Source organism: Vigna unguiculata, chromosome 2, assembly GCF_037176805.1.
Source record: "Vigna unguiculata cultivar grain cowpea cultivar isolate G323 ecotype 2 chromosome 2, ASM3717680v1, whole genome shotgun sequence".
Taxonomy (NCBI): domain Eukaryota; kingdom Viridiplantae; phylum Streptophyta; class Magnoliopsida; order Fabales; family Fabaceae; genus Vigna; species Vigna unguiculata.
Window position 1 is genome coordinate 31904232 of NC_140793.1, and position 126788 is coordinate 32031019.

The following is a 126788-nucleotide window of genomic DNA, read 5'->3' on the forward strand; positions in this document are numbered from 1 at the left end:
TTAATTAAAAAAAACGAAATTAATTAATATTAATCCAAAATTATAACAGTCAATGAAAAAAAAAATACTAGCTACTACAAAAAAAAAAAAAATCTTGACCAATACAATAACCTTTGTTAAGTCGAAATAAAGCTACCTCTTCATGTTCTGTTTTTCCATGACACTGCAGACAGAAAAAAGAACTGAGCAGAAGGTATAATTCATGTTATTTTCTGACATATATTAATCGGGGCACAAAGAAACATGTGAAATTTCATTCGTTGCTATGGGGCTTCATTTGTATCTCCGACTGTGATTTTTTTCCAAAGACAGTCTCCATATCTTCCAATGATCTTCCTTTAGTTTCAGGCAAAGTACAGTAGAACCAGAAAGCCAAAACATTGATAGCAACAAACAAAAAGAAGGTTCCACCCATTGTTATCTTTTTGTACACTGAAATGAAACTTGTAAGCACTATGACATTTGTGATTCTGTTCACTGTCACACACACAGCGAGACCTTGTGCCCTAAACCTCAAGGGCAAAATCTCTGCACTATAAACCCATGTTGCTGGTCCAATTCCAATTGTCATAAAAGCCACAAGGAGGTAGATAACAACAATGGTGAAGCTTATTGACCACACTGCATTTTCACTGGAGTACTCCATTATGGTAAAGCAAATCCCCAACCCTAAGAAGCTCACAACCATTCCTCCTGCACTAACCACAAAGAGAACCCTTCTCCCAACTTTATCCAAAAAGAAAATTGATATGAATGAAAATATAACTTTAGTGGCTCCAATACCCACTGTGGTTAGCATGAGCTTGCTCTTGTCAGTGATTCCTGTTCTCTCAAAGATTCTAGGACCATACAATAAAATAGCTCCTATTCCTCCGAGCTGAAGGAATCCATGAACTCCAATTGCTGCAATCAGTATCCTACGCACTGGTGGTGAAGGTTTACAAAACAGTTCCTTAAGAGCTCCTGCACCACTGCGAGTTTTCTTTGGAACCTCCACAATGTCTTGGGTGCATTTTTCATCAATTCCAACATCACCTTTTATTTCCTTCAAGCGTTGTTCAGCTTCTTCCCTTGTATTAGAGATTACTAAAAGCACTTTTCTGGCATCACCTACACGTCCTTGCATGACCAACCACCTTGGAGACTCCACCAACTTCAACATGAGAATGATTAGGCAAAGTGAAGGAAGAAGAGGAATGACCACCATGATTCTCCATCCAAGTTTGAGGGACAGTTTTTCAAAGACGAAGTTTGAGACATAGCCAAACAAGAGTCCTATGTTGATGGAAAGTTCTGGGAGAGAGGTGAGAAAGCCTCGGTAAGAAGGAGGTGAAATCTCTGCACTATAAAGTGGTGCAATAATGAGAGAAAAACCCACTGCAACTCCTAGAATGCAATTTCCAATCATTACAATGAGATAGGATGGACCATAGGCCATTAGAATGGAGCCCAATGAGAAGATGATGCATGATAGAATGATGGTCATGCGACGACCTTTGTAATCAGATGTTCTTCCAGCAGCCATGCATCCAGGTAATGCACATGCATGTAACATCCCTGCTAGTAGCTGCACCTGCAAGTCATTGATTCCAAGATCTTCCTTTATGAATACCAGTACTCCAGACATCACTGCAATAACTGCACAACAATGTTCTGTCTCATAATCTGTGTAGTTTTTGAAAGCATAACGTTTGAAAATAATGTTCATCATCTAATCACATAATAAGGTATGTTGGCACAAACTTCTTTATGTTTTCTCTTTCTCAAATGAGACAGAAAATGAGTCACTCACCATAACCAAATACTACAGATATGATAGAGGCAGCCATGACAGAGGCAAAGGCATACTTGTTGAGCCTTCCATCACTGTTACCATTTTCATCAATACCGTTTTCCATGGATAGTTGATCGAGTGTGTTTTTTTCTTCCCCTGTAGTAGCAGTCATTTTTAGATATTTTGATCTACCCTCACTTCGCCTACACACTTTAACTGAAAACTGTAAACTGTAAACAGACAATTACGCTTATCATTTACGAATTTTATCGTTTTTCTTTCGGCAAATGTTGCTTCGTTCTTCGAAATGTCGTATTTATATATAATAAAAGGCTGGGAGTATTTAACCCTTCATAAGCATGAAGTTTCTTACACATGAATGTTCACAATATATGTTTCTTTATTGCGAAATTAGTTTCTTTCTACATCGCATTTAAATAAGGTTGTAGCCAAATCACATTTCTAATATGGTTTCAGGCTAATCTATTATACTCAGCTTCTTCATTTTTGTTTAAGTATATATTTCAAATGGAAAAGATAAATTTTCACAGTATAAAAGGTTAGGATTAATTCTTGTTTGGTTTAGATATTTATGGTTATAGATATTTACTTCGATGAATCAGAGTTGATTTCTACATAAAAATTTGAAAAATAATGAAATATTCTCATTTTTACCGTGCGAAAAAATGAAAAGGAAAAGACAACAATACGCATTTATCTAAATATTCTTCAATTTTTTTTAAATTCCAACTTATATACTTTTACTTAATAATAATAATAGTAATAATTTTAAAACTAATAATATTAATAATAATAATACTAAAACTAATAATAATTATTTTATTTTATTTTATATTAATTTTAATCATAAAATAAAAGTATAATCTAACAATTATATCTATCATATTTATCAAATTATTTACAAATTTTGATAATTTTATTTTCAATTCCCTTTACTTTTACTTTTTTATCCTTTAAAATAAACAACTTTATTCTTTTCAATCTTTTCATGTTCTCAAATTCATGTGTTCACTCGTTTTCAGATATTTTTTTTTTAAAACACACACCTTAAGATTATGTTCCTTTGAGCTGATTTTTAAAATTTCCTAATTTGCACGGACGGATTGTAAATTATTTTGGTGTTCTCATGACAGAATTGAGCTGATAAGGAACGATAGATTTGCAGGACAACTATCAAATTCCATCTCTTCATTTTTGCGAAGATTTACATGGATAAACGATACATTTACCATTATATCCTCGTCATGTGTGACTTTGTTGCATTCATGAGGTATGAGTGAGCATTGTCCCTGTGTGTGGTGGTCGTCGTCCAGGTGAGTAATGACTATCACGGTGATGGTGTAAGTGAAGAAGCAAGTCCAACCATGGCGAGAATCGGTTTCACAACAGATTCCGGTGTGCATTCAAAGGAGTCAGCATCGGTATTGTGTGTGGTACTGTGTCTGTAACCAGTTTGCTAACGGTGTTGTGTGTGGTGTTGTAAGTGTTTATTATATTCTTTTACAATTTATTAAATTAAAATTATTAAATTTTAATTTTTTTAACTCATCTAGTAATTATTTCATTTTATTTTTACCATTAAAGATACTTTAATAGTATTTTACCATTACGGTATGATTGATAATAAGTTATAAAATAAAAATAATTAGATAAAATATATCAAAATAATATTTTACATTATGAAAATAAACAATAAATAAAAATATTAAAAAATTAACAAATGTGTGTCTTAAAAACAATTTGAGAGACTCCTGAAAAAAATTCACAAAGAAAAACAAATGAAAAATACTTTAGATATATAAGAAAACTCTTCGAATATCAACATATATACTCAATGGTTGAGAAATAATGAAAATTGTTTTAGCAAAAAAAAGAGTTTTTCAAATGAAACAAAAATAAATAATAATAAATAAGGAATATTTTTTTATTGAGAGTATTAAACATTTTTTTTTGTGAAAGAAAAATATACAATAAATAAAAATATTAAAAAATAATAGAAATATTTAAATGTGAGACGTCATAATAGGGAAGGAGGGAACATGTATTATGGTGGGGATAGGTACATCCTCATACACATCACAATATCCAATTGAAAAAGTCAGAATTCCTCATATTTATACCCAATCAATTCAAAAATTCTCCGTCAAAACAGAAACAGATTTGAATAATACCCACAAAAACAAATTTATTTACCATCTATGCAGAAGCCATTTTATCATGCTACGGGAATGCATGAAGAAAAAAGGAGATGCAAGAAGCAATTTCCCCGAGTTAAAAGATAATGGACTGAAATAAAATAAAGTGTAGGACCCATAATTTTACTCTTATAATTGGTTTAAGATTTACATTTGCAAGGCGAATAATGATACAACTACTAAACTTAAAGAAGGTTGGGTACACCATATGCCACTTTCTTTCATATTTTATATTGGATCGTATACTTATTATGCATGCACTTCTCTCGTCTTCTCGTGTGATTTACAGTATCCACCTATTATTTTCCTTAAATCATAGCAATAACCACACATAATCATCTATCTGTTAACTTTGTTGTACTTATAAGTTTTGTGTCTCAGATTTTGAATGTTTCTCAAAGATTGCCTCCATATCTTCCAACGATCTTCCTTTTGTTTCAGGTAAGGTAAAGTAGAACCACCCAGCCAAAGCAGTGATAGCAGTGTACAAAAAGAAACTCCCACTCATTGTAATCTTTTTATAAACTGAAATGAAACTGGTAACCACTACAACATTCGAAATTCTATTCACAGTCACACCAACACCAAGACCTTGTGCTCTTAACCTCAGGGGGAAAATCTCAGAACTATAAACCCATGTTACAGGTCCAATACCAAGACCCACAAAAGCCACACAGATGTAGATAAACACAATGATAAACCTTATTGCCCATAATTGCTTTTCCTTGGAATGCTCCACCATGGCCATGCAAACACCCAAACCTAACAGTGTCACAACCACACCTCCTGCACTAATCAACAGCAGAATCCTCCTCCCAACTCTGTCCAACAAGAAAGCTGATATGAATGTAAACAATGCTTGGCTAATTCCCATGCCAACCGTAGCCAGAAGAAGATTGCTCTTGCCTATCATTCCTGCTCTCTCAAACACCCTTGGACTATATAGCAAAATACCCTCGATTCCACATATTTGTTGGAACATATGAACTCCAATAGCTGCAATTACAATCCTTCGCACAGGTGCTGAAGGTTTCCAAAGCAGCTCCTTAAGAGCTCCTGCACCACTGCGACTTTTCTTCGGAACCTCCACAATGTCTTGGCTGCACTTTTCATCAATCCCAGCTGCTTTTTTTATTTCCTTCAACCGTTGTTCAGCTTCTTCCTTTGTGTTAGAAACCAGCATAAGCACTTTCCTGGCCTCACCTACACGTCCTTGCATCACCAACCACCTTGGAGACTCCGCCAATTTCAACATGAGAATGACAAGAACAAGCGACGGAATCGCAGGAAGAGCCAACATGGTTCTCCACCCGAGTTTCAAGGTTAACTTTCCGAGGAAGTAGTTTGAGACATAGCCAAACAAGAGTCCGAAGTTGAGGGAAACATCTGGGAGAGAAGTGAGAAAACCTCTATGGGAAGGAGATGAAATCTCTGCACTGTAAAGTGGTGCTATCATGGATGCAAAACCCACGCCAAATCCAACGATGCTTCTTCCGATTATCAAGATTAGATAGGATGGACCATAGCCCATTAGAATGGAACCTGATAAGAAGATGATAGAAGCAAGAATGATGGTGTAACGACGACCAAGATAATCAGATGTTCTTCCTGCAACCATGCATCCTGGTAGTGCAAACACATTCAAGATCCCTACCAAAAGCCCCACTTGTACGTCACTGATCAGAAGTTCTTCCTTTATGAACAATACTGCTCCAGCCATCACTCCCGTTTCTGAAAATAAAATAAAATAAACAATCAGTGACCCATCTTGTTCTTCTATAATAACCCTTGAATCTACTTCCAAATACTGCACTGTGAACATTTAAAATCCAAAAGTGAAGAACCATAGCAATTATATGTGATGAGATGAGAACAAGACACTCACCATAACCAAATGTACCGGAGATGATAGTGGAAGCCAGCACACAAGCACAAGCATAACTGTTGAAGGTATGATTATCCCCATTTTCACCATTACCATTTTCCTTCGGCAGTTGGCACTGTCCATTTTTTTCCTTTTCAATCATTTTTTAATTGTGCTTTGTGCGATCAGAAAAGAATTCAAGTGTGACGATCATTATATAGGGCTCAATATACATTGAACCAGTTATATGCAATTGTTGCTTCACTCTCATAAAAGAAACTAATCAATAGTATTTTATTGTTTTCATTTGCGTATTGATGAAAACAAAGTTTCTTTAACTCTGCCTATTTTTAATACTCTGCAGAACGACTCTTCAACATCATCAGAAGCATAGCAATCTTTGGAAAGCAAATTACTAACTTGTATATATGCACCTAGTAAAATTTGTAAGAGAAAACATATTTTAATTTAAGGGGATAAAAAAACAATGGAAAAAATATTGTTTATATTATATTTTTCTCAGATTTTATTCCACAGAAAGTAAGACCAGTAATCTTGTATTTCACACCTACCGTAATACATTGAGTTAATAACAATTGAATATTACCACGAACCGAAATATTCTCTAGTTTGAAGAGATCGAAAAAATTTGTTGTCGAATAAAAAATGTTAAGTACTAAATACGGTTTAATTCTTTATTAAAGAATGTTTTATCAAGAAAAACAGAAACCTATATTTTAATTATCTCAAAGTATTGTGTGCAAAAATTACCTCTAACTCCAGCGATAGGTCTTTAATTTTTAATTTTTAATTATATTCATCAAGTGCGAATTTAATAATATTAGTTCTCTTCTTTTTCTGTGAAGGAAAAGTTCTTGGATATCTTCATTGTATGGAATTTTGTTAATTATTAACAGAATATTATCGATGATCAATAATTTCTCAAGTAAATTTTAATTTATTGAAATATTTCTAATGAATTTCACATTTAAGTTTATTAATAAATATTTTCGTCAGTATAAAATTCGTCTATAAAATTTGTTAAAAAAATTTGTCCCAAACTTATAATTATCAGCAGTATCAGCAGTCGAAGTAGGAATGACAATGTGGGATGGATAGCTCAGTTTAGGCCCAGTGAGTACTTGACTCGCATAATATGAGTTGGGATGACCCGTCCTAAGATGTCGACTAAAAATACTGACATATCTGATATTGGTATATTAGCTAGCAGTTATGCGAGTTGCTTTTCTTGAATAATTAAATATTTTTATTTTATTTGGAAAATAAATATTGGTTGCATGAATTTGTGGTAAAAATTTAAGTGTTAATCGCACACATATGTAGCACTATAAATGAAATATTAACTAAAAGTGAACAAATTACATCAGCAACATCAAAAGATATGTGAAAAATATGTATCAAATTATATGTGAAAAAGTAAAAATGAAAAATTGTATCCTAAAAATAATTTAATTCAATGAAATTAAAGTTTTTGTTTTCTGAAATAATATACATCATTGGAATAAAATCACAATAAAAAATATAATCGATGTTCTTATCGCATTCAACAATTCTATATTGCTTAAATATTGATGAAAGATGGTTTACAGTAGAAACAAATATTTTTATGAGAAAAACTTGTGTCTTAACGCAAACTTTAACTTTATTAATATTAAACAAATCAAATAGTTAGAAGAGTCGACAGAGAACTGTATAGCAAAATAAAAGTACTTCAAATAAAATGAAAACAAGAACTTAAAAAATAAATTTTTAACTTACATATCCTTATACTTCTATTTAAATTAAAATTTATATATATTCACACCACCACCCAAACAATATGGATATTTCCCATTAAAGTGAGATTGAGTTCAAACAATTTTATAAGTGCTTGTCATCGTAAGAAAAAAAAAAGAAATCGTTTATCATTTTTTTCTGATTACTTTGAATTATTTTGTACATTTTTTCAACTTTCATTTCTAATTTGTGAATTGGAGTTAAGTGTGAATAGGAATATCAATTCAAGTTACTTACGTTTTCATTTTCCGTATTTTTTTTTTTTTAGTTTGTTATAGTTTAAAATTGTTAAATTGAAAATAATGGTGTAACATATAAAAAATCATTAGTTTATCAGCATTATGTTGATCCAAACGAAAATAAACTGAAATACTTTGATATAAAAATTAAGTGTGAATTTTATAAATAAATAAAAAATTAAAATAAATCTCTCTAAATAAAACAAATTAATCATCAACGAATATACTTCAGACTTACAAAAGTATGGAATCCAAAAGCACTTCAAGCAAAACAGAAATATATTATATTATTTTATTATTCTTTTAACTCTTGATTGAAGTGTAATGACAAAATATTACTGCCACTTGGAGAAATAGAATGTAACTAACATAGTAGATAGTTCATATTCTATCTTCAACCCTTTACGAAAGGTTGTGGGCATGCAGAGTGATTGTTCAGATTGTCTATCAACTTATTTTCAGCCCAATAAATCAAATAAAACGATGTCAATCTCTGGATTTTGCCGTGCGTATAATACTACTTACAAGTTTTTTTAATACAAATTAATAGGTGACAATCAAATTATGCTAACGTGAAATTTAATAATATAGCATCTTTAATAAATTTTACTACATAAATAAAGTTAAACATTTCTCAAGATAATAATGCAATAAATAAATATATATATATATATATATATCAACTAGAAATAAAATAACTTTATATTATACAATTGTAAAATCTCACTTTACAAAATTATTTGATGATATTAAGTTATGTTTAACATTTATTTATAAAGATAATATTAAAATTATCTAAAATCTATCTTAAAGAGATTTACAAATGTGACATTAAATTATGTTTAAACTTCATTTTTTAAGAAAATGCATTTATAAAATTTACTTATGCCAAAAAATTAGTATAAAAAATATTATTTTATTAATTACACACTTACTATAAAAAATTATAAAGAGATATTAAATTATTCTTTATTTTTATTATTTTGCTCCTTTTAATATAATAGATTAAGAAAGAAGAAAAAAAAATGAAGAATGTAAATTATTCTTTGTATGTATTGAGTATTTTAAGGAAGATTTATAGGAAAGATTTAATTTAATCTATAACTATAGATAAAGATAATTCTCTTTTTTTCTCTATAATTATTATTCTTATTTTATCTTTTACAATAAATTATTTATTCATTTTTTTTATAAATAATAGTTATTTCTACGAATTTTCTATAAAACTATTCTAACAATTCTTTTTCTTCATTCATCAATCATTTTTTTCTCTTATTTTTTTTCATTAATTTAACTTTACTCTTAATAAATATAAATTTATTTTATATATTAATTTAATGACATTACAATATCATACATATTTAAAAAATACTTATACACATATCTTGTCGTGTCTATATTTACCCTGGTTGATAATAAAATTAATCAGTTTATTATTATTTTTTACATTACTTTATTCTTTTATTTTTGTAAGATTTAAATTTATACTTAAATTGATACGTTTATGTATAAACTCGAACAATATAACTAAAATGAAAGAAACACTAAAAGAGCCCTCAAAGTTCAATATATTCTATTTCAATCATTTTATTCAACAAATACTTGAAGAAAAAAATATTTGTTAACATTTAACGGAATCAACATTCATCACAAAGCCTAAAACTTGAAACCTTCTGTCCCTATAAAAAAGGAAGATAGAAGATAGGAGCATTGATGATAATAGAGTTCAGGCTCCACATTCATGTACTATGTTCCTAAACACTTTCAAAACTATAAGTTAAAATTAGTTTATAAATAATATTTATACTGTGCTTATGATGCTTGATTATGTTTATTGACTCGAACTATTGATATTGGCTTACTATTTTGACTATCACGAGTATGTAATTCTAAGGGTCTATCAATCTAGCTCACTACTATTAGGTACGAATAAATTAACAAAATATTTTCTTACAAGAAGTTTAGAAATATTATTATAGTTAAATTTATACATAAACCTATACGACAAAGAAACTATCAATAGTTAATAAATAAAAATTGGTATAATATAGTAAATAAAAAATTAATAAATTTAGGTTTCTGCTATGGTAAATTTGTAAGGGAGGATGAAAGAGCTTTCGTTTGTCTTGACTGAGTCATTTCAGTGTCACTTATGTTGAAAGATGGATTACAGCTCTTAAATAAACCACTCAATGTATAACTCTATTCACTTGGTTGAATCTATATGTGATTTGTATTCGCCGACAAACTCACCTAAATAATGTTCATAGGACATGCACACCAAGTTGCTCATTCATCAACGTCAACCACAGAAGTTTCAGCTTTATAGGCAACGTCATTGTTACTGTAATTTTAAATACGTGTCTTTCAATCTTTCAGTATGTTAAGGATTTGTTGTCTTCATGTCTCTATGTATTTATGTGACCATGTTACAAAATACAAATTTAAGAGAGCTAAATTTATAAATACACATAAATATCATGAACAAAATTAGAAGTAACATTGATCTAACTAATTTTCTAAATTATGGTCCAACTGAACCAAGGAATATAACAGCCACCACCGAGCCTTTTCATTCGAGGTGGGGTTGGCTACATAGATCAAATACTGATGTATTCTTCTATTGGGAATCGTATTTCTGTGTTCAACTTTTTATAACATGTCTAACAGAGTCTTTACGATAGAGTCGTCCACTTCTTCGTTTCAGTGCTATTAAGCACTTCTTCACCCCAAAAAAGGGTACTTAAGTTAAGCAATTTGCTCTAGAATACTCTTTGGAAGAACTTATAGCGTCATGCAATATTAGTATGGAGACTAGAGGGACTGCAAAAAGTTCACTGCTATATCCTCACGGTGGTGTGAAAATTTTGGCATGAGAACAAGCTCTACTGTTGTTTGGCAAGGATTTGAAAGTTCAGGTTCTGATGTGAGTGTTTGCGGTGAAGTTGTTATTACTGAAAGTCTTCTCAAGTTGTTCTCTAAAATTACTTCTTTGGAAGCTAAAAGGGGATACGCTGGTTTTCATGAAGAGATTTTGTAATTGACAGTGCACTCAACCAAGCTGAAGAAGGCTGAGATAATTGAGGCTGCAAGTTGAAAACGCAGTAGGGAGGTCTCTAACAAAGAACATACCAAGGTAATTTGATTTTTTTCATGAGGTTGCTATGGTAAATTGTTCAAGCCTTTTGATGAAAGTTCATAATGTTTCAACCAATTTCACTCTACTTGTTATGGTTGAAAAGTTCGCTTTCCCTGACAATTTTCACATATTCGCAGATTTGTTCTGAAGTATTTACATCAGATTGAGTACATCATGAAAAACTGAGGATGTTTTGAACAGTTTACTGTGTGATAGCAGGGTAAGTTTTGAAAAGGAATTGTAAATGGGTTTCAGGATCTTTTGCTGTCTGGCTCTGATGAACACGTTTGTCCATCCATGATGATTGCTATTTGATTTTACAGATGTTTATTATCATATCAAGAGGCCCCAAGATCAGCTGGGTCCCCAACCATTAGAAAAGGTAAAAGCAAAAGTGGTAACTCGTGATCGTCTACTGTTTGGTTTAACTTTCTGGTTCAATCGGATTCCTGATTTCCTATTGGGATTTCTTGTTTAGTTTCAGCATTGTAAAAGAACTTATGATTGCTACTAGAATGGGACCAAAAAGTGATCTTATCTTTCATCACTATGCCTTTGACGTTTCAGCCTCTTTCAGGACACACCAGCCTCTATCGACTCACTTTACCACTTCATTCTTTTCATTGCCACGGAAACCGCTTCAATTCCATCTCAATTTTTTTTCTACATAACTCTTATAAACATAAGATCTTCAACTACAAAAACAATAACCAAGTTGTGAAGTTGGCTTTAGGGAAAAAAAAAAGATAATTGATATGAAATGAATGAAAAGGTGAAACCAAATGACCCTCATTTGACTCATTGATGACCACTGCAAGTGCAAAGAAAGAGTGTGACTTACTGTTTGTTTGTTTGTTCGTTCGTTTGTTAATGCTCCGTGGACATTACACTTGTAAAAGAATGGTCATTTCTTTGAAAACAAAATGATCCATCAGCTGAAACTGAATTTTCATGTGTCTAATCAAACGTGAAAGTTATTTGCATCCCTTGGTTTCCCTTCCCCTGGCCTAAAAGAAGTGGCAATAGGTGGTAGAAAATGAAGAAAAAAAAAAGCATGCGATTGGTTGAGTTTGGCTTGAGTGTGAAGAATATACTGCTGGTGGTAGAGGTACCAAGAGGAGAAGCATGATTACAAAGGGGGGGCCAGTGTTGAAAGTTGAAACTATGACCACCTATAGTCGCCATCGCATCTCACAAAGGAAAATGATGGAACTCTCCTTTTTCAAATGTTTCATGTCACATATGCGAGCTTCTAAAAAGGCTGGTTACATAATTCACCGTCCAAATTCCCCACTCTTATCCATATCTATCCATGTAGTGGGAAGAGAACTTCTAATGTAATGAAGTGGTCATTGACGTGCGATCATTTTTTTCCCACGCCGCCACCAAAACTAGAACAAACCAAAAATTAAGGATGTTTTATTAATTATTTTTTCACACATACTTTTTATTTCAAGCAAATTTGATGTTTCAAAGAATATTTCAGTTACAACTTGTTGTTAATTAACCTGGTTTTCGCTGATATAATTCTAATGGTGATTTTGTACGATGATCTGTGTTTTGGATTCTGCTTGGAATTTGGAATTTTTGGCTGTTCACAGCGCGTCACTTTTTTTGTTGCGAATCAATGAACTTCTGCTGTCCTAAATTTTGATTCTTTTCTTCGGCAGAAAGAAAGATTATGGACACCAATTGTACACAGTATACTATTAAGTCATATCAACATGTTCGATGGTGTTTATTTTGGAGTTTGAAATTTCTGGATTTCGGTTGAAGTTATAGATTAAAATCTGGTGTAAAATGAAATAATAGGGTTTGGTTAACACTTAAATACTATAATTGTCCGAATACTTTGTATCCCATAAATAACAACTTGTTGGTGTAGTCAGATAAATTTAATTAAGTTGTAGTTTATATAGTGAGAGATTTCTGCGTATTTAATGGTGACAAGGAAAAGCTTCTAATTGTCCATGGCGTGCTGCCTGAAAGAAGAAGCATTAGAATTAATGGCATGTGAGAGTTAATGAGCAACTTAAACTTCTCCAAATAGACAAAGGAAAACACAAGAAGTTAGAAATAAAAAATGAGAAGAAAGTATTATTCGTTGTGCTAAAAATAGTTAGATGCCAGAATTGGAACCCAGCACATAGGGTAAAAGGACTTTATTGGCATGATTTGATTTGGATATTTATTTTCTCTGTGAACGTATCGGATCGGATTAAATGTGCAATTGAATGTGCATATAGCTATGAATGAATGAAATGTTGAGTGCTGACTCAAAAGACAGTGATTGGTCCCCTCTTTGCTGTGGAGAGAGAAAGTTGAAAACCCTAAAAACAAATGAAGAAGGGTCCCATATTTATGCCAAAAATAATGCATTGTTTGAATTGGAAAAGAAAATGCTATCCAAGTCAATGTTAACCATGATGGACACAGTGCAGGCAGAGAAAACAAAAATTAAATAAATTCAAAAACTAAACACAACAACACGTGCCGGCCTTTTCCTTCTATTCCAATATTTCAACTCTAATCTTGCTTAGTTTAAACTCATGAATATTCATTAATATTCCTAATCTTTTGCTTATGTGTTAATCACTGTGCCTAATTTTAGTAATAATTAATTTACTTTAAATTTGAAGCGCGTCACACCGCGCACTTGGACAAGTCCAAATACTTTGCATTTGGTGTTAATGTAAGACTTGAAAAGACCATTAAACCGATTTGAAAGCGGTAGAACCAAACCCCTTTACGTCTAATCCCCAATTAATTAATACTAACAATAATAGTTAATACTATAATAAAATATAACAACTTCAAATATTATAGTGAAAACTATGCTATCACCATCACTCATATTTATTCAAGAACGTTGATTTCTTTGCTAAACAAATCCACCTTAAATTTAAAGTTTGTTGAGTTAATTACAACTGTTTTTTTTTTCATCAATGTTATTATTGTATTTATAGAATTGTGTTAAAAATCAATATAAATTAAATTTATCGATTCAATTGAACCATTAACTAAAGTAACAAGATCAATTTAGTTCAATTAAACCGCAAAATATTCGGAACAAGAATCGGTTTAAAAATTTATCTATACCAAATTGGATGATTAAGGTCGTTTTAAATGTTTTATTATTTTTCTAATAATAAACATTTGTAAAACACTGTTGCACTTGCACTGTAGATGACATCAGACACACTGTTGTACATCTTCTTCATAATAACAATGGTAGATGCAAAACTTCACTTTCACAATTCAACTAACGAAACTTGCAAGCTACATTATTATATTGAAAAATTAAGAAAAAAATATATATCCTTATTACATTAAACATATTTTTATTTTTAAGAAAAAAAATGTATAACTTTGAGACTATAACCAGGATAAAGTTTTGAGACTTGAAATATGAAATTATATTTTGTATATTTGTTTTATTCTTACATCATATATTTGTCTTACAAGTATTGTTTTACTGTAGTGTTGACTATTAAATATTGAACTATTGCTTTAATTGGTCCAGTGAAATAGTTTTAAGAATATTGGTGTGAAGCATCTTATGATTGATAGGTAATGAGTTTGATTTCTCATTTAAAACTGTATCATGCTTGTAAAAGTTATGACAAACTATTTTCTATTACCAATTTATATGAAATTATTAGTAAATATTCTTTTCTTTAATATGTAGTTAAAAGATTTTGGTCCTTTGTAGTGTAAAAAAATATGTTGTGAGAGGTTAACTTGTTAAATCAATTTTGATAAAGTAAAAATTTAATATCAAAATTTATTAATTTCTTCATTACCTTGAAGTATTTTTCAATTAGATCTGTTTATTATTAACATCATATCTGAATACTGTTGAAGTAAGATGAGTTGACCTAAAAGTAAACCTTTTTCGTTTCCGCATACGAGTATGATGGTTTGAAATTTAACATCACATATAAACATAATGAGACATTAAACTTAGACTAACAGCATGCCATGAGTGATCATCATATCGCAGGTTGCAAAAGATGAAATGTTGTACTTTGTATTCACATGCAAATCACATTGACCAAAGTCTGACACTACGGTTACGTCAAAACCTGAAAATACGCGAAACTGTTGAAAAGAATTATACGACTCTTTTTTATATATTAAAAGATATTACAAGAAAAAAATTGTGAGATATTTCATATAATTTAAATTATATTAAATCAATATAAATAAATATCATATTTTTTGAATTGTTTTTCAAAGTTGTATCAGACTTAAATAAAATATCTTATATGGTATATGAGTCATAATAATCTATTATATCAAAATTTGGATCTCTGTTACCGATTCTTTCGATATTCATGAATAAAAGTGTTGGAGGTTTAGTATTAATTAAACAGTTTTGTAATTACATTTAAATTCATTATTTTAATAAAAATATATATATAAGTATAGCTAATGATGTAAAAAAATCAACAGTAAAATTACATTTTCTTAGTTTTATATAAAACTATCTATTTGATTGAAATAATAATAATAATAATAAACAGTGGTTTGTAGGTCTTGAAGTGAATGTAAATTTATTTTTGCATATTTTGAATATTTGATGAAACAGATTTAGTATAATGGAAGTTGGAATAAAAGGCGAAATGATTGTGACAATAAGTAATAACTGCAAGGGATATGCTTATCTGAAAAGGGAAAAATATGTGTGTGTAAGAGAGTAGACGTAGCATTTAATAATTAGAGGATTAAGATTATGATGTGTCACATTCTAAGGTACTTGTTTGAAGGGACAAGACAAAATCACAAAAGATCAGCCTTAAACTTTGCAGTTAAAGTGGAGATTAATTAGTTTATGCTTTACATCGTCGAAGTTTAAAATACCACCATTATAATAATATACTTTCAACACCACACAACTTACAAAAAACACACCTATCCATACATTAAATTTATCGAGTTTTTCATTTATGGAGTAATCCACGACCAGAAAAATAAGGTAGTGGAAGATGAATTGGTGTATGTAGAGTATTGATTCTTTTTATTGGTTGGAAAGTAGTAAATAATGTTATTATGGCAATGAGGAGGAAATGAATTGGTGTATGTAGAGTGATAAATGAGAGAAAATAATAATAATAATAATAGAAAAAATGTGTGGACAGGTAGTAGCCATTGGTCATAGACAGCTTCTCATACTGCAACAGTGTACACACTGCACAACACGCTCCCTGATCTCAAACGAAGAAGAAAGAGAGAAAAACTGACACAAACTCATGTGTTGTACGTCTTTGACAAAGTCAGGACCACCATTCATACTGCCCAATTTTTCAACATTTTAAGGCCACTGGAAGACAACCACTTATGAAAGGTAGAGTAAACATATTATATCACATTAAATATTTTTATAAAATACATATTCAGTTTAACATAGATATAATTATCGATTTGGTTTTCAATTTTTTATTTATTTAATTTGATTTTTAAATTTTTGAAAGGTTCAATTTAGTATTTTATTTTATAAAGTTGATCAATTTAGTATTTTCAATTAACTTCAGTTCACGTCGTTTATATAGTGATGAATTTTCACTTAGCAACAAATTAAACAACTAATCTTAATATCATATTGAATACACATAATTAAGGAAACATCAAAAGAGAGATTAAAATGATGTTAACTACATTCAACAAATAAATCAACTCAATTAACAACTTCACTCACATTTTTATTGCACAGTGACAACTCACCAATGTACAAACGACGTTAACTGAAATATAACGAGAGGTACTAAATTGAACCACTTTAAAAAATAAGGATATCAAATTGCATCTTTCAAAAACTCAGGGACCAAATTGAACATTCCAAACATTCGAGGACCAAATTGAACTAACTCAAAAAATTGAGGGACCAAATCAATAATTATACATAATAGATAATAATTTTGTAATTTTTTTCTTATTATACTCAAAATTAAATATATTAATACATGTTGTATTTAATTAAAGTTGCATCGGTTTATAAGATGAAGTTTGCATCTCACTTATATACTATAAAATACTATAAATTAATGGAAAAAATCTCATTAGGATAAGTTTTTCTTTAAACAATGGCTCTGATATCATGTTAGAGGTGGAGTTTAAGCCTAATTTAATCTCACAAAATCAACTTGTAAAGTAAGATTTGCACCTCACTTATATATTATGAAACTGTCTCGTCTCTAATGAACGTGGAACTTCTAACAAATTAAAAGAAAAATAAATACATGTTTAATTTGTAATTACATTAACTCAATATAAGTTCCACTTTTTAAACTGTGTATCTAAATTTAAAAGTGAAACTTTGATAACCTGAAGATTGGAAAACCTTAATTTTAAAAGCTGAGTGAGTGATTTGAAGTTATGGTGTGGATCTGAGATACTCTAGCATGAAATGCAACAGTGGCAAATGAAGAATAATGGTGGTGAAAATGTTTGAATGGTCCACAAAACTTAAAGTTTCAGTCTATTATAGATAAGGATATTTGACTTTTCTTCTTCTCCTTTAAATAGGAAGGTAAGTTCTTTTAGCTATGGACCATTCTCATTGAAATAATATTTGTTGGAAACTAGAAGTTACATGAAATATGTATAGAGGTTAAAAAAGGGTCATTTTTAAATGTAACAAGAAACTAAAAGGTATAAAATTTAGTTCGATGAATAAGTAATTTTAGTGAATGACTGATATAAAAGTGATATGATGTAAGTAATGAGAACATGGAATAAGGAGAAGTATCAGTTAAGTCTGTGTAAATATGCCTTAATCTTTTTAGATTGAGTTAAAATGTATACTTGAAAATTAAGGTTTGAATATTTATTTTTTCTTGTGGTTTTATGGATGTGTAATCTTAATCTCTGTAAAATTTTATTATAATTTTTAAGATTAAGAGTTTCTATGAAATTTTAATTTTATAACATTAAACAATTTTGATCTACTATTGATATAATATCCAATTGTTAAAAGAAGATATTGCCATAACCTTTAAAATAACTATATTAAAGTTAATTATCAAATTTATTTGTAATATCTTACGCAGTTAAATAGTCGATGTAGCTATTACTTGCATATAACTTATTTTTAAACCATGATACATATTATAATTATATTAAATCTTTTTAGTTTTAAAACACCGAATAATCAAAGTTATAATTTGGAAAGTGCGTATCTTGACTCAAACTTTTTCTTTTCAAATAAACATTAATAAAATAAAATGTGATTATCATAACTTAACTATTCAATGACGGTGTCTTAAACCATAAATAACATTCTATAGAAAACAAACTGTTTTACATTTTTATAAAATTTAATTATCTAATAATTGATGTAATTGAATTTTTAAAAATATTAAGAGAAATTATACATAATTATATATATTGAATTTTTAAAAATATTAAGAGAAATTATACACAATTATATATATATATATATATATATATATATATATATATATATATATATATATATATATATATATATATATATATATATATATATAAACAAATGTCTCCCTAAATAATCTTACGAGCGGATTAGTTCATGTTTAGTAGATATAAATTTTAAATAGATAAAAAATAAAAGTTGTATGAATAGGTATATTTGGTTTTTTTATTAAATTGTAATTTTTTTCTAAAAGTTTAGAAGATAATCAGATTCTCATTTTATGTTGCCAAGATAATAGTGAGGATGAATATGATATTATATTTTTTATTTTGATAAATGGCTTTTTTAGTAAGGATTTTATCTCTCTTTTTTCATAATTTTTAGGTGGTTTGTAGATGAGAGATATTGTTGGTGTTTGGTTTGACGGTTAAAGATCTTTTAGTAATTTATTGAGATATTTGGAAGAGTAAAAAGAAAGGTGTTGTTATACACATCTACAAACTGAGAGAAGTTATTGGTTATATATATATATATATATATATATATATATATATATATATATATATTGAACATCAATATGAGCATGTGAAGATATTGTTTATTATGATGCAATTAATTACAGATGAAAGATTTTATATTGATTATCTAAATGTTTGGATAAATATATTATTTTTACTTAAATATTGGTTAGTATGGAGATTAATATTAATGTACATGTGTTTCGGTGTGACTTAATCACAATATAATAGTTAGAATGATTTTCTTTTATCGTCACTATATCTATATCTAAAGTGAAAACATGTATGTTAAAGCCATATATCTCGAATAAAGATTTGTAGCATTTTTTTTATTTGTAATTATTAATTGTTAGTTTTTGTCGGTGAAAAGTTAAACTCACAACATCAAATAAATATTATTTTTCTAAATTGTTACTAGGAGTGATCAAACTCATGAGTGAAAACAATATTTAAACAACTCTATCTCACTTGTTTGAAGTAGATAAAATTTAGGTAATAACTTAATTGCTCATGCATTAAGTTTTGCGAGTGATTTTTAGGTTTTGAAATATATCAAGTCATACAATTATGTGTTTATATTTATGTAATTGTAACATTATTTAAGCCTCGGTATAATGTATTTTAAGTTTTGAAAACTTATATAATACACTAGGTGTAACAAAAGTCTCGTATTGATTAAATATAAAATCAATTATATTATATATATACATATATATATATATATATATATATTTAATATAATATTAGAGTAAGAGAAAGTGAGAAAGTATTTTTTAATTATAAAAACCAAATTCATTCAACTTAAAATAGTACTTAAAATAGTTTGGTCAATCAAACCTGTTTTAAAATAGGAATTAAAGAAGAAATAGGTTGAGAATAAAAAAATCGGTTTACATGATGAAATTACTTTTGAACAAAATTGTTTTTAGTTAAAAGAATTCCAGAATTAAATATTTTTATTTCAAAACCAGAATAGAACGAAATTTTAATATAGTTATTTTTTCCGTAAAAAGTAATTACAATTATAAAGAAGTTTCATGTCTCGATAGAAGTTACTTTAATACAATCTGACGAACCAAACTTTAAATCCATATTTTAATTTTAAATGAGACGCTTACAACTTGATGTCTAACTTATATATTGATTAAGATTTTCTTTAAAAGAAAGACACATGTTGGGAAAAAGTTAGCTAAATATGCTTCAATTAAACATATATTTTGTTCCGTAGTTAACTTCTTAACATTAAATAAAATATACCAGTTTTATTCAAAACTAGGTTAATTAATATATCAGTATTGTGAAAAATTATTTGTGAAGCCGAAAAAAAATGGATATGAGGAAAGTAACTATTCGAAATGGTATTTATTTCTAAAAGTAATGGACTAGCTGTCTATTAAAAGTGATTTTAAATAATACTTTTCAACGAGTATCTTCTTATTTTTCATTTGTATATTTCACACTCGTAATAATTTTAATAAATTACTTTCATTTTACATAAAATCTACTGCTTTAGTAAATGTTTTAAAAGAAGTGGTTTTATTTATTGTTTCTCCAAAACTCTGAATGAGCAATCGCTGTCGGTTCTTACAGAATTCGCATCCAAACAAATCACAAAACGACAAACATTTGAGTAAACCCTTTCTTCCATGTGTCCAACACTGTGCTGTACTCCGCATTGCAAATTGCACCATTCCTTCAACAACTTCATTCAACATACCAACTTCAACGCGCAAAGTTTCACTCCCACAACACAACAGAAACACACGCACACTCTCTCTCCTCGTATATTTTAGTATAACAGTATTGTATTGTACATGTACTATTGCTATACTACAATTTCTCTAATCTCCAAGCACGACCCAGACAAAAATAAAAAAAACAGGTCTGACATCACCTTACTCACACAACCTCCTCTTCATTACTACTAATTAATCATACTTAACATCTTCTAATTTTTATTGCCCCGCGACTTTCCCATTTATCACCTCATTTTCTGATGACAAAAGTTACATCTTTGGAAACAACCAAGAGAAGAACCAACGAGATCGAGGACCTTCTGCAGCTTCTGCTTCTGCCTTTTTCTTCTTCCTGGGGTGCTGCCACCTGCTACTCTTTCTCTCCCAAAAATCAAACCTTAATTTATGCGATATTTGTTGGATCCAACTTCAGGAGCCGGCTACGCTTGTCCAATTGGGTCTAATCATTTGAGTTCTTCGGTTAACGTGAATTTTGGTCAGAGACCCAATCATCAGAGCCGGTTGGTGGTGGGTAAGTGAGAAAAAGGAGAATAAAAAGAAAGTTTGTAGGTTGACCGGTAGATAAGAGCAAAGGAGAGTGGAAACCCTAGAAGGAACCCATACAAGAAAAACGATCAAAAACCGAGACTTTCTCTGTGAGGGTAAATGCCCTTTAGATTTTTTTCCGTCTGAAAAATCCTAGAGCTGTTTAAGGTTCCCATGCCGGTTGACTTGGACAATGTTTCCACAGCTTCAGGGGAAGCTAGTGTGTCTTCCTCTGGCAATCAGACAGTGCCCCCAAAACCCACGACAAAGAAGAAGCGAAACCTTCCAGGAATGCCAGGTACAGCAAAAGATTTCATCAAGCATCACCGTGTTGTGTTGTTTTCTTATTTTTTATTTTTTGTTTGTGGGGTTATTCAGATCCGGATGCTGAGGTGATTGCTCTGTCTCCGAAGACCCTGATGGCGACGAACCGGTTCGTGTGTGAAATATGCAACAAGGGGTTTCAGAGGGACCAGAACCTTCAGCTTCATCGGAGGGGTCACAATCTGCCATGGAAGTTGAGGCAGAGGTCGAGCAAGGAGGTGAGGAAGAGGGTGTACGTGTGTCCCGAACCGACGTGCGTTCACCACGATCCTTCTAGAGCTTTGGGGGATCTCACTGGGATTAAGAAGCACTTCTGCAGAAAACACGGCGAGAAGAAGTGGAAATGCGACAAGTGCTCCAAGAAATACGCAGTTCAATCCGATTGGAAGGCTCACTCCAAGATTTGCGGTACCCGAGAGTATAAATGCGATTGTGGTACCCTCTTCTCAAGGTCTTAACTCTTTGCCTTTCACCCTTTGTGATACTGTTACCAAAGTTTTTATTTTGGGATTTGGGGTTTGTGAAAGTTTTGTTATTTTTGAAGGAGGGATAGCTTCATCACGCATAGGGCTTTTTGTGATGCGTTGGCAGAGGAAAGTGCGAGATCTCAGCCTCAGACTGCTGCAAAGGCTAGTCCCGAGTCAGATTCGAAGGCTGTAACCGGTGATTCGTCGCCTCCGGCGGCTGCAGCTGCGGCTACGCCTCCACCGCCTTCTGCTCCGCCGGCTAGTTCTAAGTCAAACAGTGTTGTTGTATCGTCGTCTGCTTTGCAGACACCAAATCCAGGTAGATAATATCCGAATCTGGAAAACATTGAAATCTACTTGGTCGTTTCTTTTGTCGCGTTTGATACGGTTAAAACTAGACCAACAAAGCATTTTGTTGTTTCTGTGAGTGGTGTTTTTCTTTTTCTCTCTCTGTGATCCTGGAGCTTACTGGTTTTTGTCTGTTATCGTCCTTTGTTTTCATCTGCTATTGGGTGTTTGTATATATTCATAACATCAGAGTAAGTGAAATGGGATTCGGAGAGCTAATTAAGTAATAAAATTATGTAAGTAATTAACTAATGGAAGTATAAAATAAACTATTGAAAAGGTGTTCTTTGGAACTGTGGGTGTAAACTATGCATTTGTGGACAAAGAAACTCATAAAAGATTCAAAAGCTAAAAGGAGAAAGAAAAGCTTTGTTTTTTGGGGGTGGAAGGGGGAGTGGATTTGAGAAAGGAAACCATTATTTGTTCTTTTCTTTTCAACTTTAACATAAAAGTAAAGACTCAAACTTTACAAGTCTTTGCAACGTTAGTGGCTGCTTCTTCACTCCTTAATTATTATCAACAGTAATATCATTCTTATTATTAATATTACTTCTACTTTCTCCCCTGTTTTGATCTCAGAGTTGCCAGAAAATTCCCCACAAGTCATAGAAGAACCGCAGGCCAATCCTGCTGTGAGTGGAAGCTGTAGCAGCTCCAGTACCAGTACCAGCACCACTAGCTCAACTAGCAACAGCAATGGCGGTGCTAGCAGCAGTGTATTTGCAAGCCTGTTTGCTTCATCAACAGCAACAGCATCGGCAACTGCGAGCCTCCAATCTCAAACACCAGCATTCACTGACCTAATCAGGGCCATGGGGCATCCAGATCATCCAGCAGACCTCTCAAGGCCTTCATCTTCGGAGCCCATTTCTCTGTGCCTTGCTACCAATCACGGGTCATCCATTTTTGGAACAGGATTGCAGGAGTGCCGTCAATATGCCCCGCCGCCACAGCCAGCCATGTCTGCCACTGCTTTGCTACAGAAAGCCGCCCAAATGGGTGCAGCTGCCACAAATGCCTCTTTTCTTCGCGGATTAGGCATAGTGTCTTCTGCTTCAACCTCATCAGGTCAGCAAGATAGTTTGCAATGGGGTCAGCAGCCAGGGGAACCGGAGGGTGCCTCAGTTCCTGCAGGTCTTGGACTCGGGCTTCCCTGTGATGGCAGCTCTGGACTGAAGGAGTTAATGATGGGGACACCCTCTGTGTTTGGTCCAAAACAGACCACCCTTGATTTTCTCGGGCTGGGAATGGCTGCAGGGGGCAACCCCGGTGGAGGCTTATCGGCACTGATCACCTCAATTGGTGGCAGTCTGGATGTTACTGCTGCTGCAGCAGCAGCAGCATCCTTTGGTAATGGAGAATTCCCTGGCAAGGATATTGGGAGGAGTACTTGATATTTTGGGTGCAAGGAGCCAAGAACAATATTTTTCAGGGCGAGAAGTTCTGGTTTGTACAGAGTTATATGGTCCATTGTACAATGTGAAGTTGCAGTGCAATTGGGGGAGGATTAGTAAGATGTAGTAATGCTCATATTGAGCAGTGCCACTCGCAATGCGCTTCAAGGGTCCTTTCGGATTATCTGATGCATCTAATGTGAGGGGAAAAGAATGTATATTTATTATTATATTAAAGAAAATGCACGGAGAGTCTTCTTTCCATGAGTAATGGCACGAGTTACAATAATATGTTTGCTATGGACCACTGGATCTGGTGAATTAAGATGTTGTGTAAAAGGTTGAAATTGATGTTGGGTTGGTGCCATATAGAAGACAACAACCAGAGATGTTTTTTCTTCTTGGCCATCTACAGTTTTGAATTGATCAAGCTGTGAATTAGTTCCGATGTTGGATAATTTGTTTGGTCCATAGCTGTAGCTTGTAGACATAAATCAGGAAACTTTGATGTTTTCTTTTACTGTTAGCAGTAAATGGTTGGTTGAATATTTATCGTCAATATGCATTGTCATTATGTTGTGAAGGAGTGTTATTCCATTGAAGTTCAAAATTTTCCCCATGAATCAAATTCCACGTTATTCTTGCTTCTTGGATGCAATTGCAACTTTTGTCTATAAAAGATTATAATGGCGGCAATTCCCTGGGAATAAAAAGAGGGATGAAAGTGAAGGCAGAATTCAAAGAAAAGAAGTTGCGAATGTAATAAATAGTAAGGTGCCCCAGTTGCATAAGCAACAAGACTCTTGGCATTTGTATCATATCAGCATGAAAAAACCTATGCAGATCCGTGTCATCTAGCCCCCAATAAGTGTGAATGTGAGGTGGTGGCTTTTAAGTTCTACTTTTGGTCAAAGTCACTGAGCTGCATTCATTGACAAAAAAGTACGGCGTTTTCCCAGCTTCAACGGCGAACCTTTGTTTCATTATCATTGATTTGTCGTTTTCTTTTTTCCTTTTTACGTGTCTTAGCCTCCACAACCACAACTAACGTATGCTGTTCACCTCTTCCTTTGTGTCTTTCTATATTGGTATTTGGGACACACTAAAAAGCGCTTAAGAGAACTTGTAATAGATATGTTTAAGGAATTTACTTGGAAATGAAGATACATGACGACTAAATAATTGATATTATGCCACATTTATGAGTTGCAACTAACAAAAATATATTTGTTTTATAACAATTTATTTTAACCAATGAGTTAGATTCTCAAGAACATTAGAAAAGTCTTTGTTTCCGGCCACAAACTTGAGAAGGAAAGTAAGGAATAGAAAGTTTGAAAAATGAGACATTAAATCATGAAAAACATCAATGATAATGATAAGTTACAAAGAAAGTCACCCATAAGGTTGTGATATTAATCTATAAACGAGAAACACAATAAGTTAAATGAGATACATAATTCATTAGCGATTAGGTTTAAATAAAATGTAATAAAATATTTATTTTTATTACAATTTAATAAATAATTATATAAAATATTATGATAATAAATAAAATAATTTTAAGTTTTACATTTTATATTTTATATTCTGTGAAGTCAATTATTTTAATATCTGATAATTAATTTATGAAAAACTTTAAATTCAATCAATTAAATAGTAAATTATTTTAATTTTTAAAATTGGTGTGCCAAAAAAAAATTAGACATCATTTGTAATTAGTTATTTAAACAAATTAAATTTTAGTTTTAAAATAATTTTAATACTGTTGTTTATTTCATAAAATAATTACTTCATAATTAGTTATCTTTTCATCTTTATTCATATTTATTTTCATTAAATTTTAATTAAGAACGTTTTAATATTCTATTTTATTATTTAATTAATTCAATATATATTTTATCACAACAATTTAATCAACTACAATTTTTTTAATCATTTTCTTTCACTTTGTCTTAATTAAAATTATTTCATTTTTTATTCTTTTATTTCTTTTACTAGTCTTTCAAATCCAAAGAATTTAAAGGGGTTGTACGTTGTCTTCAAAGATAGAAGTTGACCTTTTTATATTTTGATCAGTACCCCATTATTTAATGTTAATGTCAGTTTAATGAGACTTAAGTGAAATTTCGAAAGCATTTTCCAATATTAGAATGCGAGTGAACCTTAAACCCGTAAAAGAAAAAAAAAAGTAATTATTTTTCTTTGTTCTCAAGGAAATAGAAAAAAAAAAAAAAAAAAAGAGGGAGTGGAATTTGATAGCGTTAAACTTAAAACTGTGTCCCCACACTTTTTAGGTTTTTGTGGAGCTGGGCACAAGTAAGACACCCACAACGGAAGACAAAAGCGCGATTTCGTAACCTGTAAGAATCAATTTAATTCTTCAAACTTATTCTTTACAATTCTCATGTATTTTTCCTTTTGTCTCAATCAATTTGATTTTGCTCTCTCGTTATTGCTGAACCCTTCACTTCGTGTATTCTCTTCTGGTCCGATTATTTAGTACCTATTCTTTACAATCTGGTGGCGTGCTTCATTCCGTGAAGTTGGAAGCTTTGAATAATATTTGTTCAAATTTCAATGTTTCAGAATCTGGGTGCGATTCATTTCCTCCATAGTAAGGTTTAGTGGGAGGCTGAAAAAGGAATGCTATTTTTTAATTCAAATCACAGGCTAGGATCCACGTTCTTCTTCAAGGGGGAAACTGAATTAAAGTCGTTTGGTACAAGGGATTAAGATGATGCCTGGCATTTTCTCAAGGCCGAATGCTACCATTTACTGTCGCATTCGGGAAGCATTGACTCGGCAACAAGGGGTACCGGCATTCTTGTATAGAAGTTCAGGGTTGTCTCTTTGTTCACTGTATTCAACTTTCTTTTTGCCCGGTTCAATTCATTGCTCTTCAAGCCACACGCTTATCCCAAAATCAATGGCTACTGCTTCCCATTGCAATGCTGTGCTGGGAGATGTTTATGTTAATGGTTTAATCTCAGGTTGTGCTAGTGTGCAAGACTTCACAAAGCCTGCTGTTGTGTCCTTCAAAGACAAAAATCTTAAAGGCTGCCTAAGGGGTAGCGGGAATCTAAGGAGACCACAACCTTCGTTTGGTTCTTTGAGTTTTGGTAGTTCTACTTTTGATGGTAATTGGAGGATCCGGGATTTCAGTTTGCTTCATGGATCATGGCTCAAGAATTTCTCTACCTCTTCTTCTGCCTGCCCCTCAGCTGGGGCTGCTCGTGCTGTCTCTTTTGATGGCAGCCCTCCCGATGAACAGCTTGCAAATTCCTCTTTTTCACCTGACGAGTACGTGATCATGTTCTTTTTATTCTGAATTCTGTTTCTGCATGAATTGCTTTTAAATAACATAATGTGATATCAAATTCACTTCCATGAATGAAGCTTGGCATGAGTCAAATTTTGCTAATAGGTTGTTAGTAGAAGATTATACTTACAAAATTATCTATATTTCTGACAGCTGATACTTATCTAGAGTATTGGGGATTATTAATTTCAGAACTACTGTTGGTGGCAAGACCTTGAAGATGTTGTCAGGATCATGTTATCTACCGCATCCAGATAAGGAGGAGACAGGAGGAGAGGATGCTCATTTTATTTGCGCAGATGAACATGCAATTGGTGTTGCTGATGGTGTGGGTGGCTGGGCTGACGTTGGTGTTAATTCAGGACTGTTTTCCCGGGAACTTATATCCAATTCAGTGAGAGCAATTCAAGAGGAGCCCCAAGGTTCTTTTAATCCAACAAGGGTGTTAGAGAAGGCTCATTCAAATACAAAGGCTAAGGGTTCATCAACAGCTTGTATTGTTGCCCTTACTGATAAGGTATTCCATTTTCTCATTCTGAACTTTGTAAAGAAGAATAGTCTTGTCCACTTGTGAGTGAACTTAAACATCATCCATGTTTTATGCCTACTGAATATTAGGTGTTTTTCTTTTGTTCTCTAATGCATCAACATTAAAGTTTTCTACAATTTTACCTGTCCCCGGTATATTGGAAATTGTTGTCTGGTATAATGCATTATGCCAACAGTTATCCTGTATAGAAATGCGTGCCATTTGAAGTAATATTGTGTACAGTATCAAATTGGGTTGAAGATTACAATAACTTTCCTATTGAACATGTCTCCCACCAAGCTATTTTAAAGTCAAAAGATAAGTTGCTTCAGCTTATGGACTTAAAAGCATGCTGGGACTTCTAACCAGCTTTTTCTTTATTATTTGGTGCGTTCTGCTCTGCAATAATAGCATAGATATGATCATGTGCGCTGATACTTTTTCTTAAATATTCTATAAACAGCTCTTAAGTCTCAAGTTCTTTTATATAATGTCCGATTGGTGTTTTAGCTGCCACTTGATGGACTGAAGCTACCTCATTCGCAGCGAGTAAAGTTATTGTTACTAGTAAATTTGGTGGACTACATTTTTGAGCTGGTATAAAAGGAAAATGTAACAAACTGATTTATTTTCATTCTTGGTTGTTGGTTTCTTGGTCCAGGGACTACATGCTATTAATTTGGGCGACAGTGGATTTATTGTGGTTAGAGATGGATGCACCATTTTCCAGTCCCCTGTCCAACAACATGACTTCAATTTCACATATCAGTTGGAGAGTGGCTATGGAGGTGATCTACCCAGCTCTGCGGAGGTAAAGTACACTCATCAACATTGTTAATGGGATTTTGTTTTATTTGGCTTTGCGTTCACGTTCAGCAGGGATAATAAAGGCTTATTTGTGTAGTTATTTTTGTGCAAATATTTCGTGGGGAAACTTGGGCATGCTGGTAGGAAAGGTGGAAATTATGGAGAGGTGTGAAAATTGAGAGATTTTGATTTTTGTTAAACAGTACTTGGTAGAAGGGGTGAAAAATGAGAATAAAGTGCACCCAGTTGTCATCCTTTTCACATTTTCCCTCCAGTGGTCGATTGTAAGATGATCTGCATTTCATGTTTTTTGCAGCTCTGATTTTATTTTTTCCACATCCACCTATACCAAGCAAATATATTGTCTAATAGACCATTTTTTCGTTTCTCCCTTCAATGTGGTGCTAGTATTATTCCTTAAGATGCCTAACGGTAGATGAAGTTTAATGTTCTTCTCTTAATTATGTGACTTTATGAAAGTAAAAGAATTTCAGCATATTTTTTTGCTATAATGTATTCAGGTTTTTACCATACCCGTTGCTTCAGGAGATGTAGTCATTGCTGGAACAGATGGCTTATTTGACAATCTGTACAATAGTGAGATCACTGCAGTTGTTGTACATGCAATTAGGGCTGGACTAGAGCCCCAAGTAACTGCTCAGAAGATAGCAGCACTGGCTCGTCAGAGAGCGCTGGACCCGAGCAGGCCGACACCATTTTCTACTGCTGCTCAGGAGGCTGGCTTCCGTTATTATGGTGGCAAACTTGATGACATTACTGTTGTTGTCTCATACATATCTGGCTCACTTAGCGAGTGAGTTTTTGGCCATCTTCACGTAGTCTCATTTTTGTTCTACATGGCCATTCACTTTTCAAACTCAATGAACTCCTATTTTGCATTCTCAAACTTGAGTTTCCCTGCTACCCTAGTAAATCTTGTTACTACAAAAGGGTCGTTTCGGGTTTACTTCCTTTCTTTGTATACAGTAAGAATTTGGAAAAGACAACTAAACGGCTTTCTTTATATTTTTCTTGGTCAATCCATGAAATTGTCAATTAAATATTATGAACTGAACGAGAAAACCTATGCACAGAATTTAGTAAATTGAGCTTGAGCAGTGTGCAAAGTATGGTACTTTTCTTTTGGTTTATTGAGTGCTCGTTGGGCGCATGCAACTGTTGTTCCTTGGCTATGCTTGGTGGAGGAGAATGAAATGTAGTAGTATTGTGTTCCAATGTTTAAAATTGGCAAAATGGAAACCAATGAAAGTTATTCAATCTCATTCATTATTTATCTTTAATTTTGTATTTCCTTTTTGACAGAATGAAATGTGTGTAAAATGAGGATAATACCTAATAGAAATATCTCTTTGCATTTATCTTTCTGTCACTGTCACTTACATAAGAGGAATATATTGAACTTTTGTTTTATTTATGATAAATAGAAATTATATTTCACTATTTCAGTTTACTACTTTCAATTTTCTTTTTATTTATCTATTCTGTTTCCATTGATCCAAATATAACTTGAAAGTCTAACGCAAACTTGCTCAAGATTTTGAAACTCTATTTAAAAAACAAAAAAAATCTTTCAAATATTTATGTATAAGAAATAGTTATAACATTGTTAAAATTAAATATAGATAAAACTCAAAATAAAGATTCCACACGGTAGTTAGCATTAATATCATCTTGTCTAAATTAACTATGATAGGTTTTGTTCTAAAATTATATGAATAACATATTTTAATACGTAAAAGTTGTTAGGATGGGTAATTTTATAAATCCATGCTCATGTCTGAAGTAGCTAAGCTTATTCATATCATCATCAGCATGCTTCATGAAACATTGGTCTTCAACCTTAACAACCAGGCATAAAACACAAACGGATCTAAAGGCAACAAAGACAAAAACAAAAAAAGCTCTTATTATTGTAATACATAGGACGAGCTAGAGCCAAATACTTAAGACGAAATCAAACGTTCCTGACTTTCAAAGCTCTCCTTCCTTCAAAGGGATCAGCATCACCCTCTTGCTCTCTTCTTTTCTCCCTCTCTTCTTGTTGTCTCTTGGCTTGTTCTTGCTCCTCTTCTGCTACTTCTTCTTCTGATGATGATCTCTTCCCCTTCTCTCTCCTCGGTCTCTCCCACCATGTCGGATCTTCTTCTTCTTTTCCTTCCCTTTGTCCTTCCTCCTGTCGCTTCTTCTCTCTCTTTTCTTGCTCTCTTCTAGCTTGTTCTTGCTCCTTCTGTGCTGCTGCTTCCGCTTCCCCTTCCCTTTTATCTTGATCTTGCTCCTTTTCTTGCTCTCTCTTGTCTTCTGTTTCTTCTCCTTTTTCTTTCTCTCTTTTCTTTTCCCTCTTCTCCTGTTGCCTTCTAGCTTCTTCTTCCTCCCTCTCCCTCTCTTCTTTCCTTTCCCTTTCTTTCCCTCTCCCACCACCTTCTTCATGCTCTCTCTCTTCCTCCTCCTCACGCTTCTTTTCCCTCTCTTCTTGCTGTCTTTTGGCTTCCTCTTCCTCTCTCTCCCTCTCTCTCTCTTGCTTCCTGTCTTCTTCCTCTTCTTCTCTCTTTCTCTCCTCCTCCTCTCTCTTCCTCTCCCTTTCTTCCTCCTCCATTGTATTCTCCTCTTCCTCTGCGCAGGAGCTGCACCCGAAAATGATGGCATCTCTTGGAGAACGCTGAAGTTCCTCAGCGGTTCTGTCACTTACACCCAAAGAGGTAGCCAGTATATGCTTGTCCAGATTGTCAAGCACAGATCCTTTTCCCGCCAAAAATTGAGGATGGTTGTCCTTTGCTGAAGTGCTGAAGCCCAGAAAAACAAACGGTTCATCGTTGAATGCCATCTGAGCCATTGAATGAAACCTAGGCACCACAAAAGCATCACCCGCGTTAACCTTAAACCTCATGTTTTGGCTTTCTGTCTCATCTTCAGTGCTGCTTCCATTTACCACTCGGACCATGCCTTTCCCTTCTACTGCCACTGCCAACTCTGCTGCCTTCGGGTTCCAATGAGGCCCCAATATTGATCCCTTCAATTTTATAGTTTGGAAATTAATTTTCATACAACTTCATAACATAAGCATGCACAATTATAAAAACCAGTTCGATCGGTTTGTAAAAACTGTTCGTTCCAAAACCTGTTAAGAACCGAACGTGTTTAAATAGTTTGGTCCTAGTTAATATTATAATCACGAACCTCGTTCAAATGCACCATCAGAAATCCAATGTTCGTCCGCTTCAATGACTTTAGTTGCCTTTTGGACACTGCTACGCTACTACCATAACGATTTTTGAAGTCAGGGTCATGATTAAGGATGTTGTATTTTTCGAGTTTGTTGGAGTTGGACCCAACACCTACAAAATTTTTAAGAAACGAAGCCTCCAGTGTCTTGACAATATTCGTCTTCTTTGAATCCGCATGCACTATAGCTGGGGTATTTTTCTTGTTGACGATTTCTTCTATCAAATCATCTGGTACCTTCAAAATTCATAATTTGTAGTTTTGTCGTTAGTACACAACAATCCCTATAAAAGACAGATTTATTACGTTATGTATTTCAACGGTTGCACAGTGTGTGGCTAAAGCAATACCTTCAAAGCTGCTTGCATGATTCTCTTATCAAAGCCCTTGACCAGTTGGTCGATTCTTGAGTAAGCACCGATCGATGGATTCTGCATTCGTGGTTAACAATTAACACGAATAACAGCAAACAAAACTTAACTTTCTGTGTAAGTTCAATGAAAAAGAATACATGTGTAGCACTTACAAAAGTATTGTCTTCTGTATTGGTTAACATTGCATAGATCCTCAGTTTCCTTCTCTCAGCCTCTAAGTCGCTCTGTATATAGAAAACAGATCCTTCAACGAGATTGCAGAGATCTCCTTCGCGTAAAGGGATCGTGCCAGTATCATCATCATGTGCCCAAGTCAGCTTTCCACTCCCTGAAGCCACAGTGCGATGAGAATGTTGACATTAATTTGTGTATACCACAATATTATGCATGTTCCACTATGAACAAGATTGATAATTAATGTATTATGCAAGTTGTAATCGGAAAGTAAACACTCGTTTGGTCATGAGCATAGTATGGCCAAGGTTTTTAAAAAGGTGTCGGCGGCCATACCATATCTGTTCTAATTTTCTGAAATATCAAGAATCGCATCACGAATTCACACTAGTTCACACTTTTCCATAACATTACATATCGCGCAAAAGTCATAACGAGTACAACAATGGAAGAAAACCTTGCATACGATGTGAATAGAATGTAGACAATTACCTGTATGAACATAAAATACCATATCTGCATGTAGAAGCACAGGAAGAAATAGCGAGTTTGGCTCCAATGTGATGAACTGAAGATGGTAGGGAAGTTTGTCTGGTTCTTCCTTGATGTCAAGGGCGGTTATCTGTCCGAACTCAGTGGCAAGTAATGTCCTCCTCTGATCCTTTTTCACCACAGGACCCTCTTGAGGCTCGCCATGGTGACCTTCACTTGATGCTTTCACCCCACACAGGGAAATGGTAAGGAAGAAGATCAAGATCCAAGCTTTTCTTTCAGGCTCCATTCTTAACATTGTGAGGGAACTTGGATGGAAACTATGATTGATTACACAGTTAGCAAAGGTGGCGCTATATAGAACAAGGTGGCCAGTATTTTGAGGTACGTGTCTTGTTTTTCAGACACGTCACGCACTTTTTTATACAGGTGGCAGTTTCTTGAATGTGTCTCTGTGCATCGCAAAAATCCAAACATTCCAGAATGAGATTACTACGAATCTATTATCTATTGACAGTCATACTTTAAATATAACCCAGCAATGAAAATAATATCTTCAGCATTTGCCCACTTCTATTATAACCCACCTTTTTTCTTTTTTTTTTTATATTTTAACTCACGACTTTATCACTATTAAATTATTATCACATCACTAAAAATAATATAAAAAAATAATTTAATAATAATTAAAACAATAAATTAAAAATAATAAAAAAATAGATTAAAATATATTTTTCTTTGATAATATAATTATAAATCAACAACTCGATTTGAAACATATTAAAATATTAATATAATGAGAAAATAATTGTTTTCTCATTATAAGTTCTCTCCTATATGTTTTTTTTCTAGTATAACCGTAATTTGCAATTTTACACGTGAGAATTTTACATTTAAACTAGTCCATTTGAAAAAAATATTTTTTGAACATAAATATATTTTTAAAACTTAAAACTAAAATAAAACTAAAATAAGTACATATTTGAGTTGTTTTAGTTTTTATCTTCTATTTTTTTTAACTGTTGTTGCGTCTCATTCTATTTCCTAAATCTTATTCTTTAAAAACTGTTTCATAAAATAGTTTAAAAGAATGAAACATATTCCTAAAAGAGTTATTCATGTTTATGATAAAATAAAAGTAAATTATTACTTTTATCAATGTAATAAAACTAAATTATAAGAGTGAAAAAAAATGAATTTTAAAACTTTGGTTTTATTAAAAAAAATGTTAAATTTGAAGGGAGGTTACGGGCTGGAGAAAAGCCCAGGCCCAGCAGTCCATCGACGCTGTCTTCTTTCTCGTGGTGTTAGGGTATGCAATATGCAGAGTTCCATATTCCACCTCTCATTTTCTTCACAATCACTCACCGCTCACCAATACACTTCTTCAGGGCTAAATTATGGCGCGATTCGGTACATATTATACTCCTTCGGAGTTTCTTACTCTGATTTTATCGTCATTGTTTTCGGTTATGAATGCTTACTTGCACTATTTGTGTATTTGCACTAACGAAAGTGAAAATTTACATTTTTCTACGCTTTGCAATATTACTCTATACTTTTTGTTTCATTTTTAGCATTGACATTGGTTTCGTTTTTTTTTTTTTTTTTATCATTTCCTGGTTTGATAATTGCCTCTGTCGGATGATTTAATTCTATTCTTCGTTCAATTTAGGTGGCTTGTAGATTTTGGGAGTTGCTTTCACTTAATACTAGTTGAAGGGGGCTGAATAGTGAATACAAGACAGATGGTAAATTACGGATACTTTATAATGATAATATCACTTCATTCCTTTTTCCATTACCAACTGATTGATGTGTTAATTTGTTTTAAATTTGATCATCTCGGTATCCATCAGCATGCCTATCCTTTTTTCTATGTTTATTCTTTAATTTGGTGATGTTGTTAACTATATGATTGCTGCAATTCATGAACAGGTTCATATGGCAGCATCTGTAAGGGGGATTCATAAACTCTTATCCTCCTCCCGGATTGAAAAACTAGTTTCTCTTTCACGTTCCAAACAACATCTGCCACCATGGGTTGAGATTGTGCGCCATTTTAGCTTTTCCGATGATTTCAGTGGCAGAAGCAAACATTCTACTGGGGAACGTGATGATTTTCTTCGTCAACAGTCGGACTCAAGTTTTGAAGACAATGGTGGCAAGCGAATCCATGAGGCATATAATGTTGAACAGAGGTTGTCAGATTCAATTCCAAGTAGGCCTTTGAGAGGTAGGAAGCCAATTAATCAGCCTCCTCCACGTTTCCGAGAATCTGGTAGAGGTTCCTTTCCTCCAAGATTTGATGACAGCCATGGTGCGCCTGGTGCTTTGGACAACTCAAATAAATCTTCCAAAATTGATCTTGCATTTCAGGGCATGAATGTGGCAGAAACAAATAAGGATTTGGGGCAATCAGGAGACAATTTCCTTGACAAATTCAAGCTTGCTTTTGATGATAAAGCAGTTAATCAGTCAGAGGCTGCTGCAAGCAAGCAATCTGAAGAAGCAAAGTGGTCAGATTCCAATCCAAATGCTCAAGAGCCTGTGCCACAAGATGCTGATGAGATATTCAAGAAGATGAAGGAGACTGGCCTTATCCCTAATGCTGTGGCTATGCTCGATGGTCTATGTAAAGATGGTCTGGTTCAAGAAGCCTTGAAACTTTTTGGTTTGATGCGGGAGAAGGGAACTATTCCAGAGATTGTCATATACACAGCAGTAGTGGAGGGATACACAAAGGCCGACAGGGCTGATGATGCGAAAAGGATTTTCAGGAAGATGCAGAGTAGTGGCATTTCTCCCAATGCTTTCAGTTACACAGTCCTTATACAAGGACTCTACAAGTGTAGAAGATTACAGGATGCTTTTGAATTTTGTGTGGAGATGTTAGAAGCGGGCCACTCACCAAATGTGACAACTTTTGTAGGCCTGGTGGATGGTTTCTGCAAGGAAAAAGGGGTTGAAGAAGCTAAGGATGCTATCAAAACATTAACTGAAAAGGGCTTTGCTTTTGATGAGAAAGCTGTTAGGCAGTTTTTGGACAAGAAAACACCATTTTCACCCTCTGTTTGGGAGGCGATTTTTGGGAAGAAAGCCCCGCAGAGACCATTTTAAATATTTTTCATACCATGTAAGCTTTTGTCTTAACTCTTCTACTGATTTGTCAGACCGTTTTCTTCCTTTATGTAATATATTGTTAATTTTGGTGTGCCTATTGAAATTTGCTAAAAGGGGTTCGACACGTAGTTGTTTACTTCTTGATAGTAAGCCTCATTTTCGAGTATGAATGTACTTCTCTTAAATTAATTAGCTTTTGAACTTTTAATGATTTCTTCACCACTTCAATAACTTGATATCCCTCAATCTGAAATTCTACTAGCAGTTAACCGAATCTGTTACGGAGATGTAACTGTTTCACCAGACTAAATAGGATCTAACTCCAATCTGGATTGTATAAATACAAGAACCCTTATCAGGTTTCATTTCTCAATCAATTTTCTAGTTCTAGGCTTCTGGGCATGGATCATGACCTTAAGTTCATGTTGATCAGGCATGACTAACTTAGCCCTAACCCTTGCCTTAGTTCCTGTGACCCTAACTCGATTGACTCTTGGTTACATCTCATTTTGTTTCTGTGAAACCTGATGAACTAGGAAACAAGAAGTAGAAGCTGTGATCTAAGGAGACAGACTTGACCGATTTGTGATGAATCCAGAAACGCAATAGTGTTTCCTATCTGATGCTGATGGCAATTGTGGCGAAATCAAACATTCAATGGAAACACTAGGTATCAGCTCCTGTTCTTATGGCTCCTTGCTTCACTTTTAGAGTATCTCACTTGTGTAGTTTGTTGCACACTTTTGGTAGCTTTGGAGTAAGATACACACTGATACATCATTCTTTAGAATTCCAAAATTTTGTGCTAAGGTTCATCAGTTTTTATCTGAACTGTAAAGCGCATAGAAAGGCTCTTACTCTGTTTCTGAATGCTTGTTGTGGATCAAGGCTCTGTTTGATTCCTTGATCTTCGTGGGCTTTCCTGTACTACCTCATGAACATACCGGTGTGATCTTGGATGGATTATTGAGGTAGTGTGATGTTTGTTATGGCTTTCATCAACAGTATAATGGGCCCGTTTACTGAACAAGTGAACCTCACATTAAAAGCAATCTGTCAAATACAGTTTCTATTAGTTAGCTCTCAAGAAGCAAGTAGTTGGTTTTGTTTAGTTTTTTAAAACTCTTTTGACACAATTTTAAATCGTTGTTATTTAGAGTAGGAATGGAAGATGCAAATAAAAAGGGGTAATGCAAAATTGAAATTAGAAAAAAAAAACAACTTTAAAAAGATTTGGTTTTTATTTTAAGAATTGAAATATTTTTGTTCAAAATAATATTCTCAGCCAAACTTAAAACGTCGGGACAAAGTTACCAGTCGATAAATTTAATATTCTAATTACTAGGATTTGTGTTTGAAGTTATTTTCTAGTACTTTGATATTAAAATTTGTAATATATATCATATAAACTATTTTTGATTAGCTAGTAGTTAACTTAATGTTTTTTTATTTATTCAAATAAAAAATATGTAAATTTAAAAACTAAATAAAAACATTAAAAATTGAATTATTTAGAAAAAAACAAAATTATAATTACATACAAATATTTTTTTTTTATAAAATACAAAATTTAATATAATAAAGTTTATACTTTTGTATGTTTTTATGTAATTTTACATTTATCATCCAGTTTGTAAATCAAACTTATCAAATATTATCTAATTCAATAAATTAGTATATTATCTTGAAATTTATAAGAGTTTATGACTTCCCTGGAAAAACTAGTCTATCATATATGAACTAACTTATAATCTTATAATATGAACTTTTTCATAAAGGTTCCTATTGAACTAATATTTCTTTATTTTATTCAAATTTATTTTTAATATAAATTAAAAAGATTATTTGTATAACTTATATAATAATGACAATGACAGTTTAAAAAATGTAAAAAATGTTGAATTTAATAGCAAACAGATCAATTTGGTTGGTGTCCAACTATATAACCATTGAAAAACGATTTCATTATCGTATTTTTTCTAATTTTTCTCTAATGAACTGTATATTAAAAAGTACTATCTTGAAGATGGTGTTACTCTCTTCATAGAAATGAAAATCACAATTCTAATATCTTAAATCACATGAGTGTTTTACTGCTTACACCAACTTGAGTTAGTTCAATATATAAAACTCTTTAAAGCATTTATGAAAATTTATGAAAATAAAAATATGTTTAACAGTTGAACTTAATTTGAAATTGGCTAAAAATATAATTTATTTAAAGAAAGATAAATTTGTTTGGCGTGTCAAGATAAAAAGGTTTAATCTGAGAAAAATATTGGTGAGAAAAGTTCTAATATCAAATATTCGGAAAATTGTATAAGAAAAAATTTAAAGAAAAATTTTAAAAACAAAAAGTGTCACTTTATTAAAGTTTAATAAAATGAATAAAAAATGTCAATTTTGACTAATTAAAAAAACATATGTTTAAAGGTCCGTTTGTAATCATTATTACGAATATTTATTTTTTGAATGCAATTTTCAAAATAAATTTATTTGGTAAATTTAGAGTTGAAACAAAATTTTTAACTCAGTTTTAAGACAATTAAAAAAAAATTAATTGGAATATTAAAATCGTGCAGATCATACTAGCAGTAAAAATAATGATATGTCAAAAAAGAAATAAAATTAAAGAAACGAGTGTATAGATAGCACCCACCCACCATATTCGTTGAGTCTTCTTCCTTCGGAGAGCGGCCGCATAGTATTCATCTCTTTCGAATCGAAACTCCATTTGTGGCGTTGACTTGCAGAGATGGAACAACCACCCTCTGAAGCCCTCGAATCCTTGTCCGTCTCAGATTCTCAGACCCCTCAATCCTCCAATTCCACACCTCAGTAAGTTTCTTCCCCGCTTTTACTCTCTCTCCATTTCTGTCTTAGGGTTCGGATTTCACTTTTTTTTTTTTTAATTTTGGTCGCAGATTGACTCCCGAAGAGAAGTTTAAGATTGTGAGGAGCGTCGGAGAAGAATGCATTCAGGAAGACGAACTCCTTAACCTCCTCACCAAAAAGCCCGAACCCGTTTGCTACGATGGCTTCGAACCCTCCGGACGCATGCACATTGCTCAGGTCCGTGAATATATATTCTCGTATATTTTTTAATATTTCTATTATATACTTTTACAGAATGGAAACAAAAATATATATTAAAAAAGAGTTTATTGATTGTGAGTAGTTGATTACTTGAGTTCTAAGGTGAAGGCTTTGGAATTTTTTGAATGAGGTGTAGTGTGGTGTGGCTTGCGTAATTGTTGTTTCTTTTTGTTATTGTATGTTATTATTTTAGGGTGTCATGAAAGCAATCAGTGTGAATAAGCTCACATCTGCCGGTTGCCGTGTCAAAATATGGATTGCTGATTGGTTTGCGAAGCTCAACAATAAGATGGGAGGGGATTTGAAGAAAATTGAGACGGTTGGTCGTTATTTGATTGAGATTTGGAAAGCTGTTGGGATGGATGTCGAGGGAGGGAAAGTTGAGTTTCTGTGGTCTTCGAAGGAGATTAACGCCAGAGCTGATGAGTACTGGCCTCTTGTGTTGGATATAGCTCAGAAGAACAATCTAAAAAGGATTATCAGGTTCCTTTCACTTTTTAAAATGCCTTTCTGTTTATTCTTGTAAATGGTGGCTTTGGACTGGAAATGATGTTCTGTCTTTTAATTTTGTGAATTATAGGTGTAGCCAAATAATGGGACGAAGTGAACAGGACGAATTGACTGCTGCTCAGATATTCTATCCATGCATGCAGTGTGCGGACATATTTTTCCTCAAGGTGGGTTTGTGCTTGCATCGATTAGTTCATGTATTTATTAATGAAGTATCTAATTTATAATGCGATAATATTTTTATGATGAAATAGTTTATAATTTATATTGACAAAGTTTATTACATTTAATTTTAATTTGTATTCACACAATAGCAATCATATATTTATCATGATTTTAAAAATTTTATACATTTTTCAATATGTATATATCACGTATTGTATTTTATTACTTTCAAAATAATAAGATTTGATACGTGTTATACGTATCCGGTACGTGTATTATATTTGTGCATCATATTTGTTATCAGTATTCTACATTACCTTATAAGCTCACAATGGATGTTAGTTAACTGTAGAGAACTCGTTGGAAAAATAGATTTGTCATTCTTACAATGTTAGCATTAGAAATGGAAATCGTGTTAGTGTGTTAATTATTTCTACCAAATATCGATGATCTCTTCTCTGAAACTCAACTGTGCTGTTATTGGGTTTCTAATCTTTGCATATTCAGATATTATGTTGTTACTTATGTCCTAGCCTCTGAAACTAGTTGTCAAGTTGCTTAAAAAATAATAGCGAATAATGCATAGATGTTTCTTTTTGCAAATAGGCTGACATCTGCCAACTGGGAATGGATCAGCGGAAAGTGAACGTACTTGCTAGAGAATATTGTGATGACATTAAGAGGAAGAACAAGCCCATTATCTTGTCACACCGTATTCATCGAACTTCCTTTTTAATAGTGTATGTTTAAGTTGTGTCTCTGGCTAACTGTGTTTTACCGGTGATTTGCAGACATGTTACCTGGTCTGCAGCAAGGGCAGGAAAAGATGTCAAAAAGTGACCCATCATCTTCTGTTTACATGGAAGACGAGGAGGTAAGATACTAACTGTGCCATCAAATATGTTTCTTTGGTACAAAGGCCTATCAATTTTCGTATCTAGTTGCATTTTGTTCTGCTCATATAGGATGGCTAATGATTTTTTCATATTGAAAAAAATTGTGAAAATATAAAAAGGGAATAAAATTTAGTATGAAGAAATATATCGTTCTGCTTTTTATGACAAGATTTAACTATTTTCCTTAATGATAAATATGTTTTTTCGATGTTTCCTTTAATTTGTATTTTCCCTTTACTTTTAAAATTAAACTTATTGTGTCTTTTTAATTTTATATTTGGATATAGGCTGAAGTGAATGTGAAAATAAAAAAGGCGTATTGCCCGCCAAAGGTTGTGGAAGGAAACCCATGCCTGGAGTACATTAAATACCTTATCTTACCCTGGTTTAATGAGTTCACAGTGGAGCGTAGTGCAGATAATGGTGGGAATAAGTAAGTTATGCTATTTCATCTGCTTGAGCTTAACATGTCTTTAAAGTAGCAGTTTCTTGGATCATTTTGTTTACTTTTTAGTTAGTTTTATAATTATTTTTATCTTTTCTTCTGCACAATGGTTTGGTTGATTTGTGTTCATACTTCCATCCAATCTAGGACATTCAAAAGCTACGAAGAGCTTATTGCAGACTATGAAAATGGAGAGCTACATCCTGCTGACCTCAAGCCAGCATTGTCGAAGTCATTGAATAAAATTCTGGAGGTGATGATTTTTTATTATGTTAATGTTAATGTGTTGTATTTTCAATTTTCTAGTTCTAAAATCCCAATTTCCGTTTTGTATTCTAGGTTGTAGTATTCTTACAATGCTTTGGAACAGTGCTTTAGAAGGGTTTGGTACATATATAGTGAAAGTCTATTTAATTTCATAATCCTATTTTCATATTGGTTAGTATATTAATAATTTTATGGTTTTGAAAATTTAACAAGGTGTCAATCTGCAAATACCAATGTGGTGGTTAAAATAATTCTCACTGTTTAATCCATCAGCTTCTCCAAGTAAATCAAGACTATAACATCTGTTTAATTCAGCTTTCTCCATTTATGTATACAAAGTTTTTACTTTGGGCTTAAATGGATTCTTACATATGCTTCAATTATTAGCCTAGGTATATTCTTCTTTCTATTAATTTTATTCAACATTGGAGAGAAACTGATAATTAGACTCCAGAGCTGCTACCCTCATGTTTAGGCTGGCTCTGTATATTATATCCTAATGGTGCCGATAGCATGTTCTCTCTATTGATTGTGAGCTTGTACAACGCCAGACTATCGCTATAGCATATAATTTATAGAACTCAAGGTTTTTTTCTTTTCCATTTTGTTCTTCTTTTCTAGTTTGTGGCATAAACTCAATGATTTTTTTTTGGACTATGCACAGCCTGTAAGGGAACACTTCAAGAAGGACAGCAATGCCAAAGAGCTACTGAAGAGGGTCAAGGTGAGCCTTGTTTTAAATTTAAAATACTTCATACAATCATTTGGGTGTTATACATACACACACTAAACTTGATTTTGCTTTGCAGGCTTACCGAGTCACCAAGTAATTTGCTGATTAAAGACTTCAGGCTAATTCTTCTTTTTGCCAAGCAGCCATATAGTTTTCGTGTTGTGGAGTGATGCACTTTTGGACCTGTAAAATGTGGCAGAGTCGTTCTCTTTAGAATGAGTAATGTTACTTTTGTTCTTGTATTTCATTTACTTGAAATTTAGATATAATGTGTTAGTTTAATATTTGTGCTTTCTTATGCAAGACATGTCGTAAGTTTTAATTAATCGCGATAAAAATATACCGACGTGCGTAACAAGCTAACTGTACCTGGATTATTTTGAAGGTCAACATTTTTGTTTCCAATTTTTTTTAGCTCAGCTCATGGATCATTTTGTCATCAGGTGACAATGTAAATTCTCAAATTTTAAAATAATATTATTGGTCAAAAAATATTATTCAAGTCCCTACTTTGTATGTTTATTTAATTACCAGAGTAATGTTCAAAATATTATAAATGCAAATGGGCATATACTTCGGAAAAGAAGAACGGATTTTGACGAGAAATATATTAATGTAAGTATATCACTATTTGTATTTACATTAAAATAAAAACGAAATTATGTGTATTTTAAAGTAAAAAAAAAACTGTGAATTTGAATTAAAATAGATTTTTTGTGGAAATTATTTTAGAATGTTATTTTTCAATTGGCTGTGATTGATTTTAGATTTTTTTTTTCTTGTCTTTTTATGTAAATATTTTTTTTATCTTTTCTCTCTAAATGTTGGTACTTTTTATGAAGAAATTAGTTAAAAATTGTTTTATGATATAAATTGTTTATGATACTTAAAATGATTATATATAAATATTTAATTTTCATTAATTTTTTATAATTGAAATTTATATATTGAAAATGTAAATTTGAAATTGATTTTGAATTAGTAAAAAATAAATTTGAAGAGGCGGGGTCATCCAATTTATTGAGTGTAAAAATAAATATAGAGCAAAGAATAATTATAAGAAATAAATTTTATTTAAAATGTATTCATCGGATCAAAATTGTCTTTAATATTTTATACAGTGAAATTATTAATATGTTTAAGTTTTATAATTAAAGGCATCTAGAATTACTCTTAATTAACTAATAGCGGAAAAAACTAGTATTGCAAAACTTTTACCAATAATCATGCAGGTAAAATTACTAATTATAACCATTATAGTTAAAGCCATATTTAAAATTATTCGTTATTAAGAAATAGTGGAAAAAGCAAGTATATGCATTAACTTTCGTACTAAATTCTACATCAAGTGTTTTCCATTTGTTCAATTCTCTTAAGCCTTTACTTCCTTTTTTTAACCAAACAGAATAGTAATGTTTTTCGATGAAAACTAAAAAATAAATATATTTTGTACAATCTTAAAGTCACTTTTATAAACTTGAGTTTACACACAAAATAGAATAATTTTAACATTTTTCATTGGCTGATAAACTTGATTGATCAAACTAAAATATTTGATAAATAAGATTATTTCACTAATTTATAAAACTAAAAGCTACTTTTGTTAACTTATTAAGCCTGTAACATTTTCCCTCTTTTGTATCATTGTTATATAACCCTTGCTCAGTAGAACAGTCTACATGTGGAACACTGAGATAAATAAACTCTCTGCACCAACCTTTGGTTGGGCTTTGTGATTTGATAGTCTTCAAAATAAACAAGGGAAAGAGACAAGACCTATATCAAAGATATGTGTTACTACTACAGAATTGTTAGATGAATGTTTTTCAGCTCCACCTTTTCTTTTCAGAATAGTTTGATAATGGCCCCAATTATTTAAGATGGAACACAGTTTTGGGTTAGAACCTAGCTTCTTTTACCTGCCATAGTTTAGCAAAATAACACCTGCAACATGAGAGGATTGAAGTTAGAGACATAGTTTGTTAAGTATCTCTGCTACACCGATGATCTCTTTATCACCTCAAAATAACGACTAGTTAAAATTAATTAGCAGGTAAGCCTTGCTAGCAGCATTTTTAACCATTCAAAATTTATGAATGGACGATGATGTATATTTGTGAACTTGGAAAAATAATTATAAATCTCATATATATATATATATATATATATATATATATATATATATATATATATATATATACTAATTGGATAAATTTAGAAATAAGAACTGTATATTATTGGAAACAAATATCTGAGATTGTGGGATTGATATCCTAGTAAGAAAAACAAGATACAGCCAAAATATAGAACTAAAAACAATAAGAATCAAATCTGAAAAAAGATAGAATGGAGGTATGGTATGAACAGTTAAATTTGTCAGAGAAAACTAATCAGCTATCTATGACATGAAATGGTCATACAACATGAGTTGAGGCAGTCTGTATTATTTGTATGCAAGTTGTTGAGGCTCCACGGATAAAAGAGGACAAACTATAATAAACATATAAGCATACTAGTAATGCATGATTTTAATATTTTTGTTAACTAACAAAAAACTGTTGATAAATAATTTAATTCCGTGAATTAACAAAATATTAATAGTAGGTTGCCAATATTTTTCATTAATGATAAACTAATGAAAGTTTAAAAAGGCTCTGAATATCATACGTATACATATCAGCACAAGCTAAAGATATAAGCAGTCACTTAAGTTAATCAGATTACTTAATAATGAAATAACTAAAACATGGTCGAGTTGACCAACGTTGAACTTACGAGTTACATATTGACGGCAGTATCTAAGTCTTCATAGAGACAGAGCCATTAAACAAAATGCACAGATGCATCGGAAGCAAGCAAAGTCATTATGTTGATCATGATCAACATAGCCAACAAGCGGTTGCATAAAATATAAGAATAGGTGGCACCACCGACCAAGATCCACTGCCTCTTTCCCCAGTCAGTGTCATCCTTGCCATCTTGCTGCAAAGAACAAAACTTCAAGAACAGAAGATATAATTTAATTTATAACCATTAAATTACTTACCAAGAAAATGAGAGAATGAGTTGTAGTGGCCAGTCTAAGGGATCCACAACAACCAGACAGCCATTGCAAAAGACAAAATTATGAATAACTCAAAACTGTCTCTGTTATACCACAAACATGGCAACTGGGAAGCTTGTTAGTTTTTAGGTGATGATGAATGTGTCTGAAATCCCTAGAAATTCTGCACTTTTTGGTAGGGGCCATTGTGCCCTCAACAGACATGCATCAAGGAAATTGGCCAAAATCTCTTTGTTGAACTCTGCGTGCTGAGACATTATGGAAGCAAAGACATTTCTGTCCATCATAATTAGGATAATGACAAGAAGTAGGTATTTCCACCTCTATAGAGGAACCTTTCACGTTTTGTAGGCTCTTCATAACTACGCCAATAATGACGACTATCATTTGGAACAGAGTTTTATTGGTTGTGCATTGTAGTCCAAATGACCACGTTCGTTTCACATATCTCTAACCTCGACTAAACTGTGAGCAGGTAGTTTTCTTAGTCCCACCTCATTTGCCATGATATCTCTAACCTTCTCTGCATCTTTCCATCTTCCTACAGAAGCATAAAGTTTTGCCAACAAAACATAATTACCGGTGTTTTCAGGCTCGAGCTCAAAAGTCCACCTAGCAGCTACCTCTCCAAGTTCAACATTCTCATGAATCACGCAAGCTCCAAGTAGTGCACCCCATACAGCATGGTTAGGGATTATAGGCATTGATCTAATAAGGCTATATGCATCGTTCAGTCTACCAGCACGTCCAAGAAGATCGATAATGCAAGTATAATGATCAACATGGGGAATAATTTGCTGTTGCTTGAGGATAAATTTGAACAAAGAAAAACCCTCGTCAACCAAACCGGCATGGCTGCAAGCCTGCAGAACACAGGTGACGGTGACTTGATTTGGTTTTACTCCAGATTGTACCATCTGATTGAAAAGTTTCACCGCCATTTTGCCATGCCCATGCTTTCCATATGCAGCAATTATTGAACTCCATATAATAATATCCTTGTCCTTTAGAGGAATTATATTAAAAATCTGGTGAGCATATCCTAAACTTCCACACTTTGAGTATATATCGACTAGAATACTTGCTACTTCAAGTCTGTAAAGAAATCCAGATTTTATAAGGTAACAATGAATGTTCATTGCCTGTAGGAGATCGGCAAGAATAGCATATGCAGGAAGAAGACTATTACAGGTTGCATTGTCAGGTTGTACACCTTTCACTAACATTTGCTTGAAGAGTTTTATTGCTTCTCCTGCAAGCTTATTTTGTATGAACCCAGATAGAAGAGCATTCCATGGGGCCGTTCTCTTCTTAGAGGTTCCCATAAACACTTTATAACTGAGGTTGCCGTGATTACATTTGGCATACATATCAATCAAGGCAGTTTCCACAATGACCTCAGACTCGAGCTTTTGCCTTATTGCCCATGCATGGAGGCACTTGCCATGTTTCAAATAAACCAAACTGCCACATGCTGATAGTAAAGAAGCTATACTTACAGAATTAGGTTTCACTCCTTCACACTGCATCATGCGACAAAGCATTAAAGCACTTCTGGCATCCCCATTCAGAATGTATCCATTAATCAAAGTTGTCCATGTTACTACATCTTTCTCATCCATCTGATTCGCTAACACGCGTGCTTCTTTCATCTTAGCACACTTAACATACATGTCCAGCAACGCATTCCTAACTACAATATTTCCCCAAAATCCTCTTTCCTGAACCAACCGGTGAACCTTCCTCCCAACCTCCACATTTTTCAAAAGCCCACAAGCAGGCAATACTGAAACCACGGTTACACAATCAGGCTCCACACCCTCATCCATCATTCTATCATAAACCCTCAGTGCATCCTCAGCACAGTTATTCCGAATGTACCCATTTATCATGGTATTCCAAGAAATCACAGTCCGTTCCTGCATCAAGTCAAAAACCAGCTGGGCTGTTTCTTTCTCCCCAGCATTCATATACATTGCCAACAAAGTGTTCTGGACGAATGTGTCAGAATCGAAACCAAACTTACAGGCCTGCCCATGAACTCCAACGCCCACATCAATCAAAGACAAGTCGCCACAAGCCTTGATAACAACCGGGTAAGTGAATTTGTCAGGCAAGGTCTGACCCGAGTCAAGCATTTCAACAAATAAGTTGAGGGCGTCAAGGGGGCGCCCAATTTGGACATACATCCTCATCATAGCATTCCAGGAGAACAAACTCGGTTGAGGCAATTTATTAAACAGGTAGAATGCATAGGATGCGTGGTGGCATTGCGCGTATGTTGTGGCAAGCTTAGAGCAAAGGTCGGAGGAGGAGAATAGACCAAGGGTGAGCATGAGTGCGTGCAGCTTTCTGGTTTCGGGAAAGGATTGCAAAGATGAAAATTTTCGCAATAGCGATTCACACTGTGCTGCAGTGGTCACAAACATCTTGCCTTTCTTCATTGAACCGTTTGTTAATTCCTTTATGCAAGTTGATGCTCATAAGTTTATAGGTTTCGGTTTACCTGGACCCAGTTAAAAAATTTTGGTCTATATGAAAAATTATAATAGTCCATGCAAAAAGAGAGCGAAGAGATCAGAAAATAAGAAAAAAAAAAAAAAAGTCTCTGGGCTCTATCTGGTATTTCGAAGACAATGGAGTGTTACTGTTTAATGATAATCTTCTGTCTTTAACCTAGTTTGAAGATTCGATTCTCGTATACAAAATCATCTATTTAAATATGTAAGTTTCTTAACTAAATTTTAACACCTTTAAAAATTAGTCATTAATGTTCGACTAAATCGAAAATAAAATTGAAAATAAAAAAGCATAAGATATAAAAAAGGTTGTTAATTATATGAAATTTATATATATATATATATATATATATATATATATATATATATATATATATAAATAATGGATGGACTAATAAAAACAAGGACGGATATTGAATAATTAATTTTTCACTGGTTTAGTTACATAGAAAAGTAGAAGAAAAGAAGTACAAATATTATGAAAAAATTAGTGTACTCATAGAACTAGGTTTAAATTTAAATCAATACATTTTTTATTTAAGAATATGATGAAATAATATACACATGATTTTTATAATTTTTATATAAATATCATCCTATGTTATAGTTTAAAAAAAAAAAAAAAAAAAAAACTCCAATTCCCTTCCAAATCATTGCTGTAGAATCCACTCATTCCTATCACTTTATGCTTTCTAATTTTTTTATCAAACTAAAAATAATAATCTCTTTAAATATCTTCTTCCTAAATCTTTTCTTCTGAGTGACTCAACAAATAAAGAATAGATAGTAATTGTATACCGAATCTTCTATTTGCACTGTTGCACAAACTCAATCTGCCTGTGCTACTGGGTCAAAAAGCTTGCGCCTCTTTGATCTGGACTTTCGATAGTTAATTATCATGCACTTTCTCATTCTGCACCCCCATAAATTTCTTTAGCACCTCTCATTTATTTTAGAATTGAAATATGGAAGTAAAATAAAATTTGTGACTTTTAAAATTATTAAAAAATTATTAATTTCTGGTATTTTTTTTATCTGTGAGCACCATTTACGTTAATATTCTTAAGTTTGCACAAACTTCACATTCTTCTACATGTCTTCTTTTATTATTTCTAGTTATGAAAATAATATGTATACTAATTAGGATACATATTCTTCTAGTTTTCTTCAAGGACCCATCAAAATAACGTAAACCCTAATTAGGGTTATATTTTGTGGGAATACGGTTGGAGCAATTTTTGTGGTGTTGCTGTGATAGTCTGGTAAAAGAGGAAAACACTGTCCATAAAAGATAGGGAAATACTTTTTTCTTTGTACTATATATCTTCAAATACAATGCAGAACACATTTACTTAACCTACACTGTTAATGTCACTCTTTTAGAGTAAAATATAAACATTATATATTAGTAACAAGGACCTCAAGATCGTTATTTAGCGTGAGTTCTGCATAATTAGCATAGCGTTTAAACTGATACTAACATTTTGTTGTTGTTTAATTTGATACTCATATGTAATAAGATGATGCCTTTTGCATGTGTATAAATTATTAAACAGGGACTGCATGCATGGGAGAAAAAATGACCCATTTTAAAGAATCATTATCCAGGACTGAATGAAACTCATCATCTGTGTTCGATGGGAAGACTTTCACCTCACACCACAAAGCTGTGATGTAATGTCTGACATGAAGTAGTAGTAGTATTATGAAGAGGAGGAGCATGGCAGAGAGAGAAAAGAAGAGCACTTAGGCACATTATATAAAAATGCAGAGGAATCTCACATGCAAAAAATGAATAGCTGTGACAGTGGAAGAAAGAAAGAAAAAAAATGAATCGAGGGTGAGAGCAACAACATATCCTGATGGATCCTGTGTTGTAAAGCATTACATAGAAGATAGAAGATCCTCTCCTCTATTATTCCCCTAATGAAAAATCACATCCTCCACTTCTTCAACAACCCTTTAGCTTTTTCCCCCCTTCTCTTTTGGAACGGAAGTGGGTGTCTTTATTTACATGACCCATCATATATATATAAACCAGAATCTCTCTTCCTATCTTCTTTTGTAATCCTCAAGCTTCCTTTTCCCTCTCCTTCCTTCTCTTCCACCTTAATCGTTAAGGCAATAGAGAGAGATACAGAGAGAGACGCGTATGCATCTACACATACCCACCACCTTCACACGCCACCTTTTTTTTGCTCATTACCTCAATCATTTTCGAATCATCATGAAATCATGTCTTGACGCCGACTCTTAATTTCGATCTTCTGTACTTTAATCAAGATTGAGCTATCCGTTTTATTTTTTTAATATAAAGATCAAACATATGCTTCATTTTCATATATTCTTTCTCACTTTTCTATATTTTTATTTCATGTGTGGCTTTTTATACTCATTAACAATATAGGTCTAGATTTACAGGTTTATCACAAACATCGAACTCGTTCAACAAGAGTTAACTTCAACTTCTTCTTCTTTTTTTTATTTGTGTGTAATTTGTTTTTATTAATTATATCAACGTACTCTCATATAAATTTATGGGTTGTTAAAAGTATTCAACCTTGTTATCCAACTTTAGCCTAGAGTAAACTTATGGTTGGGTGTTTGATTGATGAAAAATAAATTTTATCCTATGATAATATAGTTTCGTATAAATAAATTTTAACGTATATATGTGTAGTTAATGATATTGATCCAAAGGAGGGACGGTACCATTAAACTAGTTTCCTTACCATTGCTAAAATTAAGAGACGTTGTATTTATATAAATTTTGATAAAAAAAGAGAGTAGCCAATCAATAGATAGGGTAAAAAGAGAAGAGATGCGTCAATTAATTATATATAATTAATGTATGGAGAGATAAATAAAATAATAAAATATATGAATATTATAATTCTAAAAGTATAACATATATGGTATTTGGATAGAGGAAAACGTATGGGAAAAAGAAACAATAACATTTTCTTTCTGGGTATGTGGCTAGAAAGCATTGGACCCCTTTGAACGAAAATATATATATATATATATATATATATATATATATATATATATATATATATATATATATAATGTTAGAGGGATCATTTTTACATTATACACGTTATACTTGATATTAGAATGTGTAGAAATTGTCATGACTAATTCACAATAATGAATTGTTATAAAATACATGAAAAAAAAAAATTAGCATAATCCTATAAAGTTGGTCATGAAACGCGTAATCTAGTACCGACGAAGTGTGTTGCATGAATTAAAAAAAGTGCATGTGTCGTATATATTGTATATCTCCCTCCCACGAGTCACGAGAAAATTGACATAAAGAGATTTTATTTTATAGGAGAACAAAGTTTTGTTTTAAAGTGTCGATTTAACAATGACATTAATAATAAGAGTTAAAGCAAAATAAAGATGGTTAGTAATGAATGGAGGTATTTTTATCTTTGACAGAAGGAAGACGAAAATTGATACCCTGTCATGTATCATGGATTGGAACATATTCCTTGTTCACGCGTGCCGTCTTTACACGCGCTGACCCATCAAACCACCAATACCATGCATGCATATCCAACAAACACCGTCCACTGGGGTCCACCACGGACACGTCATCCTCTTCCCACATTACTACGACCCATCTCAGACAGAAAAATTTTAATTCTGATGGATCCGGATCACGCTTTACTATTTTTTTTCTTTGTTTTTCAACAAGATATTCCTATAAGAGATATAATCATTATTTTATAATAATAAAATTACACATACATTTTAACCAATTCAAACAAAATTATATAACAATGTATAACGTGACAACATTAATTTGTCCACATGTTCAATAAATTCTCTAACTATAACTGGCCATTGATAAATCGGTAATATTTGTAAAAAAGAAATACCACCTATAAAAATATACTTTCTAGTATTAATGGGTTAGCAAATATAAAATATGACGTCATTGATAAACGTTGTTATTAAAAGAGGTAAAATTTATTTATTTGTAAAATTTAAACTACTCTCGTGTTGTATAAGAAACACATCTTAAAAATGATCTCTCTAATTATTATTATGAAATTTACTTAACACGTACACCATAACTTATTTGTTTCTTTAAATAAGGGTAGTATTCTATACGTGAATTAAAATTTAATCTATAACAATATATAAAGGGGATTCCTCTTTGTGTGTCCACATTTAAAAATACAAATTTTACCCTTTAAATATAATAATTTATTAAATTTTTAAAAATTGATCATTACTTTTACAAGCTTTTTGTAAAATTGTCTCTTATTCTTTATTTATCAATGGTTATTCTTTTATCTGTTACGATATATTTCACTTTATTTTTAATAAATATAATTTTAATTTATATATTAACTTAATAACATTACAATATTATCACATATTAATATAATATCACACATATTTAAAAAATACGTAAACACAGGTGCGATAGCGCCTGTGTTTACGCTAGTAATAATTATATTGATTGAAAAAGTAATAAATTGATATAAGGCTAATCTAAGGTTAAATCATTCTCTATCCTTTTGGAGTGTGAACGCTCTGGACTCTCTTAAATCATACGCCTATGTTCCTTCATTTTTTAATTTAGGTTGGTCCGTGAAATATATTAAATTACGATAAACTGTTTCTGAACGAAATAATAATTTTAATAAAGTAAAACGAAAACAGTAAATGCCATGGAAAATGGAGTATTCCTTTCTTTATTGCCAAGTGTACAACAATCCCCATAAAAAAGATGGATCCAAAATTATATTTAATTATACATATTTGCTTAGTAAGTGTGCATTAGTAACCAAGAAACATGGTATCTTAAAAAAAATTCTGAAATACACAAAAAAAAAACTATGCAATAATTAATATAAAAGGTTAACTTTCCTTCATTTGTACGAAGTAGAAGTAATTGAGATGTTTCAACGGAACAAGAGGAAACAATTTGACAAGATACGCATTCCCCACACTTTTTACTGCTCAACTTTACCCAAAACATTGAGTTAGTCAAAAGTTTTTTGATTCCCGAAGATTGGGTAGAAAAATTATATTTTAATTAAATTTAATTGACAAATTTTTAATAATATACACGTGACAATATTTCAACGATAGAAGAAAGGCTTAATATGATTTAGAAAAAAAAATTGATGTATATTAAAAAATAAACTTTATAAAAAAATTATTAATGTAATGCGATGTGTTCACAGAAATGAAATGTATTTTGTAACGGCTAAAATTTTGAGTTAGGTAGGAACGTAGCAGTGCAAAACTTTCCGCAACCCTTAGAAAGTAGTTAATGATGGAGCTTTAGCAACACTTTTCTCTTTATTTTTTTTGGGTATAAATAAAGAGTTAAAGATGAGTGGTGGTATGCTTTGTCTTGGGGCCCATTTAGAACTTTTGTGGGCCCAGATTATAGAAAGCACGACTTAAGTAGCTGCTTTAAGCCTTTAACGCCCACTATTTGACTCTTTTGTCGTTTTACAGTTGAAACATCCTTTGCCATATATAAAGGAAGAGAACCGTCTTTTCTAGATACGTGAAAAATAAATCCACTCAATCATCTTTTGTTGGGTAGTGTTGTTTAAGTAAAACAAAATGAATATAATCATTATTTTTTTTAACTTCTTTTTTTTCTTTCATTGGTTTAAAATATATGTGTGATGTCAATTCGGTTCACGTTTTCTTTTTGTATTTTTGAGAAGAAGTGCGTATCAAGCTCTTGTAAATCACTTTTCCCCCGTTAAACTTGTTTGAGATTATAGAAACTGTGGTAGTGTAAAATGAAAATAATTAACATCTCAAATGGTTAAGAATTTGTTTTTTATATACTAATGTTAACACATTTATATCATCAATCAATTAACATAACTTTTAAATGATTGATGTATACGTAACTAACGGTATTGTACGCGAAAATTCACAAGTGCTTAATAATTATGTTTTTGTAGTACTTACTTTCTATAGAATAAATTAAGAAACATTTTTTAAGAATTTGGTTAAAACAAATATTCCTTACTCTCTTCTCTTTTCTTACTCAATCTCTACCATCTCCTTTGAGTTTAAAAAATATAAATTATCAGGTAATATTTTAGATTTATGATTGTATTTTTCAAATATCATCAATAAATTAAAAGCAATGCCGATATAATTTTATAAATATTTATTATAAAACTGAAAAAATTTAATGTAACCATAGTTTGATATAATTAATAATTAAATTTAAATCGTGATATTTTTCTATTGAATGAAAATATAAAATTATTTTAGTATATTTTTTTGTTTTTTTTTTCTTAAAATAAAATGCACCCTAAACTTATACATAATAGTAACACCTAACTATCTTAACTTTCACGAACAAAAATTATATGCAATATTTCAAACATTTAATATGTCAAATTTCAAGTAAAAGTCTAATTTTATTATAATAATTGGCTTCAAAGTTTAATGAAAACTTTTTCTACTAGATTTTTTTTTAACTTAATTGAAATTAATACTAAAATACCTAACTTTGTTGCAAAGAATTTCCAATTAGCTTTGTGCAAGTCCCTGTCTTAGACTTGGTACATTTGGCTTGATTTGAAAGGTGAGTGGACAAAACTAAATTTTGGGGTCTTCTCAAAGGACACAATTACAGTTTATTCGAATTGATGGATAATTTTTGTCCACAAAACATAAACGTGTAAGTACAGCGACCAATGACGCAAAGTCAAAGCTTATATAGGATATACATGTGTTTTTAACCCTCTGCATCGGACGTTTGAGTTGAGCTCTCAAGCTCAACCTAGAAAAAAAAAAAAAAAGAAAAAGGGTCACCATTATAAAATAGAAGAAGAAGAAGCTATAGAGGTGTTTTGATTTTTATTTTTTAAATTAACTATTTTTTTCAAATTAAATAAATTTGATTATATAATAAATAATTTAGATAATTCAGCAGAGATAAAACTAACTAATGCAAAGGTATTTGGAGTATTGAATCCAGAAATAAAAATAAATATATATTGTGAGCCCCATTATTGAGAGACGAGGGTCAATCATGGCTAGTTAGGTTTCTATATATATTTGCAGGCATAGGAAGGCATAAACAAAAGAAGAAACCCTACCCCTTTACATGCACACAAGCAAAGATAAAAGGGTCACAGAAATAACAACCAAAAGCCCCCTTCTCCATCCCATACTCCACTTTCAAGCTTCAACGATTCCTCTTCTCCATTATTCACATCACAGAGCCCAACAAGGTCACACCGCAACACCTTCTGGTAGTCCTCACCAAGCGATGAGAGTTCCCGTTCCCTCATCCCCACAGGCTAACCCAAAACCCACTAATAACCTACTCCGTACCATTGCCCTTCCCAACCTCAACACCACGGGCCTCTGCTACGAGCCCACCTCTGTCCTCGACCTGTGCCGAAGCCCCAGCCCGGGCTCCGAAAAGCCCACCGATCACGCAGTTGTCGTCACGGACTCCCAAGATTGTCTGGACCTGGACGACCATGCGTTGCACAACTTGGATTGGGACTCCATCATGAAGGACTTGGGCTTACACGATGACTCAGGTGCTCCCCTCTTGAAGACTATTCCCCACCCCGACAACAACAATAACAACCCATGCGACGACTTCACCATCGCACCCTTCGATCACGCCCTTGAATTCTCCACTCTCTCCGACATCTACTCCAACCAAAACCTCGCCTTCGATTTTAACCACCTCGTTCACGACTTCAGCAACCACCACCACAACAACGGCTTCGATTTCATCGAAGAGCTCATCCGCGCCGCGGATTGCTTCGACACCAAGCAGTTACACGTCGCACAGGTGATATTGGAGCGGCTCAATCAACGGCTACGATCCCCCGTGGGAAAACCCCTCCAACGCGCAGCGTTTTACTTCAAAGAAGCTCTCCAGTCCCTTCTCTCCGGTTCGAACCGGACGCCCAGGATTTCCTCGCTGGTGGAAATCGTGCATGGCATCAGAACCTTCAAGGCCTTCTCCGGAATCTCGCCGATCCCAATGTTCTCGATCTTCACCACAAACCAGGTGGTTCTCGATCATGCTGCGTGCTCCTTCATGCACGTCATCGACTTCGACATCGGCCTCGGGATCCAATACGCTTCTCTCATGAAGGAGATAGCGGAGAAGGCCACGGAATCGCCGTCTCTCCGAATCACCGCCGTCGTTCCCGAAGAGTACGCCGCCGAGAGCACGTTGGTACGCGAAAACCTGGCGCAGTTCGCTCTCGAACTCAGGATTCGTGTCCAGGTCGACTTCGTGCCGCTCCGAACCTTCGAGACGCTATCGTTCAAGGCAGTGAAGCTCGTCGATGGCGAGAGCACCACCGTGCTCCTTTCGCCAGTGATTTTCCGCCACCTCGAAAATGCTGCCGGGTTCTTGTCGAACTTGCGGGTGGTCTCTCCCAGCGTGGTGGTTTTGGTGGATGGCGAGGGGTGGGCGGATATGGCCACAGCGGCAGCCTCGTCGTTCCGCCGCGGCGTTGTGAGCAGTTTGGAGTACTACTCGATGATGTTGGAGTCGCTGGATGTGTCGACGGCTGCGGGAGGAGGGGAGTGGGTGAGGAGAATCGAGATGATGCAGCTGCGACCGAAGATTTTGGCGGCGGTGGAGAGTTCATGGCGGCGAGTGCCACCGTGGAGGGAGGCCTTTTACGGCGCCGGATTGAGGCCGGTTCAGTTGAGCCAGTTTGCGGATTTCCAAGCAGAGTGCTTGTTGGCGAAGTCGCAAATCAGAGGCTTCCACGTGCAGAAACGTCAGAACGAACTTACACTGTTCTGGCATGACAGGGCCATGGTTTCCTCGTCAGCTTGGCGGTTTTAGAAGACAGTAAATTGTTGTTCCTGGAGAGGGAATTATGAAATATTAACCTACCACTAATTAGTAGTACTGTTGCAATAATAAGATTGTTACTTATTACATTTGAATTTTCAAGTGATTGTGATGGAAAATGTAGGTATCTTTTGCAAAAGGAAAAAGCGGGGAGGGATGAACATGTATTTATTCTGGACCATTTTGTTATCTTCTAAAGTTGGAGGGGGACGTTGTCTTTCTTTGTTGGGCTCTTGTAATCCTAATCAACTTTACTCATTTTCCAATCAAAGAGGGTTCTTTCTATGCCACATTATATGGTTCTTTGACTTCTTTCTATCTTTTATTCCTTGTAGTATTCAAAGTGATAAATCAAAGGTTTATATCACCAGCATATTCAATTACATTATACTTCGTCATATTCACCTTCTTTTCTTCTTCTCACTTGTGTGTCAAATTATGTTCTCAATGCCAAACTGACATGACACGATAAATATGTCAATGACAAAGAACATTCACACCCTCTCTCTTTATACGTGTATATGCATATATATAGGGCACTAGGGATGGAAGCATCTTCAACATGTATAGAAAAAGCATAGGGGGTAGGAAAGTTGTGCCGATAGCCTAGCAATTTCATGCTTATTAAGTTCTGAGACAGATTGTGATTGTTTTCTGCAATACAACATGAAAGACAATCACTTACCATGCATGCTTCTTGTTCGTTCTGAAATGGATTTCCTTTTCTGCCAGCTTTCGACGATGGTTTTGATGAATGGGGATTTTAGGAATTCCTTATCTAATAGATTTTCATGCGTGCTCAATAAAAATGGTGCATGGAGTCTGAGCGTGGATGTTTGTGATGGTAGAGTGTGAGGTGGAGTAATCGTTTTGGAGACAACTTGGTGCACTTATCGGCAGAGAATCATGAGATATGATTGTTCATGGCGAGTCTTCAAAAATGTCCTTCAATCGTTTCCCCCAAATACTAACTTTAGTAGATAATAAGAACAACTCAGTGGACCTACTTTATATTTTGGGTTGTTGTGCGAAGTAATGGGTCCTCATGTAATTCAAAGTTTGTAATATAATAATATTTAGTCCTAATTCTCCGTGATTTTTCTGTCATCCGGCCGAACATTAAAAATACAAAAGTTTAATATATTTTAAAATATTAAAATTAGTATTCATCGATATATTTAAAAAAAATCAACAAACAATTCAAAATTCATTTTGACATTCTCATGAAAAGAAAAGAAAAAACTAAAAATATAATTATTATATACTCATATATTATTGTACTGTTTCAGTCGTTCGAGTTTAAGCGGTACTTAAAGATAAATATTAAACATTAAAAATTGATTTAAAATCTATGGATAGAGAAATTGTTTTATATTTAGTTTAAATTTTATTATAAAAAATATATATATGATATGTAGTAATTTTATTTGTTTTGTAATCTTTTGTGAGATCTCTCATGGACTAACTTATGGAAAAGGGTATAGTGGGGTAGAAAAGATAAATCTCCAATGTGTAACATATGAAAAGAAGAGTACAATGGGTTGGAAAGAGAGATCTTCCATGGGTTTGAGCTATGAAAGAGTATAATGAATCAGAAAGATAGATCTCTAATGGGTCGAGTTATGAAAGAGTAAAGTGAATGTTTAACTATGGATCAATTCAATTCTTATTGTAACCTAAATTCGACAATTATTATAATTTGTTATATATATGGAAATTATTATTTCTTAGAGTAGTTATTATTTCTTGGAAGTTATTATTTTAGAAGATACTCTAGAAAGAGATATCTTAAAAGATATACAGAATAAATAATATGACATCTTTAAATTGTAATTGATTTATTTATAAATTAAACAATATCTATCCCAGTTAAGAGAGAAAACAAATTTGGCTTGAGTGCGTCTGATTGAGATTGAAGTATTTTCACTCCTTACTTATGGATATTTGTTTTCAGCACAAGTATTTTGTACTTTTATTGGAACAAATTGACACCCACGACAAAACTTGATCCCAACCCAACTTAAACAGAAAACATGTCAACAAAAGTTGATTTTGTTTTCAAAAACATGTGAACGGGAGTAAATGGAGGTGTAGGGGATGAAGTGGGTGAGCGACCTATTGAGAGAACACACAAAGGACGAGGGGAATATAAAGTGATTTAATTTCTTTTTTATTAAATTTTTCATCAAGGGTGTAAGACTACTAGGGTGTGGGAAGGAAAAATAGGTAGGTGCAGGAAAAGCACCCAGTGAAAATACCTGCATTCATTGTTTGTTGAGGGCATGTTATTAATTGGGTTGGACCTATTTTAGATTATAAATGTCTATTGCTTTTGTTCTTGGGTCTTTCTTCCTGCACCTCCAAAATTTCTTCTACACCTCTAAACTTTTTTTTAAATTCCCAAAAAACCCTTTGACCATTTAAGAAAACTCGTAAACACCACACCCCTAAAATTATGTCGACTTATGGAAGTCAAAATATATGACTTTCGGAAGTCAAAATATATCACCAGAAGTCGATTTTTGGAAGGCAAAATATATCACTGGAAGTCGACTTTCGGAAATCAAAATATATCACCAGAAGTCGACTTCCGAAAATCAAAAATCATCACCGAAAATCGACTTCCGGAAGTCAAAAAACATTATGGAAGTCGACCTCCGTATATAAAGAAAATTATACATTTTATTTTATTTTATTTTTTAAAACACGTATTACAAATTATAAAACATATAAATTTAAAAAAAAAATTACTTTAAAAAGTAAAAATAATAAGTAATAAAAGTACTAAATAAAAAATTGAAAAATAATTTAAATTCAAATAATAAAACTTGAAATTAAAAAAAATGAAAAAAAAAAAATATATATATATATATACTTTTACTTTAAGTTTTATTATTTTAATTTAAATTATTTTTTATTTTTCTTTTTAATTTTATTTGCTTTATTGATATTATTATAAATTATTTTATTTATATATTTAATGTATATTATTTTATATATATTTTTTAATTTTTTAATTTTGTTTAAAATTTTATATAAATAAAACTTTTAGTCAAAATTTTATTATTTTTTAATTTTAAAATTATATAAAAAATATATATTATTGAAAAAAATTAAAAAATTTGACTAAAATTAAATATTTAAATTTTAAACAAAATTAAAAATTCAAATAAAACATAAAATAATATACATAAAATATATAAATAAAATAATTATAATAATATCAATAAAATAAATAAAATAAAAAAATAATTTAAATTAAAATAATAAAACTTAACAATATATATATATATATATATATATATATATATATATATTTCTTTTTTTCATTTTTTTATTTAAAGTTTTATTATTTGAATTTAAATTATTTTTTAATTTTATTTTTTAACTTTTTATTTAGTACTTTTATTACTTATTTTTTTCTATTTTTTAAAGTAAATTTTTAAAAAAATTTATATGTTTTCTAATTTTTAATACGTGTTTTAAAAAATAAAATAAAATAAAATATATAATTTTTTTTATATACGGAAGTCGACTTCAGTAATGTTTTTTGACTTTCGGAAGTCGACTTCCGGTGATGACTTTTGATTTCCGGAAGTCGACTTCCGGTAATGATTTTTGAGTTTCGGAAGTCAACTTTCGGTGATATATTTTAACTTCCGGAAGTCGATTTCCGGTGATATATTTTGACTTTCCGAAGTCGTATATTTTGACTTTCGGAAGTCGACATGAAGTATTTTTGGGGTGTGATGTTCGTGAGTTTCTTTAAATGATCAAAGGCTATTTTGGGAATTTAAAGAAATTTTGGAGGTGCGGAAGAAATGCTTGAAGGTGTAGGAAGAAAGACCCTTGTTTGTTGAGGGCATGTTATTAATTGGGTTGGACCTATTTTAGATTATAAATGTTTATTGTTTTTGTTCTTGGGTCTTTCTTCTTGCATCTCCAAAATTTCTTCTACACTTCCAAACTTTTTTTAAATTTCCAAAAAACCCTTTGACCATTTAAGAAAACCCGTAGGCACCACACCCCAAAATTATGTTAACTTCCGAAAGTCAAAATATATCACGGAAGTCAATTTTCGGAAGTCAAAATATATCACCGGAAGTCGACTTCCGGAATTCAAAATGTATCACCGAAAATTGACTTCCGAAAGTCAAAAATCATCACCGAAAGTCGACTTCCGAAAATCAAAAAATATTCCCGGAAGTCAAAAAAATTATCCGGAAGTTGACTTCCGTATGTGAAAAACAAAATTTATTTTAAATATTTTTAATTCTTTTTAAAATTTATATTTTATAAATGATTTTTTTAGTTTATTATTTTATTTATTTTTTATGTTTTCATATTTCTTAATATATATTTTTTAAACAATATTAATATATATATATATATATATAATTTTATTTTTATTTAATATACTGAAAAATAAATATAAAAATAAAAATAAGTAAAATTAAAATAATATTAAACTTTAAATAAAAAAACCAAAAGAATAAAAAATTTATTCTACTTCATTTAATTCTATTTAATATTCAAATTCATTTTAAAATAATAAAACTTTAAATTAAAAAAAAAGAAAAAGAAAATATATACAAATATATATATATATTGGTTTTTTTTAATTTTAAAATTCATTATTTATATATTATTTATATATGTTATTTTAAATATGATTTTTTTAATTTTTTTCTTTTATTAAATTTTTAATAAATTACATAAAAATAAATTTAAATTTAAAAATATAAAATAATACATAATTGAAAAAAATTTAAAAATTTGTTTAAAATTAAATTTTAAACAAAATGAAAAAATTCAAATAAAACATAAAATAATATACACATAAAATATATAAATAAAATAATTATAATAATATCAATAAAACAAAAAATATTAAAAATAAAATTAAAAAATAATTTAAATTAAAATAATAAAACTTTAGAAGTCAACTTCCGATATATATATATATATATATATGTACATGTATGGAAGGCCGACTTCCAGTTTATATATATATATATATATATATATATATATATATATATATATATTTATTTATATTATTTTTTTAAATTTTGAAATTTTATTATTTAAATATAAATTATTTTTTAATTTTATTTTTCAATATTTTACTTAGTATTTTTGTTACTTATTTTTTTTATTTTTTAAAGTATTTTTTCTTAAAATTTAAGTTTTACAATTTTTAATACGTGTTTTAAAAAATAAAATAAAATAAAATATATAATTTTTTTATATACGGAAGTCAACTTCCGTAATGTTTTTTTATTTTCGGAAATTAACTTTCGGTAATCACTTTTGATTTTTGGAAGTCGATTTTCGGTGATATATTTTGACTTTCGAAAGTTGACTTTCGGTGATATATTTTCACTTCTAAAAGTCGATTTCTGATAATATATTTTGACTTTTGGAAGTCATATATTTTGACTTCCAAAAGTCGACATCCAAAAATATTTTTGGAGATGTGATGTTAGTGAGTATCGTTAGTCAAAGAGTATTTTGAAAATTTAAAGAAAAATTAGATGCAGAAGAAATAAAAAATGTTTGGAGGTGCAGGAAGAAATACCCTTGTTCTTTTGTGTATTCTAGGGTTTCCCAAATACACGATGCTTCTCCCAATATATTTGGAACACATTATTCAATACTATGAAGCCCTGGTGACAAACAATTCCAAAAGTTCACCTTTGATGGAGAAAATTTGACTCTAAAGGATGAAAAAAAATCTGGAAGAAAACAAATATATTAAATGAACAAAGCAATATCGGCTGGACTAGGATAATCAATTTTATCCCAATCCAAAGTAAACACCCTCATTTGAAAGTATATCACTAAAGAAAAATGTACCCACATAATAAACGTCATCAAATCATAAAAGTTTAAAATCTCATAAAATCATAAAACCGATCCTTGTACCACTGGTAACATTGATGAAACAAACCATGAAAAATAAATTGGTTTAGAAAAATAATAACAAAATTACAAAATAAATATCACAAATAAAGGTTACTGGAACTCATATAAACAAAACGTGAAACTCAAATGAAAATAAACTTACCCTCGTCAGATTAAGTGTGTAGATAGAATTCAAGATTTTTTTAAAAAAAAAAAATTGTACCACTTACTGAATTTACTGAATGACCTCTTTTTCCTCCTAAGAAAGCACGACCCACAAAAACATCTAGAGCAGCCAAGTAAACCCTATGAAACTAATGATATACTAAATAAATAAATAAAAACTAAATATTGCTCACGCACAACTAAAGAAAACTAAATAATAAAACTGAAAAGACATGTTTATATATATATATATATATATATATATATATATATATATATATATATATTACTTTTACAAATTTAAAATTGAAAATAATCTAACATATATTATCATTTATTCGCATGCATGATCAATTATTAATAATTGCTAAATGTATGATCAATTATTCGCATGTTTAATTGTTAGTTAATATCTTACTTAATATATTTTAATATCATCAATCAATATCAGATTTTATGTAGTAATGATTTCCTTTATAAACTTTAATAATTGATACACATATTTATTTTTATAATTATTATGGAGATAAATTATTTTAATCATTATATTTGGTTTCGAAAAAAAAATTAAGAGTGAATTCGTATATCTTTCTTTTGTAATATTTATCATTATATTACTATTATTATTGTTATTTTAATTATATTTAATTTCAACAGTTATTTTTAAATATTATTATTATTTTTGCTATTGTTATTTAACTTTTTTTATATTTTACCTTTACTATTATACATGACTATAACAATTAACTATAATTATATAAATTAATTATTCATTTAAATATAACAGTAATTAATTACATTATTTTTTTTAACACAAATTGAAAATAGAAAAAAAATATCTAAGACTAATTTGATAAGATATCTTCTAATATCTTTAAAGTTTGAAACTAAATTATTTAATTTTTTTATATTTTACTTTTACTATTATACATGACTATAACAATTAAATATAATTATATAAATTAATTATTCATATAAATACAACAGTAATTACATCATTTTTTTTAACACAAATTAAAAAAAAATATTTAAGACTAATTTGATAAGATATTTTCTAATTTTTAAAGGTTGAAACTAAATTATTTGAAAAATTGAAAAATTGAGAGATAAACAAAATTAATTTTCATGTGATGATTTACAAAGTAAAAAGATTTTTAACCCAATTTTCTTAAGTTTAGTCATTGGTGTTTCTCTCTGTCTCTGGACAATTTCTTTTGGTGGTTCATGTTTTTGTTTTTTGTATAGACGGTTAGCATTAAAACTGAAGCGTATAAAGTATGGACGAATTGACCTAGCAAATGGGAAGCGAAGGGAATGGTGCGTAGGGAACTACGATGGATCTCCTCGGATCAAACCTAACAAGCGAAGTTCGCATGACTTCTTCTCTCTGATTAATTTTCGTTAACTTCTTTTTTGTTCTTTTCTCTCTTTTTTTCTAGGGTTTTGATTCTGCCTCCAATTGCCACCAAATTCTTCGTTTCAATTACCTTTTTCTATTGTTGATTTCGTTTATTGCCTGTATCAATGAACTACGATATTAGTTATTAAAATTTTTGGCTGTATCATTCTGCGGAATTTGTTTGTTTGTCATGCATGATTAGGTTATTGATGTTTGATTGTGAACGATTTGGCGCAGGTTGGACTCCGTTTGCTCCTTTGTCCTCTTGGTTCCAACGTCGTAATTCGAACAGCATGGTGAGATATTTCCATTTTGCTATTATTAGCAGTTATGATTTGAAGGAGGTATGTGGTTAAATTTGTTGGTTTGCCGTTGATATTCTGTTTTTGTAGTTGCGGTGTCGGAGTTGCTTTGCCTGTTTACTCTACGTTCAAGGCAATAGAGAGTAAAGATCAAGATGCTCAACAGAGGTGTCTTTTCTACTGGGCGGGTACGAATTTGCCTAACCTTTTATTTTCTGTTTTGATCTCTTATTAGAAACCCCGTATATTAGACTCTAAGATATAGATGGAAATGAGAAACTATACTCTGATACTGCTATGGTGTATCCAGTTCTCTGTTTTTAGGGGAGAACCTACCAGGGTTATTACATTGCCAGTGACTGGAAAGGTTTCGTGAGGTTTCTCGCTTAAAAAATTACAACATAAAAAGTTAAAAACTTGCCACTTGATTCATACAGCGTGATGGACCCTCTCTAGTTTCTACACGTAATTAACATTCTAGTATTACAATCTTGTATTTTTGTTTTTCTTGCTTCATGACAATAGAGCAAGTGTGGAGCAATTTCTTGAAAACCCAACATAGCGTGACTATGGAATGTATGTATGCTGGATAAATTGAAAAACTTTTGTTTCTAAGGACTTTGACAGAATAGAATCACTTTTCTTTTGATATTTGTTAGATTGAATTCGTGATTTTCTAGTGTTGTAGCATGTGTATCGCATTTAATAAATATTTATCTTTGGATTTGCATTAAACCATTTAAATTGCAATGTAAGACTATTTTTAACTATCAACAATTTCTTTCAAAAAACCTACTAAAATTCAATTTAGATTTAGCGATAATAAATTGTTAGGTGAGAGGGATAAGCAGCTAAATAATTAAATATACAGATAAAGATGACAGGAAATAGAGATTTATAGAATTTTATCCCCTCTCCTTTTTTTTATGCATATTTCCTTTCACTGTGTTGCTTGTCATTGGACTTGTGTTATAACTTGTTCCTGGGCATCTTTAGTTATTAATAGAAGATTGTAGGAACCACATATGGACCCAACCTAACGCACTATTGTTTTATCAGAAGGTTAAAATTGAATCCAAAGACTGAGCTGTGATTCTGAGTCACAATTAAAACAGCTTCCTACATATGGGCCCTACCCGATGTACTAATTGATATATCAGAAGGGAAGGGGGAAATTAGGTCATAAAACTGAGCTGTGGTTCTTACCCTCATGTATTACAGCTTCCTACAGCTTACACAGCATATCCTATTCTGGTAGCTGATGACAAGTTACTGATGTTCTAACCTAGAAGTGGGTTTAGGATTGTTGGGTTGTACCAAGAATTGTAAGTTTAAACTATAGTGAAAAACTATATTTAAACATGTACATATGCATACATCTCCATAAAAAGTAACACTGATAAGGAACCTAATAAGACATCAGCGTAACAACAGCTGCCTAATAACTTAGCACACAGAAGTAACAGCTTGAAAAAGAAAAGACATAAGGCAACAGTTTCCTGTTGGAATGAAGAAGCACATTGATAGAGTGAAGCACCAACAGCTAATGAAGGGGTAAGGGTTGGTTGTCAGTTATGAAAGAGAGGAGAACAATGGTTAGGAGTTAGTCAATTTTTTAGGCACAAGATATGCTGATTTTTTTTTTCTGGCACTGGACTGGTATGCATGACCCAACTTGCTTAATTCGTCCAAATGGTGTGTATTTTGCACAAAACCCCAATGATCCAATGCCTCTGGATTGCTCCAAATGCGTATGGTCCTGCCTGACATGTGACTTTTGGAAGGAAACAATTTGTTGGATCTAGTTCAAATGAACATAAAGCATATTATATTATATTATAGTGATTTTTTTTCTCCTTTTTCTTTTTCTTTTTTTATTTTTTTGCAGCCTACGGTTCGTTCAGCCTTGTTGAAGTGTTCACAGACAAGCTTATTTCATGGTATAGTTTGATCACTTCATGATCCATCAATTGGATTGTTGTATATACCCCCTTTGATTTTCAGAGTTCTAGCTTTATTGTCTTCTGAGTGTGTGATACACTACCTTCTTGTGACAATATTCTATTTCCCTTTTTTTGTTATTCTTTTACGGCTGTTAGTGTTATGTGCATCTGGATTATTAGTTATGGCAGACTCGTAATGAACTAAATCACTTGTAATTTTAATTATTTTTGCAGGTGTCCCATGTACTATCACATGAAGTTTGCATTTCTTGTCTGGCTTCAGCTTCCACCCACCAGTGTGAGTTCCATAGAGTTAGATTGACTCTATAATGATGTTTTTGACCCATTTGTAACTTTTTTCCTTTTTAAGTGTTCCTATCTTATGTTTCTTGTGCTATTTTTCCCTTCTTAGTTCTCACCCTATTTTTCTTAATCTCCTTTTACTTTCACCATGATTTGGTCATGTATCTCCATATATCTCAAATAAATCTGCAGTTTTTTATAAGCACCGATCGCCACAATTGATATATTTTTTATTTTCTGTTGGTATGCATGTGTGGTTTTGTCGAAGCGAGAGCAGTGTGATTTGGGAAAAACTATATGGGCATTTATTTGGGAGGCAAAAGAAACAACTATGTATAAACTACTGAATTGCATTTGAAGTTGGGCAGAAAAGTTTTGACATGAAACTGCATAAGTCTAAATGTAAACCTAATTCTGTAAGCTAGGGGCTTGAATTTTTTTACATGTACAGTGTTCAATTTTTTTAATACCCTTTTTAATTGTTAAATTATAGTTGCGCATTTAGATGAAGCTCTAATGTCATTTTTAGACAGCATATTTTCAGTTTGCTCTAGCCATATTCTTAGTCATAAATTATTTAATAGTCTTGGAATTTGTGTACTGTAATTTCTTGGAGGAATTCCCCTTCTAAAGTTATTAGCAATTTTTTTATCCTCCATCTTCGTATTTTGTATTTGTTTATTGTTATTTAGATCACTCTATTGGCTTGTATAATATGTTTAATGGTTGACAATTTGTGTGTTTAATGCCTCTACTGTTATTTTTTTTTTTTTTTGGGTGAAAACTGCTTTGTTCAAACAGGGAGCAAAGCAATTATATACGAACCACCTGCGTCCCTTCTTGTTGAGGCATCAAGAGCGAGTTGATCAAGTGTTGGGTTTTGCATATTGTGAAATGGTATGTCTAATACATGTCTAATACCTTTTGTTAACGACTGTATTTGACGGTGGAATTTGACTTGTTACACATTCAGATCAAACTGGTCAGTTCATACCATGCAGAGATCAAGCTTGTCAAGAGCATGGTAGTAAAGATTACCGGATCAGGTAAAACAATTTTGTTTCTGCCCTATGCAATTGCTGCTACTTATTACCCATGTATGTTGCTGAATGAACTACAAATTTAATGCAGCCGAAAAACTGCTGAGAGGCACTGCTGAATCAGATAGATCGCAGCAACATAGTTCTGCTGAAGACCCTGCAGTGCCCTCTGATACTGAACCTGACCAAAACCATAATCACTGATGAGTACCTCCAGGAAACCCCATGGACTGTGTAATAAGGGAGACTAGACTTCTTAATTAGCTTTTTTTAAGGTAGTCAATATCAGGAATTTTGTAAATTTAAATTTTTTATTCGAGTTTAGGATAAAGTGAAACGACTGTGGTTCAGTGTAACAATTAAAGAAGAGGGAGTTAAAAAAACAGAGTAATATTATCTCAATGTTATTAAAGTTTTTATGTGATTTTTAAGTAACTTTTTTGTGTATTAATTCTGTAAAAAATGTCTTTTGACACTGAGATGACCTTAAAAGCCTTAAAAGGTAATGCTCGTGTAAATATGATATCTATTGATTTATGGTAAAGTACATTTTAAATCTTTATTTGTTTTAATATATTTCTGAACTTTAGTTGATTATGCCTATAAATATTATATACATGAATAATTCTTCTTGGAATAAAAGGGTGTATAGTCTATATATATATTTGTGTTGTATCGATAGCAAAGGTGATAATCTATGTTAGCCCGTAATGTTGCCACCAAAACCATTAACACAAGTTATAGATTATAAAAAGACTTCTTTCGCTAACGAGTAATTATTTCTTAATTATTTGGTTTGTCATAAAATTTCAATATATTTTTTATCTTATCATAATTTTTATGTAATTATGTTAAAAATGATGTATGTTAATTAAAAAAATGTTATACCTCACATTTGAATATTTATATTATTTTTTAATATTTTTATTTATTATATATTTTTCTTTTACATGAGAATGTTTGTATTCTCAATTTAAGGTAATATAACAAAATTTATTTACTTATTATTATTATTATTATTATTATTATTATTATTATTATTAATTTTTGTTTAATTTAAAGAATTTTTTTGTTTCATTAAAATAATTTTCGTTATTTTTCAACCATTGAGTATATATGTTGATATTTGAAAAGTTTTCTTAGTTCTCTAATATATTTTTTCATCTTATCATACCTTAATTATACATTTGATTTCCTTTGTGCGATTTCTTTCGATAGTCTCTCAAATTATTTATAAAACACATATTTGTTAGTTTTTTAATATTTTTATTTGTTGTTTATTTTCATCATGTAGAAAAATATTTCGATATATTTATTTAATTATTTTTTACTTTATAACTCATTATTAATCATACTGTAATTTTTTCATTTTAAATTATGTTTGAAGTGGTTAAAATTATATATATATATATATATATATATATATATATATATATATATATATATATATATATATATAATGATATTTAGGAATAGTATATGATAATTCACTGCAAGAAAAACATGAAATAGTGATTGATTTAGTCATTAACTCATATCAGTCACTATTTTTCGTCATTGGTGGTAGTAGTTGATTTATTGTCTGAATCAGTGATTAAATTAGTGACCGATTCAATGATCGAATCGGTACTTGATTTAGTGACCAATTTAATTACTAATTTATTTGTAATTTAATGACAAATTTTTTGGTCACTAATGATATTTCTATCTAATTTTAACCACTTCAAACATAATTTAATAATTAGTTCTCTAAGGTATTTTTCATCTTATCATACCTTAATTATACATTTGATTTCCTTTGTACAATTTCTTTCAATAGTTTCTTAAATTATTTGTAAAACACACATTTGTTAGTTTTTTAATATTTTTATTTATTGTTTATTTTCATAATGTAGAATAATATTTTGATATATTTTATCTAATTATTTGTTATTTTATAACTCATTATTAATCGTACTGTCATATTTTCACTTTAATTGTATAAATAACTTTTATTTACTACAATATAAAAATTTAATGTAATTGCTATGAATATTTATTTGTCATTATCCAACATATATTGAAGTTCGAAAGATACAAAATCTATGTCAAAATTTTATTATTATGTTTATGATTTGTTCTTTGTGTCATTTTGATCAAAGTGATGTATTATAACTTTTATTAGTGTATAAAAAAGAGATTCATTAGAATTTAAAAAATTGAAGTAAACAAACATTTAAAATATATTTTAATTTGAATATTTGTTTTCCTTTTATATTTTTTTGAAATATTTTTTAATTTTATCAACTAAGTTTCATCAATGTTGTAGTTTGCAAATTTAATAAATGTTTTGGTTCTCATGAGATTTTATTTGGTATTCTAATCTAAAATGTAGACAATTATAATTTATTTCAAAATATTTGATATGAAAGAAACAATCATTTTCCTAATATTGAATATTTGATAATATTATGTTTTCTTTACCGTATTTTTTTTCTTTTATAAAAATTAATATTGAAGTAGTTAGAACACGGGTACGGGTATATGGGTACGAGATTATACCCGTTACCCGGTGGGGATGGGATGAGACAAAAATTTGATACCCGTTGGATTTGGGTATGGAAATGGGGATTAATTTTTTCTGCAAGAATGGGTATGGAATAGCGAAACCCGTCTCTGCTCCGCCCCGTTGCCATCCCTAGACACACATGCTTGCATAGTCTAGACCTCCTGGCTATTATGTGTTTTTCAGCTCACTTTCCTCCTAAAAAAAGGAAAAAAGGTTGAAAAAAGAAAGAAAGTAAAGCTCAGTCAGGTAAAGAAAGTAAAAAAATTAAAAGTTGCAGCAACATAATCATGAATCTGTCTGAGAAATACAAGCAAATATTTTGGTGTGAGTTAAAATAAGTATGAAGATGACACACATTATTATTTAGGAAAAACTAATCTGGAAATAGTACTTTTGTCCACTGTTCACCACGTGCGACTTCACATCCCGCTTAGGTTGGAGGAGAGGAGTAACAGTCACTGAGGCAGTAGATTGATTTTTTCTAATTCTGCAGACATTCACTCACCTTGCTTTCTATTGAGGAATAGTGCTGACATAATTGTTCTGTGCATTGGCTCCTTAAAAGCTTCTTCACACAGAATCATTGTTTTGTTTGCAGCATCCATTAATAGGACTTTGTCAAAACTTCCTTTCTTGTTTTGTAGCTGAATCCTACAACGAAGTACAACTCATGAGATTTCAAGAAAAAGGAAGGAAAAAAACAAATCAATGCCTTACTTTCATTGAGAAATTTGAAGTAACATAAAAAGTAGGTGTAAAATATGAGGAACCAAGTAGATTGCAGGAAGGATGTTAATATTTATTAACTTACTTTAAACAATTGAGAGCACCCAAGTTCTGATTCTAAACAGTGAACCTGTTTGGTTTGTATTCTCATCACTAGCATCCCAAGATCTCTCTGAACCACTTTCAAAAGTGTTGCTGAAATTTTGTGAAAAAATAGACAAAACTGCCTCGTATCTGTTTAGGTAATTATACCACGTTGAACACAACAACAGAACAGGTAACACATACCAGACAACATTCTGAATTAAGAAATATAAAGTCACGTTTTACTAAAAGCATTCAAATTAAGCAAAGATAAGAAATTAAATGAGTTTAAAATATTCTTCTTTTTGGAGGAAATCATTTTAATCTATTTATTCTCCTGAAATGAATTATCGATAGTTTCTTTTACTGTCAAAGAAATTAATACAGTCGTTGAAGGTGAAATATGGACACTCTTGGACATAAGAATATATATGTATATATATATTTCCTTGAAACAAGAATCGCATAAAGTGATCAAATTTGAGAATTCGTCTTAATTATTACTTGAGATTTATGTTTAATGATCAAACACATTTCAAATTTCATGTACCAGAAAATATTTTCAATTAACAGACAGCGTTAGTGTATGGGAACTTCTTAACAGACTGATAACTGTTAAAAAGTTTATACTTCTGGAAACTAAGTTCAATAATTTTAGTTAGCTTCAATAGCAAATTTTATCCATAAGATATTATTGTTTCCCAATTTTCACCATTTAAATCGTTACTCTCACAGTTTAACACTGTAATTTTTTTTTTTATTACATGTGTAACAAAGTTGTACTATTTTTTTTTGTAAAATGACTTCACTTTATCACGACTTCTATAAAACAATATTTTCTTTATTAACACATAATGGTAAATCTGTAGAAATAAAAATGCAAGATTGAGATAAGAGTAAATTTTTAAAACTGATCTTGAAATATGATAAAAAAATTTATTAATTTTTTTATGTAGTGATTGAAAAATTCATTTGTTATTTCGAATTAAAAATAAAAAAGTTCTAGATATAATATAAATGTATGAGAAGATAGAGTTATTTAATTTATTAAAATGATCATTTCGTCCTTTTATTTTTACTCGTGTAAAACTTCCATTAATTTATATTTATAACCATTTACCTTTATAAAATAAGCGCAGTGATTTATCCATTTTTTTGTCATAAATTTACGTCTTCATGTTCTATGAAGTATTCTTATTCTCTTCAGTGTTTAATTTATATTATTTATATTTTAGTTTTCAAAATATTAAATACTTTTAAACCTTTCAAGTTACATTTTACTTAAATCCTGTCTTTCTAAAACCAATTATGTTGAATTTGTTAGACACACTGCTTATCTCAATTTTATTTATGATTCTTTTTACTTATAAACGAGAAGTTCTATAAATAAAATATTATTTAACAGAATATAATTTCCCTTTTTCCTCTTTGTGTCAAATTATGAGAGTCGTGTATATGCAAAAAACTAACTTAAAACTAATTCTTAAAATAAAATTATTAAAAAAATTAATTCAATTGATAATTTCTAACTTCAATTTAATTATTATTTATGTTCTAAGAAACTCGAGTAAAATAGTATTTTTTAAAAATAAATACGATGGATAAAAAAGTTAATTAGATTGAAATGAAATTTAGTAGTAAGAAAAAGTCCCATTCTATATATAATAGGTTCCATTTCCACTGGCGTGGATTTAGCAACATGCACAGAACTTGGAAGAAAGCCCATTAGAAGAGCCCAACATATAGTAAGATTGGGCCAATTATAAAAAACACATTACTGCACTGGTCCACTAAACCTACGAGAGAGGTTTTGTCACTGACCTTTTTGAGACATCCACTGCAAAAGGAAATTTTAATCATATACACATGTATGTAATGTATGTATGTAGTAAAAAAAAATCATAAATACCAACTACAATATTTACTATCAACTTTTTGTATGCATTAAATTTCAATCTGACAATATTTTTATTATTTTTTAATAAATTTGATATCAGACAATATTAAAGAAGGAATTATTTGTGTATTTGTGATACATTATTCAAGGTCTTAAGATATAATAAGGTTTTTCATTTTTCAGGTGAAATGCTTAGTATTATATAATTAGCAAGCACAGGAGTGTAGAACTTAGGATAGTGAAGAGAAGAAAATGACGGAACGTTTGTTTCAAAGTAGAGAAAAAAATATTTTTTTATGAAGAATGAAACTTGACTTAGGTGATCATGTGTTTCCACTATCCTCATTAGTTTATGTAATATTTAAAATTTTACATTTGATTAGAAATAAATAAATAAATAAATATATATATATATATATATATATATATATATATATATATAAATTAATGCAGATTTTATTTTATTAAGTTGATTTGTAAAATTGAATTATATTTAAAATTTATTTTATAATAAAAAAATATAGAGAAAAGTTGTGAAAAAAGAGAAATGACTTGTTCATACAACATCCAAAGTTAAGATATAAAATATAAGAATATCGTGCACTCATACAGCTAAAAAATAAAATAAGGGAATAAAGATTCCAAATAAGATTTGAAGATAAATAAATCAAATGGTAAAGAATCACTCTACGTCAAACTTGTACAACTTACCACCAAAAATTTTCAGTCATATTTTATACAAGATCAAACATTACTTATTTACAAATTAGATAATTAAATGTTGAGATGTGCATGCAAGCAACGTTTAATGTAAGGGGGAAAAAGAAGGGATAAGAAAAATAAAACAAATATTTGGAGATGGGAACGGTTAATAGTTAATACATTACTGAGTTATCGAGAGATGGATATAGTTTGTCTTTATTCTTTAATTTTATAAGTTTGTGTATCAACTCCTAAAAAAAAGTTGGTGAGCTGTTGCAAAATTAAGAAACACACGGAACCACTATGTCTTCATAGCTGACACGAACTAAGGTTGCAAATTATTATGTAAATGGATATATAGTTTCCAATTCCAAAGCATAGTCAAAGAAACACACTTAGGTACCTAGGTAGGAACAATATACATTGGATCATTCACATTATCTACAAAATCCTAAACTCCTATTTGTTTACATATACAGATTAATCCATTCCAAGGCGTTGATGCAGTGAGTCTCGGGCGCGTAAAACACATCATCATCATATCCATCAACTCCGAATACCCCAAACAATGCTGGGTCCACCACTTCCATAGATTGTGACTGTGACTGCGACGAGCTTGCGCTGTTACTCGGAACTCTTTCACCACTCTCCACCAGCCTCTGAATCTCCTTCTCCGCCTCACAAAGTTGATCTTTCAGCTTCAATACCTGCAATCCACGCATCAGAGTTATTGATCTCAGGCTAATGCCATTTCACGTGGGAACACATGGTACGTGTCTTCTTCGTAAGTGGGCCTCCAGCAGGCCCAACGTGAGTTATCCTAATAATACTGTACGGATCTTATCGAACAAATGGAAGAAACAGTGTTCTTTGTTGTCTACTAAGGTGGCAGTTTGCTGTTCCTTTTCTTAGTGGCTTTTCCTCTTTTGTTTTTAGTATTTTTCACATGACTTATCTATGGCTGAGAACTGAAGTGTGACTTAGGTTTCTTCGAGCCCAGAGCTCATATGCGCACGTTCATATGGTGGGTCTTAGTTTCCGCTTTCCTCTACTTTCTTTCTTTCTTTTTTGTTTTTGTTTTTTTCTCACCCTTTTGCTTTGCCCTGAAGAACCGGTTGCATGCGGAGACTTCTACATCCCTTTCAACATTTACGAAATTAAACTACTCCAACAAAAGAGACGACTTACAGAGATAAAGAAAGAATATGGGAATAAAAAATTTCCTAGGCCAACACAGATGTAACGTGATGACATGTAACCACAAATTGACGTTTCTGTTTTCAGAAAAGAAAATGACACACTATGCGGTGCTTCTGTTCAAACTATATTCATTGGTGGAAAACAAAGAAATTTCAATTTCAGACTCTCTAGGCAGCGTACTACCTCCACTTGTGCTTTCAGTTTCCACGATATTAGGCCATAAAGTCATACTCTCAGTACAGTTTTTTTTTTTTTTTTTCCGAAAAAGTTTCCTAAGCACAAGAACGAATATGGGCCAATGAAATGGCCCTCGCTTGTTAATTGTGTACGATTTCTCCTTTTAAAAATACCTGCGCTCAGAATAATTTTCTAGGAAAACCAAACTCTACCCTGAAGATATTGATTTTTAGTTAAAAAATAATAATATACCTCGGTCTCCAATCGACATTTCTCGAGCAAGTTGGCTTCATGGGATTTTTTAAGGTTTGAGTACTCTTCTTCTAGTTTTTTGTTCTTCCAGCGAGCTCTTCTGTTTTGAAACCACACTGCGACTTGTCGAGGGTCCAGACCAAGCTCCAATGCGAGCCTGTCTTTCCTCTCAGACTCAAGTTTATGCTCATTTCCGAAGTTCTGCTCAAGTAGATTAACCTGCTCCGCACTGAGCTTCCTCTTCCTGTTGGCTTCGGAGGCACCGTTCTCTCCTCCTTTGTTCTTCTTACTACGACGGCGTTTCGGCTTCTTGCTCTCCCCTGAAAAACAATGACACACACCAAAACTTAAAACTAAGGTCTACGAAGTAACCGAGAACAACGTTTGGACATGGATTCTGACCTTGTTGAGCAATTATTTGAGTGTATGGTGCATCGGCGGGGTATAACTGAGACATGAACATCATGTTGTCTTGGAAAGTTCGATGATTCATTGTGGTGTATGGTGAGTTATGTTGTTCCTAGCAAACTAGCTCGATCGCTCTTCACTGGCTTCGATCTCTTTGATCTCAAAACCAGTGTGTGTGTGATGTTATTTTCTTCTCCTTAAAAAGAGGATATGTTTTTAGAGAGACAACATAGCCCTTACGCATATTTATAGCTAGATGATGCCTGTCCACTTAGTTTGTGTTCAAGGATGTTGAATAATGCATTCTACCGAAATGCCCCAACTTCTGCACATATTTACAATCGGTGCCATTCTGTTTTTACGGTTTATTATTTATTACTTGTCAAAACTCAAGCCACACCAGCAAATAAAATACGCACGGACGCATCACAATAGACCATAGGGAAATTATACGTACGACGCATATAATAAGTGGTTTTCATTGTGTATTTACGAATATTTGGTACGAAAAGTATTCAATTATATATATTAATTTGGTCTAGGAATTTAAATGTTAAATAACTTTGTACTTTTATGTTGTAGTAAATATTTTTTTAATAAAAATATGTTTTAAACTTCTTATTATATACTTATGGACACACCAACGACAACTTCACCTGATAATACGAATACACAACATATTATCACTACGCTATATATTTACCTCGCACCATTTAAAAAAGCTACACTTTCGTCCTTTATTTGAGCAGATAATTCATGAAGTTGAATTTAAAACCTTAGTTTGTATGGAAATATAAACTAGTCTATTAATGTGCTTTTAAAAAATTTCGTAACTTTATTTTAAAAAAAATCATTTAAATTTGCAAATATTGTCTAAGAAATACCGTGGATTTATTTCTTCACGCATATGTAAAATATATGAAAAATGTATCAATAACAATCACTTGACTCCATTATAGGTGGAGTAAAATAATTCAATAGAAGTGATTTTTGTATTTATAAAGGAAAAAAATAATGAAAAGTAGTAAAAAATAATGTGAAATAGGTATCGTTCCTACCATGTTTAATAATTTTACATCACTTAGTGGTCAAGAACAAAAATAATTTAAATATTTCTGTCTTTCTTCATCTTTTGAATTATTTTTTAAAAACAAAATCGTAATAGAATTATACACTAAAAGACAGATATTACTTCAAATATATAGTGATTAACCTTAATAATAACAGGAAAAAGTCTTATGATATCAAAATATGATTGTTCAAAATGTCAGTCTCAATTTTAAAAATTCAAAGCAGAATAAGGAAAATGAGTGTAAAATATGAAATGTTAAAAAGCTAAGGTGGAATGATTAAGAAATGGAAAGTGAGGAAACGAAGAAGAAGGTGAAGGAAGGAAGGAAGATAATTAATTAGGTGATAAAGGGATTGTACAGTGTATGCAAAAAGGTTGAATGGTTTTGTAAAGCTTGTGTTTGTGTATAAAGGGAAGTTGTTTGGACTTTCCTGAATAAGAGATTTAGAAAGAAGAGAAGGTCAAGAAAATGATAATGGTGTTGTGTTGTGTGTGAAAAAGAAGAGAAGAGATGGGCACCAACCAACCCTTTGGGAATAAAGAAAGAGGGATGGGTTGTGATCCCAAAGCCAAGCACCTGGACCTTAATAAACAATCAACACAACTTACCCTCTGGATTTGGACATCTAAGCTATTTTTGTTCTCCATTTACATATATCACATATGTTTTCCCCCTAATCCTAATTAAGCTCTCTAACTTTCTTCTTTAACCCCATGCGTGGCTCGAGATCAGTGAACATCACCACTACCAATTAAACAACTTCCTCTCACTCCCTCTAACTAACCTTTATTATTTATGCGTCATTCTTTGTTGTGTGTGTTTGGTTTACATCAATTTTTCAATGCAGAACTAACGGTTTGTTTATGTGTATTAGAAAATCAATTTTAATCATTTTTTTTTTAATTTTTTATTTCATATCAGCAGTGAGAGAAGCATAACTGGAAACTAATTATCTTTTTTATATTTATAATAAAATTTATAAAAATATTTAATAATGCGATTAAACTAGGATGAGGAGAATATGTTTGTAAGCAGATTTTTTTAATGATTGATATTAGACAATGATGGAGTGTGATTAATTTTAAAAATTTAATACGAAAAAAAAAACTGAGTTTGAAAGAGAATTAAGGTGATGATAACGACAAAATCGACAAAGATAATGATGGATGACAATACAAAGAAAAGGATTCCCATTTACCATATATGCGTCCTAAAGTTGATGTACTTTTGTTCTCAAACTCATCTCCACAAAGTCATTAAAGACAATGTATCAATCAAGTATATAGCAACATTATACCAGTTCCCACTCAACAATGCAACAACAAAGTGGATAATTAATGTTATTTACCTTTCTAATATGTTGCAACGGGAGAACCACGTTGCTGGAGAACTCACTGCTGTCAATTCACAGAAGACAAAAATACAGGACAAAATTAAATAAAAAATACACCACATATATAAATCGAATCAAATTAATATATATATTTGTTTCGGTTACAGGGGTCAAACATATATTTTCAACACTCAACTCGTCCTTCTGATTTCATTGTATCAGCTTCCACCGTCCGATCTCTCTTTCTTTTTATTTGATTTCTTCTTGCTTCCACCTGTTCGGTTGTCCAGACAACAATCGGAGTACCTGTCTATGAGGCTTTGATGGGATTTTCTTAATTATGGCCAATTACTTTTTAAACTTGATTACTAATTTGCATTATCTTAATTTGAGAGTTTTGGTTTTATTATCCCAACCGATCGATAGGTCGTTCGTGCTGTTGAAGCAACCATATTTGTGGCGACAAAGTTCCACTAAGATGAACGAGCCATGGCTGCTCAATTTGTGAGCTCCCTAAAATGTGGAGAAACTGTCACATCAATAATCCATGAAATCATCCGCCTGTAGCAGGTGGTCTTTGACTGCATATCTTTAATCCCACCGACCCAGGGTGTGGATGGGAATATTGATAGGTCATTTTTGTTATGCACAAAATCTATATTGGAAAGAATGTTATATTCCTGAACTTTTTTCCCTCAACCTTCAACCCATAATTTCCTGTTAATAAATTACAAAACTCCACTCTCAACCGAGCTATACATGGAGGAGAAGTCCAAATTTACACTATTAAGCTTCATAATTTTTGTGATTACCATGGAAGAATATCAATATTCAACTAAAAGTAAAACGAATTTATAAGATATAAGTAGATATAAATTTTTTTTATAGGTTAAATTACCGTTAGAAATTTACATTATAAAATCACGTATTAACATTGACGTATAAAATCCCATAATCAACGTTAATCTCATACCATTATCTAAACCAGACATAATATAAGAGTACGTACGTTTTTCCCCAACAATAGCTCTGTAAAGCATATACCATAGTTATCATGATTCGCAAATTAAGGTGAAATTAAAAGCTTATCACGAGTACAGGCATGCTTTATACGAACATCACTTTAACATATAACCTAACCACAACTTTTGATAGTGTGTTTTCCATAAGTTTCAACACTCTTTTCATTAAAAATGGATTTTGGTACCTCGTACCATTTATTTTATATATGTTTTTCCGCTGAAAAAAAAAAAAGAAGAAAAAACTCACTTTAACATATATAACAGTACCACCATTAACCGCTTCATATATGAGCAAACACGAATTAAAGCAAGGTCTCTTACTATCTGTCATCTCTTGTTGGTTAGGAGGTGACATCAAATTGTCCTAAGTTTTCATAAATTTTGTGAATTAAGTTTATCAACCGTGAATGCTTTATATTTCATAAATAAATTGTGAAAAACGGGAGTTTGAATTTTATTGTCTGTGTGAGATTTTTATTATTAAGTGTGCTATAAATAATTTGAAAAGCGTAGAGATACTGTAGCGCAACACCACCAAACACCACCACTTTAGATATCTGACTTTCCCTACTTTGATTTTTTTTTTTTCTTACTTTTCCTAATTTTTGCCGTAGCCGTGGGTGTACAAAATTGGAGTGCGACGTGGCATCAATCTAGTCAACGTTTGGGAGAATATTCAGATTCAATGCTGGACAAGAAATAAAGCGTGTCCCCTTTGTAATCCTTCAAAAAGGTTTCTCTATCCTAACATGTCGCGATGGTTGAACTAGCACAAAAGTATAGACGGTGGGATCAGTGAATTCGCCAGAAGGAAAAAGAAAATTGGAAAAAAGTTACAATTTTTCTCTTTCTCTCTCTCTGAAATGCAACAATGATCTAAACTAGGTCATCTTTCAGGGGTTCCTATGGAGACAAAGGTTGTTGCAGTTTCAGACCTTTTCCTTTATCATCACTGTACAACCCCTATCCTCACCATTCATTCCTCACCTTTCAGTGTCGTACCAAATTGCATGGCCTCCTATCGTGTCATTTTTTAACGATCCACAGTTTTCCTTTAACAATTCTCAACGTGATTTCGAATAACTTTGCTTTTTCTCTTTTGCTATAATTAATCTTCTGCGTTATTTTTCGTCTTCGCTCCATTATAATTTAACTATTCTGCAACTATGCATATGTTGAAGTCACAAAATGTTAACAACACTGATCAGAGATAAACTTTATGTGCTGTCGTGCTACGACTCCCTGCTTCGAAAATGTAAAGTAGAAACAAGTCTATTCGTACGTACCAATTTCAAAAATCTCGCATGCCGCAATTCTCTTCAAAATTCATTTTTTTTTCTCTCCCATGAATGAGTATAATAATATCGTGCTAAAGTTATTGATTTGTGTATATTTTGGAATTTGTATAAATAAATGCATTATACATATCGTTTTAAATCAATAACAATATAAAGCTTTTATAATATAATATAACATAATATTCAAATTTAAATTTTGATGAATTATGTAACATCACTATTATTATATGACAATATTTTTAATCTAAAATCTTTAAATAATAAATTTATTAATTTTTATTCTTATTTAGTATTTAATTTTATTTTTTTATCTAATACAAAATTTTGACTCAAATTTGAATTATTTGCAACAAATTTAAAGTATATTTGTTAACATATATTTAAAAAAAAAAAACATTTACGAAGATTAAGAATCTGTTCTGTAAAAGAAGAGCACTAAAATGGGTAAAACTTAGCCTCTAATATACTGAGATCAGGTTTTACCTTTTGGACGGTTATCCTATGGTAGGATGTAAATAGTGTTGGTTCGGTAGACCAGGAATTCAAAATTTAGTTTGAACGACATCATAAAGAAACAACACATGACATGTTTCATTAATTTAGCCTTACACTATGATATAAGAAAAAGGAAAAAAGAAAAAATAATAAAATACGAGAAAATATAAAAATACAGCGCTATGTAAATGGTATTTAAGTTAAAGTTGTAGAGATATGAAAACTGAAAGAGAATAATAGGAATAAGAGCGAAAAGAAAAAAAGAAAGAAAAAGAAAATAGTTTCGTCCTGATGTGATGATGAAAGAGAAAGATAAAAAAGAAGTGAGCTGAGTTGTGAGGCGTTAATTGGTTGAGAGAAGAGGGAGTCGAGTAGTACAGAAAGTTGAAGCAGAGGCACGGGGAGAGAGTTGTGACGATAAAGACACATTGGCCATACCAAGGAGACGCACATGGGGGCAACTCAAGCACCTTAACGCGTGTCACTACCCCTTAACCACTTTACTGGGACCACGCACTCCATTCTCATTCCACGCGTAAGCTCTCTATTCATCTTCATACTGCCACAACACACACACACACACACACAAACACTTCTTCTTCTTCTTCTTATTTTTATTTTTATTTTTATTATTAAAATTTCTGGTATCAACTCTTTTATTTTTATTATCATCCCAGATATAATAAAAATAATAATAATTTGGTTATGTTATAGATATCCAATGAGCATGTGATGTTTTGTGATTCGTTAGCCGCCACGGTTGACATCGCCCACACTCAACATCCATTCCAGATTTACATATTTTAGCGTCCGTTAGTGTCGCTGTGATACATAAATGTGATTGGTGTTACTACCGCATAGGGGTGGGGGTTAGAAGTTAGTAGGGAAAAGTTACCTAATATGGTGAAAGTGTCTCCCCTACAAAGAGGAAAGACAAAGGGTGGTTGTCAAAACGAGAGAATAGGGTGGATTCAATGAACCATGACCCGAAAGCCAGAAAGTGCATGGGGAATTCGTCAACAGTGTCAGGAGCCATGGGGCACTCATTGGGATGGATGTTTACTTCTTCTTCTTCTTTTTTTTCTTATTATTATAATATCCTCACATCGTTTTCAGTCCAAAAGTGAGTAGCGGATGTGTTTTGTCATTTTTCCATTTGTGAGGGGGAAAGTTGGGATTATGCTAATGGTGGGTACAATAGACATATTTGTTTTCAGTAAAATAAGATAAGATGCCTCGTCAAGTTTACCACAGTTTATAACTGGATTTAAAGTAAAGATAAAGGTGGTGCTGCTACGGTAACAAAGGATAAGGATGAGCATGGTCAGCAGTGAAAATAAAGGAAACACAGAAAGAGATTCGCTCTTAGGTTTATATATATGTATTCTGCAAACCAGATCAACTTCATCTTCTGCTTAATTAATTAATTCATTCATTCGCCTTTTCTTTAATGGACAATGGATAATATATGCCAAAGAATATGCGCGTGGCACGGACGGGATTCCCTCCCTCATGCTTTTGAGTTGTTTTCTCAGTCTAATAATTCTCACTTTAACTAAACAACTCAATCAACTACTCTTAAAAAGCGCTTAAACAAGTGGGTGTCATGTTTATCCCGACACCTGCACCCCCTGTTTCCCATCTTCCAACTCTCATTCACCTTCCTCATCACCATTTTCACTTACACTCTGCATTCCCTTCATTCTGGAATATCATATTTCCTTAAACTCACTTCAACGGATCTCAACAAATTATATCTAATTACAACCACTTACTCTGTCTAATCTTATTCCCACCTTTTTCTTTTCGATAATTAATTCAACTAAACATACAGTGGTCCCGTTTTCATCAATTTTTTGTTTCACCACATTGCATGGAGTCATGACATCCAACACAACAACTCACACACATGACCCTTCTCTGTACCAATTTTTACCAACATCGTTTTATTATCACTTTCCTCTCCACCACCTTTTCTATGCTAATACTATATTTATGATACATATGATGCCATCTAATAATCTGTGTTATCAAACACATAAATGTGGAGCCTGTACATGTTGTTCCAATTTATATGCCTCCCCTTCATGCATACATAAATATATGGATAATGATACGATGATAAGGATATGTGCATGTGAGCAATGTCATCATCGCGAGGTCAATTTTGTTTGTGTTGTATGCGCCACACACAGTTCCCCTCCATGTTTCCCTCCTTCCATACTAATCCATTTCACGCTTTGGCCTCTGAATACGTGCTTAATTTAATTAATGTCAGTAGGCATCTCTTTTTAATAATGTAAAATCCAGTCATATTTTTGTGCAACTTAAACAACGGGTTTCCTTCTCTCATTTTTTTATTAAAAAGTTTTCTAGCTATAGATAGACCTAGTTTTCAACAACCCTGAATTGCGCCATAATTTGGGCCATTGTCTGGTTTTCGGTCAGCTGTGACTTAGCTTAATGGAGCTCTAACTTCAAGATTAATCAAGGGACTTGCCTCACGCACCCTACCCTGCACGACCCAATCACCCCATAACGCACCAACCGAAGCAGTGTCATTGGTTAAGGGCCAAGGAAAGGTTTATGTCAGCGCGTGCCTCTGTGTTAGAGAAAGTAAATCGCAATCAACCAAACCCAACCCCATTGGTGAAAAGATGCAAAGGTTGTACAGTGAAATACTAGAAGAAATATAAAAGACAAGGAAAAAAAAGGCATAAAGAAACCGAGTGCCGAGCTTTCGATTGGAAGGCAAAGCCCTAGCTAGTCGCTTTCCTAAAAAAGCTTCACATTTAACCACGAAGCACACACACATGCAAACATAAAGGTTGGATTATTCCCTATAGTTAAAAGCAAGAAATCTCCACACAGCTAAGTGAGTATCTTGGAGGGAGTTGTATAATAATCAAAGATTCTGGCTATTACTCTGATTGTTTAAAGTTTTTTAATCCCTTAATGAATTCCGATTAAAGAAGTAGCAGACGTACGAAACGTGGCAGGTGGAGTAGTGGGGATGTGGCGTTTCTACGTCCTTCGATTCCAATTTAATTCACACTCTTTAAGGGATTCCAAGCTGGCTGTGTCTTTCGTTCTGTAAACTACCACTGGGCTAAGCACATGCTTCCCACTCATGTTCTTGTTGTTGTTATCTAATCTATTCCTTCTTTTCTTTCTTTTCTCTTCCATTAACTAATGTCTTACCAGTACAAGTTAAAAAAACAATAAACACAGACCAAACCTATTCAAAATTACGTTAACAGCAGCATTAAAAGATTATGGAGCAGTGTAAAATAAACCTTCATTTTAACATCCTCAACCAATGTCTTTAATAAGAACATGATAGTATATAGTGATTAAAAGACAGTGCCATATTTGGGACATGTGTTGGGTACAAAAAATAGCCGGGTGTCCATCAAACAGATATGGAATCTGATGGCAAAATTACTTAGTTTGATTTATCAGGTGTCCTTTGATCCCAAGACAACTAAACAAGACTTCTCACCCGCTCTTTCTTGTACTATTTTATTTTCGCTTTGCGTGATGCATACCAATGTTTCGTGGTCCTTGTGCTCCATCACCTTCTTATTTTTTTTGGATCGTATTATGAAATAAACTTTTTAAGTCTGATTCAAACTCATCAAATTAGTTTGTAAAAAGAGATTTACGTTCGTTTATTCGTTGAACTAGTAGTTTGTAAGATAAGATTTACTTCCACTTATTTATTGTGAATTGGTTTTATCTTGGATATATTTCAGTGGGACAGCGTAACGCAACCCGGTGTTACTTTACTTGAAGCCTTGAATTCAACCACCACGTAATGTGAATGGAGTATTATAATATAGTGAGCTTAATTGACTTGAATTGGAGGAGATAAGGTAGCAGTATAAAACTAAATCGGGATCAGTGAAGCCCTGTTTTGTGTGCAGTTTGCATTTGGCAAAATAAAGAGTCCTTAATTTACTTGTTTTGACAACTGAAGAGAGAAACCAAAAGAAAAAAGAAATGAGAGGCCACGGTGACGGAGGAAGTCATGTAAGACTTTTCTTCTGTTTACTGCAATGCGTGGAACACATGCATGTGGACATATATTCTATATACGCAGACTTTTAAGGAAATACGTGAAGGTGAGAATTTGGAACAGATAGGGGAAGCGCAAAAGGAGATGAGACAATGTAGGATAAGGTCACGCGTTATGATACTGTCGTATCTCAAAAATGTAAGTGGCTGAATTAAGTCCCAAAGACAGTGTTGCTATGTTTTTCAAATCAAATTTTACATCAAAATGTTAAGGTAGTAATTACACGTGTACAGGCTTTGGTGTGATGGTTTTGGTGGTACCACGTGGGTTATCCATAATGGTGGGTAGGGTGCATTTGCATGGTAGGATTTGGGTGCCATGGCTATCAACGTTGAGGAAGTTGTTAAACCCTCGACAACAACGAATGACTGACTGGGCCTTCACAGGCCCAAAATGGATACCACTAAGTCACGGGGCTTCCCCTACACCTCCAAACAATTTTCTTTCACCTTCAAAATTTTTCAATTTTCTCACGGTACTCCTCTGACTTTTACAAATAAAAATTAATTATTATTCTCTCTCTTCTCTCCTGTTTATTCAGTGTCATTGCCCTCATTCCGCATAACAAATCTAATAAATTATCAGATTTCGAAATCTGATAGACAAATATGAAATTTTTTTCCAATTAAAGCAAAATATGTTTTTAAAAAATACAGAATTTCAAAATCTGATACACAAAAGTGAAATACATGTTAAATTAAAACACAAAAGTGAAATACATGTTAAATTAAAACACATTGGATTCCAAAATCCGGTTAAAATAATTATCAGATTTAGAAATTCAATTAAAAAGCTTACCAAAATTCCAAATCTAGTTAAGACAATTTCAAAAATTTAAAACAGATTTTGAAATCTGTACATATATATTTTAATGATGAGTAATTTTGGAATTCCGCATTTTTATGGGAGTGCAGTAAAAGAAGAGTGGGGAGCAGAAGAGATACCCTCCAACAATAACTTATTGTGGGCCGAATTGGATATTTGGACTAACTCCAATTCATGAAACAGTAGTATTAAGAATGGGGAAGTTGGATATTTGCACTAACTCATGAAATACTATTATTAAGAATGGAATTTCTTCGTGCACCTCCAAAAGTTCTTCTAAACCCTCAAATACTTTTCAAATTAAAAAAAAAAAAAAAAAAAAAAAAAACTCTTTGACCAGAATTGTGCAAATCATCCCCAAAACCGATTCTAAATATCCATTTTCGGTGAACGTTTCTTCCAAATATCGACATCAATTGAAGGATGTGAGCTTAAAAAATTATTTTGACAATACTATTTATAAATAATTCCCACTTGACACCAATTTTTTTTAATAAAATATTAATTTATTTGAATATTAAATAAAAATAATAATGTAAAATTATCATCATCTGAAAAAAATAATATATATATATATATATATATATATATATATATATATATATATATATATTTTTCGAAGTCGATATCCAAAAATACATGACTTTCATCGATATTTGATAGGAACATTTATCGGAAGTCAATAATTTGAAGTAACTTTGGATGTGAAATCTGCATAACTCTAGTCAAATGAGGAAAGTATTTTTTTTTATAATTTAGATATTATTTTGGAAGCGTAAAAAAAATCTTAGAGGTGTAGGAAGAAAACTCGTTAAGAATTAACGTCTTTATTGTGATAAAAAAGCATACATTATGAATCTTACATCTAGAAATGGCAAAAATACTTGTGTCCGTAGATACTCGTGTCTGTATATAGTTACTATCCGCAGATATTTATTACCCGCGGATAGCGGGTAGCGGATATTTTAATACCTGCTTATAAACAGGTCGGATACGGGTATCATACTATCCGTACCTGTGGGTACCCGTTACCTGCAAAAAATTAAAATTAAAATTAAAATTATATTTTATTAAGTTAAATTTAATTAAAATTAAAATTAACAGTATATTTCATTATGTTAAATTTAATTATAATTAAAATTTTATTTTATTTATATTTATTTTAATAATTTTATATTAAAAAATTTATAAAATACATTTTTTTAAAAAAGTATTTGCGGGTATCGGGTATTCACGGGTATCCACGAGTTTTAAAAATATCCGCGGGTATTTTTTAAGCGGATACCCGACGAGTAAACAGACGGGTAACGGACGGATTTTTTTTTTGCGGATCGGGTTGCAGGTAGACACTATCCATGCTCGACCCGATCCATTGTCATCCCTACTTACACCTGGCTGCATGATTATTATATTTCATGATTTATAAATGTGTAAATTTTAAATGATAAAAATGTTTCACTCAACTCGTAGCGCATTAAAGTTTAGAGTGAGTGAAGCTATTTTAACGTTGTAAAATAGCATTATATTTTGCTAGCATATAAATACGTATATAATTGATATAGGATATTGATGAAACATTCAGTCATGCAAATATGAAATGATATGCTAATTAAAATGTCCATCCGCTTACGTTAACGCAAAGCCACAGGAATCAAACTTAGTTTGGATAATTCTTTTCTTATTTATTTATAAAAGAAAAAGTACATGTGGTGCATGACGATAAATAATTCAAGTTCTCATTAGTGTATCCATGTTTTTTAGATAGTAATTTATGTTTACATTATTTGTTTTATATATTTTTATTTGTCTAGGTTCTTGAGGAATTTAGATTGATTGTTGAAATTTTCTGTGTTATTTTTTTGGTGTGTCTTTAAAATATATACATTGGTATTGAATTTTGATATTTTAAAATATATTATAGAAATTAAAATTTCAACATTTGAAGAAACAACAAATGACAGTACAAAAAAAAAAGTAGATAATTTGGACTTCTCATTAAAACCAACATTTGATCGAATTAAACACTCAAAAGTAAAGTTTGGAGAACAAAAGGATGCAAAATCGTATTATTCTGTCCATAAATTCAGAAAACTAGAATAATACTCTTGAATAGACAAATGACCTTAGTTGTAATTAGCTAACTCTAGTTCCAACGGAAAGTGCTTGCCTAAATTATCTTAGTTTTTAACGTGTTTCAAAAAAATCCCACATTTGTTGAGCAAATGTAAAAGAGTGTAAATTATTGATCATTTGGAATCATTAGTGCTAAGGATCCAAGAAATAATTTTAGCATCTTTTACCTCTCATATAGCCAAGACAACTTCTTCTTTGAGTGAGTGTATTTTTTCATTCAAGTGACCCATAATCCTTTCCCTTTGATATACATTTTCAATTCAAATTCCCAAGCAAAATAATTCTTACCATTGAAGCGAACACAAGAATTGTCTTTCTAATGGTCAAAAGAATGAGTAACAATGTTATTAGAACGTAAAATAGGAAACCTAGAACTACGAATATAACTGTGAGCAAAACTACAACAAAGAGTAGTGCTCGAAACTACAAACAAAACAACGAACGGAACCACGAACAAGAATCATAAAACGAGGCCACATACACCACGAAACCATGAAGAAAAACTACAAAACTAGGAAAGTCTAAAGAAAGAAAAAAAATCATGCTTTAGGCTTATGCCATATCATAAAAAATGACTATTGTTCTTTCCATAGTATTATGAATATTTATAATAATTATTACTCAAACTTATAAAATATCCTATAATCTAAAATAAATAAAAAACCAATTAATTTATCGATTGTCCGACTAGTTCATATGATATCATAGAAATCTATACTCATAGTTACAATAAAATATTTTGTAATATAAAATGAGGGAACAATATCTAACTTATTGTTAGGAAATCATGAAGATACAAATTAATTTCTTATGGACAAACCATAACTAAACCATTTTAAAAGACAAAAAAAAAATAGAAAGGAAAATTAATGAAATTAATTTTTTATAAGTTAAAAATAAATTACAGATAAATTAAAAATAAAAATATTAAATTTATGCAATTTCTTTTCCAGATTACTGTATACATATTGAAATATTAAAACTTTTTTTTTCTCTCTCCTAGAAAATCTCTGGGAAAACTTATTTAAATATGTGTTGTACTCATATGAGTATATTTGATTACTATAAAGGACGAGGACAATATTAAATATTGATCATCGAACATTAATTGAATGATACAGATGAAGAAAATAACGTATCCAAACATTTAGTAATTATATGATCACTAATCAATTTTTAGATTTTACAATTTACATATAGACGTTAAAGGTAGTTACTTCCCTGATCAGTTTCACATTCTTTAATTTCAAAAATAAAATCCAAATCACACAATGCTGGCAATGGTATGAATGAGTATGATGAAGCCTTTTAACGTAAAGAAGAAGAGAGTCTCTTTGACAAATCGCGATTTAATTTTTTCTATATTAGTTAACACACGTGTATTACAACCTGGATTAAGCACTACCAAACTACTAATTATATAACTAGGTTGATTAGATTAAAAGCTAATAATAAAAAGATTAGAAGTGTATTACATTACACTGATACATTGAAAAAGTTGGTGACAGAAAATGAACATAGGAACGTGAATTTTTCTGAAAAACCAAAACTGTTGCGATGAAAAATTTGAAGAAAAATGTGAATTAAAATTGATTAGAGAGGAAAAATGAAGTGAAGTGAGTAGTGGTGGGAGAGTGGAATGCAAGAAAAGAAGGCATTAAGGAAGAGCATGGTGGGGACGTGTCCATTCATCCCTTTAATTGAAGGAAGCGAGGATGAGAGAGTGACATCACCAATCATTCCGAGATACTCAAAACAACTCTCAATACTCTTTTCTCTCAAATTTTCAAATCCACTTTCATGCTTCTATTCTCTTTCTCTTCCCAAAATTATCGCTCCAATCTGCATTCTACATTCCCAATTCCTGCATAATGGGTAAAGGTGCCGGTTGTTTTCCCAGCAAGAATAGGCCACCGCCGGTTGCCGACCACTCTCCTACTCCCTCCGCCCAGCCTCCCTCGCTACCGCCCAACGCCCGCGCGAGTCAACCCGACGCGCCACCACGGGAAGACACTGCGCGTTCGTCGTCGCTCCCCAGGGATGCGAAATTGAAGATCTTCATCGTCTTCTATTCGATGTACGGACACGTGGAGGGGCTGGCGAAGAGGTTGAAGCGAGGCGTCGATGGCGTGGAAGGTGTGGAAGGGGTTTTGTATAGGGTTCCGGAGACATTGCCGATTGAGGTGCTGAATCAGATGCGGGCGCCGCCAAAAGACGACTCCATACCGGAGATTGCGCCTGAGGATTTGGAGGCGGCGGATGGGTTGCTGTTTGGGTTTCCGACGAGGTATGGCGCCATGGCTTCGCAGATGAAGGCTTTCTTTGACTCCACTGGGAATTTGTGGAAGGGGCAGAAGCTTGCCGGGAAACCCGCAGGGTTCTTTGTCAGCACTGGGACTCAAGGAGGAGGCCAAGAAACTACTGCGTAAGATTTTTTTTTTTCTTTTTTTCATTTTTAGTTTCTTGTTGGTTCTTTGTTTTGTGAATGACAGTTCTATTTGGACCTTAATTGAGGGATGCCATTTGTATTGCCTAAATTTTACAGATTGTATGGAGAAATGAGTTAGTACAATCTTTTCAATGCATTAATTGATGTCTAAGACATTGATTTCTTAAGGAGAGAGAAAGAGAGAAAATTAGAGAGAGAATGCTATTGGTTTATGGGATTATCTAGGAGGTTCATTTTCAAGATGAGTGATGTTTTTCAGTTTCTGGTGTTTAATTTATGAGGAGCTTTCTTCAGGTGTCTCAAACAGTTATCTTAGGTTTTCATCTGCTCAATTGTTGAGAAAATGTGACTCAAGAAAGTCTCATTGTACTCTTTTATTTGTGTATTTATGGTTCATTCTTCATCTAGATTGTCAAGTACCAGCTCGATGAATTCTCAGTCATAACGTAGGGATGTTTTCTAAATTCAAAAGGTTGTTACATAAAGTTCAGGGTAATATGCAGATTGCAGTGCTTGCTAAGGAAAAAAACACATTGTGGCAAACTTTTTTTTTTTTGAAAGCAAATAAGTCAAAATTGAATGTGAATTTGTGCAAAGGTATTGATGATAGACATTGCATATTCTTCTTTACACGAAACAGATTTTATTGCACTTGATGATGGAAGTTACAGTAGTTTCTTAGATAATATTGGTTGAAAAGGCACATAAAAAAAATTACTTAGTTTTGTGCCTTTTTATTGCAGTTGGACGGCAATCACTCAGCTGGCACATCATGGAATGCTTTTTGTTCCGATTGGATATACATTTGGACCAGGAATGTTCAACATGGAATTCATCAGAGGTGGTTCTCCATATGGTGCTGGAGTGTTTGCCGGTGATGGCACAAGAGAGCCAAGTGAAACAGAGCTAGCTCTTGCAGAGCATCAGGGCAAGTATATGGCTGTTGTAGTGAAGAGGCTGGCCAAGTCATGATAGTGTTTTCATGATTTCATTCTATTCTTGTTCGTGTATTTGTATTTTTTTGACCTTTCTTTGTTGTCAAATTGGTTCTGGCATTTTTACCATTGCATTGTGAGGAGGAATGGCAGCTCTGTTCCACTATTGATTCTATTTGGATTGGGGATTCCCATGTTGTTCTGGGTCTGCATTGTTTCTGGAAGCTGTAGATGTTGATAGAGTTACGTCACATAATATTGTGAATTTGTGTATCTTTTTTTTTTTTCAATTCTTTCTGTGTGCCTCTTTTATACATGAATGTGTATTATGACTTGGATAATAAAATTCTTATAAACTCGGGATCTTTTAGACTGGATAATAATTTATTTGCTTTGAATTTGTTCACATATTGCTAATTCACCATCACCATATTGCTAACAAACTTTTTCTCACTAACTGGTATGAGTTATATGAATCCAGTGAACCATAATCTTCTACTGAGATGTAGACAAACCCTTGTAAAACATAAAGAAAAAACTTCAGATCAAATATGCACCTGGGAGAGTGGAAAGGAGAAAGAAGACAAATATAAGAAAAAAAATAGTTCTTTGGATCAAATGAAAGTAAAAAAAAATTTATACAAAGTTTCTAAATGATTTAATTGACATGAGAGATTTTTATTTTGTATATTAAAATAGATAGAAAATAATTTAATTTATTGAATTATTATTTTAATATTTTGTTTGTATTAATTTTATTATAATAGAAAAAGGTAAATAATGATAATAATAATAATTAATTATATATTGTGAGGAAAGTTTAAACTGTAAAAGTGTTTTGTTTTACGCTTTTTTATAATTTTTAGTTCTCAATTGGTATGTTTTTTTTTTTCATTTCTTATCTTTCCCTGCTTAAAAATAAACAGGTAGTGTTATTATTTCTATGATTTTTCTTATTTATATTGTCATGTAATTCATTTTGATTATGTTACTAGATATTAATTCTTGTTAGACCGCTCCGAGATTTTTTTTTAGTTTACATCAAATAAGAAGATTTACTCAATAAGAAGATTTGAAAATACAAATTTTAATTGTTTGTATCTCATTATTAACACTGAACGGTGTGTATTGTTTACCATAACAGATGTTATATTTGCATCATGCATAACTGAGCCATAATTAATTATGTGTTTATTATAATAAATTATGCATATATATATATATAATAATAATAATAATAATAATATAATTATTTTAAATTAACCTTAAGAAAACAAATATAAGAATATTTTAATAAATGATTAAATTAAATATTTAATTATTTTCTTTTAACTCGTATCAATCACTTCATTTTCCATATTTTCAATCATCTTTTACTCAATTTGTTTAGACCAAACAACTAGATTGTCTCCTCTTTTCTTCCTCTTCTTGACAGCTGTACGGTTGATCACAGAAAGCTGGAGATGCGAACAAACGTGATTTTTGGACCTGATTTATTATACGGTGATAGATGGTTGCACAAAATCACAAACACATGTAGACCCACAGATTTCGGATTTATGCACCCCAGTCCTTTTACTCTTTCTTTATAGGTTATTCCCCTTTCTCCAACCTACTTCATATTTTAGTCCTTTTAATGCAATTCATTTATCTTTTTCACTGAAGGTTGCGTCATGTAGCTTCAATTAATCACTCTGCCACTACTCTCTCCAGTAAATTGAATACCAACCATATTAAGAAATAAGATCTTGTCCTCCACAAATCACCTAAATGGATTCTGATTCATTCATGTAACTGTAAACAACTAGTAACTAGTAATATCGTAGGATATTTATAAGTATTTGGATAATCTTCTTTATTAATATTTCTATACAAAAATAAAAAAATATTTTAATAAACTAAACTAACTTACAAAAGTATAATTTTAGTGAAATTATAACATTTACAAATCAACTCACAGATATGTTACCCATAACTTCAAAATGCTATTTTTTATTTTATTTTGAAGTGTTTAGGTATGATATCTTAAACATTTTAATCTTAGGCAGTATCCTATCAGAGTCAGACATTCAAAACTTCATCATTGATCGATTTTGTTTCCAATATTTCTCATACACATTAAACATTTATTATTTTAAATTTTAAATTATATTATATTTTTAAATTATAATACCTTTCAACTTAAACTATTGAAATATCACCGCGGTTACGAGTTTGTTACACTATTTTTAAATTTAAAGTAAATCCTTTTTTATTTTATGTTCTATCAAATCTATTATCTATACAAATATGATTGTTATAATATTCTCAAATTTAGATGAAATGAAGTATTATTTTAATATTAATTTAGTTATTACAAGTATGACAAATTTACTTTGTAGTGATGTGTGACATAATTTGTTAAAAAAAATCACATTAATAAAATAATATTAAATTATTTTTCAAAATATAATTTTGTTTATTGTAGTATGTGAAATCCATAATTTTGATCTTTATTTTTTATAATTTGAATCTTGATATTTTACATTTACAAAATCTACAACATTACAAACTGTACAAAACACTGAGAACAAAATCATAATTAAGAAAAAAGAAAAGGCATTAGACAATTACCATTTCATAGAAATCTGATGGGTCCCTGATTGATGAGGTGCATACGGCACAATTGCTCTGTATATAAACCCAACCGATCAGAGTTTTGTTGTATCAAAACTTTAAGCAGAGAGATTAAGGAAAATCAATAGAAAGAAAATGGCAGACACACTTTCTGGGTTGAGGTCTTTGATGGCTACTCACTCTCCTCCACTCGATGCCTTAGTTGTACCTTCTGAAGATTATCACCAGGTACATGATCCTATCCCTGTAATGTTATTAGATCCAAAATGTTCACTATTTTCGATTATTTCCTCTAATACCTTCGATCTTTCCTCTTTAACTTGATATCTCTTTTGCTATGATGTTTTGACTTTGCAGAGCGAATACGTATCTGCACGAGACAAGCGCCGCGAATTCGTTTCCGGCTTCACTGGAAGCGCTGGTTAGTCTCTATCTTTCCGTTCGGCTTTGCAGAGCTAATCGATGTATTTCAGTTCTGCTTTATTTCTTTATTGTAGTAGCTTCCTTCAGTTTAGTTTAGGGTTTAGGTTTCGTCCTATTTTCGTTTCACTGCCATAGGAGGTTCAATGTTTCGCAGCATAATCGTGAGAATTGTTTCTATAATCTTTATACAGAATTACGGTTTTTTCTGTTGTCGTGTCTTCATTTTTTTTTTTTTAATGAAATTCAGGCTTAGCACTTGTAACAAAGAATGAAGCGCTGCTTTGGACGGATGGGAGATATTTTTTGCAGGCTAGCCAAGAGCTTAGTGCTCAGTGGAAACTAATGCGTATTGGTGAAGATCCTGCTGTAGATATCTGGATAGCTGATGTGAGTGACCTTGCATTAGATAAAAATATATATATGTGGGAATTCTTTATGGTGTACAATATGCATACGGAATGGTGGGTGATGTTTGTACAATATCTGTAAAAACCTTAGTTTCATTATATAAATATACACACAACACACATATATTTGTTTTCAAACAGATGTCAAAATCAGTAAATTGAAGGTGGATCATGCATCGTGCACTCCAAGCACTAAACACTCATCTTTTTCCCCCATTGTTGATCAAGTAAATGATAAGAGTAAAACTTTGGCATATTATTATTTACCCACGACGTGATAGCATTTGGAATTATTGGCTTAGTAAATTTATAACCCGGCACTTACCACTTGTATATTCTTTATATCTTCATCAGGTTGTAGCTGTTATCAATAAGCTTAAAAATATGAAGTATTTATACTTAAAAATCCTTTCTTATTATGAAAGACATTTCTATTTAGTTCTGGCTGTCTGGTTTGCATTACGCACCATACAATCTATATTACTCACATTTGATTAATTTATCATCATGTCTAAAACTGGCAGGAGGAAGCTATAATTTGGTTTACATCCCCATCTCAGCATTAACCATTACAGAAACACGTTTTCATAATTTACACATCTAGGCAGCCTAACAGCGTGTAATTATGTATTGTTTAGGAAGAGCTGACTTAGCCTGCACTTGCATTAGCACTCTTAAAAGTAGAGGTTGGACGCAATTTAGAGAAATTATACTGTTTGAAAATTTCAACATTGTATTTATCAAGCCAAAACCTAAACCTACTCTTTTTGTGAACGATGATAATATACCAGATCAGTCTTGCCATGTCCATGAATTGCTTCTGAGCAAATCATTTTCTATTCATGTTTCATAACAAGGATGTATGTATTATTTTACTGTGGTATATTTATAATGACGAGTCTTTCCTTTCACTAGAACTTGCCAAAAGAGGCATTTATTGGGGTTGACCCTTGGTGCATTTCAATTGATACTGCTCAAAGATGGGAGCGAGCTTTTTCCGAAAAACATCAGAAGCTAGTTCAAACCACAAAAAATTTGGTAGATGAAGTTTGGATAAATCGACCGCAGGCAGAGATTAATGCTGTTATTGTACATCCACTGAAATTCGCAGGTCGCTCTGTTGCAGATAAGTTAAAAGATTTGAGAAAAAGGCTTCTGCAGGAGCAAGCCCGCGGTATAATTTTCACAGCACTTGATGAAGTAAGTGCATCCTCTTGATACACTGTTACATCATCTTTTCCCTTGACACAAATGTTCTCTGAGTTTGTGGATATTTTATTCTGCATTCAATTTTCATACCTTTTAATTCTTGAATTTGTAACTTTATTTTAAATTTTAAATAACGTGGCTACAATACAGGTTGCGTGGTTGTATAATATTCGTGGAAGTGATGTGGCTTACTGTCCTGTTGTTCATGCATTTGCTATTGTGACAGCCAATTCTGCTTTCATTTATGTGGACAAGCGAAAGGTTTCCGTTGAGGTCAGTTTGAGTAATTTCTGTGTATCAGCTATGAATGTATTCCAGACCTTGTATGCTATAGCTCTCCATCTATAAGTTTAAAATATCTTTTAGAAATGCTTATGTAAGAACTTATGCAAATTTGCTTATAGATAAACCAATCAAAGCTTATCTTATGAAGGAGAAACTAAATTTATTTTTGTTATTTTATTTAACCAATTTTAGCTTATGGGAGAAACTCTTTCTAGTTTTTCTTATTCTACTGTCCTAGAAGTGCACGTGTAGAAGATTATTCAAACATGCTTTATATCAAGTTAATATGTGTATATGGTACCAAAAACATGATAAACAATTACTTTGCTCCTGTTTGTTTATATAATCTATTCAGAAGGCTCAATACTTCTCATCTTAGCTAATCAAAATGTACATTTCATGGTCAAATTATATCAAGTTTTATTTACATTGAAGTATTAATATAGGTCTATTTGGACAGTATTACTTTGGCTGATGATCTATTTATCCTGACATTGGGAGAGGGAAATTTAGAGAAACGAAAACTCAATCAAAAATTGTGATTTGTGCCAGGTTCAAGCTCATTTAGTGGAGAATGAAATTGAAATTCGAGACTATACAGCTGTAAGCTCTGATGTGACGTTGCTTGCAACTGATGATCTTGATACTGTATCTACGGTCAAGAGAGTAAATGGTGGACATCAAGCAGAAAAAAATAGCAACAACCTCATATGGGCTGATTCTGGTTCATGCTGTTACGCACTGTATGCAAAGTTGAACCCTGATACAGTTCTGTTGCAGCAATCACCTTTGGCCCTTGCAAAAGCTTTAAAGGTTGTATACTTTTATAATCTTAACAAAGATCTTTGGCTTTTGGTGCATCTCAGAAGTTTAGTGTGGACCTTTTTCAAACCAACCTCGCACAAAAATTTAGGAAGTGTGAATTGGATTCATATGTAAGGATGAATATATGCAGGATTGCTAACAGATTTTGTCACTTCATTTTATTATTTTAGAAGGAAATTGAGAAAAATAAGCATCAGCAGTTGATTAAATAAAAAATTACATTTTGGAATTTTCACCCATTTCAGCACTTGAAACATAGCTTATTTTTTTATTACCAATACTTTTAGAACCCGGTGGAATTGGATGGGTTAAAAAAGGCACATATTCGCGATGGTGCAGCGGTCGTGCAATATCTTGTCTGGCTGGATAAGAAGGTTTGCATATTTGGATTCTATGTCTCAATATGTTCATTTTTTGGATTCTAAGTTTTAATTTTTGTATTTCTCATTTCAATTTATTCTGAGGCGTCAGATAATGATACACAAGCTTGGTTCAATGTGCAGATGCAGGATGTTTATGGAGCTTCTGGGTACTTTTTGGAAAAGGAATCTGCAAAAAAGGAGAAGCAGCTGTAAGTTTCTTCTCAAGAACTATACTCACCTCTAACATGCTTATTATAATATACATTTGTGGAAGCTGGGATAAGGTTGACAAGTTCGTTTATTTCTGAACGGGGAAAATCATATCAGATGAAAATTTTCTCTATAAAAGTTCTGGCAAAACTAACATCGTGAAATAAGTTATTTTGACCTTTGTTAAAGTAGGTTTTAAAAGATCATTGAAAATGTTGAGAGGCTGGGCATATCTTTCATAGTAATTAGCTTCCTGTGCATCAGTAAAAAGCTAAATCATAAGGTGACTTATAGATCTTTGTTTTAACTTTGGCAGGCAGTCCTTGAAATTGACTGAGGTGACTGTAAGTGACCAGCTTGAAAGTTTCCGAGCATCCAAAGAGGTGGAGCTAACTAAACAACTAAGTATTTATTTGGATAAGCTTTTCTTAGAAGGTTTTGTACTAAAAAAAAGGATACCTATGGTTCCTAAAAATGTGCATTGCCCTCAATCCATTTTTAAGGCTTGGTTATGCACTATACTATATGTTCCTCCCTAGAATCTGATCAACCCACTGTATGCATGGTAATGACTGACCTTTTCAAGCATTTCTGCATATAAGCTGGACTTAAAATGTTGACCTGTTGGGTATGCACATGTAGGAAATAGGAATCACATTTTTTTTGTTCGCAGCTTCATTTTCTTGAGCACATAAAGCCATGAATTTGAACGGAATGAAAATAATAACAGAAATTCTTTCTTTCCCGAACACTTAATGTAACATGAATCCTGAGTTATTTTACCCCTATTTTCAGAATTTCAAAGGATTGAGTTTCCCCACTACTTCGTCTGTTGGCCCAATGTAACATGAATCCTAAGTTTTCTTACCCCTATTTTCAGAATTTCAAAGGATTGAGTTTCCCCACTATTTCGTCTGTTGGCCCAAATGCAGCTATCATTCATTATGGTCCAAAGGCTGAAGCATGTGCTGAACTTGATCCAGACAAAATTTATCTCTTTGATTCTGGAGCCCAGGTCTGTCTTATAATGAACAACTTGCAGCATGGTCATTTATTGTGAATTTTGTTCTTTTCACGTTTTGCAATCCTGATCTCTACCGTTGTATACTGATAACTGGTGGTTTCTCTGAAGTATCTAGATGGAACAACAGATATTACACGAACAGTTCATTTTGGCAAACCTTCAACTCATGAAAAAGCATGTTATACAGCTGTATGTGCCTTTTTTCTCTTTGCTGTTTTTGCAAGTTACTTAGTTTCGAAACTATAAGTACAAACCATTCACGCATTGTTTTATGTCTGGAAATAGAAAGGAAGAAAATAGGATTGAAGTACCAAATTTCCAAAGTTTCTTAGAGATGGAGAAATAAGGAGGGAACCTATTTTTTGTTGGACCTTGAAGAAAAAAAACTTCCCTCCCAAATTGATCGGGGAGTGGGAGAAGATCTCACTTGTTCAATTTTTCTTTTGTTTTAGCTTCTTAAAATATAAATAATTTATATATTGTAAAAGTAATTGAATAAAAATCAGTTTCTACTGTTTTCCAAGTGATAATGGTTTAGATCTCTGCTGAATTGGCTAACACTGTTATACCGTCATACTAGAAACTGATGAACATTATTTTTTCGTGTAGGGAGCATAATAATGTGTTCAAATGTAGGGTCCGAAGTAATATAGGGGCCCAATTTTTAATTTGACCATCGTTGAATTTCAAGTTTCTGTCCCTTAATAGAAGTGGACTTGACATTGAGAGCAAATTTTAAAATTATTCATTTTCCTTTGTTAAACGTTTTTCTGGTCAAGGAAATGTGTCTTTATTAAAGTTTAGTATTTTGTAAGTTACTCTATTAGTCAGTAATCAGATCATACAATCATATTTTGATGTCATCCACTTTTTTTTAAGTTGCCTCATTTGCTAAACTTTTTGCAGGTCCTAAAGGGTCACATTGCTCTTGGAAATGCTAGATTTCCTAATGGGACTAATGGTATAAATAAATAACCAATTTGTGTCAAATTCTATGATTATAATTGAGCAAGTTTTCATCTCACATACAATAACCTTGCAAATTTTTTCGTTTCTTTGAATTAATTTTAGGGCATGCTCTTGACATTCTTGCCCGAATTCCTTTGTGGAAAGATGGTCTTGATTATCGACACGGTACTGGTCATGGAATTGGGTCCTATCTCAATGTTCACGAAGGTATTAAGGAACTATCGGTATTTCTTTCTCTTTTGCTTATTTTGATTCCATATTCTAGTTTTCTCCTTTGCTCCAAGTCAGTACAAAATGAGAATTAAATTAATGTAATATAAATTTTGCAGGACCTCACCTGATCAGTTTCAGACCACAGGCTCGAAATGTACCGTTGCAATCTTCCATGACTGTTACAGATGGTTAGTATCATTATATCATAGCAGACCATGAAATTGTGATCACCACATTATTAGTATTATGGTATTTGATTGTTCTGAAGTACTTTCAATTTATTTACTGGTCATTTCAAAGACCATAATTGTTCGATTGTAATTGAATGCACGTTATAAATGACGCATCGAATTTGTTTTTCCAGAACCTGGTTACTACGAGGATGGAGAGTTTGGAATAAGATTGGAGAATGTGCTTATTGTCAAAGAGGCTGATACAAAATTCAATTTTGGTGATAAAGGTTACTTATCTTTTGAGCACATTACCTGGGTAAGTCCAAATACGTGTACTTGTTTTCTTTAATTTATTTCCGTGGGATGTTTATTTTGAAATATGTTGCACTTCGCTCAATTATTCCATTCGTCAGATTTTAATTCAACTGAACTAATTAGTGCTTTAAGCAATTTTGTGATTGTTGTTGTTGTTTTAGGATGATGCTTATACTAGAACTCTGTTATAATTGTTAGCTTTATTACAATTGATCGCATCAAATCTTTTTTTGATGTTTAAAACTCTGCAACATTTTATTTTCCTTTTAAATTATATTGCCAGTCAACTTTTTATTTTAATGAATCAGCGTATAGTTCATCAATGTTACCTATCTCTGAACCTTAGGCTGGTAGTTTGACCTTGGGTATTGTATAATTTAATTTAAAACCGCAGAATTTTCCTTGATTGCAAAACTGGTGGTATTTAAGTAATTCAACTGTCGGTTACTGACAATATAATACTATTTGTTATTGTGGTATTTTCATAAATGTTTGATGTTTCTTTTCCAGGCACCATATCAATCGAAGTTGATTGACCTGAAACTTTTAAGTCCTGAGGAGATTAATTGGGTGAACTCGTATCACTCCACATGTAGAGATATTCTAGCGCCATATTTGGATGAAGTTGAAAAAGGTTGGCTGAAGAAAGCTACTGAACCAATAGGTGCATGAGCTGCGTTTGGGGTTGGAAAGTTAATAACTTACGTTGCTTCATGGCCATTGTCTTCCGTATCCTATTAACTGTAATCTAAATTGGATCATGTACTCAAAAATCATAAACTTCTAGTACAGATCAAAGTCTACGAAAGTTCATTCTTCGATACCTTCTTGCTCCAGGGCTCGTAATTGGATTTAACCATTTTTACGGCGAATCATAGCTTTTCTGGGCACATACAACATTCTTACATAGTTATTCAAACGATGAAAATTTACAGAGGAAAGTTTCTTGATCCCAATAACATTTTCAAATAATACAGAACCCTTGATGCAAATGAAAAGTTTTACAACATCATGTGATAGTTTTTGTAAGAGAACATGATAGTTCTTCTTGTAGACTAGAACAGATGTTGAACACTTTCATCTTGATCCATAAAGAAGTTTTGGTAATCTTTATGTTAATGAAAACGGTGATTTTTATCTTTTTTCTTTCAAAAATGTCATTGATTTCTGGGTAACTGATTTTATTTGGACATTTTAGGCTTTTAAATGTACTCTAAGTTAAATTGATAAATCAATTCTAATCTATTAAATAAAAATTAAGCTTTTAAATTGTTTTTCGTGGGTTCTGAAGAATTCCATTCACTCGATTTAATCAAGAAATCTAATTTAACTTATCACCTAATCAATAAAAGTAGGTTTATTAGTTTACAAGGTCAATTAAAACATAATTAATCATTAATAGATTACACGAGTTAATCCAGAGAAGTAACTAAACAAACATGAACGCAAGCCTTATATAATCAAATATAGAGTTGAAATCTTCAGATCTTTGTAACTTTAAGGAAGCATTGCATCACTTAGCAACGATATTCTCATACAACCACCGCAAAATAATTAGATTAAATATAATGTCCGTATTCAATAAAAAAAGACATTCTGTCAGAATTTAAAAATTATATTTAAATTTTTTATTGTTTTTTTATTTGTTACCTGTTTATATTAGGAAGAACACCTCTCCCTTTTTTAATAAAAAACTATTAGTATTAGAAAATAACCAAAGCAATTAAATTTAAAAAAAAAAATAAAGATATGTTACAAAAACCTTTTATAAATATTCTTTTCGATTATAAACGAAGATGAAAGCGTCCATTTCTAGTTGGTGCAAGGTACGCAACTCCAACTCTTCAACGCCATTGTCCGTCATTGAATTCCCTGCAAGCCAAACACAAATTGCACTCTCTGTACAACCATATAATTTATGGTTTTAGACCATAATTGAGATGGTAAGGCATGAAAAGACCGTAAGCAAATAAAAAAAGTTAAAGATTATTAATTAAAGTAAATTGATTATTTTATTTAAAAATTTTCTAATCAAATAGTTTTTATTTTCTTTCAATTACTTAAGTCCGATTTTTTTTGTTATCTTATCTTTTTTCTTTTTTCTAAACATATATGCTTCTTCTCTTTTTAGTTCTTCCTCCTCCGCTAAGTATAAATAGTATGTAGAATACAAATATCTTTTAGTTTATGGAAATGTAAAATACTTCACATATTTAAGTCTATTTAATAAAAAAAAAACCCAACAACGAAAGAAAGAAAGAGAGATATGGTGACAAAAAAGAGAAGAAAAATAGAAAGAAAATAAGAGATAAAAGTTCCCTCAAGCAAGGAAATTTGGGTTTTGCCGTGCATTTTCAATTTTTTTCTTCAGTTTTAAGAGAAAAAGTCTGAACAATATAACCCCATGAATTTGAATAGTTTCATGCTAATTCATGCTAACTAAACAAGTTTCCCTTTTCTATTTCTTCACAGTTCTCTTTTGTTTATTTTTCCATGTTATCAAACCATGCACGAGTAATAGTATGCCTATATCTCAATCGTAAGGCAAGCAAGTAAACTTCCCATTTTTTATTCCATTTTCTTTTAAGGAGGGTTTGAATGTCCTTGTATACTCTAATAAAATAACACATAAAAAATAATACTTGTTCACTCTCTTATTTCTGATCATGAAATAGATCCTAGTAGTACACCAGAAGAGCTGTACCCATCGAGATCGTATAAAAAAGGGTTTAAATATTCGTTAATTTTAACCATGGGATAAAAAATTAATCAAACAATTTTATTATTGAAATATTATTTTATATCTATTATATTTATGTTCATCAAATCATTTACAAATTTTCATAATTTTATCTTTAAATTCTTTTATTTTTATCTCTTCATCTCTTAAAATAAACGATGTCATTTTCTCTTATACATTCCATCAAATCCATTAACTCAACTTAGTGTCCCTCAAATACATATTCTTAGAAAAGAGTGTTAGAAAATACACCACTATTATTTGGATTCGTGATGAAAAAATATAATAAATATCCTTTGAAATTTAAAATTTCTGTCATTTTTTGTTTAAAAATCATTTTAAAAAATTAGAGAAAAAAATTTCAATTTATACTAATTTTAATTTTAAATAATGTTAAACTATTAAATTTACTGAAACATATAATAATTGGTTATATAATTAAAAATATAAATTTGTGAAAACAGCATTCACTGATTTAGTCCAAGAGAGCTTGCTATACTCTTCTTCTCTAAGAACCCAGAAGAAGAAAAAGGGAATTTTTTCAACAAAATCACAGAGTCTTTGTAAGTCTTCTTCTTCTTCTTATTCTTTCAATTTTTCATTTTTAAAGAAAGCGTGTTGTTATAATATTTGACTCTTCTTTCTCTTTTTGGATTATTCAAACACTTACAATTTGTATTATCATTTTTCTACAATTGTGTTCAACAACGACTTTTCTCTAATAAAGTTTGTTGTACATATTCATATAACAAAATAATGAAAAACAAAAGCAGACTGAAAAAACAAGTCTATAATTATATTACGCCTAAATATAATAAAAGCAAAAATATTATTTCTTCTTATGTGTATCTTGGACTTTAACCTCCCTTATAACTCTATTCAGTTTTATTTTATTTTATTAAATTATAATTTTGAAAAGTGTTTTCAGAACTGTAAAAAACTGATTAAACATATTTTTAAATATGTTTGAAAATAATGTTTGAATGATATGAGGGTTTGTCTGAATGTTTTAGTTTATGAAAAAAAAAAAAAGTCCTGATGTATTCAGTCTTGGATGAAAATTGACTACTTGAAATTTAGCAACTTGAGAGACCCCTGTGGATAACTAGTGCATGAAACACAGATCTATTTAGGCGGCTATTTTTTACAATTATTTACGTATTTTTACTTTTATTAAACAAATGACTTGTAAACAACGACCTACCATTGATTATTTAAGGATTCAAACATTAAAGAGCTAGATAATAATAATTTTTTTAATTTTATGTTAGATAAGAAAAACTGTCTTTCTTAATTTAGTTATAATTATGTAGTTTTTATACGGATAAGGTATTTTCTTTTAAAAAGATAAACATATAATAAAATATAAATACAAAATTTAATTCATCTTACATACAAAATAAAAAACTCATTTTTATTTAAAATGACAACGGCCTCAAATAAAGCAAATTAACTTCAATATATATACATCTAATTCAAATAATTTACTTTTTCTTTATGTCAACTTAAAACATAGTAAATAAAAATATTGAATATTAAATATTTATATCAAGAATCATTTTGGAGAGTTCTGTTATTTTTATATATATATCATTGTGTAGTTATAAAAATATCATCACTTATCATAACACAAACCGAAAAAGATAAATTATTAATTCAAAAACTTGTTTGAGAATATGATTACCTATCATTTAAAAATAAAAGATTATTTTCCTAAGAAAAAAAAAAGTTGATCGTGTTTTGTTCCCACTTGAACAATAGTAACATAAAGTCAGAAAAGTTTTTCCACGAGAGAGAGAGAGAAATTATTGTCATTTTTGCTTGAGGTAAAAACTTTGAATGATAAGAGATTTGGCCCACTTATCATTTATGATGTCAGTTGAGTAATGTCAACTGTTTGTTTGATGGAAAATATCAACACCAAAAGACATGCATCAGAGATACAGTACGTTATGAAAATTATACTTTTATTTCTATTTTTTTTATTTATTAATATAAGTCACTGATTCTTTAAAAAAAATTAATAATACATTAATAATAATCCACGTTATTTCATCAGAAATTAAAAATTAAGAATCAAATGAGGAGAGTGATATAATTGTTTACGTTAACAAGAGACCTTAAACTTCGAATTCTAAAATTGAGATAATTGCGAAACAGTGTTACATAGAGATTGAAGACTGGAAACTAGTCGAAGTGAAGTGGCAGGCTGAGGGAAGTTTTGCATCAGAAGCTTGCACATGAACTTCACACTCTTTCCTCATTTCACAAAGTGAATGATGAGAAGAACCAAACATACACAACGCTTTTTCTCCGCTCAGTTTCAGCTCCTTCACTTTCTTCCTCATGCCAACACCTTCTTCATCCACCATCACTCTTCTCACCACCTCCGCTACCTGTTTCCTTCCCACAACTCCTCCGCCCTCCTCCGCCACTCGCACCGCCACCCCAAGCTCCTCCGACACCATGAAAGCATTCATCTTCTGCTCAGCGTAAAGCGGCCACGCCACCATAGGAACGCCGTTCCGCACGCTCTCCAAAACGGAATTCCAACCGCAGTGCGTCACGAAACCCCCCGTCGCAGGATGTTGCAGGATCTCCGCCTGCGGGGCCCACATGGGGACCACAACCCCCATTCCCTCCGTCCTTTTCACAAACCCTTCCGGCAAGTAACTCATTGCAGCATCAACGCCACTCGCCACGTCGAAAAACGCGCCACTCGAGTCATCTTCGCAAGGTGGTCGCACCACCCAAACAAACCTCTGCTGGCTCAGCTCTAACCCCAACGCCACCTCCATCATTTGGTTCGCCGACATTGTCCCACCGCTCCCGAACGACACGTAAATCACCGACTCAGCCGGTTGCTCGTCCAGCCATTGCAAAACCCCAACCTTCTTTCCACCGTCCGGTTTCTTCTCCGCGCTTCTCACCAACGGTCCAACCGCGTACACCTCTCCCTTCGTAAACCGTCCCAAAACCCCATTCTCTCTCAGCGCCTTCGTCGCAGCGGGCTCCAGATCTTGCCACGTGTTCATCAAAATTCCATCAGCGGCTACGATCTGCTTTGCCGATCCAAGGTAACTCTCGTACATCGCCTCTCCCGGAGATAAAAACGGTTCAAGCGTGTCCCCGAACCGGACCGGTGTGCAGCCGGGAATCGAAAGTGGTTCGCGGCTTTCAGCGTGTGTTTCCATAATTTTCTTGTCCGTGTCCGAAAAATAAACTGTAACCGCAGAGAACCAGGCGCTGGTGGCGAAGTAAACGTAGGTTAGCATGCCGAGGTCACGTGCCATGGGCAAAGCTTGAAGACCGAAGATGTCAACGATAAGAGCTGAAGGAGGAGGAAATTTGTTGTTGGATGTGACGGAGGAGCGTAGAAATGGAAGGGACTCGAGCATGGTTAACTTGATTCGTACTGCTAAGGGAGGATTGGATGGTAGTTTGTTGGAGACGTCGATGGGAGGAACATGGACGATGTTGAGGGAACTAAGGTTGGATGTCTGTCGGAGAATCTGAGAGGTTGTGGTTGCGGAATCGGTGGTGACGACGAAGATGGTGACGTGGAAGGAGTGGTGTGTGAGGAGGCGCTTGCCTAGCTCCACCATTGGAATTATGTGTCCCATGCCGGGACTTGCCACAAGAACTGCATGTGGTTTTGATGCTACCATGTCTCTTTCCATTCAACCTTCCTCACTCTCACCTTCTAATATATATCTTTCCTCCTCTTTTCATTCTCACAACACACTTTTATATACAAATCAACCCTTCAATTTATATCAAAATGTTATAAATATACATAAGGTTTTCTTTCACATATGTTTATCTTCTTCTTTTTTTTTCTTATGAGACGATAGATAAAAATTAAAATAAAAAAAGTATGAATTCACAAATAATGTCATAAAGAAAACAATGTATCTTGTATCAGTATCGGTAATAAAATTTAATAATTAATAGTGTTGATAGATGTAAATTATTAAAATTGTATACATCAACTACATATTGATTTAATTCAAATTATACTAATTTAATCAAAAACATTAAACTCGTTTAACTACACTGTTCTAATTTTGAAAAAACAAATTACGATAACATATGTCTCCATAATAAACAAGTGATAATTTTATTTTTTTTTTATATCATCACATGGTTGATAGCAATTACAAAGTTTTAGATATATTTTTGATAATTTTATAATGTTTGAATATATTATAATTGATATATTGAATCAATCATAAAATTAATGAATAATTATACTAATTTAATCAAAATATTGTTAAAATAATTCGTACATAAAATTAATCAGCAATTATATTATTTTAATTGAAGTTTTATTTAGAAGTTGAGACCAATGGCAACTTAAATACTTGGTCCTTCTTCTACTTTCTAAGTCATCTTTTAATGACAAAGCAGTAATGGAGTTCTATGGATCACTCAGTTGACATAGGATCAGAACATTTACTTTCGTACATCCAATAGTTCCACATCTCTTAGGAGTTGACTCCAAGGATTGTTTAAATATCTCTTTATTCTTCCACCCTCTGAAGGTCGAGGCTCAAAAACGAATACATCAAATGTATTGATTGAATCTAATGATGACGCTCGAAAATATTTCAAAACATTTAATAGTTTCACATTGCTTAGGGATCGAAACCAAAAGAAGTTTAAATACCTCTCCATTTTCCCTCCAACTTTTTCCCTCCAACCAGTGACGAACCTATACATGTATTTGAGTGTGAGCAAATGTTCCCTGATCTTGTTAAAATTATAACTAAATACTTGAAAAAAAAATATTGTGTCTTTTCTAATCCTATATATTTATCCTCACTAATATAGAGTCTTAGATCCGTCTTTTCCTTCAATACTTTTACTTGTTATTTAAAAATGAAACTATTATATCCAAAACATATGTTTTAATGAATTTTTAAATTAATTATATGTAATTCTAAGAATTTTAAAGATTTGTTTTTATTGTCTTGAATTCTTAGTTCTCATAACATTTTTCAAGTTTAGCTAACGTAGATGCTTTTTTTTCATCTTTATCACAAATCTTCCTCCTTCAGAAAAAGAATCAATTATTTTAGTCTTTATCATAATATTTCTAATATAAATTTATCACTTCACACCTATTTAGAAAAAAGATAAAATTTATATTCACAAATCATAATTATCACATTGCAAAACATAACAAAACACATACTTTAATTAAATAAGCAACCATGCATAAACTCAAAACTTTACAAAATTTACCATAGACAGAAAAACACAAAATTTTTAAATTTCATAATTAAGGGTTATACTAATTTGGGAAAAATTTATTATTAAGGTTCATACCAATTTCATAAAAGAATCCCTAAAATCATAATTAGGGTTTATACTAATTTGGGATAATTAACATTAATCAAAAATCTAATATACATAAATCATTATAAGATATCTTGATACGTAAGAGATCATGCAAAAAATGTATATTTCAATTTTAATCTTTGTGTTCTTTAACCTTTGTTTTCTAATTTATCTCTTTATATTTTTTTTTCTCCTTACACATTTTCATAATAACTTATATATGAAAAGATCTTATAAAAAAAATTCTAATATCTTTTATAAATTAATATTTTCATTAAGTTTTTTATTTTACTTATTATTATTATTTTTCATAATATAAATTTAATATAAATAATATATAATTATAATTTAAAAAATATAAATATATATTAAAAAATTTATGGGAAGCCGTGGCTCTGTCCTAATATTGTTCCGGCAGTGCAGACAGTTGACCTTTGAAATTAAAAATATTTAATTCGTGCATAGAAATGAATCATTGAAAGCATTTATCAGCATTAATGAACCGACCGTTTAGTTTTTCCTACAAGAAAATTTAAGTAAATTTTCTTATTTCATATTTATATTCTGTTGTTTAAAATTTATTTACTTAATTAGTTTCAAAACCAACTTAATTTATATATATATATATATATATATATATATATATATATATATATATTAGTTAATTTAACACTTGTAATGTTTTTCAGTGATATCCTTTCTGCAAAACCCAGACATTTAATAAAGATAATTTAGTTTATACATATACTCTCAGATAAAGCATGTACTAAACTAAAAGTTTTAGAACAGAAGAAGTAGAAATTGTGTCTTATTTTTATTTTTATAAATATTTAATTTATTTTATGTTGATTCAATTAAAATCTTTAAAACTTGTTCATTTAAGATATCAATAAAAAATAATTTAACCAATTGAAATAAAAAAAAATAAACATTCAAAAGTTTGAATTAAAAGTTAGTAAAAGATTAAAATCATAATTTGATCTATTTATTTTTTATGTTTCTCTATTATTTTTATGGTTGTATTCAAGGGATGAGCGATAAGCCCGGAATCAGAGGGTATGCGTTTAAAAATGTCGCACATGTACTGCAACATCACACTCGGGTTTAAATGAAAACCGAACACAAAACAAGTAACGTTTACTTCTATTTTTATTTTTAATAATTTAAACTTTGGTTTTCTGTTTTCAATGTTTTAGTTTCTATTATTAAAAAACTCTAATTTTTTGTTTCGTTTTAATTATTTTACGGTGGTTGAATTTTAGATTTTATATATTCATCTAAGACATCTTTAATAAATTATTTCATTAATTAAATATAAAAACATTTTAAATTGATAATTTTTGTAAAAAAAATAGCGAATTTCTCAAAATCTAAGTATTAAAATCTTAAAAATAGAGAGAAAGATTATACTTTAACTTTTTTTTTTATACAAAATGTTAGTATATTTTTTTTTATTTAAATATGTAGCTGTATAAAAATAGAAAAACAAATATTGTTAGTGAATGTCCCCTAACTATATCAGAAAAAGTCTAACACCATTATGTATGTATTTGTAAGATTTAAGCATTTAGAAAATAGAAACATATGGTGGTAAATGTTAATATAAATTAGTAATGCCATGTGCATAACAAGTCAACAACTACTTATTTTCAATTTGTTAAACTTTGAGTCAAAGACAAACCTATTAGATGTGATCAAACCCATTATTAATTCACACTTAAGCTTTAACTTTAAAATGAGTGGTTAAAATCTTTGTTAATCACTGGTTAAACCCATTAGATGATATTTTTTTAAATTAGGTGTCAGTCATAAAGACATAATAGCTACAGGCATTATGTTTTCCATGACACTGTATCTGTATATATAGATTTCAGTTATTTTATAGAATTTATCATGGCTATAATAATAGTTTGTAAATTACTGTCAATAATGTTTAAAATCAATTCATTCTTTAAAAAAAATTAATAACACATGTATTTATGTTTTAACTTGTTGAAATATTTATTTTAAAAAAGAAACCAAGATATGTAATTTTTTTGCACTTTATCAACATCGAAAAGTTAGAATTTTCTAGGATTTGAATTAAAAAGAACCGATGTTGTATTTTATAAATATTAAATTTCACCTTTAATTAAATATATACATTAATATAATATTTATTCAGTACAAGTTAAATTAAATGCGTGATCTTATTATAACTTTCTTTTCAAAATATGAATTGTATATAGTAAAGTTTTAGCTTTTAATAGAATTTTTTTTGGGAGAAAACTAAAGTTCAAACAAAAGGAGTTTCTTAATTTGTTTTAATAAATAATAAGATTACGATCAAAAGATTTATCATTCTACTTGTTTTTTTATACAATAATGACGAAAATAATAATTTATATCACTTAATTTAAGTATAAAGAAACACACCTAAAAATAAATATAGTAACATTTTTGTAAATAAGTAAAAAAAGTTATGTTAGACTTTCATTATCGGATATAAAAAACATTATTTACGTCAGACATTATAAAGTTCGATGTAAACGATCTCTTCTTTGTAAGACAATAAGACATCCGACGTAAATTTCTTTTTATGTATCAAATTTAGAGTTTTGCTCCTAATTTCTCATTACACTAAAACATTGAAAATACTTTTGCGAGTTAGGATTTCTTCTCCTGCGACAAAATGATGGTAATTTGGTACTATAAAAAAAATCTTTAAATAGCAACTAATTTTAGGGACAAAAAATAATTGGTCACTATAGTGATTAATTTAGATATTAATTTTTAAACTACAAATTATTAGTTACTATTATGAATAAAAAATTATAATTAGTTTAGGAATTAGACTCTAAATTGGTCACTGAATTAGCTATCAATGTTTTGGTTATCAAAGAAAGTAGTGTCCAAATTGGTCACTAATTAATGTTAGTGATCAATACCTTTAGTAGCCAAAACATTAGTAGCCAATATTATTGACCAATTTAAAGTCTAATTTACAAACTAATTATATTTTTTTATTCATAATAGTGAATATTTCATTGACAACAAAATTTTAGTATATAAATTAGTACCTATCATGGCCAATTATTTTTAGTATCTAAAATTAATTATTATTTAAAGATTTTATTGTAGTGTGGGGATTCATGTATGCGTCATCGTTAGCTTTTGTTTCGTTGTGGTTGTTTACTACATAACTTAGTCATGATTTTGTATGAATGTCTCATTTATTTGTTGTGTTTGTCATTGTAAGAGTATGGCGTAATGGTAAAAAAAGTTTGTGTTTTTTTTCTTACTTTCATGAAATTTAAAATCAAAATCGAACTTCAGTCCTCGCCATTATTAATTTCTTAACTTGATTAAGTTTGGGGTATTGCGTATCAAATGAAGGGTTTTGATAAAATTGAAGAAGAGTTGATGAACAAAAAAAAAAAATCAAACGTAAGACAAAGGTTGCGCCACTCAGAAAGAATATTGAGTTCAACGAGTTCAAGGATATTTCAATTCTAAGGATAATGATTACCGTATAACTTGTATAACTTAACCTTCTTTTTATGAATATCTATTTTAAGTTTGACTTCTTTATTTACCAACTCTTCATCTACTTGATCGAAACCCTTTATTTAATATGAAAGAAGCTAAGAAATGCTTATTTTATTGTAGTTTTTTTAATTGTTGTACACCTTTTTACATTAGACCTAATAGTGTCCGATCTATATTGATATATTTATGTGAAATTTGTAGTAATATTTAGCATAAATTTACGTTTAATGTAATTTTATGTCATGTATTTTTGATGTAACGCAAATTTACATGTCCTACCATAAAGACAAACTTAAAATTGACGCAAGTTATACTAAGATCGTGTAATTTTAAAAAAAAATAGTATGTCATATTTTATCATTTACAATATCATAAGGAAACTTATTACACAATAATTTAAATTAATAGTAAATATTTTGTGAGATATGAATATGTTAAGAAAATATTAATCAAAACAAATAATAATAATTATTAGAGCAAGATGATGATATAGATAATTGAAAATTCATCAAGTCAAATAAATAATAATAAGATAAGATAAAAATTTAAATGAAGAAATAATTAGAACAAATCGGTGGAGGAAAACATTTATAATTATTCACCAAGTTTTGAAATTTAATCACTGCTTATCTATCTACATAGGAAATTTATTTAAATTGAGGAAAAGAAAATAAAAGAATAAGACAAAAAGGAAAAAAAAAAGAATTAGAATGAAAAGTTAGACTCTCTATATTATATCGAAGATAATTAATGAACATTTTGTATAAAATGTGTAGGATTAAAAAGAAAAGAAAGGAATAAATTGGATTTAATATGTGAAATTCCTGATTGAAAATTTTATTAAATTTGCATGTCCATACCAGTGTCATAATGTGTTACGTTGTTAATTATATAAAGAGCACATGTTATCAATTATGACTAATGTATAATTGATGATGTTAAGGTTTTTCTGTAACATTATACACAACATGAAAATAATCAATTACAATGGGAAATAGTTAGGTAGGTGCATCACAGTATGAAACATCAGTAGAATGAGAATTTAGACAACAACAATTAACTACCTCACTTTACTCTCATTTCTCAACAGAATGCGATGATAAATATTCAAACTAGCTATAATTAGGAGTGATAATGTGAATTACATGTATGGAAGGAAAAACCTACTAACAATTTGAATAAATAAAATTAGTTTAATAAATCTAAATATAGAAAAAAGTAGAAAAAGTTGTTAATTTAATTCTCCAACCAAAACAAATAATAGTTTAATTTAATTCTTCAACCAAAAATCTCCCAAACCACATGAACATCCCAAAAACCTGGTTGGTCGTTGCGAAAATTTCATGTGAAAACCATTGCAAGTAGCATACCATTATCATGAGACAAGCATCAAATCAACATTGATTGATTGGAATTGATACAGAATCCACTCATAACAGCAACCCACTCACTGTATACCAACTTCTTCCTTGAACCTCTTAGCAGTACCCTTCCAAAAATCAGAAACTATTATCTTAAATAATAATAATATTTTAATTTATTTATTTTTATTCATTTTTAACCTATCAATTCTATAATTCTTAAATTATTACATCACATTATTTAAAAAAATTAAAATAAATAAGTAAAAAAATTAATCAAAATATTATTATACTTTTTCAAATAACGTGAGAGTGTATGAATAAACCAAACAAACTGATGACAAACACTGCGGCATGATGCAAAGAAACAATTTGGTTGAGAAATAAGATTGGAGCTTAACTACCAACTAGATTTTATCGTCAAATGATTTCATTTTATGGCACGTGCTGACATATATTATTTATTATTTACATTGATAAACAAAAACTTTGTATTTATGGTCATCTATACAAATTAGTTAAACACAGCCATCTTAGCATATTGTTATGGGTCACAAGAATATAATTCATCCATTTAAACTCTAAAAAAGAAAATTCAATTTATTTAAGACATTTCACCGTTTCTAATTATTAATACTGACAAAATACTCTAATTGAGACTAATATAAAAATAAATTAACACAATTAGAAAAACTTATAATGTATAAAAATATGATAAAAATAAATGACACAAATAGTGAATAAAATATAAATAAAAGCACTTCAACACATTTAATTTTTAAAATTTAAAATGTAGGCCGTATAAATAACTTAAATTAATAATTAAAATTTATACATTCAAAATTATCTATAAAAAAATTAGTCAAATATAATAATCTAAATATATTATCACCTAATAAAAAAATGAGTTTAATTCATTTTTTAATATCCAAAAAATAAAATAAAAATATAATTCATCAAATACATTTAATCCTCTTCGTAACCATTATCGATTAAAAATTATTTTACTACAAATTTGACAAGCTAATAATTTAAAAAAATATATTTTATAAAAAATATAACACAAGATTAAATAAAAATATTTTCATTAATACATATATTATCTAAATATTTATTTTGTTATATATGATATGTTCCTTAATTTTGTAACTATAATAGAAAGTTATATAATAATTTTAGTTTTAAAAAAAAGTATATTTGTCTTGATAAATATTGTTTCAGTAGTGTGAAAATTATGTCAAAAATTTAAAATAAATATTTTTTAAATTTTACTCTTCATCATCGTCTATGTGTCATATAAATGTCATTCAGACTTCATAGTATAGGATTTGTTAAGGATAGTATTGTTTTCACACTTAACAAATTTTTTCACACATTTTACATTTCTTGTTTTATCTTTTAATATCTCTATTTAAAAATAGATAAGATAATTTTTTTGATGATCAAAATATTCTTAAGAATGGATTGTATAAAACTAGTATAAAAAGAACATTTTCCATTTTTTAAAGTTCACATATCTATCACTAAATACTCTTAAAATGGATTGTACATAACCAGTATAAAAGAAAAACATTTTCCATTTTTTAAATATATATATATATATATATATATATATATATATATATATATATATATATATATATATATATATATCACTGTCAAATACTACATATTGGACACAGATAACGATTACGAGACATGATTATTATTCAAATAACTCAGTTGAAGAGGTTTAAGAGACGGATCTAAGTTTCACACGATTGTTATTGAAATACGAAGAGACCTTTCTGGGCATCATAGGTTATATTTGATGAGGAATGATGATTTACAGTCCTTATAACAGTCGGTCAGTGAAGAAGAATATACGAGGATTTGGGCTGGGAAATGGATTGAAACAAAGTTAGAATGACTTATAGGTTGGTAACGGGAAAAGTGATTAAAACTGCAAAAGGAAGAAAATTAGAGACTACCTGAAGATCAACATATTTTTGTAGAGACTGTGAATAAACATCACTTTTCTACATGCAGAGACAAGGATGCAGTGTCCTGCTACTGTGTTGTTTGTAAGGCAAACATCGAAAATATTTGTCATGTTCTTTTGTTGCAACCAGAGCCAAGAATGCTGACAGAAAACTGGTGGTATATGTGGGACTGCATTTGTAGGACAATTGATTATTGATTCTGAACAGACCACTACAATATTGTGCTTTATATTCTAAATAGAATCAACTTTGAACAGATAGCTAGCTTTCCAATCATGTTGTGGTGATTGTGGAAGAATAAACATGAATATGGGAAGGAAAGAACAACCGTGAGAGTAACAAGTCATTTTGTATGGGAAATCAATTATTGGCCTAATGGAACCAAGTACGTGCCAAGGTGCAAAGCAATTACCAGGCATAGCATCGGTGTTCTCCAAATCCAGGGATCATAATAAACTGTTGGGAGGCTAAGCATTGGAACTCCTTAAAGCTATATATTGGTTTACCAAACAACAATACACAGATATCATAATTTAAGACAGATGATAGACAAAGTGAATGGTAATATACAGGACTATTCGGGACTTGAAGCTATTATTTTTCATTATAAGTATTTAATCTCGCACAATCCAAACTAGAATTTAGATAAACATGCAGTCCATTTTTTAGCAAGGACACCATCAGGATATACAAATCTCATGAGACATAATTATGCTTCTATTTATATTCAAAATTTGATAATTAATAATGAGATATAATATGTCCAAAAAAAAAAAAATCTGACCGTAGGTGCAAACAGTTCACATTCCCCATGAATAAGGTTTGATAAATTCATAATCGGAAAAAAAAAAAAGTTTTCAAAAATAAAATATGAATAAGAAGCATAAGACTAAAGTTTCGTAAATAAGACAAAAATTAAAAACAGTTTACAATTTCAAATTTTTTAGAATATAAAACTCCATAAATAGTTAAAAGTTAAATTGCATACGGTTAAAAAGTGATAAAATGACAAGTTCATTTATTAATTTCATATTTATATTATTATATTTTGAGTATATAAAGAAATAGATAAATCATATAAAAAAATAGATAAAACATATAAACTTCTTATAAAAGAAGAAATTCAAATTCTTTTCATAAATAAATTAGGTTTTTCTTTTCTAATAATAGTTGGAATCATTCTAAATGGCCTACGATCTTCTCGAGCAATAAAGTCATAATACACAAACCAATAGATCGAATGAGTTAAAAATAGATGAAAATATCATTAATATCATCTTCTCACCCTGACCATTGTCCATTAATGTGTTAAGAACATGAATATGTAAAGTGTGAGGATTTACAGATTTTAATAAGCTCATGGTACTCACCTTTAATTATTACAAAACCATCTGAAAGGTAAAGTCTCACCTGTATACACCATTTCTTTCAGCGGCTGCAGTTAAGAATAAATGGTTGACAAAAACATTGACATTTAAGTTAGCTATGTCACAAAGATTCAAGATTCATGTCCCAAATTGAATGATCTCTAAATATCAATTTTTAGAGAAGTCCACATACTCAATTTTGTACATAAAAGGAAAAGAAATAAAGAATTATAAAATTAAGATTTCTATTTAGAAACAAAAACAAAATAGTTGGTTGATACACAATTATATACCAAATAGTTACTCATAGAACATGTCCTACATTGTTCACCTCCAGCTAACATTTTTATCGCAACGACCACAAACTTGTACCTATCTTTATTCCTAACTTTCGATAAAAATATAATGGTATAAAATCATGATTTATTTTAAAAGTTTCACGTTACATCAATAATATTTTGTACTCTTTCTCCGAGTTAATGAATTATAATAAAAGAAATTAGTCATATTGAATAAAAAAAAAACCATACATATCTACTTACTTATCATGAGATAACACAAATGCTGCCGAATATCAAATTCAAAATTAAAAAATGACTAATAAATCATGCCCGGAAACAGTGCAAAAAAAAATTTGCACATTACACACGGCAGGAGACTCTCACTTCCTATCTTCCATCAGAAAAGAAAAGAGAGGATAAACATATCCCAGGATCTTCAAACCTGCATTTTAGTTTCTCGTCCGGCAAAGTCACGATCTGCCAATGCCGACATAGATAATCACTTGCATATCAGAGTTGTTTCATAGTATCTCAGAAAGTGCTCACGCAACATACAAGTTAGACTCGAAAATATCCCACAAGAACGAAACATAGTAAAGCTTATTAAGGCTAATTATTCCGTTAACAAGTGCAGCATACTTGAGCTAAAATGACTAAACACTGAAACAAAAATGAGCCAGTTTAGATGAAGAACAAGAAAATCAAAGAAAGCTCAATCAAACAATTAAATTGAAAGCAATAGATAAATGAAAACAAGCTCGGAAACAATGCCCAAATCATCACATAATCATTAATCTTTCCACTATCTCACCTCTTCTCACTTAACATCAGTGATTCATATTATAGGCATAGTAAGCTTCCCAATCTTAGCACATAAATATTGAAGAGTCTAAGTAGAACGATGAACAATGGACAACAAAGGAACATGAATAATGAATAAGAGAATAAAATTAAGAATATCACCTAGTTTTCGCGAGTCTTAGAAGGTGAAGATTAAAATATGAAGAAAACACTTGGAGAAGATTGCTTCTAATGCAACCTTTGAACAATTAACAAGGCATTACAATGAAGTCAAATTCCATGATGTAATAGAACACCTAATGACTGGTATATAAGAGACACTGTACACATAATTAGAGAGAAAATATATAAATATAAGCATAACAACCAATTAATTGGCCAGAAGATAGCAAATGGAGGGGATTGCAATTGCATCTGTGATTCTTTAAGGTGATTGTCGAGAACAAATCAAGCTTTTCCAAATCCGAGAGTAAGCTCCAATTCATCCATTCCCACCTCGTGTATTCTCTCACCCTCCCAAGGCTTCACTCTGCCATTCTCGAAGTCAAAATCGGACACTCCTCTGGCTATCTCCGCAACGGAACCCCACTGTACGCCCTCCTGAGCAGGGATCTGGTGCATAGCGGGTTTCATGAGGTTAAAGGTAGGGGAAGGGGGGCCGGCGGCGGTCTGACCCTGAAAACTAACCCAACGGCCGGAGGCAGAGTCGACGGTGGAAGCGTCTGACTCGTCGCACTCGGGGATGGTGGAAGTGGCGACGTGGTGGCGGCGCGAGGGGCTGGAGGGGGCGGAGGTGGCGAAAAGAGGGTGGCGGAAGGAGGCGTTGGAGAGGGAATCGAAGTCCGCCTTGCGCTTGGAGGTCCGGGGAGAGGAAAGAGGTGGGGTGACAGGGGCGCTGTTGGATATCCTGAGAGGTGGGAGGTTGGCGGGGATTGAAGTTATGTTGCGGATGAATGGGATGAGAAAGGAAGAGGGGTTGGCGTCAATGCGAGTGGGGCTGGGGAAGGAGGAAGAGGTTGGACTAGCGTGATAGGAAGGCACAGGACTCGGGAATGAGGAAGATTGTGGACTTGGCTGGATCGAAGAACACGCGCTTATGTTGGGTGGAGTGCCTCCAATCTCACTTCCCGTGGGTCTCTTGCATCCCTGCGTCAACATAAATGGTAACAATTAATTATCCATTATCGTGGAGAAAGAGTGAGCGCAGATCTGAGGCTGTGATGTGATGAGACGAGTGATTATGGAGTTTTACCTTTCTGTAGGTAGTGCCATCTTCTTCCACGATCCAGCCAGCTTCTGCGCAGAGAGCCTTGAGGACCTCGTTGTTGTCGCAGTGTTTGGGAAGCTTGTAGTTCCCCTGAGCTCGAAGGCCGGTGTAGATCTTGGCAGCAATCGCTCTCCGTCTTCTTTCTCTCCTCTTGTTGTTCTCCCTCTCCTTCCACGTCGGCATCCGCCCCGTCGATCCGCCGCCGGTCATCGTTCCGGCCAACCTAAGTCCGTTCTGTTTTCCTCTGTGCGTCACAAAAAGTAGAGGAGTTGTGCTTGTGCCGTGTGTGTGGCAATAACAAAACCTAAGCGAGTTTGATTCAAGTTTCTTTGGGCTAGAGCAGATAAAGAAGGAGAAATGGAAAGATTGCTTCTCTTGAATCTTCTCTTGCGCTCTTCTATTCTCTCTCCCACCCTTTTCCTACTGCCGTAGTTTTCACTTCGCTGATTCTTTATTTTCACACGCACACCCCAAATATATATTAATTCAGGACGGACTGAGAAGAAAATTATGGAATAACACTTTAAAAAATTTAAGATGTGCATTCTTCAATTTTTCTACACCTATAAAATATTTAATAAAAAACAATATTATATTATTTGTTTTAAATAAATATATATTATAAATCCATGTATATCTCATCTTTTTATATTTTTATTTGGTTCTTTACTCTGTCTTAATTATATTTTTTTTAATAAAAGGATTATCTTTATTACTTTGGTCTTTGTAAATTTGTTTTTATTTTTATTTTTTTTAAATTCTTCTATTTCAACAAAATATATAAACTTTAAACTTTTTGTTAAAACATGTATTTTTCTTTATCTTGGTCTCATCTTTTCAGTTGTTTATTATCTGTTCCTTTCTTTTGAAATTCGAGATTATAGAATTGTTTCTTGTAGTGAAGTCGTCAATATCAATAGATTAGTTTTTCATTTGAGGTAAGTTAGTTTTTCGTCATTATATTCATCTTTTTCATTTTCTTCTTTGGTGCATGTGACTTTCTCTTACTAGCATATGTTTTTTTGGTCTTTATCTTTAATCTTCGATGATCAATGACTTTGTTGGCATGAACAAATCTTTGAAGGCAGTCTAGAGCTTTTCCAATTTTGTTGGGTTGTTTCTTAAGGTGAAGGGAATTAATTCAGATATTTTGATACTATGTGATTTCATTCCAATTATTGTCTTTGATTGGTGTGTTGGAAGTTGGAACTTGAAATTGTTACATGTTTGGAATTGTAAAGAGTTATGTTTGTTGAATTTGTGTCCAATAAGTGTTAAATATTTTGATCATATGTTTGCGTTGTGTGCAAATTGTGTTTGATTGATGAGTTGTTGATAATGCCTATGTGAAATTTGAATTGGGTAACATGATATTGGCTCAGTTAACGAACACGAAATTTATAATCATACAAATGTTTAAACATTGTGAATTGTCTCAAATAGTGTCAAATTACACAAATCAAACTCAAAAGGCAAAGTTTGAGTTTTCTGATATTGTCGAGCGTCATTAGTGTCGTTGGACACCACTTAGACAATGGTCACTGGCTTGGAGGCGGCAAGCGCCACTTTTTGACTGTGTGCACACTCAAATCAATGGGTTCTAAAGGGTTGTTGCGCCAAGCTCCACTTTTTTCAACTTCAGGTGCCACCTTATTTTTTCTAGTCTATGTCATATAGGAAAAAATGGATTCTCACTTCGATAATCGTCAGATTGACAAGTCCTAAACACACAAATTGTTACTTTGAGCATCGAGATCTTTGATTATAGGTCCATAGTTGGAAAAGTTAGTCTTTTGTGTTTATCCTATTTTATGCTTCACTTTTGTGAAAAACATTTTTTATCTGTGGTTTTGGTCATATTGGAATAAGAGAATGTATCTGGTTGTTTACAGAATTGTTGATAGATTCATTGATGAATGTGTATGTGTATAATGATGTATGAAATTGTGATGATGATGAGCTTCTTAATGGATATGAGCATGTATAGAAATATATGATGATTGTAATTCATTGTGAACATCATGTTACTTAGAATGGCTGAATTCAAAAATGGGTGATTGTTTGGTATTTGGGGTTTGATATGAAATCATGTTCGTGGATGAAAACATAAGTTTGGCGTAATTCTAAAAATCTTGTAGGTAGATTCTATGGTGGTGTTCCTTTTAGTGTATGCATTGAAGTAAGGAATCAGTCCTGAATGTTTATCTAGATACTCTAATACCCATTCAAGACTCATGTAGAGTAAAATGAATTCTATGATGAGATGGGCAAGAAGTCCAGTCAAACGACCTCAAGGTTTTTATGACGGTTAAAGGGACTAACCTTATTTGTATCAACTCAAGTTGAGCAGTATTCTTTTAATCAACACAAGTGCAAAAAGCACAAATAATCATACATTAATGCCTAGATCCGAATAATAGTCTAGAGAATCTAATCACATGTTTGGTAATTTTATGAATGTTTGAAATGTTATTTTATGGTGTATTATAGATAAATTACTTATCTAAAAATAAATTCAAAATCACTTAAATGCAAAATTTAACAACTCAATTATATTTTATTATATTATAAAAGGTTATATTAAAACATTTTCGTAATGGGATAATTCACTTCGATTCCATTTTTTGATATTCATAATAATTGTTGGATCAATATTTGTTTTCTCCTTCCTTATTGAGATTCAACTCATTATTTACTATATCTGAAATTGAAAAAAATACAATCTAGAGTAACTAGATCACTAGGTTGAAACTCCAACAAAAGATGACAACAAAACACGCATAAAATGAATAGAAGGAAGGTGCTAGCTTGTAAAAGGTATAACCTACCCAGCTAGGTGAGCATTTTACCTTTGGAGAAGCCGAATTGCATTAAATTTCCTCCAACGCAAATTTCAATGAAATCCTAAATAACCTTTTCTTGGATGAACGACAAATCTACGTGATTAACAAGGTTTCAAATCTATAAAACAGGTCAATAAAAGTTTTCACTAACTTCCCTAACTAAATTCTCAAGCATGACCTCTGAGTATTTTCTATTTATTTTTAAATAAAGTAGCATTCAAATTCATGTATAAAGAATCGACATCGACGGTGGCAATTGTATCATTTTCCTTTCTGTTACTTCTTTTTCTTCGTTTTCTTATGTTTCCTTTAGTCTGTTGCTTTAAAAAACAGGTCAAATTCAGATTTCTCATTTACCTTCAATTTCGAAGTTGAAGAACAAGAATGCTCTGAAGGATTTTGGATTTGTTTAATCGTTGTTATTGAAAAAAAAATGTGAAATAACATTTTAAGAAGATTCATCCAAACAACCAAACCAAACCCATTTTACAGGACTTGATCCAATCATTGCCAGTATTCATTTTCAAATAGTTTGAAGTTGAATCGCAAGAAAATAGCTCCATCGATGTTGTTCAACCACTAACGTAGAACCATTTCATCAAGATGAAGGTAGAGGGATTGAAACATGATATTCTAAAAATCATTTTTAAAGAATAAAAAAGTATACCCAATTCTAAGTAACCAATTTTTATTAGTTTAAGTATTTTAGTTCCACGTGTAATGGTTATAACATATTTATACATCATAAACCACGGCAAGTAATGCTGCATCCCTGATGCATCAAAAACACGAATTTGCAATCAGCATCGAGCGGCTTTCAATCACCTCATGATAGAATGTTATGCAATCACACTTAGATTCATCTCCACAGTTGAAGAAGCTCAAAATACCAATTTACCAATCTGTCAAACATTATCCACCTCCAAACAACAATTTTGTTTCAGCGAAAACCGTCACCTTTAACTACCTTCATTTATTTGGGTTACGAGACAGCTCGAATTTTTGTTTCTTAAAGATGACAAATCAAATTTAGAAAAAAAGAATAGACTGTTAAAAAGTGCATTCCTATAGTAACGATATTTATGCTTTTTCTTCTTTGTTGAAGAGTTATATTGAAAGAAATTCTTCTTCTTGATAAATAAACATAATTTGTCATAAAAAGAACTTAAAATAACATAACACAAATGGCACTGAATATCAAATTCAAAATTAAAATAACAGACTCCAAATCATGCCATGAGAAACATCCCCTTCAAACAAAGGAAAAAGGGTCGCACCTTATACAGAGTAGATGATATGGCTCCCTCCCCAATTTATGGTACAATTTTTTTCAGATACGAAATTCCCTGTAACGCGAAACGGTGGGAAATGAACAAGAAAAGAGACAATTTTTCTATTCTTCCATCAGAAAAGATGAGAGGATAAATATATTTGTCGATCTCAAAACCTACTTTTCATTTAGCCATCTGGCAAAGTTACTTACCAGTCGATGTTGAGACAGATCATCACTTGCATATCCAATTTGCTTCCATGATATTCTCAAAGTTAGGAATCATAAAGCTTACAAGCTAGCCTCATTGATTTCCCACGAGAACGAAACATGTTAAAGATACGAAACTCATTCTGTTAACAAGTGCTGCATACTTAAGATTAAATGATCGAAGAACATGTATCAACAATGCACCAGTTTAGACACCGAATACAGAAAAGATAGAATAACAAAGAAAGCTCAATCAAGCAACTAAACTAAAAGATGCAGTAGACAGGTTATAAAGATGCAGTAGACAGGTGGATAGTATAAATAAAAAAATGTTACAAAAAATGCCCAGATCACCATATAAAAACTATAACTGAATGATCAAAGATGAACACATCTCAGTATATCACCGCTTACCACTTGATATCTCCCACATATCCGAATCTTAGAACATCAAGTTTGAAGAGTCTAAATAGAACGGTGAGCAAAGTACAAGAATGGAGCATCAACAATGAATAAGAGGATGATGAAATTAAGAATATCACCTAGTTTTCCGAGTCTTAGTAAGTGAAGATTAAAGTCTGAAGTAAACACTTGGAGAAGATTGCTTCAAATGCAACCTTTGAACAATTAACGAGGCATTACAATGAAGTCAAATTCCATGATGTAATAGAACACCTAATGACTGGTATATAAGAGACACTGTACACATAATTAGAGAGAAAATATATAAATATAAGCATAACAACCAATTAATTGGCCAGAAGATAGCAAATGGAGGGGATTGCAATTGCATCTGTGATTCTTTAAGGTGATTGTCGAGAACAAATCAAGCTTTTCCAAATCCGAGAGTAAGCTCCAATTCATCCATTCCCACCTCGTGTATTCTCTCACCCTCCCAAGGCTTCACTCTGCCATTCTCGAAGTCAAAATCGGACACTCCTCTGGCTATCTCCGCAACGGAACCCCACTGTACGCCCTCCTGAGCAGGGATCTGGTGCATAGCGGGTTTCATGAGGTTAAAGGTAGGGGAAGGGGGGCCGGCGGCGGTCTGACCCTGAAAACTAACCCAACGGCCGGAGGCAGAGTCGACGGTGGAAGCGTCTGACTCGTCGCACTCGGGGATGGTGGAAGTGGCGACGTGGTGGCGGCGCGAGGGGCTGGAGGGGGCGGAGGTGGCGAAAAGAGGGTGGCGGAAGGAGGCGTTGGAGAGGGAATCGAAGTCCGCCTTGCGCTTGGAGGTCCGGGGAGAGGAAAGAGGTGGGGTGACAGGGGCGCTGTTGGATATCCTGAGAGGTGGGAGGTTGGCGGGGATTGAAGTTATGTTGCGGATGAATGGGATGAGAAAGGAAGAGGGGTTGGCGTCAATGCGAGTGGGGCTGGGGAAGGAGGAAGAGGTTGGACTAGCGTGATAGGAAGGCACAGGACTCGGGAATGAGGAAGATTGTGGACTTGGCTGGATCGAAGAACACGCGCTTATGTTGGGTGGAGTGCCTCCAATCTCACTTCCCGTGGGTCTCTTGCATCCCTGCGTCAACATAAATGGTAACAATTAATTATCCATTATCGTGGAGAAAGAGTGAGCGCAGATCTGAGGCTGTGATGTGATGAGACGAGTGATTATGGAGTTTTACCTTTCTGTAGGTAGTGCCATCTTCTTCCACGATCCAGCCAGCTTCTGCGCAGAGAGCCTTGAGGACCTCGTTGTTGTCGCAGTGTTTGGGAAGCTTGTAGTTCCCCTGAGCTCGAAGGCCTGCGTAGATCTTAGCCGCAATCGCTCTCCGTCTTCTTTCTCTCCTCTTGTTGTTCTCCCTCTCCTTCCATGTCGGCATCCTCCCCGTCGATCCGCCTCCGGTCATCGTTCCGGCCAACACAAGCCCGCTCCGCTTCCCTCTAGACGTCAGAACAAGTACAGAAATTGTGTGTATGCTGGTGCCTATGTGACCGGAACAAAAACCTAGGCGAGGTTGATTCACGTTTATTTGTGCTACCGCAGATGAAGAAGGGGAAATGGAAAGGTTGCTTCCCTTTTAGATTCTTCTCTTCTCTCTCCCACCCTTTTCACACTGCCGTAGTTTTCACTTCATTAACTCTATTTTCTTTTTTCTTTTCCTTTTCACTACCACATATATATTCTTCCTTTTAGAATGCAGGAGAACGGAAGAGACACGGAGACCAAGATAAAAATATTACCATACTGGTAATGATAAAAATGGTTCTTAAAACATTCTGAATTTTTTTATTTCATCTAACCACATATTATACCATATTATACCGCGGTTAAGTTCTCTAACTAAAACTCTACTAAGCAACAATACATTTTTTATATAGTTTAATGTACTAATCAAAATCCAAATTAACTGCAGAAAAATCATATCCTGGTTTTAAAATTTAATTAATAGAAACTGAACGGAAATAAACACATCAAATTCATTCGATTTTTAATATGTTTGTTTAATGATTAAGAAGATTGTTAAAAAGGTTGATTGGGATAATTTAGAATTGTTTTTTGTGCATATTATAATACGTATTTTCACTTCAAATTCCTATTTGCCAATTAATAATATTACAAACCTACATTTTAAGAAATATAATTTTATTTAGCTTTTTCGTTAACTGTGAATTGTATTAGTTCTTTATGTTTAAAAAAATTTCTTACTAAAAAATAATGAGAAATGTTTGAAAAGAATCCCAAGCAATACACGCCAAATGTACAAATCATCGTTGTATCCGAAAAATGATTTTGTTAGGTATATAAGTATCACTTAAATGACTCTTTTTTTTTTTCGCATAGGAGTTTTTTCTTTTTCAATACACGTGATTAAAAGTGAATACTAATCAACGCGATGAAAGAATTCAATCTCTACTAATTATGTCGTGTCTTTTTTCTTCGATGATAGATTGAAATAAATATGCAAATCTTTACAATAAATTATTAACATTCAATATTTTCTTAAAAAGCAGTTTTTTTTTTCTTTTTCTAAATTTGTCTGAAAACAAACAAGGTGTTAAGGTTTGAATATAAAATGATGGTGAAACAATTAGTGGGAACGCGTGGAGCCCATAGTAGTTGTTTGTAGTCCATGTGTGATGAGGAATTAGTGAAATAGTAAACGCAAGCAAATTTAGGAAGATGAATTAATAAGTTTGGAAGTAAAATGCAATTAATTTAATATAATGAGGTGGAATTTGATTTAAGTGGCGTGTTGGAAAAAAAAAAGTTGGTTGAAATAGGAAATATAGCATCGGTGACCTAACTCACCTTCCCTTCATGGAAGGCACATGAGGTGTTGGTTAAGAATTAGCATCCTTACATCCTTACAGTGTAGAGCTGTAGCCGAATCACGGATACCACAGTCCACTTCTGCGGCGAGGACTTCCCCACATGACTCTTACCAAATACAGGGGGGGCCCTCCCTACACCTAATGGTGAGGTGCCCTATACCCTAGGTCTGCCACATTAAAATATAAATATATTCAACCTATGTGAGAGAGAATATGTTCCAGACAGCAGTGTCAGTTAAAAATATATATACTGATGGAAGGAATCGAAATTTTACACACAATAACTGACAGAGATTTCTTATATATGATTTGCGACTCTGGGTATCATGTAAACATTGTTTCTTCTGCTTTTGTCACGTTCATTTGGTAAGAAAACCACCCAAAAACTTTGTGGTGGTGGTGGTACAATAGTGTAGAGTAACAAGACGGGTC

At 31.8% G+C, this 126788-nt stretch overlaps 16 protein-coding genes and 1 long non-coding RNA gene across 18 annotated transcripts; 9 read left to right on the plus strand and 8 right to left on the minus strand.

Annotated features, from left to right (window-relative positions):
* Positions 1-253: 253 nt before the first annotated feature.
* LOC114174621 (putative polyol transporter 6) lies at positions 254-1946 on the minus strand. Its single transcript, XM_028059449.2, has 2 exons — positions 1793-1946; positions 254-1638 (listed from the first exon to the last, which is right to left on the minus strand). Exons 1-2 carry the CDS (start codon positions 1944-1946, stop codon positions 254-256), a joined length of 1539 nt encoding a protein of 512 aa, XP_027915250.2.
* Positions 1947-4206: 2260 nt separating this feature from the next.
* Positions 4207-6017, minus strand: LOC114174622 (putative polyol transporter 6). The gene is made up of 2 exons (XM_028059450.2): positions 5876-6017; positions 4207-5721 (listed from the first exon to the last, which is right to left on the minus strand). Exons 1-2 carry the CDS (start codon positions 6015-6017, stop codon positions 4352-4354), a joined length of 1512 nt encoding a protein of 503 aa, XP_027915251.2. The 3' UTR covers positions 4207-4351.
* A 4469-nt stretch (positions 6018-10486) lies between these two features.
* Positions 10487-11573, plus strand: LOC114174715 (uncharacterized). Its single transcript, XR_003602700.2, has 3 exons — positions 10487-11026; positions 11167-11249; positions 11353-11573. It is a non-coding gene; the product is annotated as an uncharacterized LOC114174715 (long non-coding RNA).
* A 9354-nt stretch (positions 11574-20927) lies between these two features.
* On the plus strand, positions 20928-24404 carry LOC114171661 (zinc finger protein GAI-ASSOCIATED FACTOR 1-like). Its single transcript, XM_028056542.2, has 4 exons — positions 20928-21520; positions 21601-21997; positions 22091-22332; positions 22941-24404. Exons 1-4 carry the CDS (start codon positions 21397-21399, stop codon positions 23753-23755), a joined length of 1578 nt encoding a protein of 525 aa, XP_027912343.2. The 5' UTR covers positions 20928-21396; the 3' UTR covers positions 23756-24404.
* A 1559-nt stretch (positions 24405-25963) lies between these two features.
* LOC114174284 (putative protein phosphatase 2C 80) lies at positions 25964-29453 on the plus strand. Its single transcript, XM_028059099.2, has 5 exons — positions 25964-26118; positions 26345-27058; positions 27270-27594; positions 28268-28417; positions 28935-29453. The coding sequence occupies exons 2-5, from the start codon at positions 26493-26495 to the stop codon at positions 29229-29231; spliced, it is 1338 nt and encodes a 445-aa protein (XP_027914900.1). The 5' UTR covers positions 25964-26118; positions 26345-26492; the 3' UTR covers positions 29232-29453.
* A 755-nt stretch (positions 29454-30208) lies between these two features.
* LOC114173980 (vicilin-like seed storage protein At4g36700) lies at positions 30209-33027 on the minus strand. The gene is made up of 5 exons (XM_028058693.2): positions 32694-33027; positions 32180-32355; positions 32004-32084; positions 31609-31890; positions 30209-31441 (listed from the first exon to the last, which is right to left on the minus strand). Exons 1-5 carry the CDS (start codon positions 32989-32991, stop codon positions 30389-30391), a joined length of 1890 nt encoding a protein of 629 aa, XP_027914494.2. The 5' UTR covers positions 32992-33027; the 3' UTR covers positions 30209-30388.
* Positions 33028-33948: 921 nt separating this feature from the next.
* Positions 33949-36891, plus strand: LOC114173981 (uncharacterized). The gene is made up of 4 exons (XM_028058696.2): positions 33949-34106; positions 34369-34444; positions 34632-35829; positions 36353-36891. Exons 2-3 carry the CDS (start codon positions 34442-34444, stop codon positions 35811-35813), a joined length of 1185 nt encoding a protein of 394 aa, XP_027914497.2. The 5' UTR covers positions 33949-34106; positions 34369-34441; the 3' UTR covers positions 35814-35829; positions 36353-36891.
* A 1563-nt stretch (positions 36892-38454) lies between these two features.
* LOC114173982 (Tyrosyl-tRNA synthetase, class Ib, bacterial/mitochondrial) lies at positions 38455-42231 on the plus strand. Its single transcript, XM_028058697.2, has 10 exons — positions 38455-38654; positions 38741-38888; positions 39106-39395; positions 39493-39589; positions 40194-40299; positions 40379-40461; positions 40771-40916; positions 41076-41181; positions 41860-41919; positions 42005-42231. Exons 1-10 carry the CDS (start codon positions 38572-38574, stop codon positions 42023-42025), a joined length of 1140 nt encoding a protein of 379 aa, XP_027914498.1. The 5' UTR covers positions 38455-38571; the 3' UTR covers positions 42026-42231.
* Positions 42232-43623: 1392 nt separating this feature from the next.
* LOC114172997 (Tetratricopeptide repeat (TPR)-like superfamily protein) lies at positions 43624-47655 on the minus strand. Of its 2 annotated transcripts, none has more exons than XM_028057178.2 (3): positions 44975-47655; positions 44704-44910; positions 43624-43872 (listed from the first exon to the last, which is right to left on the minus strand). In XM_028057178.2, exon 1 carries the CDS (start codon positions 47434-47436, stop codon positions 45433-45435), a length of 2004 nt encoding a protein of 667 aa, XP_027912979.2. In that variant the 5' UTR covers positions 47437-47655; the 3' UTR covers positions 43624-43872; positions 44704-44910; positions 44975-45432. The 2 variants fall into 2 exon arrangements, with proteins under 2 accessions (XP_027912979.2, XP_027912980.2); XM_028057179.2 differs by having other exon boundaries at positions 44704-44925.
* Positions 47656-54581: 6926 nt separating this feature from the next.
* Positions 54582-56646, plus strand: HAM4 (GRAS family transcription factor). Its single transcript, XM_028059050.2, has one exon. The coding sequence runs from the start codon at positions 54626-54628 to the stop codon at positions 56345-56347; it is 1722 nt and encodes a 573-aa protein (XP_027914851.2). The 5' UTR covers positions 54582-54625; the 3' UTR covers positions 56348-56646.
* A 6940-nt stretch (positions 56647-63586) lies between these two features.
* On the plus strand, positions 63587-67850 carry HVA22K (HVA22-like protein K). The gene is made up of 8 exons (XM_028058599.2): positions 63587-63795; positions 64065-64123; positions 64220-64317; positions 66018-66069; positions 66307-66370; positions 67177-67272; positions 67349-67421; positions 67507-67850. The coding sequence occupies exons 1-8, from the start codon at positions 63763-63765 to the stop codon at positions 67617-67619; spliced, it is 588 nt and encodes a 195-aa protein (XP_027914400.2). The 5' UTR covers positions 63587-63762; the 3' UTR covers positions 67620-67850.
* Positions 67851-73698: 5848 nt separating this feature from the next.
* HB40 (homeobox protein 40) lies at positions 73699-75639 on the minus strand. Its single transcript, XM_028057262.2, has 3 exons — positions 75404-75639; positions 75002-75321; positions 73699-74079 (listed from the first exon to the last, which is right to left on the minus strand). The coding sequence occupies exons 1-3, from the start codon at positions 75492-75494 to the stop codon at positions 73840-73842; spliced, it is 651 nt and encodes a 216-aa protein (XP_027913063.2). The 5' UTR covers positions 75495-75639; the 3' UTR covers positions 73699-73839.
* Positions 75640-89389: 13750 nt separating this feature from the next.
* On the plus strand, positions 89390-91433 carry LOC114169829 (putative NAD(P)H dehydrogenase (quinone) FQR1-like 1). Its single transcript, XM_028055155.2, has 2 exons — positions 89390-90091; positions 90859-91433. Exons 1-2 carry the CDS (start codon positions 89538-89540, stop codon positions 91085-91087), a joined length of 783 nt encoding a protein of 260 aa, XP_027910956.1. The 5' UTR covers positions 89390-89537; the 3' UTR covers positions 91088-91433.
* A 2215-nt stretch (positions 91434-93648) lies between these two features.
* On the plus strand, positions 93649-100904 carry APP1 (aminopeptidase P1). The gene is made up of 16 exons (XM_028058191.2): positions 93649-93894; positions 94024-94087; positions 94337-94476; positions 95412-95696; positions 95856-95978; positions 96543-96803; positions 97103-97189; positions 97319-97386; positions 97704-97770; positions 98268-98402; positions 98520-98600; positions 99318-99372; positions 99483-99587; positions 99710-99781; positions 99958-100082; positions 100592-100904. The coding sequence occupies exons 1-16, from the start codon at positions 93802-93804 to the stop codon at positions 100751-100753; spliced, it is 1923 nt and encodes a 640-aa protein (XP_027913992.1). The 5' UTR covers positions 93649-93801; the 3' UTR covers positions 100754-100904.
* A 3962-nt stretch (positions 100905-104866) lies between these two features.
* On the minus strand, positions 104867-106578 carry LOC114173259 (UDP-glycosyltransferase 72E3-like). Its single transcript, XM_028057533.2, has one exon. The coding sequence runs from the start codon at positions 106499-106501 to the stop codon at positions 104984-104986; it is 1518 nt and encodes a 505-aa protein (XP_027913334.2). The 5' UTR covers positions 106502-106578; the 3' UTR covers positions 104867-104983.
* An 11031-nt stretch (positions 106579-117609) lies between these two features.
* On the minus strand, positions 117610-119202 carry LOC114173985 (protein BZR1 homolog 1-like). Its single transcript, XM_028058700.2, has 2 exons — positions 118737-119202; positions 117610-118630 (listed from the first exon to the last, which is right to left on the minus strand). Exons 1-2 carry the CDS (start codon positions 118959-118961, stop codon positions 117932-117934), a joined length of 924 nt encoding a protein of 307 aa, XP_027914501.2. The 5' UTR covers positions 118962-119202; the 3' UTR covers positions 117610-117931.
* A 4381-nt stretch (positions 119203-123583) lies between these two features.
* Positions 123584-125175, minus strand: LOC114173493 (protein BZR1 homolog 1-like). Its single transcript, XM_028057942.2, has 2 exons — positions 124706-125175; positions 123584-124599 (listed from the first exon to the last, which is right to left on the minus strand). The coding sequence occupies exons 1-2, from the start codon at positions 124928-124930 to the stop codon at positions 123901-123903; spliced, it is 924 nt and encodes a 307-aa protein (XP_027913743.1). The 5' UTR covers positions 124931-125175; the 3' UTR covers positions 123584-123900.
* Positions 125176-126788: the final 1613 nt, after the last annotated feature.

Bases quoted from the DNA above. Each gene is read 5' to 3' on its own strand.
- LOC114174621 (XM_028059449.2), bottom strand. From the start codon at position 1,946: ATGACTGCTACTACAGGGGAAGAAAAAAACACACTCGATCAACTATCC. The intron at 1,639-1,792 runs GTGAGTGACTCA...ATTGTTGTGCAG, and splicing joins ATCTGTAGTATTTGGTTATG to TTATTGCAGTGATGTCTGGA.
- LOC114174622 (XM_028059450.2), bottom strand. From the start codon at position 6,017: ATGATTGAAAAGGAAAAAAATGGACAGTGCCAACTGCCGAAGGAAAAT. The intron at 5,722-5,875 runs GTGAGTGTCTTG...TTTTATTTTCAG, and splicing joins CTCCGGTACATTTGGTTATG to AAACGGGAGTGATGGCTGGA.
- LOC114171661 (XM_028056542.2), top strand. From the start codon at position 21,397: ATGCCGGTTGACTTGGACAATGTTTCCACAGCTTCAGGGGAAGCTAGT. The intron at 21,998-22,090 runs GTCTTAACTCTT...TTATTTTTGAAG, and splicing joins TGTGGTACCCTCTTCTCAAG to GAGGGATAGCTTCATCACGC. The intron at 22,333-22,940 runs GTAGATAATATC...TTTTGATCTCAG, and splicing joins TTTGCAGACACCAAATCCAG to AGTTGCCAGAAAATTCCCCA.
- LOC114174284 (XM_028059099.2), top strand. From the start codon at position 26,493: ATGATGCCTGGCATTTTCTCAAGGCCGAATGCTACCATTTACTGTCGC. The intron at 27,059-27,269 runs GTACGTGATCAT...TATTAATTTCAG, and splicing joins TCCTCTTTTTCACCTGACGA to AACTACTGTTGGTGGCAAGA. The intron at 27,595-28,267 runs GTATTCCATTTT...TTCTTGGTCCAG, and splicing joins TTGTTGCCCTTACTGATAAG to GGACTACATGCTATTAATTT.
- LOC114173980 (XM_028058693.2), bottom strand. From the start codon at position 32,991: ATGTTAAGAATGGAGCCTGAAAGAAAAGCTTGGATCTTGATCTTCTTC. The intron at 32,356-32,693 runs GTAATTGTCTAC...CTGTGGCTTCAG, and splicing joins GGTATTTTATGTTCATACAG to GGAGTGGAAAGCTGACTTGG. The intron at 31,891-32,003 runs GTATTGCTTTAG...TGAATTTTGAAG, and splicing joins TCATGCAAGCAGCTTTGAAG to GTACCAGATGATTTGATAGA.
- LOC114173982 (XM_028058697.2), top strand. From the start codon at position 38,572: ATGGAACAACCACCCTCTGAAGCCCTCGAATCCTTGTCCGTCTCAGAT. The intron at 38,655-38,740 runs GTAAGTTTCTTC...TTTTGGTCGCAG, and splicing joins TCCTCCAATTCCACACCTCA to ATTGACTCCCGAAGAGAAGT. The intron at 40,917-41,075 runs GTAAGTTATGCT...CATCCAATCTAG, and splicing joins GCAGATAATGGTGGGAATAA to GACATTCAAAAGCTACGAAG.
- LOC114172997 (XM_028057178.2), bottom strand. From the start codon at position 47,436: ATGAAGAAAGGCAAGATGTTTGTGACCACTGCAGCACAGTGTGAATCG.
- HAM4 (XM_028059050.2), top strand. From the start codon at position 54,626: ATGCACACAAGCAAAGATAAAAGGGTCACAGAAATAACAACCAAAAGC.
- HVA22K (XM_028058599.2), top strand. From the start codon at position 63,763: ATGGATCTCCTCGGATCAAACCTAACAAGCGAA. The intron at 66,070-66,306 runs GTATAGTTTGAT...TTATTTTTGCAG, and splicing joins ACAGACAAGCTTATTTCATG to GTGTCCCATGTACTATCACA. The intron at 66,371-67,176 runs GTGAGTTCCATA...TTGTTCAAACAG, and splicing joins TTCAGCTTCCACCCACCAGT to GGAGCAAAGCAATTATATAC.
- HB40 (XM_028057262.2), bottom strand. From the start codon at position 75,494: ATGAATCATCGAACTTTCCAAGACAACATGATGTTCATGTCTCAGTTA. The intron at 75,322-75,403 runs GTCAGAATCCAT...ATTGTTTTTCAG, and splicing joins TCAAATAATTGCTCAACAAG to GGGAGAGCAAGAAGCCGAAA. The intron at 74,080-75,001 runs GTATATTATTAT...CGTGGATTGCAG, and splicing joins AATGTCGATTGGAGACCGAG to GTATTGAAGCTGAAAGATCA.
- LOC114169829 (XM_028055155.2), top strand. From the start codon at position 89,538: ATGGGTAAAGGTGCCGGTTGTTTTCCCAGCAAGAATAGGCCACCGCCG. The intron at 90,092-90,858 runs GTAAGATTTTTT...TTTTTATTGCAG, and splicing joins GGAGGCCAAGAAACTACTGC to TTGGACGGCAATCACTCAGC.
- APP1 (XM_028058191.2), top strand. From the start codon at position 93,802: ATGGCAGACACACTTTCTGGGTTGAGGTCTTTGATGGCTACTCACTCT. The intron at 94,477-95,411 runs GTGAGTGACCTT...TCCTTTCACTAG, and splicing joins TAGATATCTGGATAGCTGAT to AACTTGCCAAAAGAGGCATT. The intron at 97,771-98,267 runs GTGGAGCTAACT...CCCTATTTTCAG, and splicing joins GTTTCCGAGCATCCAAAGAG to AATTTCAAAGGATTGAGTTT.
- LOC114173259 (XM_028057533.2), bottom strand. From the start codon at position 106,501: ATGGAAAGAGACATGGTAGCATCAAAACCACATGCAGTTCTTGTGGCA.
- LOC114173985 (XM_028058700.2), bottom strand. From the start codon at position 118,961: ATGACCGGCGGCGGATCGACGGGGCGGATGCCGACGTGGAAGGAGAGG. The intron at 118,631-118,736 runs GTAAAACTCCAT...ATGTTGACGCAG, and splicing joins ATGGCACTACCTACAGAAAG to GGATGCAAGAGACCCACGGG.
- LOC114173493 (XM_028057942.2), bottom strand. From the start codon at position 124,930: ATGACCGGAGGCGGATCGACGGGGAGGATGCCGACATGGAAGGAGAGG. The intron at 124,600-124,705 runs GTAAAACTCCAT...ATGTTGACGCAG, and splicing joins ATGGCACTACCTACAGAAAG to GGATGCAAGAGACCCACGGG.